General features: G+C 42.0%; 3 protein-coding genes across 6 annotated transcripts; 1 reads left to right on the top strand and 2 right to left on the bottom strand.

The window, feature by feature from the left end:
* Positions 1-4,588: 4,588 nt before the first annotated feature.
* LOC120025655 (nuclear pore complex protein DDB_G0274915-like) lies at positions 4,589-5,694 on the bottom strand. Its single transcript, XM_038970201.1, has 2 exons — positions 5,057-5,694; positions 4,589-4,792 (listed from the first exon to the last, which is right to left on the bottom strand). Exons 1-2 carry the CDS (start codon positions 5,670-5,672, stop codon positions 4,623-4,625), a joined length of 786 nt encoding a protein of 261 aa, XP_038826129.1. The 5' UTR covers positions 5,673-5,694; the 3' UTR covers positions 4,589-4,622.
* Positions 5,695-19,158: 13,464 nt separating this feature from the next.
* On the bottom strand, positions 19,159-21,110 carry purg (purine-rich element binding protein G). The gene has a single exon (XM_038970894.1). It carries the CDS (start codon positions 20,804-20,806, stop codon positions 19,784-19,786), a length of 1,023 nt encoding a protein of 340 aa, XP_038826822.1. The 5' UTR covers positions 20,807-21,110; the 3' UTR covers positions 19,159-19,783.
* A 10,667-nt stretch (positions 21,111-31,777) lies between these two features.
* Positions 31,778-66,797, top strand: wrn (WRN RecQ like helicase). Of its 4 annotated transcripts, none has more exons than XM_038970507.1 (36): positions 31,778-31,875; positions 32,434-32,510; positions 33,224-33,345; positions 33,718-33,863; positions 34,043-34,191; positions 34,492-34,641; positions 34,780-34,822; positions 36,030-36,132; positions 36,266-36,647; positions 38,417-38,482; positions 39,048-39,162; positions 39,823-39,898; positions 39,994-40,061; positions 41,177-41,285; positions 41,770-41,838; positions 42,666-42,748; positions 43,043-43,149; positions 43,538-43,725; positions 44,099-44,273; positions 44,515-44,696; positions 44,886-44,987; positions 45,128-45,220; positions 45,986-46,130; positions 46,276-46,446; positions 48,423-48,517; positions 52,968-53,031; positions 53,551-53,624; positions 53,947-54,034; positions 54,495-54,607; positions 55,591-55,705; positions 55,917-56,048; positions 56,483-56,645; positions 57,413-57,576; positions 60,977-61,249; positions 61,420-61,575; positions 66,511-66,797. In XM_038970507.1, the coding sequence occupies exons 2-36, from the start codon at positions 32,442-32,444 to the stop codon at positions 66,622-66,624; spliced, it is 4,464 nt and encodes a 1,487-aa protein (XP_038826435.1). In that variant the 5' UTR covers positions 31,778-31,875; positions 32,434-32,441; the 3' UTR covers positions 66,625-66,797. The 4 variants fall into 4 exon arrangements, with proteins under 4 accessions (XP_038826435.1, XP_038826434.1, XP_038826433.1 ...); XM_038970506.1 differs by having other exon boundaries at positions 31,778-31,879; XM_038970505.1 differs by having other exon boundaries at positions 31,778-32,122.
* The last annotated feature ends 53,403 nt before the right edge of the window (positions 66,798-120,200 follow it).

Below are 120,200 nucleotides of genomic sequence, written 5' to 3'. Positions count from 1 at the left end.
AGAAACAACAGTCCATCATTACTTTAAGATATGAAGGTCAGTCAATACGGAACATTTCAAAAACTCTGAACGTTTCTTCAAGTGCTGTCGCAAAAACCATCAAGCGCTATGATGAAACTGGCTCTCATGAGGACCACCACAGGAAAGGAAGACCCATAGTTACCTCTGCTGCAGAGGATAAATTCATTAGAGTTACCAGCCTCAGAAATTGCAGCCCAAATAAATGCTTCACAGATTTCAAGTAACAGACACATCACAACATCAACTGTTCAGAGGAGACTGCATGAATCAGGCCTTCATGGTTGAATTGCTGCAAAGAAACCACTACTAAAGGACACCAATAAGAAGAAGAGACTTACTTGGGCCAAGAAACACGAGCAATGGACATTAGCCCGGTGGAAATCTGTCCTTCGGTCTGATCAGTCCAAATTTGAGATTTTTGTTTTTTCAATCAATCAAATACACGTGATTAGCAGATGTTATTTCTAGTGTAGCTGGTTTGGGATGGTTTGGGATGAGTTGGACCGCAAATTGAAGGAAAAGCAGCCAACAAGTGCTCAGCATATGTAGGAACTCCTTCAAGACTGTTTGAAAAGCATTCCAGGTGAAGCTGGTTGAGAGAATGCCAAGAGTGTGCAAAGCTGTCATCAAGGCAAAGAGTGGCTACTTTGAAGAATCTAAAATCAAAAATATATTTTAACACTTTTTTTGGTTACTACATGATTCCATATGTGTTATTTCATAGTTTTGATGTCTTCACTATGATTCTACAATGTAGAAAATAGTAAAAAGAAAACCCCCTTTTCCAAACTTTTGACTGGCACCGTATATACTCTATGTGTGTATTTACACTACATGATCAAAAGTATGTGGACACCTGCTCCATCGAACATCTCATTCCAAAATCATGGGCATTAATATGGAGTTGGTCCTCCCTCTGCTCTATAACAGACTCCACTCTTCTGGGAAGGCTTTCCACTAGATGTTGGAACATTGCTGCAGGGACTTGCTTCCATTCAGCCATAAGAGCATTAGTGAGGTCAGGCACTGATGTTGGGTGATTAGGCCTGGCTCGCAGTCGACGTTCCAATTCCTCCCAAAGGTGTTCGGTGGGGTTAAGGTCAGGACTCTGTGCAGGCAAGTCAAGTTCTTCCGGATCCATCTCGACAAACCATTTCTGTATGGACCTCGCTTTCTGCACGGGGGCATTGTCATGATGAAACAGGAAAGGGCCTTCTCCAAAAGCACAGAATCATCTAGAATGTCATTGTATGCTGTAGCGTTAAGATTTCCCTTCACTGGAACTAAGGGGCCTAGCCTGAATCATGAAAAACAGCCCAAGACCATTATTCCTCCTCCACCAAACTTTACAGTTGGCACTATGCATTCGGGCAGGTAGCGTTCTCTTGACATCCGCCAAACCCATATTCGTCCGTCGGACTGCCAGATGGTGAAGCGTGATTCATCACTCCAAAGAACGCGTTTCCACTGCTCCAGAGTCCAATGGCGGCAAGCTTTACCCCACGCCGATGCTTGGCATTGCACATGCTGATTTTAGGCTTGTGTGCGGCTGCTCGGCCATGGAAACCCATTTCAGGAAGCGCCCGACGAACAGTTCTTGTGCTGATGTTGCTTTCAGAGGCAGTTTGGAACTCGGTATTCAGGGTTGCAATCGAGGACAGACGATTTTTACGCGCTTCACACATCAGCACTTAGCGGTCCCGTTCTGTGAGCTTGTGTGGCCTACCACTTCGCTGCTGAGGCCGTTCCACTGCCAATGTTTGTCTATGGAGATTGCTTGGCTGTGTATGCGATTTTATACAACTGTCAGCAAACGGGTGTCGCTGAAATAGCCAAATCCACTCATTTGAAGGGGTGTCCACGTACTTCTGAATGTATAGTGTATATTATATAAAAGATAGAGAATGACAGTGGGGAAAGATAGACAAGAGGTTGTGTCAAAGGGCAGCAAGTGGGATTTGAACTAATGCAGACACTGTAGATTTGTGTGCTGGAGGCTGCGGCATTACCACTAGACCAGCCAGGCCACTAAAGATGCAAACTTACCGACGAGCTCAAAACTTGCTGAGACAAGCTGTCCCTCGGGACAGCGGGGTCTTTGGACACGTGACAATCGTAATTCACCGTTGGATCATGTGTGCTGTTCCTTCCATAACATGGATGTACTTTTTTCACCTTGCCAAAGAGAACCTACGGAGAAAAAAAGCAAAAACTTATGTTTTACCTGCTTAATGAATAGAAATAATAACAATTATCATATTGACGACTATTACCATCTAACCTTGAAAATGATGAGGATTATTCCAGCAGGGGTGTTGGTGCTGATATTTTTCAGGGCCACATCAGCGTGCCTGTGCAAATAGACTCCATATGACGGGTTTCCCAGAGAGTGTTGATCCGTGTTCTCAACCTTCAGTCCGTGTTGATACATTTGCTTAGCTTTTTGGTCAGAGGTGACTAAAAAACAGAACCTCTCCTCCATTTCTCTGACGTGTCTATCCTTTAAACGCATTTCAGATCTGAGAAATAGGAACATGAAAGCAAATGACTGGTCGACAGGGTTAGATGTATCACACACTGTTCTGAAATTAAATATAACACCAACTCTACATATATTAGTGATTCCCTCATTAGGCAATTTAGAGATGCTGCAAAGTAGGCATAAAAAGATAATTGGTAAAACTAGGAAATTATGAATGTGCAATTTCCACACACAGGCATACTTCAACTTCAAAGAGAACACTTGATTTGGGATAACAACACCCTCTACTTGATAGGGGATAACAACACCCTCTACTTGATAGGGGATAACAACACCCTCTACTTGATAGGGGATAACAACACCCTCTACTTGATAGGGGATAACAACACCCTCTACTTGATAGGGGATAACAACACCCTCTACTTGATAGGGGATAACAACCTCCTCTACTTGATTTGGGATAACAACACCCTCTACTTGATTTGGGATAACAACACCCTCTACTTGATAGGGGATAACAACACCCTCTACTTGATAGGGGATAACAACACCCTCTACTTGATAGGGGATAACAACACCCTCTACTTGATAGGGGATAACAACACCCTCTACTTGATAGGGGATAACAACCTCCTCTACTTGATAGGGGATAACAACCTCCTCTACTTGATAGGGGATAACAACCTCCTCTACTTGATAGGGGATAACAACACCCTCTACTTGATAGGGGATAACAACACCCTCTACTTGATAGGGGATAACAACACCCTCTACTTGATTTGGGATAACAACACCCTCTACTTGATAGGGGATAACAACACCCTCTACTTGATAGGGGATAACAACACCCTCTACTTGATCGGGGATAACAACACCCTCTACTTGATCGGGGATAACAACACCCTCTACTTGATAGGGGATAACAACCTCCTCTACTTGATAGGGGATAACAACCTCCTCTACTTGATAGGGGATAACAACCTCCTCTACTTGATAGGGGATAACAACACCCTCTACTTGATAGGGGATAACAACCTCCTCTACTTGATAGGGGATAACAACCTCCTCTACTTGATAGGGGATAACAACACCCTCTACTTGATAGGGGATAACAACACCCTCTACTTGATAGGGGATAACAACACCCTCTACTTGATAGGGGATAACAACACCCTCTACTTGATAGGGGATAACAACATCCTCTACTTGATAGGGGATAACAACCCCCTCTACTTGATAGGGGATAACAACACCCTCTACTTGATAGGGGATAACAACACCCTCTACTTGATAGGGGATAACAACACCCTCTACTTGATTTGGGATAACAACACCCTCTACTTGATAGGGGATAACAACACCCTCTACTTGATAGGGGATAACAACACCCTCTACTTGATAGGGGATAACAACACCCTCTACTTGATAGGGGATAACAACACCCTCTACTTGATAGGGGATAACAACACCCTCTACTTGATAGGGGATAACAACACCCTCTACTTGATAGGGGATAACAACACCCTCTACTTGATAGGGGATAACAACACCCTCTACTTGATAGGGGATAACAACACCCTCTACTTGATTTGGGATAACAACACCCTCTACTTGATTTGGGATAACAACACCCTCTACTTGATTTGGGATAACAACACCCTCTACTTGATTTGGGATAACAACACCCTCTACTTGATAGGGGATAACAACACCCTCTACTTGATAGGGGATAACAACACCCTCTACTTGATAGGGGATAACAACACCCTCTACTTGATAGGGGATAACAACACCCTCTACTTGATAGGGGATAACAACACCCTCTACTTGATAGGGGATAACAACACCCTCTACTTGATAGGGGATAACAACACCCTCTACTTGATAGGGGATAACAACACCCTCTTTAGAGGATGATAACAAAGCAATATAACAGGATATTAGATTACCATTCCATTGGTTCGATTCCAGCCATTATTATGAGCCTTCCTCTCCTCAGGAGCTTCCACTGATGTACATATTCATATCATGTTTCAGTACAGAGTTGTATATGCATATAGCACATGCATGTAGTTCTTGTGAAGATCTGCACTAACGCCATTGAACAACATGTTGATTGTCACCTTTTTTCAGAGAACTCTCGCAGAAGCTCCTCGTTGTGTATTAGCGTGACATCATCCCACTGCCAGCTGAGGGATATCTCCTTGCCCATGTCCAATCGGGACTCATTCAGAGTTGTCTGTATCAGACTATAGTCCCTGCTCTCTTTGAGGCAGACATCCAAAAGAGCTGGTCAAAAAGAGATGCATACGGACAGGATACAATGTAATTCAACCATCCAACAAAAATAAATGGAAAAAACACTCTGAACTTTAATTCACAAATCAATAGTTTCAGCATTATTGTTATTGTTGATAATAAATTGAATTTATATCACACTTTTTCAAGTGCTAAAATCATTGTAGGGAGTGGCACTGACTTTATGAGCTATCAGATTATATTATTCAGATTATATTGACATGGGTTCTGAATGTGATTATATGTTTCTCATACCTTTTCCATCTCCCCTCTTCCTCCTGGGAATGGTGAAATTCCTCAGGGGCGGAGCTCCTATTGCCTGGGAAGAGCTCACGGTCGGAGCTCCTATTGCCTGGGAAGAGCTCAGGGTCGGAGTTCCTATTGCCTGGGAAGAGCTCAGGGTCGGAGTTCCTATTGCCTGGGAAGAGCTCAGGGTCAGAGTTCCTATTGCCTGGGAAGAGCTCAGGGTCGGAGCTCCTATTACCTGGGAAGAGCTCACGGTCGGAGCTCCTATTGCCTGGGAAGAGCTCAGGGTCAGAGTTCCTATTGCCTGGGAAGAGCTCAGGGTCGGAGCTCCTATTACCTGGGAAGAGCTCACGGTTGGAGCTCCTATTGCCTGGGAAGAGCTCACGGTCGGAGCTCCTATTGCCTGGGAAGAGCTCAGGGTCGGAGCTCCTATTACCTGGGAAGAGCTCAGGGTCAGAGCTCCTATTGCCTGGGAAGAGCTCAGGGTCGGAGCTCCTATTACCTGGGAAGAGCTCAGGGTCAGAGCTCCTATTGCCTGGGAAGAGCTCACGGTCGGAGCTCCTATTGCCTGGGAAGAGCTTCGGGATGGAAGTGCCATCTCTCTCTTGCTACCGAGTGTCTCCATGGTGCTGGCCTAATCCAGAATCATCACCCTGTTAAAAGTCCACACATCAGATCACAGCCAAGAGGACCGAACAACTTCTTCTTACTACAAAAACTGTTAAACACCATTTTGTATTTTCTCAATCTGGAATGCTGTCAAGGCATGTATTTGTATGAGGCACACTTCCCCATTTCTGAGTAACATGAGAACTTGATTGTGCAAGCATTCAAAAAAAGTCCAGCAGCAACCGCCAATTAGTATGTTGTGAAGTCAACCTTCTTCCCCATTTCCAAACAAAGATTGGTGCCAATGCTCAGGTATACTTACGGTTTGCATATCCAATCGTGTTCAGTGGTGGTATTTACCCTCATTCATCGAGATATAGTATACTGTACTGATTTATAAAGTACTGGATTCACAGCAGAATAACAAGGAGCCCGAAATGGCAACCTTATCTCTCAGATTGTTCGATGATCTACCTTAGCTCACGCAAATAATTTCGTTTTTCTTCCTTGTCGAGGGCAAAGTTACTGGCACATGCTTGAGCGGATCAGAATCTGAATGTAAATATGTGTAGTTCTAATATCTCACCCGGTCTCAATAATGTCAGAGTCTACCCATTCCTGGAACATATATGGTGTATCCAAAGTCACTGTGTTGTCTCAGTTGACCTTTAACCTTCCCTTCTGATAAGTCTCTCAGCTCCCATTTGCTTGTTTTAACATCATGTGGCCCACGTGACCATATACAGACAAGTATTTGGAGCAAAACAGATTCAACTTGACAGATTCAACTTGAGGCCAAAGGTTGTACAACACTGTCTATAACTGTGGTAATAAGCCAAATTGGTTAATACAGACAGATCGTAAACTACACTTACAGAAAAACCACATGACTTCACAAGTGGAAAATCACATGCTTTCACATGAAATGTCACACTTGAAGTCATGTGAAAACATGTGTTTTTGGAACACTTCATGTGATTTCACATGTTGCTTTACATATTATCACATTACCTTCACATAAGATCACATGAAAACATGTTTTTGGAACACTTCACATGTGTTCACATGTGAAATTCATGTGGTTTTTCCGTAAGGGTATACTTGCTTTAAAGTCAAATCAAAGGTTTGCTTCTATGTATTGAGCAACAAATCTGCTATCACCCAAATCTGCTCCAAAACCTGTTGAAAAATATCTCTGGAAATGGAACAGTGATATCGACCTGTGTGTGAGCCTTCTCAAATAGCCTCTGATGCAAGGAACCACTCAAAAACAGAAATCACAACAAAAAAGTTCTGCAGTCTTTAGAGACTGTTACCTTTAAATTAGATATTATAACCAAAGTAAACAATTCTCCCAAAAATATGAAGAAGTAGGTAATCCAGTCAAAACAGACATCCAACGCTGAAATGAAGAAGTAAGCAGTCATTTTTTTAAACTGGAAATGTCGAAAGTGAGCTCTGCCTCACAGGACTGGTTCCATGTGTATGAAACAAGTACTGCACAGACTGTTCTTTGACAATCAGACGGCAAACAAGTTTTGCAGGTTTTTTTTTTTACACTTGTTCTTCCTGAATACTTTTCGACCATGAACTTTGAGGCATGCATTCCAACAGCTTCATCTATGAGGCTGGTTGAAACTGGCATGAAACTGTTTCACCCAGACTACCCACACTATCTTTATTGAGCCCTTTTTGCACTAACTCTTTTGATTCATCACATACGCTGCTTTTACTGTTTATCTGCCGCTACTATTATCTATGCCGTTGCCTAGTCACTTTATCCCTACCTATATGTATATATCTACCTCAATTACCTCATACACCTGCACAACAACTCGGTACTGGTACCCCGTGTATATAGCCAAGTTATCGTTACTCATTGTGTATTTATTATTATTTTTCAATTATTTTTCTCTGCATTGTTGGGAAGGGCCATAAGCATTTCACTGTTAGTCGACATCGATTGTATTTGTAACATGCTACGTAAACAACTTGATTTGAAATTACTTGGAAGGAATAGACACGACTCTCGCTTCACAATTAAAAACCTGATGTTTTATTTTCTAATTCATGTCTTAAACTTGAGTTACAAAATAAAACATCACGTTTTGAGTGAGCGTTGTACCTTTTCCTTCCAAATGCTCTAATTTTTGGTTGCACCTTGTCACATGTTGGTTAAGCACCTCTCCATAAATCATAAATCACCCCATCTCAAGACAAACTGTAGACCTGTACTTATACTGACTGCAGAGTGTGCATCAGTAAAACGTTAATGTTTTTGTTAGACCATCATACATCATGTTTAATCTTTTAATGAAGATACACTAAAGATGAAAAAAAGCTATACAAAATAAGCAGGAAATGACTGAAGCAGTGAATACATGCTGTTCTCTTACCATACTCAGAATTGTGGATAAAAATCTTCACGCTTGTCTCAGATGGATTTGTCACTCAAATGTGACTGTCATATAATTTGTACTTGCAATTTAAGGGGACACTCTGCATAGGGTTACTGCAGGAGGAAATGGCTTGACCTCAAAGTCACATGTTCAGTTGCAAAGGCTCAGGAAGTCCCCGCCACTGCTACAGCTCACACCTCCTATAGCTGCATATATAGGTTCTTACCACAAAGACTAATATATTCTACTGAAAGACAACAAAATGAAGACATCATTTTCCAATCCTGTTCATATACAGCTGACAGATTTGGTTTTGACTGAATACACAATCAATTGCCCTTTAATTGTTGTTAAATAGCTGTTCATAGTTTGATAATAGTTCCCTTATAATAAACTACATGTTGAATCATGGAAAATGTACTGATCTGAAGGATAAGCACTGCAGCACACTGACATACACACATACATTAACAGCATGGGTGGTATGCTAATTACAACAGCTATAATAGTCAACTACAGACAGTGTTGGGGAGTAGCTAACTGCATGTAGTTCAGCTAGTAATTTAACTACATTTTACAGTAGCTTGGTGTTAGTTGAACTCAATTCAAATGTTGGTAGTTTTTTCAGAAGTTCATTACTTTGTAGCCATGTAGCGGTGTAGCTAACTACAGGAACTACACTCTACTTTTTTAGCTAAAATAAAATAATGGATGAAATAGGCAAGAATTTCCTTTATTTTTCGGCATCAGACCTGCCTAATCCTCCCTTGAAAAATAGTTTTTGCGTTTAAGCTAAATCGCACATTCTGTTAACATCTGATTCCAGAGTGATCTGTTCTTGAAATTTGTAGTCGATAACATATCAGGTTTAGATATGAAAATTTTTCACAGAGTAGTTTGGAGGTAGTGAACTACTTTTTCAAAGTAAGTTTAGTTAAATAAACTCTAGCTTTAGTGTAGCTTAACATCTTCCAGGGTGAAGTAATTGGTTGCTTGGTTAACTCTTTTTTCAGAGTAGCTTCCTCAACACTGACTAGAGATGGGCGTATGTGATATAATTATGGGCGTACAGTGATAAAAAGCACCAAAACTGAGGCCTCTCTTTATAGTGTGACCTTTTGTGTATTTACATGGTGGTTACAGTGCCTACAGAGAGTATTCACACCGCTTTACTTTCCCCACATGTTCTTGTGTTACAGCCTGAATTTTAAATAGATTCAATTGAGATGTTTGTGTCACTGGTCTACACACAATATCCCCATAATGTCAAATTGGAATAATATTTGTAGAAATTGGTAAAAAATGTCAAGCTGAAATGTCTTGAGTCAATAAGTATTCAACCCCTTTGTTACGGCAATCCTAAATAAATCAGTGTAAAAATCTGCTTTACAAGTCACATAATAAGTTTCATGGACTCACTCTGTGTGCATTAAAAGTGTTTAACATGATTTTTTAATGGCTACCTCATCTCTCTACCCCTTTTCACCCTACACTTTATCTGTAAGGTCCCTCAGTCGAGCAGTACATTTCAAACACAGATTCAACCACAAAGACCTTGGAGGTTTTCAAATGCCTCGCGTTGAAGGGCACCTATTGTTATAAATATGTATTTTTTAAGCAGATATTGAATATCCCTTTGAGCACGGTGAAGGTATTAATTACACTTTGGATGGTGTATCAATACACCCAGTCACTACAAAGATACAGGTGTCCTTTCTAACTCAGTTGCCGGAGAGGAAGGAAACCTCTCAGGGATTTCACCATGAGGCCAGTGGTGACTATAAAACAGTTACAGAGTTTACAATACTAACCTAAATGACAGAGTGAAAATAATAAAAATATTCCAAAACATGCATCCTGTTTTCAATAAGGCACTAAAGTAAAACTGCAAAAAATGTGGCAAAGAAATTAACTTTATGACCTAAATACAAAGCGTTATGTTTGGGGCAAATCCAACACATCATTGAGTACCACTCTTGATATTATCTAGCGTGGTGGTGGCTGCATCATGTTATGGGTATGCTTGTCATCTGCAAGGGCTAGGGAGTTTTTGGGGGGATAAAAGAAATCGGAAAAGAGATAAGCACAGGCAAAATCCTAGAAGAAAACTTGGTTCAGTCTGCTTTCCAACAAATACTGGAAGACAAATTCACCTTTCAGCAGGACAATAACCTAAAACACAAGGCCAAATATACACTGGAGTTGCTTACCAAGATGACATGGAATGTTCTTGTATGACCCAGTTACAGTTTTGACGTAAATCGGCTTGATAATCTATGGCATGACTTGAAAATGGCTGTCTAGCAAATCGACAACCAACTTGACAGAGCTTGAAGAATTTTTAAAGAATAATGTGCAAATATTATACAATGCAAAGCTCTTAGAGACTTACCCAGGCAAAACTCACAGCTGTAATTGCTGACAAATGTGATTCTAACATGTATTGACTCAAGGTTGTGAATTCTTATGTAAATAAGATATTTATTTTTCAATAAATTAGCAAAAATGTCTAAAATCATATTTTGAGTTTGTTATTAAGGGATATTGTGTGTAGATGGGTGAGAGAAAACAGATTTCATCCATTTTGAATTTAGCCTGTAACACAACAAAATAAGTCAAGGTTTTAGAATACTTTCTGAAAGCAGGTACATGTATTTAGTGTGGATAGGTACACATTAGTGTGGGTACTAGGTAGACCTATGGATTACCATGTAAATGGGTGGTTGACAAAATGACAAACACAATATAACTTAATTTAAATTGGTTAAAATTGTGACATTACAAAAAGCTTTGTTTTTTAAATCTTGGAATAGCTCATGAGTAAATTCATCTAGTGTTTGTGTTTTTTTCTCTCACAATTCTGAGCCAAATGTGCTAATTGTCCAATGTTGTGTCTGTCCCAGGGAAGACTGTGGAACTTTGAAATTAAATTAACATAAATTAATAAAAACAGGAATACAATTCCCTTCACCTACTCTTGTACTTATAACACAGAAGTCTCTTTCAAGAAACAATAGTTCCCAAGTCCATTCGTGATATTTCAAAAATTACATTTTGTCCTCAAAACCAATGTCCAAATGGTGTGACACAATTCTTTGATCAAACAACGAGCCAGCATTTGAGCACCATTGGACGGGGAAGGGTTCTCTTGCAATGAGGAAGTACAGAAGACATTGCTGGAGCACATAGTCGGAACAGATTGGCAGCTTTGTTGTATGTTGTGTATTGTCCACGGGGTGAGGCCAATAAATAAACATTTAAAAAGGTGTTGTCATGAACAAAATGTTAAGGCAGGTAACATGATGAGGCAGGTAACATCGTCATAATACACAATTAAACAAATTGCTTTCTATCTAGATTTTTTATCTGTGAATCTAATTCAAAATGTAATGGGGAAACACTTGGTTATAGTCATTAGATGAGGAAATTGTGTTTTTCAATTTAAATTCTAGAATATAATTACTGATTTAAAAACAGAAGCAACTAATAATTAGTAAAAATAATGTTTTTGTCTATTGGGGAATGAATAAACCTATATATTAGAATGAATTATAATGTCACACCAGAGGACAAATTCAAGGCTATAATGCATGACATGGTTAATTAAATATGATTTTTTTCAATAAATCGAAGGTGGCCACATAACATTTTTAATTATTTAGACAGTCCATTGCAACTATATGTTTTGTTTACATTAATTTTAGAATATATATTTTTTTCACTTTTGTTTTGGCCATATGGCAGCTTCTTAAATACATATACATACAGTGGCTTCAGAAAGTATTCACAACCTTTGACTTTTTCCACATTTTGTTGTGTTTAATGTGTTTAATTCCATTCGCTCAGTTCCAGCTATTTATATGAGCCATCCTCCCCTCTGTACCCCATACTTTATCTGTAAGGTCCCTCAGTCGAGCAGTGAATTTCAAACAGATGCAACCATAAAGAACAGGGAGGTTTTCCAATGCCTCGCAAAGAAGGGCATCTATTTATTTATTTAATTGTATTTATTTAACCTTTATTTAACAAGGCAAGTCAGTTAAGAACAAATTCTTATTTACAATGACGGCCTACCAAACCCTCCCCTAACCCGGACGACGCTGGGCCAATTGTGTGCCGCCCTATGCGACTGCCGATCAAGGCTGGTTGTGATACAGCCCAGGATCGAACCCGGGTCTGTAGTGACACCTCTAGCACTGCGATGCAGTGCCTTAGACCGCAGCGCCACTCGGCATGGTGAAGTTATTAATAATGTCAACGATTGCAGCGTCATCCAAAGAGCAGACAAAGACCAAACCATTGGTTGCTACGCAACGACTGACTGCTTCCGGCCCAAAATACCACCGTAGTCGTGCACTGAAGCTGGTACAAGGTGATTGAACAGCTCCCAACAGCAAAGATGTTCTGGCTGGTCTGGTCTGGTAGATAGTCTGGCTGGTTTTAGCTAGTAGATGGTTGAGCTGGTTTTAGCCCCTTACAGACAAAAACGCATTTCATGTGAAAAATCACATGATTTCATGTGAAGTTTTACATGATCACGTGTGTAGTTTTATGTTATCACATGTTGCTTTACATGTTGCCTCATGTTATCACATTAACTTCACATGAAAACATGTATTTTGGAACAGTTCACACGTGGCCAGGTGACATTCATGTGTTTTTTCTGGAAGGGGCTGGTCAATCAGCTACCAGTTACCAGCTACCATCTCTCAAAATCTACCTAGAGCTAGCCAAACTGGTTTAACTGGTCACCAGGTTGAGCTGGTCAAGCTGGATTTTCCAGCAGGGTATGTTTTAGGGACATGTATTCCAAAGTGGTACCAAACTTAAAATCGAGCACAGGAAACATACTTCACAACTGGATTAATCTGGTGAAAATTTTATTGAACACTAAAATAAAAGGAATGATGGTTAATACAACTGTAAAACATCCACATGTTCATCTATACCCTCCAAAGCAATACATCTGTTGCCATGAGAACCTGCTTCATTTTCCAAGACCGCATCATAACCAATGATGTATATAAACCCTGGATTGTTGACGCTATGTATCGGCCATATTGACACTCCCCAGTAGGCGCTGTCCTCCATAGGAATGAATGGAATTCTACAATATTTCAAGGACAAAATTGCATGTATTTAAGTATTTTGTTGTTGTAGTGGGGAGAGTAACATCAGTAATCTCAAAAAACTATACTTTAAGGAAAATACTATATATTTTTTACTTTATGTTTAGCTCACATTCTATAATTTAAAAGTATGCATTAAGGTGTCTGTAATAGAATAAATGTGGCAAAAACTAATGTAGACATTAATAAATGAATAGCTTCCAATGGTGGGGGAGTGCCAAGATGGCGGCACGGTGGCTTCAACATAACGCCCCTATCAGTCATGTAGTGTTTATATAAATCACTGATCATAACCCTTTGAAGACTGCATTCTCTTCAGCTTTACCCTCTCCGGACCCTGCTACATGTAAAAGCTATTCAAAGACAAACATTTTAATCATTAGCATAAAAAAAAAATATATATCATTAGATTGTCTATAGATCTTTTGGAGCATACTCACAGAGGCAGGGTAACTGTAAATAGGCATCACTGATCCGATCACTATTTCCTTTGGCTAAAGTATCTTGTCACCTTGGTACTAACTGCTTTGAAAGCGGTAGGAGATACAGGTCTCTGTCTCCCATCTGTCTAGCTGTAGGGATGTCTTTTGCTTATAGCAAACACAATTTGCTAAATTCTGTAGTAATGACAGACTCTCCCTGGGGCCAGTACAAATGACACTCTGGTGGCAAAGTGTTGGTAGTACATGTCCTAATTGATGACGAGGCTTCCACTGACTGTAGGCTATTTACAGTTGCACTTTACCATGTGTGTTCTGGGAAGACATCTTGTGAGTGCACAACATGTCGAACTTCAAGTTTTTTTAATCCTACTTTTGAAATGTCCTCTTTGCATGCATGTAGTTTGGTTTCATATGAGCACCTTTATATCTTATCATATAGCACCATTTTTTATAGTCAATTTCCCCCCCCCCTGTTTTCAGTTTAAGACCCAACTGTTGGCATGCATAAACTTTTTTTTTTAAACTTTTTTTTTCTCAGATAGGTTTTTTCTAAACGTTGCAAACTTTTACAAACATTACAAGGCAATAAATGGATATTCATACATGTAGAACATGAAGTATTACAGTACACAGGTTAAAGAAAGTTCTAGAATACTAAACAATTGCTTTCTTGTTTTGAGTCATATAATATTCTATAGGACACGCTAATGTTGTACATTACATTTATCCAAGGATACACTAAACATTTTTGCTTCACTATTTCATTTTTATATCATTACCATAGACAGTTATAGTTCGAAAAATCCCACTGCAGTAATGCCATGATAAACACAAAAGCCAAAAGAAACAAAATCGACAAAGCTTCTTCAATACCCAGACTTTTTCACAGCACGCTACCTACACAACAATAAATTAGAAACATATGTAAATACGCCATCACTTTTCCCAAGTGAAGCCGGGACTCTTTTTCTCTTCATTGTCACTACTGCAGTTAGGTGGTTAGTAGTGTTTTGTGGAGCTCAAGTGCTAAGTAGCCTATGCTTTTGAAATGATAATCTCCTAAACATGCTTGAACATCATTGGTGTTTTGTGCAATAGAAATCTGTTGCAATTAACATATCCTTCTTATTTCTTTCACAAGATTGACAGGTAATCTTTTCCATTTGTTCTAAAAACGAGTAAAATTATAATCCTAATCAAAACATTAGCACCAAATTGTAAAGAAGTTTTAAGGCTAAAAGGTTGTAAACCTTTTGTTTGGATGATAACAGTCCAAATTGAATTCATTCAAGTGATTTCTAAGAGACTAACTCAGCCTTCAATGATGAACTTGCTTGTTCTTACAAATACTTTTTGACCATTCAAACAGCTGCCTAAGTCTAGTTGGATATCAGGCCCACACATGATCTAGTATGGCTTTCAGGCAAGCTACAAATACGGAATAGTCAATTAAATTCATTCTAACTGTGTCTTTCTTGGATAATACCGGTACGTCACTGTATTTTCTGTAGAGTCAATTGTGAAATACAACGTCCTTAATAGATTGCAAAAATAATAATAATAATAACTACAGAAAGCATTACATAATATACCAGACAAATATAATGGAATAAAACAGTATAATATATCTTTCATCTTTAATTCCATAGAATTTATCATTGACTTAATTTCATATATTTTTGTTTGGTAGAATAACAAGGAAGAGGAAACCTGTGTGCACGTAATCTAAAGTGCTTGCTTGTTTGATCATGTTGGGTTGATAGTTCCACCCACATGAAATGGTTCAGGGACATTTTTGCAGCAAGATCTGTAGCATTTGCAGTTATGTCAAAACAACATATTTTTTCTATAAGTGATTAGCTCCAAATGTACAACAATTGAGTACTTTGCATTGGAAATGATAACCTTTGCTGCAACCATAAGGAACTGTAAATTCATTTAATTTTCTTATCATCACGACACCACTACAACTTGGATCTAATCCTTAAACTTGACAATCAAACAAGACAAGTTACACTCAAAGAACGTTTGTCTTAACCATACGCCTACAGCAGTCAGAAAGGTATGGACATTTCATTTTGTATAATTTCACAAGAAAACAGAGAAAGCTCAAGTATATTTACTAAATTGTGAGAACTTTGAGAATTTAAGGTAGATATCAACCCCATTGGACATTGCCATTGCTAGCTGCCCTTACTTTAACAACAACCCAATCCAAGTAGACAAAACAATGCCATTACACTGTAAGACCTTTTTTAAAAAGGGTCACGGTGGGTTCTGGTAAAACAAGACTAGGAGCAGAAGGGTGGGCTAATAACTTCATGGCCACTATCTGGGTCAGTTTATCTTTAAGTGCAGCTTTATTTAGATTAAAATAGGCGATATCAACATCTAGCAGAAGATTAGCCTTATGGTGTGGTAATTTAAGTGCATGATTGTCACGTCAAAGTTAAACCAATGCATGGATCATGTGGTCCCTCCATGTAAATTAAGTAATAAACATCAGAGGGAAGTGCTGCAGAGGGAAGTGCTTTCTTAGGGAGGCTTGTGTTTTAAAGAGCATATAAGCTGTGCATCCCCACTCATATTCGCTCTCCATCTCCAAGAGAGGAAAAAAGCCATTGTTTATAGCCTAGGCCAAATTTTCTCTTACTTTGCCCCAAAGATACTGTGATCAGCCTTATAATCTCAAACACAACATCACGGGGCATCTGCACTCTAAAATGTTGATATAAATTAAAGCATATGGGAACAAATGTAATATATTCCACATTTTGATTAAGTATGAGAATCGAAACGAATGTTGTAGGAAAGTTGTGCTTCGAATTATTTTTCTATAATGAGTTGTAAAACTTTTAATGTTGGAATAGGTGAATGCAATTATTCAAGTGGAATTTCCATACCACACATTAGATAACCAAAAAACTATGAATAACCAGACTATCCTTGCGCTTTTCATGCACTATGGTTCAGATTGCTACCACTAAGAATTTAAAATAAATACTGGTCTTTAAGATATCAAAAATCATAATATTAAAGTTTTGTTTTAGAGACAACGATTTTTAACCTTGTCTTTTTTTTGTTATTGACCTATCCTTTTTTCATAATATACAAAGTACCTCTTTCCTTGAGATTCAAGATTCAGTCAACTGCATTCATTTGAAACCACAATATGCCTTAACACAGACTGTGGAAACCTATGTGACAGTAGCATGATGCATTCTGACTTTTCTATTAGCTTGTTCTCTCCAATGGATCTTCCATGTGGGACAAAATGTACAGAAAATTACATTTGTCCATTTAAGCTCTGCAGAAGAACCACAGTTTTATAGACTCTGTGCAAGGGGGCATAGTTGCTAGGGAGTTGCAGCCAAAAGGAAAACAATGAAGAAATATGAACGCCTATTTCATACATCCTTTATCACCAGATGCAAGGGAAACGTAAAATAGGACTTTCAGCACAGAATGTTGGTTACAACTAGTACAAACAATTGTTAAGCCCTTACTAGTACTGCAAGATCATTTGTCTAGCAGGCATGTGAAGAGGTGTTCAGACCAATGAGGTGTATCCTATGTGGATTAGCTAGGTCATCAGCATATGATATTTCATATCACTGACCATATCAGCCCCATCACCATATCTGGCATTAAGTCTATGGAGCGGTTTCGTGGACACAGACCCTAAATGATGAAAATTATTAATGGATTAAAAAAAATATTTAAAACAAAATCGATACATTTACATATCGCAATATTATTTTTTGACAATATTATAGATATTTCTTGCTACTGTAGATAGCATTAGCTAGCGCTAGTTGGCTGTACCTGCGCCAAAACTCTGGTATCTTTCCTCCTATAGCTTGTTCTCCATCTTCTTAAATACTGAGCCAACCTGTTTTCAGCCATTTTATTACCCTGACTGATCAAAACTTGTTTACTCATGACACTCTCTTGTCTCTCTGCAGCAGACATATGGTGAGCAATACATTTGGAACATCAAATCGCAATACATATAGAATCGTGAGAATCGCAATACATATCGTATCGGCACCTAAGTATTGTGATAATATCGTGAGGTCCCTGGCAATTCCCAGACCTAGTAAAAAATGTTATAGTAAAAGCTCCAGAGGTCTAAAATGTGGCAACAATATATCACCTGTCGTTTAAAGATCTCCGAGGTACCTGTGACAAGGGCTAAACTGTCTGCTGCCTAACCAGCCTCTACGTGTGTAGAGACTCTTTATAAACTGGGTGGTTCGAGCCCTGAATGCTGATTGGCTGACAGCCATGGTATATCAGACCGTATACTACGGGTATGACAGAAAATTTATTTTTACTGCTCTAATTAAGTTGGTAACCAGTTTATAATAGCAATAAGGCACCTCGGGGTTTTGTTGTATATAGCCAATATACCATGGCTAAGGGCTGTGCCCAGGGACTCCGCAATCCGTCGTGCATAAGAACAACCCTTAGCCGTGGTATATTGCCCATATACCACACCCCCTCGTGCCTTATTGCTTAATTAACACATAGGCAACAAAGCCTATATCATTAAAGATGACCTGTGTTAGGAGCTTTTCTCAGCATGACTTGACACTAAAAATATTGTATAGCAGATCATCAGAAAATCCAAGTGGTTTTCACTTAAAATGAATTTGTTAATATGTTAATAAATGACACAGTCAAATGCATTAAATAACTTTTAAAATACACAATGTGATAATGATAATTTTGGGGGGGGACACAGACTAAGTTGCACCTGTTAGTAGTAAGGGTATCTGGGGTGCATTGATAGCTGCATGGGCTGGATCTCAATGTTTCAAGTATCATTGCAAGATTTGTGAAGGCATCAGAATCTTTACTGAAATTCTGGAACATAATCAGTTTTAAGGCTACACCAAGACTCCGTTCCAAATGACACCGTTTTCCCCTTTATAGTGCACTACCTTTGACCAGATCCCTATGGGCCCTGGTCAAAAGTAGGGCACTATACAGGGAATAGGGTGCCATTTGGGATGCACTCCAAAAACATGGAATGAACCTCTACTGTGCTTGGTGGTGCGATAAAAAGTAGATTGCATGAATAATAGCCTATCTTTCTGTCAAAGCTGTGTGTGAATGTATATGAGATGATGTGACACTACCGTTATAACTAAGAAATTACAGCATCACTGCTGATCAACAGTTTCTTGATTGACATCTCCCACTTTGTATATCATATCTAAGCCCATGAATCATATCTTTCATATAGGCATTAGATGGTTATTTTGCAGACAGACATTGTTTAAAGATACATATTCTCATAGTAGTGTAGCATGGGTACCAGTCTGTTTGAGTTATCATTCCACTCTTTGCTATGTCATGTCATGTTTGGCATGACACGGAGTACAAGGAGTGGAATGTTAGCAAAACAGGCTCTGGAGTTCAGGCTAGTGCTAGTGTGCATTTCTATCAAGTACTATTATTATTATTATTATTATTATTATATTATTTGGTTAGTGCCCAAACCACACGGATAACAATACCCAAAATCCTTCATCCTTGTTTATTCTATACTAAGATTAAATCCTCAATCATTAAATACTAACTGCACAGAGCAAATGATTGTTGATGTTTTAACAACAATATCATGTCTAGTCTTCAGCAGTAAATCTTACAATACACCCCACTGCCAATGCTGGTGGAATACCGGAAGTTGTACACTATCATGTCTCACCCTGAGGTATATGGGGCTCACCTTTTTTTCTTCTTCACTCAAACAAGCACATGCGCACACGCACGTACATTCACACACACACTGCAATTCTTTAAATGGACAGTCGACCACAACGAAACATTTTTCTACGCTTCATATAAATGACCTAGCTATATCATCATCTAGCATTTTGTATATCAGTTTTCATTGTGCAAGAATAGGCAACCCGTCCTCCTGCACCGATTTCAAAACGGATGCCATAATCTAAATATACGAATGAAACACAATAACCATGAAAAAATGTAAAAGTGCTAGTTGACAATAGTCATACAGTACAGTATTATAGAGGTACATTGAGAATACTTTTTCTTATAAACTAGGATATTGTCACGTTTACCTTTTCCCTTTTCCGTTTTAACCCACCATCACTAGAAACCTCTAACAACCATAGCATGCCATTGTCAATCCTCTTGGTCTTCACCGTCCTCGCGAGTCTCTGTCCTCTTCTCGTGACAGGTGAAAATTCGCCGCATTTCCCCCTCATACCTGATGAAATTCTCTCCAAATCTGGCCCAGGCTTTCATGGGGACTGTTATGGTGTTCCTGTATGGCTGTCGTACCTCGCTAATCTTCAAAAAGACACCGTACCGGTTGGAACCAACGTCGAAATAAAACCTCTTATTGTCCACTCGAAAGGATTCTGCCTCGGGAAGCTCGGGGGATTCTTCGTGGTTCCTATTGCCTCTTCCACGCTCATCCGTGGCATCACCATCGCCGTAGTCTTCAATAAGCTGCGACAGTGCATCTCTGAATTCGATTAGCCCTTGAGCCGGCAACACTATGGTCTGCTCGATGCCCTGGCCGTAGTAACCCATGGTGCCATGTCCTCTGCTGACAGTCTGTCTGATGCGGAGGAACCTGCCTCGCTGGTTCTCTTTCAGGTCCAGATAGTACTTTCTATTGTCTCTCTCAATGAATTCACTCTTCAGGACGCGATGAGTATGCTCCTCCGACACCGCAGAGCCGGTGGGAGATACTGATGCTGCGTGGTGGTGATCTTGCTGTCTTCTGCGGGAATCTTGGGGGCGGCCCTGGCCATTGCTCTGCACTTCTGGCCGTGGTACCAGGCCACCTCGCAACCCAATGTGAGCGTAATAATCGATGAAGTCACCCAGGCAATATCGTAGATCGGGTGCCATTGACATGGACAGCGTTAATTTGCTCTTCCTGATGTTATCATGGCGGCCTCTTCCAATCCAAACCTCTGCAATTTTTAGGAATCTGCCCCGTGCACTTTGTTTTACGTCCAAATAAAACCGTTTCTTCTGGATATCGACACGTTTAGAGGCAAGCTCCTGAATGTCTATGCCCTGCTGCTGTGTGCCAGGGTGAACATACTGTTGAGGATATGCGCCTCTCGTCATAGAATCTGATGTAATCCTTCCTCTGCCTCTTTCCATCCCTCTTGAACATGTATCAGCCATAATTATTTCGTTTCCACCACAGTTAGCACACGAAAATTTGCTTATCCATTAATAGCCAACATGCTCTCTTTCAGGTAACGTTAAGCATATTAATTTAGCTAGCTAGCCTGCCAGCTTGTGGCTATAGTAGCCTAACACGTTTGAAAAATGCCTCGAATGACGTAAAAATGGCAGATACTAGGCAGGAATCGTCAGCAGATCGAGTTTCTGTGTCCTGATTAAAGGTCAAGCGTAACGTTTGGTGCCATTTCCATCGTAAACCTTGACAAGCCGGGTTACCTAGCTACCCCTTTCCCTGCATCTGACACTTCTCCCCCGTCTGCTAAGAGGCTATGAAAGCTGCTAGCCTACTGAAATGAAAGGAGAAATCGTCCAATCCAGGGTCTCTTGCTTCGGTAGCAGCGGCTTGATGAGCCCAATGAACCCACCCACCAAGCACGGACCAACACCAACGTCTTTTGGACGTCTTTTTTTGGTCCTGTCTGGATCAGCCTTTTTTTTTTCTTTTTTTGGTGAGGTTTTTGGTGAGGTCAGGACCGGCCTTGATTTCAACGTCCGGACCACATTTGGCACAAACCTAGACGTTTATAATTGGTTCAGATTTGGTCCAGTCAATAAATAAAAGTCGAGTATAGTACAGTATAATGTACTGTATTGTACCCTACTTTACGCTAATGTACTCTACTGAACTAAACTACTGAATAAAACTCTACTGTCCTGTACCATTCTCTACTGTGCTGAACTGTGGCATACTGTACTGTGCTGTTCAAACTTGTGAAACAGCCTAGACATCTATGATTAGTTCAGATTTGGTCTGGTCCTGACTGATCAAATTTGAACCTGTTTGGGGGCGGAGCTCATTAGAATAATACCAAGCATGTTTTGCAAGTGATTATTTTTACATTTACATTTTGGTAATTCAGTAGACACTCTTATTTTCAACATCTGTAAATGATGTCTTTTCAACTTTCATTCAGAACCGAAAATTAACCTGATTTCAACATCCGGAAAATACATATTTTCCAATCAAATCAAATGTTATTTGTCACATGCGCTGAATACAACAGGTGTAGACTTTACAGTGAAATACTTACTTACGAGCCATTTCCCAACAATGCAGAATTAAAAAGTATGAAACATTTGCTAAATAAAAAAAGGAAATAGTAACACAATAAAATAACAATAACTAGATTATATACAAGAAGTACCGGCACCGACTCAATGTGCAGGGGTACGAGGTGAGGAAATAGTAACACAATAAAATTACAATAACAAGGCTATATACAAGGACTACCGGTACCGAGTCAATGTGCAGGGGTACGAGGTAGTCGAGGTAATTTACATAATATGTACAGTGCATGTTGGTAGGGGTAAAAGTGACTAGAAAATCAGGGTAGATCATAAACAGTAGCAGCAGCATATGTGAAGAGTGTGAAAGTGTGTCTATGTGTGAGTGTGTGTGTTGCGTCAATATGCATGTGTGTGTGTGTGTTGGAGTGTCAGTGTAGTATGTGTAAATGTGTGGGTAGAGTCCAGTGAGTGTGCATAGAGCCAATGGAAGAGTCCGTGCAATATATATATATATACATACATACACTACCATTCAAAAGTTTTGGGTCACTTAGAAATGTCCTTGTTTTTGAAAGAAAAGCACATTTTTATGTCCATTAAAATAACATCAAATTGATCAGAAATACAGTGTAGCTGGAAATGGCTGATTTTTAATGGAATATCTACATAGGCGCACAGAGGCCCATTATCAGCAACCATCACTCCTGTGTTCCAATGGCACGTTGTGTTAACTAATCCAAGTTTAGCATTTTAAAAGGCTAATTGATCATTAGAAAACCCTTTTGCAATTATGTTAGCACAGCTGAAAACTGTTGTGCTAATTAAAGAAGCAATAAAACTGTCCAGCTTCATTAAATAGTACCCGCAAAACACCAGTCTCAATGTCAACAGTGAAGAGGCGACTCCGGGATGCTGGCCTTCTAGGGATAGTGGTCTTATATATATATATACAGTAAAAATCAAATACAATTTTATTGTTCACATACACATGGTTAGCAGATGTTAATGCGAGTGTAGCGAAATTATTGTGCGTCTAGTTCCGACAGTGCAGTAGTATCTAACAAAAAGTACCAGTCAAAAGTATGGACACACCTACTCATTCCAGGGTTTTTCTTTATTTTTAAAAATGTTCTACATTGTAGAGTAATAGTGAATACATCAAAACTATGAAATAACACATATGGAATCATGTAGTAACCAAAAAAAGTGTTAAACAAGTCAAAATATATTTTAGATTCTTCAAAGTAGCCACCCTTTGCTTTGATGAAAGCGTTGCACGCTCTTTGCATTCTGTCAACCAGCTTCACCTGGAAAGCTTTTCCAACAGTCTTGAAGCAGTTCCCGGCATATGCTGAGCACTTGTTGGCTGCTTTTCCTTCACTCTGCAGTCCAACTCATCCCAAACCTTCAGGAAACAGCAGAGGGAGCATCAAGCATCATCAAGGACAACAATCCCCCGAGCCACTGCCTGTTCACCCCGCTATCATCCAGAAAGCGAGGTCAGTACAGGTGCATCAAAGCTGGGACCGAGAGACTGAAAAACAGCTTCTATCTCAAGGCCATCAGACTGTTAAAGAGCCATCACTAGCACAGAGGCTGCTGCCCTATATACATAGACTTGAAATCACTGGCCACTTTAATAATGTCGCCATATTTTGCATTCCTCATATGCATATACTGAATTCTATCCTATTCTACTTTGTCTTAGTCTATACCGCTCTGACATTGCTCATCCAAATATTTATAGTCTTAATTCTATTCCTTTACTTTAGATTGTGTGTATTGTTAAATATTACTTGTTAGATATTATTGCACTGTTGGAGCTAGAAACACAAGCATTTTGCTACACCAGCAATAACATCTGCTAAGCACGTGTATTTGATTGATTGAAAACATCTCAATTGGGTTGAGGTCGGGTGATTGTGGAGGCCAGATCATCTCTTGCAGCACTCCATCACTCTCCTTCTTGGTCAAATAGCCCTTACGCAGCCTGGAGGTGTGTTGGGTCATTGTCCTTTTGAAAAACAAATGATAGTGGGACTAAGTGCAAACCAGATGGGATGGCGTATCGCTGCAGAATGCTGTGGTAGCCATGCTGGTTAAGGGCGCCTTGAATTCTAAATAAATCACTGACAGTGTCACCAGCAAAGCACCTCCACACCTTCCCACCTCCTCCTCCATGCTTCACAGTGGGAACCACACATGTGTTCACCTACTCTACATCTCACAAAGACACGGCGGTTGGAACAAAAAATCTCAAGTTTGGACTGATCAGACCAAAGGACAGATTTCCAACGGTCTAATGACCATTGCTCGTGTTTCTTGGCCCAAGCAAGTCTCTTCTTCTTACTGGTGTCCTTTAGTAGTGGTTTCTTTGCGGCAATTCAACCATGAAGGCCTGATTCACGCAGACTCCTCTGAACAGTTGATGTTGAGATGTGTCTGTTACTTGAACTCTGTGAAGCATTTATTTGACCGGCAATTTCTGAGGCTGGTAACTCTAATGAACTTATCCTCTGCAGAAGAAGTATCTCTGGGTCTTCCTTTCCTGTGGAGGTCCTCATGAGAGCCAGTTTCATCATAGCGCTTGATGTTTTTTGCAACCCACTTGAAGAAATGTTAAAAGTTCTTGACTGATTGACTGACCTTCATATCTTAAAGTAATGATGGACTATCGTTTCACTTTGCTTATTTGAACTGTTCTTGCCATAATATGGACTTGGTCTTTTACCGAATAGGGCTATCTCTGTATACAACCCCTACCTTGTCAAAACACTATTTCATAGTTTTGATGTATTCACTATTATTATACAATGTAGAAAATAGTAAAAATAAAGAAAAACCCTGGAATGAGTAGGTGTGTCCAAACTTTTGACTGGTTCTGTACTGTATATATATTTTTAAAAAGGGGTTCAATGCAAATAATCCGTTAGCCATTTGATTAAATGTAAGCAGATTTATGGCTTGGGGGTAGAAGCTGTTCAGGAGCCTATTGGTCCCGCTTGCAGTGCGGTAGCAGAGAGAACAGTATATGACTTGGGTGGCTGGAGTCTTTGACACCACCTGGTATAGAGGTTCTAGATGGCAGGGACCTTGGTCCAAGTGATGTACTGGGCCACACACACTTCCCTCTGTAGCTCCTTACGGTCAGATTCCAAGCCGTTGCCATGCCAAGCGGTGATGCAGCCAGTCAAGATGCTCTCAATGGTGCAGCTGTAGATCTTGTGCTCCTTTCGTTCAGAACCTAAAATGAACCTAACTTCAACGTCTGGAAAATACGTATTTTAGACGTTATTTTGCTTACTGGGCATCCAACTCTCCCTTCCTCTCCAGCAGCGAAATCCCACAGATAAAGAGACAGACAACCTAGTTTGAGATGAACAATTTTATTTGACACAGCAAGTGAATTTACTGCAAATAACTGCCTTTATAAAGTATGATAGAATAGCTGCAATAACGTTAGCCGTCACTATCGATATAGATGCTGCAACATATAAAGGCCTACCAATTTTTTTGTACGTGAATGAGGGACAAACATGATAATTGATTGAGAAAATATCGTAATGGCTACCGGAATAAAGTGATGTTTTAGCGCGTTATATGCAAATGTTCCATCCAGTTTTTCCCCGCGACTTAAAAAAATAACATTCTGAATTCAACAACGCAACTGGTTTCGAACAGATGACAAAATAGGTAAGAGATAATCAACGAGGGTCTATGTGTTCTATGGAAAATGCGCGTCATGGAACACACCATCGATAGAGTTGAATTATTTTCTAGCGAACGCATAGAGCCCCGGGTTGATTATTTATACCATGGCTATAATTTAACATATTTGCCGCCTGAAATGCGTTGATTTGCTGGTAGAAGTGTGTTCTGCATCCACTGAAGTAGCTAGCACGTTTACTAGATAGCTACAGTAGTTGCCTTGGTAACCAAACAAACAGACTTGCTAGTTTATCTAACAAAACAATCAGTACTAACTTGCCATTATGACAAATCGAATTCATTTTATATTTACAGTAATTTACCAGACGCTCTTATCCAGAGCGACTTACAGTAGTGAGTGAATACAGTACCAGTCAAAAGTTTGGACACACCTACTCATTCAAGGGTTTTTCTTTATTTTTACTGTTTTCTACATTGTAGAATAAAACATATGGAATCATGTAGTAACCAAAAAATTTTTTAAACAGGTGTTTGTGATAGAATAGCTGATTGTGTTAAACAGGTGATTGTGGAGGCCAGGTCATCTGATACAGCACTCCAACACTTTTGGAAAAACAAATGATAGTGGGACTAAGCGCAAACCAGATGGGATGGCGTATCACTGCAGAATGCTGTGGTAGCCATGCTGGTTAAGTGCGCCTTGAATTCTAAATAAATAACTGACAGTGTCACCAGCAAAGCACCCCCTACACCATAACACCTCCTCCTCCATGCATCACGGTGGGAACCACACATGCGGAGATCATCCGTTCACCTACTCTGCGTCTGGAACTAAAATGACAGATTTCCACCGGTCTAATGTCCATTGCTCGTGTTTCTTGGGCCAAGCAAGTGTCTTCTTATTGATGTCATTTAATGGGTCGGCAGGTAGCCTAGAGGTTAGTTACCGAAAGGTTGCTGGATCGAATCCCAGAGCTGACAACGTAAAAATCTGCCGTTCTGCTCCTGAACAAGGCAGTTAACCCACTGTTTCCCGGTAGGCCGTCATTGTAAATAAGAGTTTGTACTGACTTGCCTAAAGTTAATACAAAAAATAAAAATAAAAATTGGTACACACACTTTACCAGTGTTCTCCACTATATATAATATATATGTTGTTGTTTATTTGATTTATTGCTAAAATAAAGATTCAATAAAATAAGTAATAAACTTGCGTTCTTACCTATTTAAAAAAATATATTCTGACTGACTTCAAAGAGACCACATTCAAGTCCTCCATCCCCCACTTAGTCTGACTGCTGCTCTCTCTGGCTCCACAACAAACCCCCGCCCAGCCATCTAGAGGTGTGAATACCCAGCCAGCCTACAAGAAGAGGATGGTAAGTGCTTTACAGCAAAAAGAGACTTGGGACCAGCAGCACAATCTTGTGTAGAGGGTGTTCTAAATACTGTCATTGTAAATAGTGTGTACATTTATTTATTTATCTATATATATATATTTAAACTTTGTGTGTGGTTTGTGGTGTGTTCACTTATGACATTAGATCAGTGTTGGCTGCTAACTTGGCCCTTATCTTAAATATTTCACTTCTGTGTTTGGAGACATTGGATCAGCATTCTTGTCGCATCTCCTGTTAGTACATTTTATGTAGGGATGCTAATGATCCATCATTTATGACATTCCTGGGAGTGTGTAAACTTGTATTTTTTATTAGCATAACATTTTTGTATGTTTTCTATAGTTATGTTCTTGAAAATGTATCAATTTACCAATTCGGCCACTTGGAGGCCACTTGGGTACATTTGGGCAAATCGTGAAGAACACCTGGGTGAATTCATACTAAATGCTGGAGACTCATATCTCTCTCACTAGCTTTAAGCACCAGCTGTCAGAGCAGCTCACAGATCAATGCACCTGTACATAGCCCACCCAACTACCTCATTCCCATACTGTATTTATTTATTTATCTTGCTCCTTTGCACCCCGGTATCTCTACTTGCACATTCATCTTCTGCACATCTACCATTCCAGTGTTTAATTGGTATATTGTAATTACTTCGCCACCACGGCCTATTTATTGCCTTACCTCCCTTATCCTACCTCATTTGCACACACTGTATATAGACTTTGTCTACTATATGTTTGTTTATTCCATGTGTAACTCTGTGTTGTATGTGTCGAACTCCTTTGCTTTATCTTGGCCAGGTCGCAGTTGCAAATGAGAACTTGTTCTCAACTAGCCTACCTGGTTAAATAAAGGTGAAATAAAATAAATAAATAAAAATAAAAAATGTCATGTAGCTTGCTCATTCTTGAAGTTATCAGTCTGAAATTTTGCACATACACTGTTGCCCTCTTGTGGACACCATGTAAACAGCTTCCTAGCTGAATGTGTGACCTTTCTCTTGCATTTCAAAGATGATGGTACAACAAAGAAAAAGTAGTTTTTTTCTTTGTATTTTCTTTTACCAGATCTAATCTACAATGTAGAAAATAGTAAAAATAAAGAAAAGCCCTGGAATGAGTAGGTGTGTCCAAACGTTTGACTGTTGTATATTTTCCTATCTGTTTGTAATGGTCCCTGTGGGAATCAAACCAAGGGCCATGCGCTACCAACTGAGCCACATGGGACCACATAATTCAACAATGCCAATAATATTTTCAATTCGACTTCTGCTTTCAATAGCAGCAAAACATAGAACATATAAGAATGAACTATAGCCATTGAATTCTACCATGCAAATGTACCGTGTATTATAGTGAAATAATACATACTCTAGAATTTCCTTCAAGCCAATCAGAAACAAGTATTCATCAATACCATGGTATAATTAAGCATGAGTATAGCATGGTATAATAAGGCATGAGGGGGTGTGGTATATGGCCAATATACCACGGCTAAGGGCTGTTCTTAGTCAAATCAAATCAAATTTAATTTGTCACATGCGGTGAATACAACAGGTGTAAACCTTACAGTGAAATGCTTAGTTACAAGCCCTTAACCAACAATGCAGTTTTAAGAAAATACAGCCAAAAAGTCAGAGATAAGAATAACAAATAATTAAAGAGCAGCAGTAAATAACAATAGTGGGGCTATATACAGGGGATACCGGTGTTGAGGTAATTGAGGTAATATGTAGTTATTAAAGTGACTATGCATAGATAATAACAGAGAGTAGCAGCAGCATAGAAGGGGGGGGGGGGGGGGGAATGCAAATAGTTTGGGTAGCCATTTGATTAGCTGTTCAGGAGTCTTATGGCTTGGGGGAAGAAGCTGTTTAGAAGCCTCTTGGACTTAGACTTGGCGCTCCGGTACCGCTTGCCATGCGGTAGCAGAGAGAACAGTCTATGACTAGGATGGCTGGAGTCTTTGACAATTTTTAGGGCCTTCCTCTGACACCGCCTGGTATAGAGGTCCTAGATGGCAGGCAGCTTGGCCCCGGTGATGTACTGAGCCATGCGCACTACCCTCTGTGGTGCTTTGCGGTCGGAGGCCGAGCAGTTGCCATACCAGCAGTGATGCAACCCGTCAGGATGCTCTCGATGGTGCAGCTGTAAAACCTTTTGAGGATCTGAGGACCCATGCCAAATCTTTTCAGTCTCCTGAGAGGGAATGGGTTTTGTCGTACCCTCTTTACGACTGTCTTGGTGTGCTTGGACCATGTTAGTTTGTTGTTGATGTGGACGCCAAGGAACTTGAAGCTCTCAACCTGCTTCACTACAGCCCCAGCTCGGTCCTCCTTTTCCTGTAGTCCACAATCATCTCCTCTGTTTTGATCACGTTGAGGGAGAGGTTGTTGTCCTTGCACCACACAATCAGGTCTCTGACCTCCTCCCTATAGGCTGTCTCATCGTTGTCGGTGATCACTGTTGTGTCATCAGCAAACTTAATGATGGTGTTGGAGTCGTGCCTGGCCGTGTAGTCATGAGTGAACAGGGAGTACAGGAGGGGACTGAGCACGCACCCCTGAAGGGCCCCCGTGTTGAGGATCAGCGTGGTGGATGTGTTGTTACCTACCCTTACCACCTGGGGGCGGCCCGTCAGGAAGTCCAGGGTCCAGTTGCAGAGGGAGGTGTTTAGTCCCAGGGTCCTTAGCTTAGTGATGAGCTTTGAGGGTACTATGGTGTTGAACACTGAGCTGTAGTCAATGAATAGCATTCTCACATAGGTGTTCCTTTTGTCCAGGTGGGAAAGGGCAGTGTGGAGTGCAATAGAGATTGCATCATCTGTGGATCTGTTGGTGCGGTATCCAAATTAGAGTGGGTCTAGGGTTTCTGGGAAAATGGTGTTGATGTGAGCCATGACCAGTCTTTCAAAGCATTTCATGGCTACAGACGTGAGTGATACGGGTCGGTAGTCATTTAGGCAGGTTACCTTAGTGTTGCTCACAATGCAATCCAGGCAGAGTGCCTGGATACATCCCATCACCGTGGTATATTGGCCATATACCACAAACCCCAGAGGTGCCTTATTGCTATTATAAACTGGTTCCGAACGTAATTAGTGCAGTAAAAGTAAATGTTTGTCATACCCGTAGTATACGGTTTGATATACCACAGCTGTCAGCCAATCAGCGTTCAGGGCTTGAACCACCCAGTTTCTTATTAAGGGATAATGCCAGAGACGCCGGTGTTTGGAGGATATATTGGCACAGGTGTTGTTAGGCCCGAGACGAAGTCGAGGCCGGCAAACTGTGCCAATATATCCTCCAAACACCGGCTTCGATGGCATTATCACTTTTATACAATGGGTTACCAACATATTCAAATATTGGTTGAAACGTTATTTTGATGAATTTATTCATACTATTTCATCCTTCAACAAGATATAGTCCCGACACAAATCTAGGGTTGCTACCCAAGCCGGGTGGTCGTTCGTTCTATCAGTTCGGTTGCTAGAGACGCAACCCAGTTGTTCAGTCTTTTTGGTCAGCATCTATGTACGCAACCCATTCTTTCTTGCTCAGGAGAAGAATGACAGATTTTTACCTTGTCAGCTCAAGGATTCAATCCAGCAACCTTTTGGCTACTGGCCCAATGCTCCTACCCGCCAAGCTACCTACCGCCCCACGGCTAAGGGCTGTATCCAGGCACTCTGTGTTGCTTCGTGCATATGAACAGCCCTTAGCCATGGTATTGGCCATATACCACACCCCCTCAGGCCTTATTGCTTAAATAACTCCAGGAGTGATTGTATGCTATAATTAAGAAATAAGGCCAGAGGGTGTGTGGTATATGGCCAATATACCACGGCTAAGGGCTTATGCACGACGGAACGCAGAGGCCATATACCACAACCCCCCGAGGTGCCTTATCGCTATTATAAACTGGTTACCAACGGTCTGTTATAAACTGGGTGGTTTGAGCCCTGAATGCTGATTGGCTGACAGCCGTGGTATATCAGACCGTATACCACTGGTAAGACAAAACATTTATTTTTACTGCTCTAATTACGTTGGTAGCCAGTTTATAATAGCAATAAGGCACCTCGGGGGTTTGTGGTATATGGTCAATATACCTCCGCGTTACATCATGCCTAAGAACAGCCCTTAGCCGTGGTATATTGGCCATATACCACACCCCCTCGTGCATTATCGTTTAACTATAAACTGGGTGGTTTGAACCCTGAATGCTGAATAGATGAAAGCCGTGGTATATTTAAGCAATAAGGTCCGAGGGGGTGTGGTATATTGGCAATATACCACAAACCCCTGACATGCCTTATTGCTATTATAAACTGGCTACTAATGTAATTAGAGTAGTTCAAATAAATGTTCTGTCATATGCATGGTATATGGTCTGATATACCACGGCTGTCAGCCAATCAGCATTCAGGGCTCAAACCACCCAGTTTATAATTTGTAATAATAACGAAATGAATGTTGTCTTAATAACATACATCCTTAAAATAAACCATTAAATAATTATTTATTCATCAGGTTAGATATTTTTTTTAACCGAAAGCCGGGAACTGTTTAATGATTAAAACGCTCAGAAAAAGGGTTATGATATGATGACTGATATATGACTGCGCTTTTGTTTCACAAGTGCAGCTAATGTAGGATCATATTATTGTTATTCCTCAGCGACTGTAACCAAAATTGTAATACAAATAGGTGCTGTAATGTTACGTAGATGCAACTCATCTTCCAAAACAGTACGTGGCAGCAACTCTCGAGTATATTGAATAAAAAATGACTACAAATCAAAAAGAAGAAGAAGAATACGGCGGGAGATGTTAGCATGTTTGGCAGATAACGTTAACTACGCGTTCGATATTAGCTAGCCAAGAATAGACGTGAAACATCTCTGGAGTTAGCTAACCACCGTGAGTGAGTATGGAAACACATGAAAGTAGACAACAATAGCTATCTAGCTAATGCAGCCAGCATAGCACATGACGAGTAAACAGTCAAGCAAGTCAACTACAACGTTTGTTTGCGTTGAATTCAGCAAACTAGCACGGATTCTTGACCTTAACCCTTGATGTAACATTAGAGGACGTTAGCCACCTAACTAACAACTTGGCAGCTGTTGGATTAACAATGGAAAGTTGGAAATATCTGCTATGACAGGTATCAGCGCATGTACATGTGTTTTAGCCAATGCTAAACAATTTCAGACTGAAATGCAAACGTTAGCCTATAATAAAGATGGAAACACGACACTAGCCATGACAACAGCTGTCATTGTAAAGAGATTTATTTTACACCAGCATATTTTGCTGTTTATTTAGCTTGCTAAGGAATACAATCTGATTTTTAAGCTGTATTTGCAAAAGAGGAACATGTTGGAAACAAGGAAGGACTCATGCCACAGTGTTGTATTCTACACTGTAGATGCTGTAACTATTATTAACGCTTATAAAGCTCTTTCCCTCTGACAGATTCAAACATGACTGACAGGAATTTACCTGAGTGGATGTCGAAGATAGAAACTACTGAAAAAGATGCACTTAAACAGGTAATTGAAGTTGAGTAAACAGTACTCACATATATGGTCCAAGATAGTGAACAACGAACTGGTATGGTTAGTAAGCCAGAAGTAGTGCCTTGTTCCTGGTTCGTTAACAGATGGCAATATCACCAGCACAGTGTGTAGACATCCCCAGTAGTACAGGTCTACTGGCCTCCAAATGCCTGCCAACAGCTGTCTGAGGTTGGCTATCAAGGTGTGGTTAATTTTCAATTCAGTGAGACTCTCTAATTTGCTTATGTTTACCTATCCACCTGAGCTGTGCAGGGTCATATGCAAATAAAACCATTGCACTGTTTCTCTCAACCCATTTCAATATTCAGTATTGTTAGTGCATGTGATATTTCCTTTTGACCACCATTGTTAATTAGTTATAGTTAGAACATTTTAATTAATACTGACTTGAGTTTAATTCAACCAGTTTATTGATACACCATGTGTTGCTGTATAGAGGTCTATGAGACGAGTCCTGCATCATGCTGTCACTCTTCAACATTTGCATATGTGATGTATGTACTGGAAATGTAAATTTCTGTACATGGAGTAAGAACTCATGTGCCCGATGGACAATAGTGAATGGCCTTTTATTTGCATATTTCCTTCGACAGAGCAAACCCAATATGCCCAGTTCTGTGGATAATGGCTGGTAATGTAGTCTCTCTGTGGGGGTAATAAGTAACACTTTTGTTTTTTCTCAACAGGTTCAAACAGGACTCTATAAAAGAAATGTCATAGAGGATGACCTTCCTTATCTAGAGTTCACTGGCACAGTCATATTCAGCCAGGAGAAAAATGACTGCTCTTTTCTGTCTGACGAGTTAAGGTAATCAAGACTATCACCAGTCTAAGTCTCATAGTACATTCAGTGTACATGTAATAACACAGAGATTGAGCAGTCAATCAAGTCCGTTGTACAGTGGTAAGCAGGTAGGCCTAGCATGTGCAGTCATGGGTTTAGACGCATCACTTCTCTGAAGGCGTATCTATAATCTGGAACTCGTTGTCGGTTTGTCTTGATTGTAAAACGTGTTCACAGCTGTAAAATAAATGTCTGAATCCAAATTTTGGGGCAAATAACATCTCAAAAGTGTACCAACAGCATTGTACGTTAATTATAGTGGGCAATAATTGTTTTTTTACTTGGATATTGCACCTCATTTACACATCAGTCCCTCTTGTTTTTTTTTCTTCATAGGTCTAGTCTTTCACCTGGCTCTGCTGTGGGGTTTGACATAGAATGGCCTCCTTCCTTCACCAAAGGCCAGAAGAAGAAAGTTGCCTTGGTCCAGCTGTGTGCTTCTGTGGAGAAGTGTTACCTTTTTCACCTCGCCCCCATGTCAAGTAAAGTTCACAGGGGAAATGTCTCGAACATTGATTTATCGTTGTATGAATCATTTTCTGCTTATCACTTCTGTTATGTTGTTGCTGCCTATAGTTTATCGGTATTTCGACACATCAGAAACACGTTTAGACCTGTTCTGCAATGGTTTTCTGTATTGCATATCTCTGACTTCTTGCAGGATTTCCAACTGGCTTGAAGATATTTTTGGAGGATGAGACAATCCGGAAAGTTGGCGTGGGCATCGAAGGAGACATGTGGAAGCTACTCTCTGACTTTGATGTCAAACTGAAGAATTTCGTGGAGCTTGGAGATTTGGCAAATGGAAGAGTAAGATCACAGAATTGTACCCTCATTTTACAGCAATTACACAACTACCAATGTGTTTACTCATGGGCCAATGTATCAAACACTTCCACTTGTTGGTGTGTAACCATATAGTCAAGTCCTAAACAAAATGTCAAGTTAAAAAGGTATCATTCCAAATACAGCAAAAATACTGGCCTCAAATATTTCACCCAAAATGCATCTGCTAACATGCTATGAGGAATAGCAAAAGGACTGTTTGATTGCTCTAAAGCTACATACAGTATTATATCCTCACTGACTAGAATTCTCTGTGATTTCCAGCTGCGATGCGGTGAGAGATGGAGTCTGGATGGGCTCGTCAAGCACCTGTTCAAGAAGAGGCTGTTCAAACAGCAGGATGTGCGCTGTAGCAATTGGGATGACTTTGAACTCTCCCAGGAACAGAAAAGATACGCAGCTACAGATGCTTATGTGAGTGGGGGAAAACCTACTGTATCATATTGTGTCATTGGAAGAATAGAGAACTGGTTTTGTGGGAGAGTTGTGCAAGGGATTCTGTGTTTGTTTATCAGCCATGGTTTTTTTTGTTTGTTTTTTTGTCTTGCCTAGGCTGGCCTGATCATTCATAGCAAACTGAATACTATGGACCCTGGTGAGTATTGTGTAGATTTCTTTGATGTGTCATACATGTGTTATGTTTCTCAAATCCCAGTTATTTTATTGGTTTCCTTCATTTAAACCCCCTAAGGTCCATGTCCACGCCCCCGCGGAAATAAAATTAGAAAAATGTTTTTTTTAAATCCCAATGGAAATCTGTCAGTTTAAGATAGAGATATCTGCGTCTCAATCCACCGGTTCCGCCTATGTCGCTCTTCTGCATTTGCGGTGAAAGGTGACAGAGCTAGAGCGGTGTTTATCAGACCATGAGACATCCTGAAAATGGTTCTTCTCACAAAATCCTTGGTAGCGTCTGAAGGGTTTGGCCTACAAACTATTATGACCCCTCTATGGAAAGATGAGACTCTCATGAACTCTTATGCTCTACGACCACCACAAGTGTCAGGAGACTCGTCTGAAGTCGATACAGCCAATCTGCCTTCTGTCTGTAGTGTCCATACTGTTTGGGCTAACCCTCTGTGCAAAGGTGAGATTCTCACAAACATGTACAGTACCATTCAAAAGTTTGGACACACTTACTCATTCCAGGGTTTTTCTTTATTTTTATACACATACTAAGCAGCTCATGTTATAGACAGAAGCGTGCTACATGGCATACCAATCCAAACTTGTCTCTTGGCATGTCCAGCCCATCCATTATCTCAGCCAGTCATGGCTAGCTTGAAAGTTCCTGTCTGTTTCTCTGACTAAACCAACTAGGCTCGTAATTTAACAATTGTATTCATATTTACAGATGGTATTCAAGTTTGTTATTAAGGCACATGAAAGTTATCATGTTCCAGAAGGCATTTCTGCCAAAAAAATCATTTTGATAAAAATGTAAGTTCAAATGGCTCTCCTGTGAATTAGTGACGCGTGATATACACCTAGTTTAATGAAATGAGTCAGATCTTTTTTTATATCGCTCAGATATAGGAGAGACACTTCAGAACAAACTTCCTTTTGTTTTATTTGGGGGGGGGGCTATTTGTTCCATGTAGTGAATAAGCTAATAGCAGTAAGGACCCCCCCAAAAAAATATATTTTTAAGGGGTCTTAAAATGCTAAATGATCTTTGGTATGACCTTCATAAAACAATTCTGTATAGTTAGTAGAATCCCCCCCCTCCCCCGGCTTAGACTCTGGTTGGTTAATAGCGGTATCTTTAAACAAAATATATGTCTCTTTGTGCTCCAATAAAGGAGTGAATTCTCAGTCTGGCCTTAAGGACAAGCTGTCTCAAATGGCCAATGAAATTGAGGAATTAGCTGGCAGCATCCCAGAAGAAGTCAATGACATCCAGAGGTCCAGTATACAGACATTACTATTCCAACATCAAGATTGTTGTTCACTCATTTGTCTGATTCGTAAGTACAGTACAGACAAGGTCAGAAATGTAATCAGTCTCAAATGCATTTCTTTTCTTTTGTCATTGTAGCGTTGCAACGCTAGTGGAGGACCTGTATGTTAGTCTCACTGCTCTGAGAGATTTGCTGTCAAAGAACAACACCTCAGCTTCAAACATAGATCCAGAACCTTTGTCTCACGACCTCCCAGAGAACAAGACCCTCAGTCCTGACGGAACAGACGCAACCAATGGAACACAGATGGATCAGGGCTCACCCGGAGAAGATGAGGACCTCAATCACTCTAACATAGATCTCTTTAAGGTTCCTGAACCCATGGAAGAGGCCAGCAAACCCATAGACTATCAAGGAGACTGCATCATGTCCCTGGATATCTCAGAGTATGAGCTTCAAATGCTGGAGAGGCAAGCTAAGCAGGAGGATTTGGAGGAGCAGTCCACTTTGGAGTTCCAGGTGAAGAGCAAATCTATTTAGCCTGATCCCAGACCTGTTTGTGCTGTAATGCCAATTTCTATGGTCATCGTCACGCCAATAACCAATAAGACGGGACTAACAGATCTGGAACCAGGTTATATCCATTTGTATTTATGTGGAGGATTCTACATTAGATGTCATTGTTCAGGAAACAAGCTAAGGATAGAGAGTCCTTTATTGACCTCTGTTCATTTTGCATTATGCCACCTTCATGCAAATGTCCTGAAAGTTTGTTGGCAGCCATTTATTGTCCCACTGATGTGGGCTAGAACAACTAATATATTTAGCCCTTATTCAATAGGGATGGAAGTTTGAACAACTGGTAGTATTTGTGTCACTAGTTTCAATAGAATGTCTTAAGTCTGCATATCATAATATGGCCGGTGTCAGTAAACGTCAGGGGGAAAAAACGTAAATAAATTGTTGCCAGCAGCATAGTTACAGTCACCAACACTATGGATAACATAAAAACCGCCTACCCAGCTCAGCTATGGCGAGTAAAATGGTCAGAGTGAGCTGTTCTCTCATGTCTTGAAGTAGCTACCAACTCTCTGAGTTTACGAGTGCCCAGGGCGCACTCTGGCTTTAAGAGTGTGTGAACTATGCTGAATGAGTGTAGACCAGGGTTTAAGAGTGTGTGAACTATACTGAATGAGTGTAGACCAGGGTTTAAGAGTGTGTGAACTATGCTGAATGAGTGTAGACCAGGGTTTAAGAGTGTGTGAACTATGCTGAATGAGTGTAGACCAGGGTTTAAGAGTGTGTGAACTATGCTGAATGAGTGTAGACCAGGGTTTAAGAGTGTGTGAACTATGCTGAATGAGTGTAGACCAGGGTTTCCCAAACTCAGTCCTCTGGACCCCAAGTGGTGCACGTTTTAGTTTTTGACCTAGCAAAATAAACTAATCATCAAGCTTTTAATTATTTGAATCAGCTGTGTAGTGTTAGGGCAAAAACCAAAACGTGCCCCCCTCCAGAGTACCGAGTTTGGGAAACGCTAGTGTAGATGAAGAAGAGCTCTCCAGTAGGTTTACCAAAAACATTCAAGGGCCATTTTCTTTAAAAGTGAGGTTACAAGTTTATCAACTTTCGAAGCAGAATTACTTTCCCATTGTTCTTCAACTGGAGTGTATGATATACCATTTTCTAGCTCTGAGTCTCTACTTTTATCCAATGTAAAAAAAAAAATAAAAAAAAAAAGCACAATTTCAAATGTTGCTTCATAAGATCAAATCGAGCCGAGCAGTCACATATAATAATATATTTAGCAGGTGCTTTTATCCAAAGAGACTTAGTCATGCTTGTGTACATTTTACGTACGGGTGGTGCCGGGAATCAAACCCACCTGCCGTTGTAAGTAGGGCTGTGGCGATACAAGTATCGCAATATTTTTTCCATAGCAAAAATATAAAACAAGCAGACTAAACTCTTTTGGTCCTTTAAAAACCTGCTGTATGTAAAATATTGTGTGTTATAGCTTGGAAAATAAATTGGACTGGATGACAATATAATGATGTTTGTTTCCAACATTAGGGATGTTTTCCTAAAGAAGGTAAATCCGCTTCATGTTTTGTTTCCTTGCCACGATACTAACAAGTATCGCGATACTGGTATCGTCCCGACACTAGTTGCAAGCGCCATGCTCTAACAATTGAGCTACAGTAGACCTCATTCATTATCTTCACTAATCAACTTCACCCACAGTATTAGGTTCTTAATGCTTTGCTCTTTTGTCTTTTCTATTGAAGGATAAAAATGCCCTGGATGACTCTGCAGACCTATTGTACAAAGTGGAGGAGAGCGAGATGCTACAGGTAATAGTCTGGATGTTAGAGAGAACGATGGATTTCCCCTCTTACCATACATTATCCTTACAGATGTTATCCTAACCTCTCATCAGTCAGTATGCCCATTCTCAACAAGCCAGTTTTACACATTCAAGCACGTCTGAGGTGTGGATTTCTCTCATTAACCTTCTTATAGCAGGCCTGGGTCAAAATATGTCAAAAATGTGAGTTTGTTAGTTTGATTTGTATAAAATATGTCAAAACCGTGAGTTTCTTAGCTTGATTTTGATCAAATATGTCAAAACCATGAGTTTGTTAGCTAGGTTTTTTGTTTGCTTTGTACAATTGAACCAATGGATGTATTTATGTTCTGCTTTTATTTAACTAGGTAAGTTATTGAACATATTTTATTTTACAATAACGACCTAACAATGGATTAGTCCCGAAAGTACGAGCTCCAAACTAAATCAAGTACGTATTATATTTTCAAGTGTACAAAAGTATATTTGACATAAGCATTTGCCCCAGGTCTGCTATTGGTTAAGAACCAGTGCCTTGTGTGATGATGTGGTTTGGATGTTTCTCACCTCAGTGTGTGGAGGAAGTGGAGAGGTTGACTCAACAGAAGCAACACCAACCTGAGGAAATGCCCTCTGGCCTTGGCAATGAGGAGGATGACATAGAGGAGCTGGAGGAAGAAGATTTTGGTACTGATGGAGCTATGTCTTAGCTGTTTTAGGTTTCAAAGATTGTTGTGGAGAAATACTAATGGACTGACTGACAAATAGGCAGCCTTATTATAATCTATTGCGAGTGTAAAAGGAGGATGCTCTCAGTCTACTGTGTGTTGATTGAAGTAGAGTGATGGTACATTTTAATAAAAGGAGCTAATAATAGCTATAATTTTCTGCTGTAGGCAGTGGAAATAGTGGTGAGCCTTTACACAAATCCCTTGACCTATATAGCCAGCATTATAATTAAATCATGCTCTACTCTGTTAAAAAATCAATACCAACACAGAAACCTATTCAAAATCACACGTTGAGATAGATTTAAGCAATAAGGCCCAACCGGGTGTGGTATATGGCCAATATACCACGGCTAAGGACTGTTCTTACGTACGACGCATGCGGAGTGCCCTTAGCCATGGCATATTGGCTATATACCACAAACTACTTATTAATCCAATTCCCTCTAGGAGTTGGGCTCATTGCCAACAGCAGGGTTTTGGAATAGCAGTTTCGGATTAATCGCCAGCCTTGTGTACTCGGGCAGATGTTAACCTCCAGTGTCAAATGTACTCAGGCTGATGTGAGTGTATTTCTGTGTCAGTCTATTGAGGCTTCTTTCCCGCTCTCCACATCCAGATCCATCTCTTCCAGAGCCACTCCCTGAACAAATCAAATGTCTAAAGATGTATTTTGGACATAGTCGCTTCAAGCCGTAAGTCACCCCCCCCCCCCCCCCCCCCCCCTCCCCCATATGTTCATATTATAATTTGTCATTTGTACATGAAAGAGAAATCCCCTCTGTTTCAGAGTACAATGGAAAGTAATTCACTCTGTTCTGAAGGAGAGGCGAGATAACCTTGTTGTCATGGCAACAGGTAAGTTCCATCCCCCACTCGCCATCGTGTTAAGTTAATTATAATTGACTAAGTCGTCACGGTAATATGAGCATCCATATGGATGGCATCGTATAGTTCCAATAATAAAGTGTAGTTCGTAAATGAATATTCCCCGAAGAGGTACATAAAAAAAAATATATATATTGGGCTTTCATCCTTTTGTTCAAATCTGATGTACTTGCACTTATACTACTGCTATTGCACTGCCACCTAGTGGAGGGTTTCGTTATGACTCTGAAATCTCTATGCACATTAATCAGACCTGTATGACAAGTAGCGTAAGTTAGTTCTGCTGCGGGATATTCAAGGGTACTGCAAATATATTTGTAGTTACAGATTCACACAAAAAAATCACAAAAGCTCTGAGGAAGGTCGTGTGGTCGATACGTAAAGCTTAATAAAGAACAGTGTTCAGGTTTCTTAGTTTTAATCATTTTATTCAACTGTTACTGTGCACCTGAAAAAAAGACAGCTCAGATGTGCGAGTGCCTTTTTGAATTATAGTTACAGATGACAACATCCTTTAATTAGTATGTGACAGAAACAGGCTGAATGAGTATAGTCACGAACAGGCTCTTAACAGAAAGGGAGACAACGCAGAGATCAAGGAATAACAAAAATATATTTCTTAACTAAAGTAAACTATATTTTAATTAACAATGGTGTGTGGTTGCGTGCAAAGATGGTAATAATATGGAGCCATGCCAAAATAAACAAACCACAAAATGCCACAACCAAACCAACATACATTGTGTTTGCATGGAGAGAGTCTCCTCAATGAATGGGGGGAAAGGTGTATTTATCCCCGGGACACACCTGGACTTGGGTGTGTTTCCCTGACAACCCTCCCGGCTCCGCCCACCAACATCATATTAAGGAAATTAGCAAAGAGAAAGAAATTCGGTAGACAGAGTGGGAGGGTCGTCACAGTATAGTTAAGGAAAATATGCTATCACTTATTCAACTAACTATTTTCTGTAATGGAACATCTTGGGTTAGTAGGTGAGATATGCAACGTGATGTAAAATCAATGAGGATGTCAGCCATTGGTATTCTACTAGCTAAACTAAGTGTTTGTCCATGTCTCCCTGAAGGCTATGGGAAAAGCCTGTGCTTCCAGTTCCCCCCAGTGTACTGTGTTGGCGTCAGCATTGTTATCTGTCCTCTCATCGCTCTCATGGAGGACCAAGTGCTCCAGCTCGAGTGAGTAGCAACATTTTAGCACCAGTAACCTTTTAAAAATACCGTACCTACCAATGTCATTTTCTACTTTTAACATATTTTGATTGTCATACGCCATTGATAGAAATAATCACATGAGTTCGACTGCTTGTTTTTCCCCATATATATTGAAGAATGTGAAAATGTCATGTTTTGCAGGAATAGAAGTATCTGGTAACCATTAGAGCTCATCAATGTTGGTATTCTTCTGAGTGAAACAGTATGTAGTGTTTGGGTTATAGGTGACACCTAGTCAGCCAGTGGTGCGTTCAGCAGGACATAACGTTGTGCAACGTGCAGATAGAAAAACAGCATGTAGAACAAACACCCCTCTAACATGTAGAATAAGGAACCATGTCAGCTCATGATATTTCTATCTGCAACGTTCCACAACCTGAACGCTGTCCAGGTGAGATCATGGTGAGGTTCCCCTGCAACAACGTAGGGTTTTCTCTTTATTTTCCAGAATGTCCAACATTCCAGCTTGTTTTCTCGGCTCCGCTCAGACCAAAAATGTTTTAGCCGGCTTGAAACAGTAAGCCCCTTTTCAATTTTTTTAAATATTTTACTAAATATTTGCCAACTGCTAAAGTATTACAACTGCATAAAAGTATTTTGTTCTTAGTTCTGACAGAAAATGTAGTCATGTGATATGTCCCTAAAGGGATGTTTACATGCACCCTCTCCTCTGTTCTGTCACAATGTGTAATATACTAATTTATACTTTTTACACTCAAGGGGCATTGTAGCCTGAGTGCCAGTCTGTTTGTGCTATCATGTCAACTCCTTGTCATGCCAGTGACAATGAGCAATGAAGTTGGCCAGAGCAAACAGATCTGGGACCAGGCTACCAATGTCATAAGTCAGCTCCCAGGCCCACAGTGTACCGAGTTTACCAGCTGTATGAACTGTAAATTGATCAATTAAAGTGGCAATATGTAACTTCTTGGGTGACTCAAATTCACATAGAAATGTAAGTTATAGATCTATCATTCTACTTGAAAGCAAATCTAAGAGGTAGATATGTTCTAGGTGCACTATTTCTATGCTTCCAGTTCTTAAGTTTTGTTTGTACACCAGCTGAAACAACCATATTTTTGGTTATTAAATATATTTCAGTGGTTTGGATGGTACAATGATAGTATAGAAAATCTTATTTTGTCACAAACTGAAATTAAGCAAACTATTAGTTTTAGCAACCAGGTAATGGCGGAGCGATTTCTGCATAGTGTTACTTTAAGACTAAACAACATCTAGCAGGACTGTGGAACTGGAAAGCCTGAATTTTGCACCCCTGTTATAAGTAAAGCCTGCTTATGTACCAACTAGGCAGAAAATAACATGACCCTATTCTGTCTTTAGGGGGCAATACAGAGTTGTATACATGACCCCAGAATACTGCTCAGGCAATGTAGCTCTACTCGAACAGCTCGATAGAAGTATAGGTGAGTGAACTCTAGGTTCCAATTCATGACTTTCTTTTAAATATATCTCCTTATACATTTATACAGATATATTCCATTTTCTCAAGCCTTGTCTTTTTCTACATTTAGCAGTGAGAATATAGCTGATGGAGGTGTTTCCCAGAAACATCATCTTTAGAACAAAGATTATCTTAAGTTCATTGGTAGGCAATGGACGAACAATCATTTAACTCTAAAGAGGATCTTTATGTTTTTTGGGGAAAATAACTATTCTGGGGTGAGTTATCTCTGCATTCTGCTGTGCTTATCCTGCAGGAATCTCTTTGATAGCGGTGGATGAGGCTCATTGTATCTCTGAGTGGGGCCATGACTTCAGAGGTGCATACAGGAGTCTGGGAAACCTGAAGAGAAGTCTACCTAACGTAAGAACATTAGTCTCTCATTGCATACATCATTTGGTGATGCCAAAGAAAAATGTCCATCCTGAATGGACAATAAAGTTTTATTCTATTCTATCACAGACAGCCATCATCTTAAACAATATATTATCAATTAGAGGCAATCCTCCGTCATAATTCTTATGTAGTCATGTCATAATGAGGACATAACAGATGTTGCATAACAGGTCAGCTACATAATTCTATGTATCGTGGACAGTTGGCAAACGCTGACATCCTTCTTATGGTACTCTTATGTGCAGGACTTACAATGGTGTCAAGTGAACGTTTTACCAGGATTGAACGACTGTGTTCAGGTTCCCATTGACTGTGTTCCGTGTTCAGGTTCCCATTGACTGTGTTCCGTGTTCAGGTTCCCATCGTGGCGCTGACTGCCACTGCAAGCCCATCCATCAGGGAGGACATAGTGAAGAGTCTGAACCTGGAGCATCCCATCGTCACCTGCACCTCCTTCGACCGGCCCAACCTCTACCTGGACGTCAACCGCAAGTCTGGGGGTGTGTTTCAGGACCTGAATGGCTTCCTGAAGAAGACCACCGGGTAGGCCCATATATTAATTGCTTATAGGTCAACATATATTTAGGTCCATATACTGAATGAAGGTTAATAATATATTTAAGTAGACCTAGCTATATGATGTTTTTTTTTTAATACAGGATATGTGCTGTATATATATGCTTTTGGGAATATTGGTGAATATGGAGCCAGCTTTTATCATAGTAATGATATTAATATCCATGTTTTGTTTGTATAGGAAAAGATGACATCCAATGTCTTTGAGCAGATGCTGGATATAAAAATGTATTCCGTAGATGATACTCGGCACAATGCAATCTATCCTCCCACAACGTTTTGACCAATTAGATCAAAATTGCTTCTTTTTTTTTGTCTCATTTGCTGTCGGCTATTTCAGGGGGGATTATGAGTTTGAAGGGTCCTCTATTGTGTACTGCCCCTCGAGGAAAGAGGCTGAGCGTGTGACCTCAACTCTGACCTCGCTGGGTGTCACGTGTGGTGTATACCATGCTGGTCTGGGCATCAAACAGAGGAGGGAGACCCAGTATCGCTTCATGAGGGATGAAATCCAGGTGTGCTTTTAAATCTTTAAGAAACAAAAAAATTAAAATCCAGGTGGGTTAGATTTATTGCTATACTGTGTAGAGATTGATAGTAGCAAAATATATGCCAAATTTAGTTGAATTAGTCTCTTCTCTCCAAATATAAATCAGTTTGTGGTTCTTTGCAGATTCTATACAGGCATGAAAACACATAAACATTGTCCACCTCTGTATGCAAGCATACTTATATGGTTTTGTTAATTGTTTTCAGTGTATTGTGGCTACAGTTGCTTTTGGAATGGGGATCAATAAGGCTGACATCAGGAAGGTGATCCATTATGGAGCCCCTAAGGAGATGGAATCTTACTACCAGGAGATTGGACGTGCTGGGAGAGACGGACTTCCAAGTGCCTGCCACGTCCTGTGGGCACCAGCAGATCTAAAATTAAACAGGTCACTCTTTTTTGTGATTATGTTATAAGAATGTAAAAAAAAATATATATATATATATATATTAGTTCATAAATGGTAGACAAGACAGTTATAACAAATAAATAATATTGTCTGTCTTGACATGAAGCCTTCAGAGTTCAGATTAGTGAAACCCAGACCTGAACTGAGTCTTATTGCTGTTCTGTACAGGTTTCTCATCAACCAGGTAGCAAACAACAAATTCCGGGGCTACAAGCTCAAAATGATGGGCAAAATGGACTTGTATCTCAACTCATCCAAGTGCAGAAGGAAGTAAGTCTTGTTCCTGTTCAGTCTTGTTCCTGTTCAGTCTTGTTCCGTAATGAGTGATACATGTTTTAGGTACATATCAGTATATTGTGTCAATAGCTACCTGTATTCAAAGTATTGCTTCACATTTCATTTCTCTTTAGGCTGATCCTCTCCCACTTTGAAGACAAACAGCTTCGAAAGGTGACCTCGGGCATCATGGGAACTGACCAGTGCTGTGACAACTGCCGATCTGGGTGGGTGTTTTCCCAGCAATTTTCTGTTCTGTGTAAAATAACATCCACATGTTCTTTTAGCTCCACATAACATGCACTGTTTACTGTGTTCTGTTTCCACCATCTTTGGGTTCTTTTAGACCAGGGCTGCCCAACCCTTTTCCTGGAGATCTACTGTCCTGTAGGTTTTCACTCCAACCCTTTTCCTGGAGATCTACTGTCCTGTAGGTTTTCACTCCAACCCTTTTCCTGGAGATCTACTGTCCTGTAGGTTTTCACTCCAACCCTTTTCCTGGAGATCTACTGTCCTGTAGGTTTTCACTCCAACCCTTTTCCTGGAGATCTACTGTCCTGTAGGTTTTCACTCCAACCCTTTTCCTGGAGATCTACTGTCCTGTAGGTTTTCACTCCAACCCTTTTCCTGGAGATCTACTGTCCTGTAGGTTTTCACTCCAACCCTTTTCCTGGAGATCTACTGTCCTGTGGGTTTTCACTCCAACCCTCTTCCCGGAGATCTACTGTCCTGTGGGTTTTCACTCCAACCCTCTTCCCGGAGATCTACTGTCCTGTGGGTTTTCACTCCAACCCTCTTCCCGGAGATCTACTGTCCTGTGGGATCTACTACAGGGCAGTAGATCTCCAGGAAGAGGGTTGGGCTGTAAACCTACAGGGCAGTAGATCTCCAGGAAGAGGGTTGGGCTGTAAACCTACAGGACAGTAGATCTCCAGGAAGAGGGTTGGGCAGCCCTGTTTTAGATCATCCATTGGGAATGTGTGTGTTTTCAGGGCGGTGAACAGAGTCGGTGTAAATGACACAGTGGACAGTGGGCGTCAGGACTACGGTGTGTTGGCATTCCAGCTGATGGGGGCCGTCAGTGCTATGGGGGAGAGATTCGGCTCCGCAGCCCCCATCCTGTTCCTCCGTGGATCAGTGAGTTTGAGAGTTTTGGGCTGGGTCATGTTCATTAGGGCATACTGGAACAAAACAGGAAAATGATTGTGTCCAGGTTGTCCCACTCTGTTTCCGTTAGTCTACTTGGTGCCTAATGAACATGACCTTGTTCTTCTTCTTCCAGTACTCTCAAAGGGTTCCTGAGAAGTACCGGTGTCACCCTCTGTTTGGAGCTGGGAAGAGTGTCTCTGAGCCCTGCTGGAAAGCCCTGGCACGGGAGCTGGTGAATGAGGAATACCTGAAGGAAGCCACTGGCACTAGCAAGTTCTGTATCCTCTGTAAAATCACCCCCAAGGTACAACATATCACAACATAACATATCACAACAACACAACATATATCACAACCATAATATATTACAACATAACACTACATACAGTGCATTCGGAAAGTATTCAGACCCCTTCCCTTTTTCCATATTTTGTTACGTTACAACCTTATTCCAAAATGGATTAAAACAAATGTTTCCCTCAATCTACCCCATTACCCCATTATGACAGTGAAAACAGGTTTTTAGACATTTTTGCAAATGTATTAAAAATAAAAAACTGATACCTTATTTACGTGACTGATGACCTTTTGCTATGAGACTCGAAACTGAGCTCAGGTGCATCCTGTTTCCATTGATCATCATGTTTCTACAACTTGATTGGAGTCCAGCTGTGGTAAATTCAATTGATTGGACATGATTTGGAAAGGCACACACCTGTCTATATAAGGTCCCACAGTTGACAGTGCATGTCAGAGCAAAAACCAAGCCATGAGGTCGAAGGAATTGTCCGTAGAGCTCCAAGACAGGATTGTGTCGAGGCACATGTATGGGGAAGGGTACCAAAAAATGTCTACAGCATTGAAGGTCCCCAAGAACACAGTGGCCTCCATCATTTTTAAATTGAATAAGTTTGGAACCACCAAGACTCTTCCTAGAGCTGGCCGCCCGGCCAAACTGAGCAATCGGGGGAGAAGGGCCTTGGTCAGGGAGGTGACCAACAACTCAATGGTCACTCTGACAGAGCTCTAGAGTTCCTCTGTGATGGGAGAACCTTCCAGAAGGACAACCATCTCTGCAGCATTCCACCAATCAGGCCTTTATGGAAGAGTGGCCAGACGGAAGCCACTCCTCAGTAAAAGGCACATGACAGCCCGCTTGGAGTTTGCTAAAAGGCACCAAAGGAAAGCTAGATTGAACTCTTTGGGTTGACTGCCAAGCGTCACATCTCGAGGAAACCTGGCACCATCCCTACGGAGAAGCATGGTGGTGGCAGCATCATACTGTGGGGATGTTTTTCAGCGTCAGGGACTGGGAGACTAGTCAGGATCGAGGGAAAGATGAACGGAACAAAGTACAGAGATCCTTGATGAAAACTTGCTCAGAATCTCAGACTGAAGCCATGGTTCACCTTCCAACAGGACAGCGACCCTGAGCACACAGCCAAGACAACGCAGGAGTGGCTTTGGGACAAGTCTCTGAATGTTCTTGAGTGGCCCAGCCAGAGCCCGGACTTGAATCCGATCGAACATCTCTGGAGAGACCTGAAAATAGCTGGGTAGTGACGCTCCCCATCCAACCTGACAGAGCTTGAGAGGATCTGCAGAGAGGAAGGGGAGAAACTCCCCAAATACAGGTGTGCTAAGCTTGTAGCGTCACACCCAAGAAGACTCGAGGCTGTAATCGCTGCCAAATATGCTTCAACAAAGTACTGAGTAAAGGATCTGAATACTTATGTAAACGTGATATTTCAGTTTTTGTTTTGTCATTATGGGGTATTCTGTGTAGATTGAGGGGGGGGGACAAATTTAATACATTTTAGAATAACGTGGAAAAAGTCAAGGGGTCTGAATTCTACAACATAACACAACAGTATATTCTATACTACTGTCTCAGGACCGTTTCTCAGACTGGAATCAGTTATTTTGGATACCTGGTGGTAGTGTAAATGTTATGTCTTTGACAGTTTGTTTTGTCTTAAATCAACAATTGTCAATGTGTTTATGGCTGAAACGTATTTCTAAGCATACTGCCTATAGAAATCAGGTGTAGTAAGCATGTTGGCTGTTCCTGAGGCGACCACTAGGCGACCACTAGGCGACCACTAGGCGACCACTAGGCGACCACTAGGCGACCACTAGGCGACCACTAGGCGACCACTAGGCGACCACTAGGCGACCACTAGGCGACCACTAGGCGACCACTTACTACAGCTTTCTCTATTATGTGTCTTATTCAGGGATGGGTTCAATTCCATTTCAATATATCATTCTTATTCAAAGGGGAGGTGGTGGCTGAGCCGAGCCCTGGATGAGAAACAGAGAACCCTCCTGCTCCAGTCGAGTGACCCTGACCTCAACACCTGGTCTGCACTAAGGTATGCACTACGTAGTACACTACCACATTCTACTGCTACTTAGTGTGCACACTCATTAGGGAGAGAACACACTCTTTAGGGAGAGGACACACTCATTAGGGAGAGAACACACTCATTAGGGAGAGAACACACTCATTAGGGAGAGGACACAACACACTCTTTAGGGAGAGGACACAACACACTCTTTAGGGAGAGGACACAACACACTCTTTAGGGAGAGAACACAACACACTCTTTAGGGAGAGAACACAACACACTCTTTAGGGAGAGAACACAACACACTCTTTAGGGAGAGAACACAACACACTCTTTAGGGAGAGAACACAACACACTCTTTAGGGAGAGAACACAACACACTCTTTAGGGAGAGGACACACTCTTTAGGGAGAGGACACACTCTTTAGGGAGAGAGAGAGCACAAATGCCTTTCAATCGGGATGGCTTTGAGAGGCTCATCTGGGTCGTGTTCATTAGGACACACCGTAGTGAAACATTTTGCATGACAACCAAAATGAGCATTCGTTATTGGACAAACAATAGATAGAATGTCCCCGTTTCACTCAGTTTCAGACACTTTTCTTAAAATGTGTGCATTGTGAACATAACCCTGTTCTAGCCTGGCTTAGCTTCCAGAGGAGCGATTGGGAAAGGGTTCATATGGTTATGTTATTATGTTATGCCCTATTCGCACGGGATTAGTATTACTAGAGAACGATGGGTATGTAATTATTCCTACCCCAGAATGTTCATTATTTCAGAGGACGATTCGGACGGGATTAGTCTTTTCCAAACTGCCCGCTGTAATAAAAAATGTTTTCTCAATAAATTGAAGCCTGGAAGTTTTTTTTTTAAATTCTAGGCATGAAGATATTTCAACATGTCCAGGTAATAACAGGCTATACTTAGAACCTGAGCTTGGGTCCAAAGTTTCTAAACCAGACCACACCATATTTGATATAGTGTCACAATCGGTAGCGGTGCGTGGGTAAAATCAATGGTGAAGCCAAGCCAGGGGGAAAAAAGCCATATTACAACCTGTGTTGTAAATAATTGTTGTTTGTGCTCTATAACCCGCTAGTTCATACGCCACTGTGATTATATAGAGCCAAGACAACAGGCAGAATAAATTCAACCACACATACATTTGTTTCATCACAAGACCAGAGAGCAACATCTGTCTGAAGTCCACAAAGCATATTGCTTGATCCCTTCCCCATACTCGTAGAGGAACGTCAATACCACCATCCTCTCTTTCATGTTGCCATAACGGTCTATGACTCTAACATATAGTAGTTTACATTATTTTAGTTTGTTGTCCTAGGCCTAACTTACTTTCATGTGCAACAATGAGCCAGCTAGTTAAGATTGGCCTACTATATCTAGCTACATATGCACAGTGTGATTTTTATGGTTGGATCAGAATCGCCGGTACACTGAGTCCAAATCCCTATCTCCATCCATGGCTAATTTAGGAAAGCCACCGGAGGACAACGTTTTTTTTCTTTCAATTACGTTTTGGTTTTGATGTAATGTGATTGGTGTATAGCCAAATCCAAACTGGTTTCCCTTAACACTTTTTCATTGCGGTAGTCACTCAGTTTAGCTCAACGCTGATTGGCTATTCTTTTATTTTTTAAATTCCTTGCTATTAAATTCAATTCTGTGAGCGCCAAATTGTCATACTCTTTTTGACCAGACAGCATCAGATAGATGGGCTACACATAGAGAGACAGAGGGGCGCTGTTTTGCTCTCTCTGATGCTTTCTCTGGTGAGATGTATTCAGCCACTTGCAAATTGAAGGACAATTCTAGTTGTCTATTTATTAATTTTGTTTTTTTTGGTCAATTTTTGGGGGGAAGCTTGGCTTCCCTTGTCATACATGAATACACGCCACTGGTCGCCATAATATTTTAATTGAGGAAGTTGGATCATAATCATGAGGAAGTTGGATCATAATCATTAGGATATTTTAGCGATCCACAGTAGAAGACATCATAAATGACCCCCCAGAAAGTGAACTTGTCATTTCTAAAAGTCTAGCTCGATGTAATGCTGCTTTATAAACAGCAAGGGTTGCATTAATAAATAGGCTCAATATTTTTTTACTGGCGCACTTGGCGATGTTCAATTAGTTGGCAGAAAACGTAGAAACAAAAGCATTCACTGTGAAAGTTGATACATGTTGGCCCTTCATATATACAGTGCCATGAAAAAATATTTGCCCCATTCTGATTTTCTTTAGTTTTCATACTGAATGTTATCAGATCTTCAACCAAAACCTAGTATTAGATAAAGGGAACCTGAGTTTACAAATGTATTCATATAAGTTACGCAACACCCAATTCCTCTGTGTGAAAAAGTAATTGTTAGTGGGCCAAAATTCCTCCACAGCAATGTGAGAGAGTGATCAACAACTACAGGAAGTATTTGGTGGCAGTCATTGCAGCTAAAGGTGGTACAACCAGTTATTGAGTAAGGGAGGAAATTCTTTTTTCACACAGGGGCATTGGGTGTTGCATAACTTTATGAAATAAATTAAATAAGTATGTAATTGTTGTGATTTGTTCACTCAGGTTCCCTTTATCTAATATTAGGTTTTGGTTGAAGATCTGATAACATTCCGTATCAAAAATTTGCAAAACCAATTAGAAAGGGGGCAAATACTTTTTCACGGTTCTGTAGGCTTTGAGCAGCACTTTGTTATAAGCATACATTTATTTGACTTAGTTATTGTTTTCTTGCTCAATCCGCGAGCAACAAACGCAGACATTTCTCTCAATACACAGGGATGTCGATTCGCATGGGACTATATTCAGAGGACCTTGGATTTAATCGAAAAACTGTTTTTTCCCCCCCGGTTGGAATTATTCTCCTGCTTTGTAAAAATGACCCACATGGCATATTTGGACCGGACTTAAATGACGGATGTGGTGATTTGTGCTTGTGCACATAATTACACGTCCCTATCCTCCCCAGTAAAACGAATCCTGACCGAATAGGGCTATAGGAGCAACCAGCTGTTGCCACACATCAACAAAACAGTTTGTAAAAACATCAAAGAGATCAAAGTTAACACAACGTTGAGGTGCCAAATGGGGCATATCTCCTGGCATTTGGCATGAAATTAAATCTCTGAAATCTGTACAGTAAATTCACATATAATACAGCTGGAAAACAGGCCCCAAGACAGCTTCTGCCCCCTAGCCATAAGACTGCTAAATAGTTAATTAATGGTTACCCAAACCATTGATCTGGTACTCCCTGTATATATCTCCACATTGATCTGGTACTCCCTGTATATAGCTGCACATTGATCTGGTACTCGTACTCGGCTCCCGAGTGGCGCAGCGGTCTAAGACACTGCATCTCAGTGCAAGAGGCGTCACTACAGTCCCTGGTTCGAATCCAGGCTGTATCACATCCGGCCGTGATTGGGAGTCCCATAGGGCGTTGCACAATTGGCCCAGCATCGTCCGGGTTTGGCCGGGGTAGGCCGTCATTGAAAATAAGAATTTGTTCTTAACTGACTTGCCTAGTTAAATAAAGGTTAAATAAAAAATATAGCTCCTTGTGTATTTTATTCCTCTTGTTACTATTTTCACGGTTAAGTCTACACCGGCGCATGTGACAAATACATTTTTATTATTTTATTAGATTTGAGAAAAAGCTGTAATTCTAGACGACTTTTGTATATTCTGTTGCATAATGACATGTTTATAATATTTAGTGTAATTCCAGATTTTCCAGGCTTTGGGAAAGGGAAGTTATTTGGGATTATTAGTGTGTGTGTGGTGCAGACGCGATGCCTCTGGAATGTCATCAGCTTGTCAGCATCCCTGAGAGCTGTGTAGTGGAGGTTAGTGTAGCCAAAGCATTATGTTAAAACTCCCTTGTTCTTGACAAGGCCTCCATATTCTTCCCTGGCTCCACCATCCTGCAGCTGTCTCCTTTTAAATGAGTGTGAAATGGTGCAAATCACCACCATGATATGGCTCCTGGATGTATCAATGTGTTGTCTTTGATATCTTCTTCCTCTCTGTTTCATAGTGCGCCTTTCTGGCTCTCTCCACACACGCACACACACGTGTTTTCTTTGGCTTCCAGTCAAGTTCTGCCCTTGACTTTCTTTACATTTTACAGTTCAGTCATTTAGTGAATGCTTACTCTTAGAGCGAGTCACATTGGCTGTGTTATTTTGTGGAGCTGTGTTCTGTTTCATCCTAATTTGATCAATTATCAAATGCCTCAAAAATGCAAAGCTCACTAAACATGTTTCATTTTATTGAAATGTCCCCTTTGTCTGTCGTCTGGTACTGTGTAGGCTGGTTGGTGAACACTCACCAGTAGTTCGGTGTCTTCATGTTACAAATAGTTATTCAATCATTGGTGAGTAGTCACAGGGAATTTTGTCAACCCAGTACAAAAACCTCTGTGTGCCTCTGATTTCAGACGAAAGCAGAACCCTGCAGCCTCCATCACTAATGGCCCTGACAGACAGTATTCCACCTCTCAGGTGAGTGTGTTCTGGAGGATTGGTACAGAGAGAATGACTAGCCTCCACCACTAATGTTTTTACAGATCTGATTATTTGGTTCCACTTTAAACAAAGTACGACTTATAAAGGCTTCATAAGCACTACATAAATGCTTCACAAATCTATAAGCGTATGTCATACTCTATAAATGCTGTGTAAAAGGTGACAAGTCCTTCCCACTGTAGGATAAGCTGCCAAATGTCATAACACACTGTATGATTATACACAATTGATAAAGTATGACATGCGCTTATAGATTTGTGAAGCATTATGTGGTGCTTATGAAGCCTTTTATGTATGCTTTATTTATGCCTTTATAAGTTGTACTTAGTTTATAGTCGGCCTATTTTTATTTTTTGTAACACTTAAGTACCAACTGAAATACTTTTTCATGCAACAACACTATTGAAGTGCATGTTATAGATGTAAAATGGTTGACGGGCAATAAGTGTTGAATATGTCAAATGTGATTTTTTTTCTTTTTCTGTCTCTCCACAGAACAATGGGTTAAATGTCTGTTCTAGGCCAGTCAACTGCAAATCTATCCAGAAGTTGGACATGTCATCAAGCAGGTATGAAGAGGTTGATGTCGAGAATAGAGGACATGAATAGAGGACATATTTGCCTGTTTATGTGTACTTAGTTTGTTCGGATCCAATTTTGTAGTGTGAAACCTCTGAAACAACACAATAGGTGAATATTTAATCAAAGTGTATGGTTTCCCAGACACCAAGTTAAGTCTTGGACTAAAAAGCCCTTTCAGTGGAACTTTTCCATTGATTAATGCTTTTTAGTCCAAGACTAGGCTTGATCTGTATTCTGGAAACCAGCCCTCGGGTTATAGGAAGATATGAATTATCGGGTTTGATGGTTTTTCGTTACATGTATTTTTAGTGACAGGACGCCATCCAAGTTGTTGACCCAGGTAGCGGTGTACAAACCACAGCCAACCCCCATCTCCGCCAGAGAGCTTGAACTGCAGGTAGAGTCAACAGAGCAATAATCCATACTCCCTTTTTAAGATGCACTCTATTTGATGAAACCAGTCAATTCAATAAATTGTTATTGTCCCCAAAAGGTAATTCGATTGCATCAATTACAAGACAAAGTACAGTGACACACATCACATTTTGCACAAAGACTGGCAGACATACGAAAAGAATACAAAATAAATAATATGGAGAACACTTACTTATTATGGACAATGATCTTGTATGTAAGTCCCCATCAATGTACTGCCTCCCATAGAAATATATGCTGTGAAACATGATCTTGCAGAGCCTCTCGTTTCATAGTCAGTGTACTGTAATTCCAGATAGGATTAAAAAGAAAAGCAGGCTTCTCCTATGCTGCCTAAAGCTCATTGCATTACATGTCATAATTTGTTGATTTTTGCTGATGTTCCTCTCTTGTAAATATCTCTGTAATTTGTTGTTCCATAGACGGCGTTGTACACCAAGCTGGTTGCTGAACGACAGAAACTGGCCAGTGAGAAGGACATCCCACCGGCCATACTGGCCACCAACAAAATCCTCCTGGATATGGCCAAGATGAGGTACAGTGGGTTGATGGGGGTCTGCCTTCATGTATGGTGACTCACTTTGTCTTGTTCACTTTTCAGGAGTCGGTAGTCATAATTAGTTTTGAATTTAGTGGGACATGTACAGTAACAGTCAAAATTTTGGACACCTACTCGTTCAAGGTTTTTTCTACATTGTAGAAAAGTAGTGAAGACATTAAAACTATGAAATGACACATGGAATCATGTAGTAACCAAAAAAGTGTTAAACAAATCAAAATGTATTTTAGATTCTTGAAAGTAGCCACCTTTTGCCTTCATGTAAACTGTCGTTTCTCTTTGTTTTTTTGAGCTGTTCTTGACATAATATGGACTTGGTCTTTTACCAAATAGGGCTATCTTCTGTATACCCACCCCTACCTTGTCACAACACAACTGATTGGCTCAAACGTATTAAGAAGGAAAGAAATTCCACAAATTAACTTTTAACGAGGCACACCTGTTCATTGAAATGCATTCCATGTGACTACCTCACGAAGCTGGTTGAGAGAATTCCAAGAGTGTGCAAAGTGGTCCTCAAGGCAAAGGGTGGCTACTTTGAAGAATCTCAAATATAAAATATATTTTGATTTATTTAACACTTTTTTTTTTGTTGGTTACTACATGATTCCATATGTGTTATTTCATAGTTCTGATGTCTTCACTATTATTTTACAATGTGTAAAAAGAAAAACCCTTGAATGAGTAGGTGTGACCAAACGTTTGACTGGTAAACAAACGTTTGCAGGTTAACAAAGCTGGTGGTCAAAACAGGTCATAGCCACAGACCTCCCTGGTTCTTTGGCCAGATCTGTGTTCATACTGATATGTAATTATCATTTAGCATGCTGCTGTATTAAAATAACTACTAGTGAGTAATAATCTCTTTTTAAAAATGTAATAATCCTTAATGTTAACATGGAAAATAGTAAAATTCAGTGTACTGTTTGCTAGTTGATGATGGTGTTGGTGTTTTGCAGGCCGTGCACTGTGTCCAGTCTGAAGCAGGTGGATGGTGTTTCTGAGGCAAAGTCCAGCATGCTTATACCCCTCCTCAAAACCATAGCAAGTTTCTGTGAGCTTCACAACCTGAAGGTAAGTCATGTCCATAATTGAGACAGGCATAGGCTATGATTCGACTATCATAAACCATAAGTTAATCCTACATGATCATAACAATTGGTCTCATCACGTGTTCCTAAATGTGTTTTCCCAGATTCTACTACCAAAAACATGGCAAACAACACATTGGCTGGTATTTGTACAGGGTGTTCAACAATGTCTTAAACTCTTGTCTGTTGTCCAGGTGGACTCCTCGACTCTGGCTGCAGCCCCAGGTCCAGAGAGCGTTAGGGGGGCGGTGACTGGGAGGTCCTCCTCTCTACCCAACAGTATTGCCATCACCTACAGACTGTTCCAGGAGGAGGGCAAGAGCATGGTTAGAGAGCCCTGTTTAGTCCTGGCTACATGAAATGGCCATCTGGTTTTATTTATTTCAATTGGAGATCGTATCCTTTTCACAATGTCATACAATTAAGAAGCATGCTATGCTTGCTGGGAGATTCTTTCTACATGAGACTTTCTCCTACAGTTTCTGCAACTATGGTGGAAGTCAAACCAGGCCAGTACGGCTCTACTTGGTTTGGTATAATAAAAAAAAAAGATATATTTTCAATTTAGGGCTGTATTCAAATTTGATATACATACCACCACGAACATGCATATATCTGGACATCGAAGACGATGGACGATTTCGGTGCGCAGACCTGAATTCAATTTCCACCTACTGTGCTCCTCAACTGACACCGTCCATTATGAGCACTATAGGCATGTAATGTGTTGTTCTTAAAGATATGTGTGTGTTGTGTTCAGAGGCAGGTGTCTGATGTGCGCAGTTTACCCGTTGCTGTGCTAGAAACTCAGCTGATCCAGGCCTTCAGGGCAAACCACCCACTGGACACAGAGAGAGCTGGTCTAACAACCGCCATACGAACTACCGTCAGCCGCATCATCCAGTCACACCCTGTCAACTCTGGTACGGACATATCACTTCCTGTATTGCTCAAAATTAGATTAGATCTCAAAGTCTCATCTAGGTTGAGAAAAACTCTGCATTAAACACTAGCCTGGTCCCAGATCTGTTGTCTACTTCTGTAGCCTGGTCCCAGATCTGTTGTCTACTTCTGTAGCCTGGTCCCAGATCTGTTGTCTACTTCTGTAGCCTGGTCCCAGATCTGTTGTCTACTTCTGTAGCCTGGTCCCAGATCTGTTGTCTACTTCTGTAGCCTGGTCCCAGATCTGTTGTCTACTTCTGTAGCCTGGTCCCAGATCTGTTGTCTCCTTCTGTAGCCTGGTCCCAGATCTGTTGTCTCCTTCTGTAGCCTGGTCCCAGATCTGTTGTCTCCTTCTGTAGCCTGGTCCCAGATCTGTTTATGCTCTTGCCAACTCCATTGTTGTCATTGTGAAGGGGCAGAAACAGACTGACCCAGGCTACATTAAACTTTATTTACCAAGATAAACAATCTTATCACGTCCCGACATGGTTTAGGGTCAGCAGATTTCCCAGATCAGAAAAAAACTCCTGAGTAGGAATGCTTATCTTGGATCAGGTTCCCCCTCTTTTTCAATATGATGTAAAAGGCGAAACCGATCCTAGATCTGTACTTCTACTCTGAGACGCTTCGGCTACATTAACACAGGCAGCCTAATTCTGATTTTTTTTTTCTCTAATTGAAAAGCCCCCCCCCTCTCTCCACACTGACAAACCTTGTCGCTCTCGACTAACCCATCCTCTTTCCCCAGACCTCAGTGACATCAAGGCCATTCGAGCCAGAGTCCCCGACGACATCAGTACCTTCCTCATCCAGTTGACTGTGGAGCTGCTGCAGAGACACGGGATGCCCACGGCCCCACCTGCTGTTTCCACCAGCCTACAGCAGCCTGAGCTCACCTGGATAGAACCAGAGGTCAATATAAGATTTTTGTTATATAATATCTGTCAATTAGCAGACGCTTTTATCTAGGGATGTAACGATTCACAAATACGCATCGGTCCCAAATTCAAGTGTTTAAGATACTAGGGCATCGGTCCACGGACCCCAAACTGATCCAAATGTAGGATGCATCGGTCAGGAAATCAATTCAAACGTTACGAATCGCCGGTTCACTAACAGTCGTTGCTCATATTACGTTCTGCCTTCCGAAAACATCTTATGTGACATGTGGCCTGATCTTGCACATCTGCTCTTTACCTTCAGCATTCATATGCTAAAATGGCTTGTACGATATACGGCTTTATTAGTTGTGACAACAAAACTATCACATGACATAGGTGCTGTTGGAAATTGTGTTTTTACCAGAATAAAAAAAGAACTCATCTGGCTAAACCTGCTGAACGGGGATTTTTCAGGTTCACCATCTGAAATAGTTTTGGTAAAAAAATCTGTGTTTATGGTCGTTTTTAGATATACAGGGTAAAGTTGATGATTTCATTACAAGGACAGCAATCACGTTTTGCAAGTTGCGCTGCATCGCTGATGTGGGAGGAAAAAAGTAAGGTTACTTCCAAACGGTCAAAACCAATCCATTTTGAGATGGGGGGGGGGGAAATTGTGATAAACTCAGCAAAAAAATGTATTTCCTCTCACTGTCAACTGTGTTAATTTTCAGCAAACTTAACATGTGTAAATATTTGTTAAACAAGATTCAATAACTGAGACATAAACTGAACAAGTTCCACGGACATGTGACTAACAGAAATGGAATAATGTGTCCCTGAACAAAGGGGGGTCAAAATCAAAAGTAACAGTCCGTATCTGGTGTGGCCACCAGCTGCATTAAGTACTGCAGTGCATCTCCTAATGGACTGCACCAGATTTGCCAGTTCTTGTTGTGAGATGTTACCCCACTCTTCCACCAAAGCACCTGCAAGTTCCTGGACATTTCTGGGGGGAATGGCCCTAGCCCTCAACCTCTGATCCAACAGGTCCCAGACGTGCTCAATGGGATTGAGATCCGGGCTCTTCGCTGGCCATGGCAGAACACTGATATTCCTGTCTTGCAGGAAATCACGCACAGAACGAGCAGTATGGCTGGTGGCATTGTCATGCTGGAGGGTCATGTCAGGATGAGCCTGCAGTAAGGGTACCACATAAGGGAGGAGGATGTCTTCCCTGTAACGCAAAACGTTGAGATTGCCTGCAATGACAACAAGCTCAGTCTGATGATGCTGTGACACACCGCACCAGACCATCTGGTGTACCAAAATGCAATGACGCTGTCGTTGTGATAGAAGCGTTACACGACTGTATTCGCTTGGTTTATTTCTCCTTCGTTGGGGTACAACCGGGGTAAGTGTCTCATGAGGGTCTCTCTCCCCTGTAGTCAGCACTGATCCTACTTTCTGATTAGAAATGCACTGATGTCAGGTAGTTTATTCCTCCTTATCAAGCCCAGAATGTAGCCATCATTTGATGTACATATCACTACTCCTGATGAACGACGCTACTATCTATCTACAGTGCCTTAAAGTATTCACACCCCCTGACTTTTTCCACATTTTGTTGTGTTACAGCCTAAATTGAACATTTATTAAATTGAGATTTTGTTCCAGTGGTCTACACACAATACCCCATAATGTCAAAGTGGAATTATGTTTGGAGAAATGTTTACAAATAAAATGAAAACTGAAATGTCTTGTGTCAATAAGTATTCAACCCCTTTGTTACGGCAAGCCTAAATAAGTTCAGGATAAAAAAAAATGTGTGTCACAAGTTGCATGGACTCACTTTGTGTGCAATAAGTGTTACTACATAATTCACCGTGGATATATTTCATTTTATATTCAGATTGTGCCTGTGACAAAGCCTTCTCAGCTAATGTATGCCTTTCAAATACACCTGTGTGACGGTTCATTTCTCAGTGTGGTTGATAACAACTCCTTCAAGGTGAAGGTATAATGACATCTCCAGCCCTAAAGTCGTGCACTATAGTCTCTTTATCTCTCTCTCTTCCTTTACACGCTCTCTTTATCCCTCTCTCTTCCTTGACACGCTCTCTTTATCCCTCTCTCTTCCTTGACACGCTCTCTTTATCCCTCTCTCTTCCTTGACACGCTCTCTTTATCCCTCTCTCTTCCTTTACACGTTCTCTTTATCCCTCTCTCTTCCTTTACACGCTCTCTTTATCCCTCTCTCTTCCTTTACACGCTCTCTTTATCCCTCTCTCTTCCTTTACACGCTCTCTTTATCCCTCTCTCTTCCTTTACACGCTCTCTTTATCCCTCTCTCTTCCTTTACACGCTCTCTTTATCCCTCTCTCTTCCTTTACACGCTCTCTTTATCCCTCTCTCTTCCTTTACACGCTCTCTTTATCCCTCTCTCTTCCTTTACACGCTCTCTTTATCCCTCTCTCTTCCTTTACACGCTCTCTTTATCCCTCTCTCTTCCTTTACACGCTCTCTTTATCCCTCTCTCTTCCTTTACACGCTCTCTTTATCTCTCTCTCTTCCTTTACACGCTCTCTTTATCTCTCTCTCTTCCTTTACACGCTCTCTTTATCTCTCTCTCTTCCTTTACACGCTCTCTTTATCTCTCTCTCTTCCTTTACACGCTCTCTTTATCCCTCTCTCTTCCTTTACACGCTCTCTTTATCCCTCTCTCTTCCTTTACACGCTCTCTTTATCTCTCTCTCTTCCTTTACACGCTCTCTTTATCCCTCTCTCTTCCTTTACACGCTCTCTTTATCCCTCTCTCTTCCTTTACACGCTCTCTTTATCCCTCTCTCTTCCTTTACACGCTCTCTTTATCTCTCTCTCTTCCTTTACACGCTTTCTTTATCTCTCTTTTTCTCTCTTCTCCTCCCCCTCTCTCCTCCTCTCCCTCTATGGCCACTCTTGTCAGTGCAGAGCCCAATCTCTCAGGCTGCTCTAGTCCCCATTAAGGGGACAGGCTTTAAAGGCTAGGCTGACATCTGGTGCCTTCCTCTCAGACTGATTACTACAGAGGACCTATTTCCTTAAAGGCTGACGCAGCACGACAAGCCCGGCCCCATGCCCAAGCCAAGCTTCATGACCCAGCCTGGCCCCTGTCCTCAGCCCCACTGCCCAGCCTAGCCCCACTCCCCTCTCCAGATGTGAAAGCAGCTTGGGAGGTTTTTCACACCACTGGCTCACTTCTACATGGGAGTCATCTCCCTCGTTGCTGTTGAGTCCATGTTAGTGGCTCATAGTGATATTTGACACTGTCCGTTTGGGTAGGATTTCGTTGCAGTTGTAAATACTAGCTCCTAATGGAATCCAGCTCTCAAGTCATATGTGACATCATTCATTAGCACTAAGTAGGCACTTCACTTGTGTGTTTCTTCCAGGACAAACCAGTGAGAGAACCTTCCGTCCACAAGCCAGTGTGGACAGAAAAAGACCCAGCCCAGCCAGCCCCAGTGGAGCTATCCCCAGCCCAGCCAGCCCCCATCAAGCTATCCCCAGCCCAGCCAGCCCCCATCAAGCTATCCCCAGCCCAGCCAGCCCCAGTGGAGCTATCCCCACCCCAACCGGTTGGTTGGTCAGCAGTCGGACTCCCAGACGAGATGGAGATGAGTATGGAAGAGGATGACCTGTTCAGGGATCTTCCAATGCCAGAGGTAATGTTCAGCTAACAAAGACAAACTGATTTAAAACTAGCCTGTACTTTTTACACCAATACACCTCTGCGGAAACCTATCTGCATTTGTGGACTAACATGATTTGCAGTATGTCTCAGTCAATGTGTCTCCTACTAAAGATGATGTGTTGTCTTCTCTCTCCCTGGTAGGAAGTGGGTCCCATCCCAGAGTATGTCCTTGCCCCTAAGGCTCTTACTGCAGCCGCCACGGCTGTGCCCCAGACCAGTGCAGTGAAGCTGGCATCCTGGAACAAGGAGCCGCTGGATGAGGACACACAGGAACTATTCAATGACCCCCCTCCTCAGGTAGAAGTTATTGATTTGCTGTTGTGTGTTTTTCTCAGCCTAGAAAAAGTGGATTTCACTCACGATATGAAACGATATACCAGACCTATTATTTCAGCAAAATAGGCACATGTTTGATTCACAAACATAACAAGTGTCAATGTGTGGGATACGTGATGATATAAATGATATTTCTTACATTACAACCAAGGCGATGAATACGTATTATTTTAACTGTGGATTTAATCATCAATAAGGCAGAGGAGGATAAATATCTGCTCTCATCAGCATCCGGCTTCCATAACTTAATAATTGGCTCCCAAAAATCCCTTTCCCGGGCCTCCCGGGTGGCGCAGTGGTCTAGGGCACTGCATCGCAGCGCTAGCTGTGCCACCAGAGACTCTGGGTTTGCGCCCAGGCTCTGTCGCAGCCGGCTGCGACCGGGAGGTCCGTGGGGCGACGCACAATTGGCCTAGCGTCGTCCGGGTTAGGGAGGGTTTGGCCGGTAGGGATATCCTTGTCTCATCGCGCACCAGCGACTCCTGTGGCGGGCCGGGCGCAGTGCGCGCTAACCAAGGTCGCTAGGTGCACGGTGTTTCCTCTGACACATTGGTGCGGCTGGCTTCCGGGTTGGATGCGCGCTGTGTTAAGAAGCAGTGCGGTTGGTTGGGTTGTGTTTCGGAGAATGCATGGCTTTCGACCTTCGTCTCTCCCGAGCCCGTACGGGAGTCGTAGCGATGAGACAAGATAGTAATTACTAACAATTGGATACCACGAAATTGGGGAGAAAAAGGGGGTAAAATGTTTTTATTTTTTAAAAAGAAAAGAAAAATCCCTTTCCCTGCATTAAAGAAACTACTCAGTAAGCCTTTTCAAAACCCTGGGAAAACTCCACTAAGTGGAAGATGCGCAATAGCTTCCAGTCTGTACTTCCAGTGTGTGGAGCTCTCTAGGTCAACGTCAGTGCTCTTGTTCAGCTGTTGATCTCTCTTCCCAGGGTGTCCACGCTAAGGTCCTTATTTCCACGTAGAATTGGATGGAGCTGAACTCATTAGCATAAATCCAGTTGGTAATACCTTCCATCAAGCCCAATTTATATCTCACCCACTCCTGTAGCTAAAGGTCCTCAATAGAAAGGGAAGTAGTGTCATTGACCCACTGAAATGATGCGTTATGCATCCACTAACTGGTCGTTTTGTAGTCATTCTGGTGTCCGGCTGGCAGTGTGACTAGAAATACCGTCACACAGTTGTAGTGATAAGATAGTCAGTCGCCACTGGTTCATCTTATTTAGACCCCTGCCATCCTCCAGTTGTGGTTTTCACAGCGCAACAGAGCAGATTGTTTGAGAGCTGTTTAATACCGACAATTGCGTGCAACTTAAGAGATCTCCCTGATGACACGGGTGGTGATCTTGTGCCCTGACATGCAGGAATTCACCATAAATCCAAAACAAAAACAGATCTGCGCCAGATGAGCCCACAGCAGGATGTCCACCCGCCCCAGTCAGGCGAACACGCAGACCCTCTGGTTAATGCAGAGTTAATTGTTATTCGCCACAAAGGGCTTTGTTTATTTGTGACGTTCTCCAGAGGGTCGTGACCCTTGGATCTCGCTAATCCCACACGGGAGGATCGATGGAAACGTGGTGTCCCCCGTCTAACGAGATGAGTGTGCCCTGGCTTTGCCTGGAGCTGGTTTACGTTTAACCTCTGACCTGGGGTCAGCGCTCAGCGGGAGCATCTTGAGCGCCCTTTGACCTCCTTTAACCCCATCAGTCCCGATACCCCTGCAAAAATCGGCTTTTCATTTATCTGTATGTCCAGTCCTTATATTTAGCCTCACAATGAATTGTTGTACCATGTCCTGTTCAGGACAACCAGGGCTACAAGTAGAACACAACACTATTTGATATAAACTGTTGCATTTATGAATTTTATGGACAAATATTTAAAAAAATTAAATGAAGTCCGCCAAAGCAAAAACCTGAAATTAATTTATAGAAGGCTGTAAGTACAGAAATTGTTTGCTCTGTGGGAAATTAATATCCAACTAGTCAGTGACTACTGTGTGGAGTTTGACAGCAACTTATTACAGTATATGATTTCCCTTTTTTGAACCCCTTACCATAATGACTCTTATATAGAAAAATGTGTGTTTGTGAGTCTCAGCTTTTCATAGCTTTTTAATAGTTTGTAGCTCAAACCATTCGGCTTCTACAGACGTTTTTGTCAAAAGACCCGGTCCCCTTCGGGATCCGCCCTTGTCTCATAAACACCGCTCTGGCTCAGCCCTCTTTAGCTCAAACACACAATGTTTAAAAGGGGTTAGAAGTCCAAATGGCGCCGGCGTCGCGGTGGGACTCGTGGGTTAAAGGCCACTGGACACCCCTGCTGTGGCGAGGGTCTGCAGTGGTCAAGAGCTGGGACCAGGTGTGGACAGAACAGTCTGCAGTGGTGAAGAGCTGGGACCAGGCTGCAGTGGGCAGCACAGTCTGCAGTGGTCAAGAGCTGGGATCAGGCTGCAGTGGGCAGCACAGTCTGCAGTGGTCAAGAGCTGGGATCAGGCTGCAGTGGTCAGCAGACTGTTGAGTTGTGGAGCCTCACATGCAGACATAACTGACTGCAGGGGTGTCCAGACATAACTGACTGCATTTCTTCACCACGATCAATTTGAGTTTGTTTTTTTATCAGTGTTTCTCATCAAAGAAAACCCCCTCAATCATTCACTGTTGATGTGAATGTGTACTTGAAAGCTTTATTTTTCCACCTTCTCCGCACGCTCCACTGTGCCTCCTATTCATGGTAACCTGTAGATCAATATGTGCATTAGAGCTGCCTCTAAATAGATCAACAGCCGGATCTGTTCTCCCCTTCACCGAGCGGCGGCGGTGAGGTCACTAAAGATTTAGCACCAATGAGATTGAGGGAGACCAACAAAAAATAAATGCTCTCCTCAAGGAAATTACATTTAGAGGGGTCAGATAAATGGCTTAGGAGGAATTGTGATGAATGGTAATCCGATGTTGGATAGCACGCTTGTGTGTCTTGTATTGATGCAGCTGCGTGCATGAGACTCACATAGACATACAATGGACTGCGGACACTAGACCAAAGGAGGATCCGGGAAGTCCAGTTTAGTCTCCAGGTCCAACCGATTGTAGTAGTCTAGCCATGTGGATTATTGTCTCTCGGCACATTTGGCCGTTACAAATTTGTGCTGGTACATATTTCCTATACTTCATTATAACATGCCCATCAAATAGATTGAAGTCCAGATCCTGTTTTTATCAGCTGTGTGGCCAAGAGATCTATTTCTCATAAAGCCTTTATACAGTTGTTTTGACAACAGCTTGTTTCTTTTACTGTGGTTGGTTTTCAATCACAGGACCACGACACTAATACGTCAGCTTTGTTTTTAGAACTCGTCATAGTAGATATCAGAGGTGTCACAGATGGGGGATTTATTGTCTGAGGTTTGCGTGCATTCCTCAACCTCTATTTTTTTTAAGCTCAAGTCATTCTGGGCTTCTAAGCATTTTTGTATCTCTGACTTGAGGAGACACAGAGAGTCACTGAGGACCCCTGAGTTTTTCAGTAAGAGCAGTGTTATCGGCTGCATGGCGTCTCTATTTACCCAACCAATAGGTCACGTACTGTAGGTCGGACTCCTAATCCAGTGTGGTTTATTCACCAGAGCTCCTTCTTCTAATCTCTGTCTAGCTTCAGGAGACACCACAAGCCTCACCATAACATCATTTGTTCTTATAAAGGTTATAAATTTAAAGAAAATGCTGTTTTTGTTAATTATGTTAACAGCACATACTTTTAATGGGTGTTAAATACGCATATTAGAAGTTACTTCAAATCTAATTTGATTTATAGAGGACATTTCTTACAACAAATAATAATATCTGGGAAATGTAAAACACACAACGGTTCTATGGAAATATAAAATCGAGGAGAAAAAAAAAGTTAATTGCGTTCATCCATCCATTTAGCACCAATACAACTCAATTCAGGTGGAAAGAACCGGAGTGAAAGATGGAATGTGATTTTATTTGACTAAAGAACTGTGAATTTGATGCAACAACTGGGACCAGTTCTGCAGACAAACACTCAATTTAACAAAGTCCCACCAGAGCTTTCTCCTACATGATCTCCGTAAAAACTTTGGAGCAGATTTCTCCCTGAAGTACCTTTCCATATTTTACATGACAGCCGGTGAAGCTCTCAGTACCAGAACATTGCCAGAACAAGTGTGAAGTTCACATTTAGTAGGTTGATGATAAGAACTTGAAAGGGAGTACCCAGCAGGCAAAACTGGTTGCAATGGCGTCAGGTTGTATATTGGTTTGATAGGGATGTTTGGTTCACGTCTTTTTTATGAAAAAGGCGTCTTAACAATAACGAAGATTTGACGTGTTTTCCACAAAGTCATGAAAGACTTTACCTGGTTGTAATAGAGACCAGTTGGTTGTAAACTGGTTATATGACGTCTCAACCAGAACCAGTTTACCACCAGAGGATTATGGAATTAAGATGACGTGTGCCCACCTGGTAGACCAGGGTTTCCCTATTCTGTGGCGTGACCGGAGGTGGGGAAACACTGTGGCGCCACCGGAGGTGGGGAAACACTGTGGCGCCACCGGAGGTGGGGAAACACTGGGGCGCCACCGGAGGTGGGGAAACACTGGGGCGCCACCGGAGGTGGGGAAACACTGGGGCGCCACCGGAGGTGGGGAAACACTGGGGCGCCACCGGAGGTGGGGAAACACTGGGGCGCCACCGGAGGTGGGGAAACACTGGGGCGTGACCGGAGGTGGGGAAACACTGGGGCTGGGGATAGAAAGGTCACTCAATCAGTGTAGAGCTTTGCTAGTTTTCAGTGGAGCTAACAATAACTATCGACCAAGAGTGGACTCATTGTTGTCAATACATGTTCATCTCTCCACAGAATGTCAGCCAGCCGGCGAAGAGAAAACTACCGGACTGGGCTGAACTACCAAGAGGTTCAAGTTCGTTGGCCTGTACAAAGAAAACCAAAAAGAACAAAGGACTTTTTTCATAACTGACCAGTGACCAACAAATTATTCTTACTGACCAAATGTTTCTTATTTTCTTTATTACAAAATGGCAAATAAGGTGTTCATGTCCAACTTAACAATGTAACATAGCAGACTAATTCATGTAAAACATGTAATTATGTAATACTTCTTGTAATAAAGGTACAACTTGAATGTACAGTATTTTAGAGGAAATCATTGGGAAGTATGATTGAGTCATGGAATAATCTCATTTCTTAATGAGTTGCATCTAGTTAAATTAGTACCCACAAGTGAGAAGTATCTAATCTAACTGTGCCAAGTTGACAAGATAATTATTAGTATGTTGTAAAATACACAACTCATTAACATATGTATCATTGGTAAGATGACCTTATCACAGAGATCATTCAGTTTGTTGCTGAGCTAAGGTATGTGTCATTCATTCAAATCCTGTACAGACCTTCAATAATTACATTTTAAGGTTAAGAGATTAGCAAATACAGGGCTTTTACATCCATGTGGACATTTTAATCCTGGTTCAGATTAGTGTGTCTGCAGACACTACTTTCTATTGAGATTAACTGGCAAGACTTATTTTGTCACCGTTTGATCCTGGTGGGAAGAGAACTGTACCAGTTATAAGACTATCAAATGTTGATTTCCTGTTCTGGTGGCTCTTTTAAAGTTTGAGACCTGACCATTTTTAAAAACTGGAGAGGTTCAGAGTATCCAGATTATAGTGGTTCTCTTTGCTTTACATTTTGCCTGGATAAAAGACCATCAGAGTTCATAGTGATTCTTGCAGTAAAGCCACGACTGCATGTGTATCTGTGCATTGGCCAGTACTACTGCAGTCATTATGACATCTACATTTGCTCAACTATGCAATGTCTAGCTAAACTAAACAAAAGTCCTCTCAATCAAGCTCTAACATAAATGATTATATACTGTATGCATGGTTTATTTTTTAATATCAACTGTATTTGAGCATGTATTTTTGTAGTAAATTATGCATTTAACTTTTTGTTGAGGGTAACAAAAATAAAATCCACCCTCTTCTTGGAAACACAATAATATAGGGGGGGAAAAGGAATCAATTTCACCATTGTGGCCACAGTGCTATCTCAGAAGTGCATCTCATGCTGACCAAAATGGACTTGACTGAATCTAAGATGCATCCTGTACCAATACTATAGATTTCCATTGGGTGCTGTGGCTAAAGTGAAACCCCCTTTGAGGTAATTCTAAACAGCCTGCCCTCTTTGGCTCAGAGTGGCAGAGTCAGCAATTACTTTACCTAATGTTAGTCACTGTCTCGGATACAGTGGCTAGTTTGATGCTGAAGCTCTGATGCTGTCAAGTAACATAAAAGTGCAGATCAGGACTCTTCCCCCGACACCCTACGCATTTGTTATAAACCCGGCCCTCATCAATAAAACCTTAAGAGGAAAAGCCCAGTCAATATAGTGTTTTATAGAGACGGGGAAACATGTTAAAGTTTGATCAGAGACCCGGGCTACATCTATAGTACAGTCGGAACTAGAAGCACAAGCATTTCGCTAGCACTCGCATTAATATATGCTAACCATGTGTATGTGACCAATACGATTTGATTTGAAAAACAGCATTTAAATTACTGATTGATTGTTCTTTAACTAGCGTCGGGGGGTGCGTCGAGCACAAATGCTTCTCTCTCGGGTATGTCCTAAATGGTACCCTATTCTCCCTGTAGCTACAGTATATGGACCCTGGTTAAAAGTAGGGCACTACCCTATGGACCCTGGTCAAAGTATTGCACTAGAAAGGGAATAGGGTGCCATTTGGGACGTAAGCTCATTGATGACTCCCGTTGTTTCAAGTTGGGCTGGATGGCTGACCAGTGCAGCCACACGAGTCTGCTGCTGGGTGTACGTGGGAGCAGCAGGTGACCAGTTAAATTAATATGCAGGGCCTTTGCTAGGAAATCACTCTAAATTGCCGTTGGCGCTCGGCTACATCACGTGTACTCTAATATAATCAATACATTTTAGCAGCACTCCCTTGAAGAGTTTCCCCTCTGCGCTGAGATATTCGTGGACGGGCTATCCTAGTATTTTCCTAGTCGGTGTGTTCGATGACACAATCCTTGTCTTGCTGTCTACGACATGAGAGCGTGCACATGTAGAAAGACCCCCTTCGTGCTATTCATATTCAGGACAGATAAATACTGCTTGTTTCATAAAGGGTGGAGTTCAGGTCTTCCAGAATGATGTTAATGTTTCCAGTTTTTGAGATGGAACTCATTGCTGTTATTGTTTCCATTGCATCACATTACTCATGCCACCCATACTTTGATAAAGAGATCTAACATGTACTTTGGCTAATTTACCTATTGCCTTGGTACAAACATGTTTCCATTGTCAACGACGTTTGTATTTTCACATGAATTACATTATGCATAGTTTCACTTGATCATCAGAATTACATTATGCATAGTTTCACTTGATCATCAGAATTACATTATGCATAGTTTCACTTGATCATCAGAATTACATTATGCATAGTTTCACTTGATAATCAGAATTAATCAAAATCAAAAGTAACAGTCAGTATCTGGTGTGGCCACCAGCTGCATTAAGTCCTGCAGTGCATCTCCTAATGGACTGCACCAGATTTGCCAGTTCTTGTTGTGAGATGTTACCCCACTCTTCCACCAAAGCACCTGCAAGTTCCTGGACATTTCTGGGGGGAATGGCCCTAGCCCTCAACCTCCGATCCAACAGGTCCCAGACGTGCTCAATGGGATTGAGATCCGGGCTCTTCGCTGGCCATGGTAGAACACTGACATTCCTGTCTTACAGGAAATCACGCACAGAACGAGCAGTATGGCTGGTGGCATTGTCATGCTGGAGGGTCATGTCAGGATGAGCCTGCAGTAAGGGTACCACATGAGGGAGGAGGATGTCTTCCCTGTAACGCAAAACGTTGAGATTGCCTGCAATGACGACAAGCTCAGTCCAATGATGCTGTGACACACCGTCCCAGACCATGACGGACCCTCCACCTCCAAATCGTTCCCGCTCCAGAGTGCAGGCCTCGGTGTAACGCTCATTTCGACGATAAATGCGAATCCGACCATCACCGCTGGTGAGACAAAACCCTGACTCGTCAGTGAAGAGCACTTTTTGCCAGTCCTGTCTGGTCCAGCAATGGTGGGTTGGTGCCCATAGGCGACGTTGTTGCCGGTGATGTCTGGTGAGGACATGCCTTACAACAGGCCTACAAGCCCTCAGTCCAGCCTCTCTGTCTCACAGTACGGACATTGCAATTTTTTGCCAGGGACCCTGTCTTTCTTTTGGTGTTTTTAGAAAGGTCAGTAGAAAGGCCTCTTTTTAGTGTCCTAAGTTTTCATAACTGTGACCTTAATTGTCTGTAAGCTGTTAGTGTCTTAACGACCATTCCACAGGTGCATTGTCATTAATTGTATGGGAAACAGTGTTTAAACCCTTTTACAATGAAGATCTGTGAAGTTATTTGGATTTTTACGAATTATCTTTGAAAGACAGGGTTCTGAAAAGGGGAGTTTATGAACGTAACTGGTTAAATTTGTCCCTTTTGGGTGACTTGGCAACCAATTTAACAGCATTGCAATAAAGACACTAGGCCTTTTTCAGTAGCAGCCTTCTGCCCCTCCACCAAATGTGTGTGTGCCAATATGTACACACCCACACAGGGGTGCAAGAACATCATAGGCATTGTTGTTCATATTGTGGCATTCCACTACATTGTCAGTAGTGAGGAAACATTACCTGGCTGGAAGTGTACAGTGCATTCAGAAAGTATTCAGACCCCTTGACTTTTTCCACATTTTGATATGTTACAGCTTTATTCTAAAATAGATTAATTCTTTTTTCTTTTTTTTCTCATCAATCACTATTCCCCATAATGACAAAGCGATCTGTGCCTTGACACGATCCTGTCTCGGAGCTCTACAGACGATTCCTACGACCTCATGGCTTGGTTTTTACTCTGACATGCACTGTGGGACCTTTTTATATAGACAGGTGTGTGCGCGCCTCTCCAAATGATGTCCAATCAATTGAATTTACAACAGGTGGTCTCCAATCAAATTGTAGAGACATCTCAAGGATGATCAATGGAAACAGGATGCACCTGAGCTTAATTTTGAGTCTCATAGCAAAGAATACTATTTCTGTTTTCTTTTTAATACATTTGCAAACATTTCTAAAAACCTGTTTTCGCCTTGTCATTATGGGTTATTGTGTGTAGATTGCTGAGGAAAAAAATATTTAATCAATTTTAGAATAAGGCAATAAGGCAGAATATGGAAAAAGTCAAGGGGTCTGAATACTTTCCGAAGGCACTGTATATTTCATTTTCTGATGGAACAGTGCTTTGCATGCTCTAACAGGGTAGCTACTTAAAGGTTCAATCCAGCTGTTTTTATCCCAATATCAAATAATTTCTTGGTAACAATTAAGTACCTTAGTGTGATTGTTTTCAATTAAAATTGTCAGAAAGAAAATTGCTTCTTGGCAAAGACCAATTTCTTAAGCAAGAATTTAACTAGGACTGTCTGGGAGTGGTTTGAGTGGGGAGGGGAAAACTGAACATTTGCTGTCATTGGCAGAGAGGTTTGGAACTATTTTCCTTATTGGTCTATTAACTAATTCACAGCATGGTGATGTCACCATGGGAGGGCAAAACTTCATCCCACCAAAACAGGTTGAAATTTCAGGTGGTCTTTACAAACAGCTCATTACACTAAAAAGGGCCTTATTATTTTCACAATTTCACAGATTTATTCCAACCTTAGTGTGTGTAAATATACACTGAACAAAAATATATAAATGCAACAATTTCAAAGATTTTACTGGGTTACAGTTCATATAAGGAAATCAGTCAATTGAAATAAATTCATGAGGCCCTAATCTATGGATTTCACAGGACTGGGAATACAGATCTGCATCTGTTGGTCACAGATACCTTAAAAAAAAAAAAAGTAGGGGCTTGGATCAGAAAACCAGTCAGTATCTGGTGTGTCCACCATTTGCCTCATGCAGTGTGACACATCTCCTTCACATTGAGTTGATCAGGCTGTTGATTGTGGCCTGTGGAATGTTGTCCCCACTCCTTTTCAATGGCTGTGGGAAGTTTCTGGGTATTGGCTGGAACTGGAACACGCTATCCAGAGCATCCCAAACATGCTCAATGGGTGACATAGTATGCAGGCCATGGAAGACTGGGACATTTTCAGCTTCCAGGAATTGTGTACAGATCCTTGTGACATGAGGCTGTGCATTATCATGCTAAAACATGAGGTGATGGTGAATGGTGCAACAATGGGCCTCAGGATCTCGTCACAGTATTTCTGTGCATTCAAATTACCATTGATAAAATACAATTGCATGCTCTCTCAACTGGAGACATCTGTGGTATTGTGTGACACAACTGCACATTTTAGTGTGCCGTTTTATTGTCCAATGTGCACCTGTGTAATGATCATGCTGTTTAATCAGCTTTTTGATATGCCACACTTGTCAGGTGGATGGACTATCTGGGCAAAGGAGAAATGCTCACTAACAGAAATGTAAACAAATTTGTGGCCAAAATTTGGGAGAAATAAGCTTTTTGTGCATATGGATAATTTCTGGGATCTTTCATTTCAGCTCATGAAACATGGGACCAACACTTTACATGTTGCATTTATATTTTTGTTCAGTGTACACAAAACACAGGAATATCACGTTTTTTACTGCACTGGGCCCTTAACCTGATTTGGTAATCGTTTAAAGGAAAGTACTGAGAATTATTATTATTTTGTATTATTCACAATCGAATCCTGAGGGCACACCAACCTAAACAAACAAGTAATGTACAGTATGTACACCAGTTTTTACTAAACCAACATCCTGTATGTTATCTACTGTAGCTATCTATTCTATTTTGTAGTAAACTTAAAATGACAATTTTAAGCAAAACTGCTACTTATACAGTGCCTTCAGAAAGTATTCACACCCCTTGACTTATACCACATTTTGTTGTGTTACAGCCTGAATTAAACATTGATTTAATTAAGATTTTGTGTCAATGCCCTACACACAATACCCCAAAATGTCAAAGTAAAATTATGTTTTTTGACCATTTTTACTGCAATGTCTTGAGTCAATAAGTATTCAACCCCTAAATAAGTTTAACATGATTTTTGAATGACTACCTCATCTCTGTACCCCACACATACAATTATCTGTACGGTCCCTCAGTCGAGCAGTGAATTTCAAACAGATTCAACCACAAAAACCAGGGAGGTTTTCCAATGCCTCGCAAATAAGGGCACCTATTGGTAGATGGGTAAAATAAAAAAGAAGCAGACATTGAATATCCCTTTGCACATGGTGAAGTTATTTATTACAGTTTGGATGATGTATCAACGGCCAGCAACATACCGGCCAGCAGCATACCAGCCTACATGCAACTGCTGGCTCGCCTCTGAAGCTAAGCAGAGTTGGTTCTGGTCGGTTCCTGGTTGGGAGACCAGATGCTGTTGGAAGTGGTGTTGGAGGGCCAGTAGGCGACACTTTCATCTGGTCTAAATAAATATCCCAATTCCCCAGGGCAGTGATTGGGGACACTGCCCTGTGTAGGGTACTGTCTTTCGGATGGGACATTAAACGGTTGTCCTGACTCTCTGCGGTCACTAAAGATCCCATGGAACTTACTGTAAGAGTAGGGGTGTTAACCCCGGTGTTCTGGCTAAATTCCCAATCTGGCCCTCATACCATCATGGCCACCTAATCAACCCCAGCTTCCAATTGTCTCTTTTGTCCTCTCCCCTGTAAATGTTCCCCAGGTCGTTGCTGTAAATGAGAATGTGTTCTTGGACAACTTACCTGGTAAAATAAATAAATACAAATTAAACACCCGGTCACTAGAAAGATGTAGGCGTCCTTCCTAACTCAGTTGCCGGAGAGGAAGGAAACCGCTCAGGGATTTCACCATGAGGCCAATGGGGACTAAAACAGGGGCTGTGATAGGAGAAAACTGAGGTGGGATCAACAACATTGTAGTTACGCCACAATACTAATCTAAATAACAGAGTGAAAATAATAAAAATGTTCCAAAACATACAGACTTGCTCAAATGTGTTGGTACTGTTACAGCTCATTGAAATAATGCTTAATTCCTTGAGAAAAGTGATGAAATTAAAAGCTATTTTATCATGTATACTTGCATGCCTTTGGTATGTCATAGAATAAAGCAAAGAAGCTGTGAAAAAATATGAATTATTTCTTATTCTACAAAGATATTCTAGAATGGCCTGGACACATTTGTTGGTACCCCTTAGAAAAGATAATAAATAGTTGGATTATAGTGATATTTCAAACTAATTTGTTTCTTTAATTAGTATCACACGTCTCTAATCTTGTAATCAGTCATTCAGCCTATTTAAATGGAGAAAAGTAGTCACTGAGCTGTTTGATATCATTATGTGCACCACACTGAACATGGACCAGAGAAAGCAAAGGAGAGATTTGTCTGAGGAGATCAGAAAGAAAATAATAGACAAGCATGGTAAAGGTAAAGGCTACAAGACCATCTCCAAGCAGCTTGATGTTCCTGTGACAACAGTTGCAAATATTATTAAGAAGTTTAAGGTCCATGGAACTGTAGCCAACCTCCCTGGGCGCGGCCGCAAGAGGAACATCGACCCCAGATTGAACAGAAGGATAGTGCGAATGGTAGAAAAAGAACCAAAGACAACTTCCAAAGAGATACAAGCTGAACTCCAAGGTGAAGGTACGTCCGTTTCTGATCGCACCATCCGTCACTTTTTGAGTGAAAGTGGGCTCCATGGAAGAAGACCCAGGAGGACTCCACTTTTGAAAGAAAAACATGAAAAAATTCATATTGACAAGCCACAATCCTTCTGGGAGAATGTCCTTTGGAGAGATTAGTCAAAACTGGATCTTTTTGGCAAGTCACATCAGCTCTATGTTCACAGATGAAAAAATGAAGCTTTCAAAGAAAAGAACAACATACCTACAGTGAAACATGGAGGAGGCTCGGTTCTGTTTTGGGGCTGTTTTGCTGCGCCTGGCACAGGGTGCCTTGAATCTGTGCAGGGCACAATGAAATCTATAGACTATCAAGGCATTCTGGAGTGAAACGTACTGCCCAGTGTCAGAAAGCTCCGTCTCAGTCGCAGGTCATAGGTCCTCCAACAGAATAATGACCCAAACACACAGCTAAAAGAACCCAAGAATGGATAAGAACAAAACATTTGGACTATTCTGAAGTGGCCTTCTATGAGTCCTGATCTAAATCCTATCGAACACCTATGGAAAGAGCTGAAACTTGCAGTCTGGAGAAGGCCCCCATCAAACCTGAGACAGCTGGAGCAGTTTGCTCAGGAAGAGTGGGCCAAACTATCTGTTAACAGGTGCAGAAGTCTCATTGAGAGCTACAGAAAACGTTTGATTGCAATGATTGCCTCTAAAGGTTGTGCAACAAAATATTAGGTTAAGGGTCCCATCATTTTTGTTTATGCCATTTTCATTTGTTTTATTATTTACAATATTATGTTGAATAAAAAATCTAAAGCAAAGTCTGATTTCTATTAAATATGGAATAAAAAATGGTGGATGTCAATTACTTTTGTCAGTTTCAAGTTATTTCAGAGAAAATGGTGTATTCTTTGTTTTTTGTGGAGGGTTACCGACAAATTTGAGCATGTCTGTACATCCTGTTTGCAATAAGGCACTAAACTAAAACTGCAGAAAATGTGGGATTTTTTTTGACTGCATCTCCTGAATACAACATGTTATGTTGGTGGCAAATCCAACACATCACTGAGTACCACTCTTCATATTTTTAAGCATGGTTGTGGCTGCATCATGTTAAGGGTATTCTTGTCATCGGCAAGGACTAGGGAATTTTTTTAGGATAAAAAGAAACGGAATAGAGCTAAGCACAGGCAAAATCCCAGAGGAAAACCTGGTTCAGTCTGCTTTCCAACAGATACTGGGAGACAAAACCTTTCAGCAGGACAATAACCGAAAACACAAGGCCAAATATACAGTGCATTCTGAAAGTATTCAGAACCCTTGACTTTTTCCACATTTTGTTAGGTTACAGCCTTATTCTAAAATTGATTCAATTGTTTTTTTTCCTCATCAATCTACACACAATATCCCATAATGACAAAGCAAACAGTTTTTTTTGAATATTTTGCAAATGTATATAAAAACAAAAAAATGAAATATCACATTTACATAAGTATTCAGACCCTTTACTCAGTACTTTGTTGAAGCACCTTTGGCAGCGATTACAGCCTTGAGTCTTCTTGGGTATGACGCTGCAAGCTTGGCACACCTGTATTTGGGGAGTTTGTCCCATTCTTCTCTGCAGATCCTCAAGCTCTGTTAGGTTGGATGGGGAGCATCGCTGCACAGCTATTTTCAGGTCTCTCCGGAGAAGTTCGATCAAGTTCAAGTCCGGGCTCTGACTGGACCACTCAAGGCCATTCAGAGACTTGTCCCAAATCCACTCCTGCGTTGTCTTGGCAGTGTGCTTACGGTCATTGTCCTGTTGGAAGGTGAACCTTCACCACAGTCTGAGGTCCTGAGCGCTCTGGAGCAGGTTTTCATCAAGGATCTCTCTGTACTTTGCTCGGTTCATCTTTGCCTCGATCCTGACTAGTCTCCCAGTCCCTGCCACTAAAGAATATCCCCACCATATGATGCTGCCACCACCATGTTTCACCGTAGGGATAGTGCCAGGTTTCCTCCAGACGTGATGCTTTGCATTCAGGCCAAAGAGTTCAATCTTGCTTTCATCAGACTAGAGAATCTTGTTTCTCATCATCTGAGAGTCCTTTAGGTGCCTTTTGGCAAACTCCAAGTGGACTGTCATGTGCCTTTTACTGAGGAGTGGCTTTCGTCTGGCCACTCTACCATAAAGGCCTGATTAGTGGAATGCTGCAGAGATGGTTGTCCTTCTGGAAGGTTCTCCCATCTCCACAGAGAAACTCTGGAGCTCTGTCAGAGTGACCATCGGGTTCTTGGTCACCTCCCTGACCAAGGCCCTTCTCCCCTGATTGCTCAGTTAGGCTGGGCGGCCAGCTCTAGGAAGAGTCTTGGTGGTTCCAATCTTCTTCCATTTAAGAATGATGGAGGCATTGTGTTCTTGGGGACCTTGAATGCTGCATAAATGTGTTGGTACCCTTCCCCAGATCTGTGCCTTGACACAATCCTGTCTCAGAGCTCTACGGACAATTCCTTCAACCTCATGGCTTGGTTTTTGCTCTGACATGCACTGTCAACTGTGGGACCTTATATAGGTGTGTGCCTTTCCAAATCATGTCCAATCAATTGAATTTACAACAGGTGGACTCCAATCATGTTGTAGAAACATCTCAAGTATGATCAATGGAAAGAGGATGCACCTTAGCTAAAATTTCGAGTCTCATAGCAAAGGGTCTGAATACTTATGTAAATAAGACATTTCTGTTTTTTATTTTTAATACATTTGCCAAAAAAAAGAGTTTTCGCTTTGTCATTAAGGGGTATTTTGTGTAGATTAATTGTACACTCCCCAGCCAGTTTATTAGGTGCACCAACCCTTTCATGAAAATGGTTCACTCCTACAGACAGTGAGTCACGTGGCCGTGGCTTGCTTTATAAAGCAGGCAGACAGGCATCGAGGCATTCAGTTACTGTTCGATTAAACGTTAGAATGGCCAAAACAAGGGACCTAAGCGACTTTGAGTGTGGTATGATCTTCTGTGTCAGGCGCGCCGGATCCAGTATCTCAGAAACAGCTGTCCTACTAGGCTTTTTACGCATGACACTGTCTATGGTTTACAGAGAACGGTGTGACAAACAAAAAACATCCAGTCAGCGGCAGTCCTGTGGGCGAAAACAGCTCGTTGATGAGAGAGGTCAAAGGAGGATGGCAAGAACCGTGCAAGCCAACAGGCTGGCCAGAAACAGATGAATAAGGGTGCAGTACAACAGTGGTGTGCAGAACGGCATCTTGGAACGCACAACTTGTCGATCCTTGTCACGGATGGGCTATTGCAGCAGATGACCACACTGGGTTCCACTACCGAGTGGCGCAGCGGTCTAAGGCACTGCATTTCAGTGCTAGAGGCGTCACTACAGGCCCTGGTTCGATTCCAGGCTGTATCACAACCAGCCGTGATTGGGAGTCCCATAGGGTGGCGCATAATTGGCCTAGCGTCGTCCGGGTTAGGGTTTGGCCGGGGTAGGCCGTCATTGTAAAAAATAATTTGTTCTTAACTGACTTGCCTACCTAAATAAAGGTTAAATAAATAAAAAATGAAACTGTAACAGCAAAATGTAACTAACACAACAACATGAAACTGTAACAGCAACATTTAACTAACACAGCAACATGAAACTGTAACAGCAAAATGAAACTGTAACAGCAACATTTAACTAACACAGCAACATGAAACTGTAACAGCAACATTTAACTAACACAGCAACATGAAACTGTAACAGCAACATTTAACTAACACAGCAACATTTAACTAACACAGCAACATGAAACTGTAACTGCAACATTTAACTAGCACAGCAACATTTAACTAACACAGCAACATTTAACTAGCACAGCAACATTTAACTAACACAGCAACATGAAACTGTAACAGCAACATTTAACTAGCACAGCAACATTTAACTAACACAGCAACATGAAACTGTAACAGCAACATTTAACTAACACAGCAACATGAAACTGTAACTGCAACATTTAACTAGCACAGCAACATTTAACTAGCACAGCAACATTTAACTAACACAGCAACATTTAACTAGCACAGCAACATTTAACTAACACAGCAACATGAAACTGTAACAGCAACATTTAACTAGCACAGCAACATTTAACTAACACAGCAACATGAAACTGTAACAGCAATATTGAACTAACACAGCAACATAAAACTGTAACAGCAATATTGAACTAACACAGCAACATGAAACTGTAACAGCAACATTTAACTAACACAGCAACATTTAACTAACACAGCAACATTTAACTAGCACAGCAACATTTAACTAGCACAGCAACATTTAACTAACACAGCAACATTTAACTAACACAGCAACATTTAACTAACACAGCAACATGAAACTGTAACTGCAACATTTAACTAACACAGCAACATTTAACTAGCACAGCAACATTTAACTAGCACAGCAACATTTAACTAACACAGCAACATTTAACTAACACAGCAACATGAAACTGTAACTGCAACATTTAACTAACACAGCAACATTTAACTAGCACAGCAACATTTACCTGGCACAGCAACATTTACCTGGCACAGCAACATTTAACTAGCACAGCAACATTTAACTAGCACAGCAACATTTAACTAACACAGCAACATTTAACTAGCACAGCAACATTTAACTAGCACAGCAACATTTAACTAGCACAGCAACATTTACCTGGCACAGCAACATTTAACTAGCACAGCAACATTTAACTAGCACAGCAACATTTAACTAGCACAGCAACATTTAACTAGCACAGCAACATTTAACTAACACAGCAACATTGAACTAACACAGCAACATTTAACTAGCACAGCAACATTTAACTAGCACAGCAACATTTAACTAGCACAGCAACATTTACCTGGCACAGCAACATTTAACTAGCACAGCAACATTTAACTAGCACAGCAACATTTAACTAGCACAGCAACATTTAACTAACACAGCAACATGAAACTGTAACAGCAACATTTAACTAACACAGCAACATGAAACTGTAACAGCAACATTGAACTAACACATCAACATAAACTTTTGTACATATTTTGTACAGTTCTAGAACTTCTATTTAGATTAATGCTGTACCTCAAGCAGGCCCGGCATGACGAATGTGGCAAATAATGTTAGGGGGAAAATTCATTTTTAGATCCCGGTAATTATGACACACCTTTTCATTGACAACCTGTCAGTGAGGAGAGATGAGGCCTGCAACTGTAGTTGGGTTGTGTGACTGTCCGAAGTAACACCCTATTCCCTATATAGTGCATTTCTTTAGACTGGGGCCCTGGTCAAAAGTAGGGCACTAGATAGGGAATAGGGTGCCATTTTGGCAGTGCTGCTGCTTTGGCCATTCGCTCTCAATTCCCGGGCCAAGGGTTCATTCATAGCCTGATGAAACAGGCATCTATCAAATCAAAATTGGATGCCTTGGAAATGATCTACTAACCAGGATAAATGTACAATGTAGACAGAAATCCTCATGAAGGCTATACAAAGATACATATTATTCTCCATCTGTACTTTGAAGGTTCAGGTCCCTGCCGTTCTACTTTAAGTTTTAGAGGATCTGACTTTGTATTTGTGTGAGAGAGATAGAGAAGGAGTGACTTGTGCGAAGGAGCGAGACAGCTGTGCTGGATGTGTCATATGTGCCCACAGTGGGACGTGCCAGATCAATGCAGCAGGCCAGGGTGGGTTAAGTAGCCGGGCAATGGCTCTCAAGCAGGTGGAAGGCAGGCTCCTGGCAGGCTGGCCTCCAGGCCATAGGCGCCCCTCTCATGTGCAGCTGTCCAGGCAGGGCCTGTTGTGGCTGTGGCAAGGATATGTTATAGGGCTGGGGCTGTCATGCCAAGGAATGAGCCAAGTGGGTGACTAACCACAGGCCGTGTGTCCTGGACACAGTGGACAGACCCCTGCAGGTGTTGCTCATGGATTGTGCCATTACCCATCAGGCCCCTCCACAACGATGGGAACCACAACAGACTAGAGATGCTAGCCAGGATAGGAAACATGATATTCTAGAGGCAACTGATAGGACAACAGTCACCAAATGGAAACCTGGGGCATCACAGAGGTGGAAACAAACAGCTCAAATGACAAGAACTGGTTTTAGGAGGTGGTGATTAACTTTGCCAGTGAGAGTCACAATATTGTGTAGCAAATCTGTTGCCTGCAATTGTTATCACTGAATGAAATAAGCCTCATGGTTAGAACACAAATCTGTCTTGCTGTGCGACTGTTATATGAGCAGGGAAACTGTAAGTAAATTGGGGGCTAATGACTTTGAATCCGTTGTTGGCAAATGTTCTCCACAAGATTCTCAGTTTGGATAAGCTACTGACCAGTCCTGGGTTCACACCAAGTAATCCAGGATCAGACTATTGGGTTTCATCCAAATAAATTGTTTTTATGTAGCCATTTTGTTGTTGCTCTAATGGGAATTCATATCTTGCTGTTTCACAGTAAAACAACCCATAAGTCACTCTCAGTTGTGATTATGTTACAAAAAGGCTTGAATGTAATAGGTTTATTCCTCATAGTCTGAAGTGCTTTAAATTGATTGTAGCCTATTTATCTCACATTTTGTGTTCATGATTCATGATAACAATGCAGACTAAGAAAAATAAGCTTGCAAAAATCTGTCTAATTTAAGAATGCAATATCAATCAAAATCAAATCAAGCACATCAACTTCCAATAAAGACAAACAATCACAACCTTATATCTTCTACATTTAATTTGGTGCAAATCTTGCATGCCTAATGCACAAACAGCAGAAATTGGTGTCAAGAGAGGAAATCCTCTCACACACATGGCACAGTGAGAGCCTTTCCCATTACCAACTCCGCCCCTCTCATCTTGTAGTTTACTGTAGCAGCAACTGCGGGCTTCAGACGGATCACACTTGCTTTCACCATCAGAGCTTAGTCAAATGTTCCTTTCTTACCTGCGCGCCTCATTCAGCCTTTTAAGTCCCACTTACCTCCGCAGCAATGAGGACATACCTTGCGACGGGACAGAGTTCATTCACTATTTCGGTTGTTTGTGGGATTTTTGTGTCCTTTTCCATCTCTCCGCATGGAGGGCTCTGTGGGCTGACTTGTAATAACCTCTCTCCCGTGGCTCCGCTGCAGGAGTTGGTGCACCGGTCGAGAGTTGTGTTTGAGGGAAAGCTTCAAGAAGACGGGCGCAAGAGAGATATCAACCGACGAGAGCGGGAAAAGCTACTCAATCAAAGAGCTGGTGGTATACGGAATGAGAGCGCGGTCCAGAGAATGAAAGGAGAAATTGATTTGTCGTCAGAGTCGGTGCCAAACAGGACGTCAGAGTCGGAACCATACCAGGTTAGGATAAGGGTCCATCAAGTATGGGAAGTAAAAGCGGGGGGCCTCGAGAAGGATTCTGTTGTTTCTATTGTTTGGAACCGGGGTGATAACTGTTTGACGTTGACTAAAGACACAAGATACATGTTCTTCATGGAACCCACGAATGACACCTCGGTGTTCCACGCCGTTTTCCCACCTGTCGAGACGCGGCGAGCTGTCCGAAAGGATGTCAGCAAAGTGCTCTGCCAAGAATGTGGTAAGTGCAGGGTGATAGCCCACTCTCTGCTAATAACTTGTTACTTTCTGCTGGTCCATAATCTGACAAAATGTAATTTAAAAATGTGTGTTCAGAGAGGGCGTGTGACCCTGTGATGCAAGGCCAAACCCCCATAAATTATAATTTAGGACAATTTTACAACTTTAAAGCATGACATTGACAGACCAATTGTGTCCATACATTTCACTCAAGGCGAATTGGGGAAGCTGAAGTGAGCTCTGGATAAAGTTAAATATTGGAACGTAGCCAAACAATGTCATATTCAAAATGTCTTTGGTCACTAAGGGCATGCATGATTAGGCATGTAGGCTAAATGGGCGTCATGAGATGACAAGCCATAAGGTGAGAGAGCGGTGTTACCGGGCGGGCTCACCCAGATGTGTCAATGTCGCCATACCTCGGGAGCTCTCTACACGCGGTGGTGCTGAATGTTCATTGACTGGGAATTCCAACTTCCGTTGCTAAACCGTGGTGGTGGGGGGTCAGTTCACGTCTAGTTTTCATTTACATTGGGTAAAAACTAACGTGACTTCAAGGTGAAATAAACCAAAAATGTCACCCTGTCATAGAATTTTGGTTAAAAGTTGGGTGAATTATATATATTTTTTCTTATGTTCTTGACTTTTTGCAAATCCAATCAGTGTTCTATGTTGATTCAACTTCATCACATTGCATTTTGTTAATTGTTTTGCCCAGGGGACAGGTCGGCTACATGGACCATTTAGCAGCAAACATCTGTTTTGTGATAAAAGTTTATTGAGGATGGAAATCTAGCTTATGTCATTCGAAAATGTTAGTCTGGCCAAATTCTGTCTAAGGGGACAATCACATTTTTTATTTGATAGTTATCCCATCCAGTTAACTGGTATTCAGGGGGTAATAGTTCATGCTCTCACAACATTTTCTCTTACATCAATTCTCTTTTCCGATAAGGTGATACAGCTGTGTTATAAGCATATGTTGAAGATAATCTCTTACTCTTTAATCACATTCAACCACACCTAGTACATCTCATATTGTCTGTACACTGGTGCATTTATTTTACATGCCACAGAGGAAATACAAACATTCAGGAGTCGACAGACTTTATAATCCATTTTGGTTGACAGCATAATTACCCATGGGGGGGATGGGGGGGTGCACTAATGTTATCAGGTTCACAATGAGTACCATTACCCAAATCCCCAGGGCATAAAGTGCACTCACTGTTCATGAACAGTGACAGTCGTTTGGGATGCAAATTCATCCAGTGGCCGTAAAATGCCCAAGATCTATAAAGGGGAATGCTTTTGTCATTTTGGAATGAGGGAGGTCCTTGTACACATCCCAGTGGCACTCCTCTGTGACAAAACACTAATGAGAGAGAATATCATGTCTGTATTCTGCAGTGTCTACACACTGCTTGACTGTGTGTGGGTGGGAAATGACAATTATAGTGCACAATTTCAATAGTATTGATTAGAAGGGGGAAAAATGAATTAAATAACATAGACTCGGTTATATCATATAGGCTATGTTAGATAAGGTTGCCATTCTCTTGTTGGATTTGGCATCAGTTTTTGCAGCCACATCAAATCCTTAATTTCCAAGTAGGCTATTGGTTCATGTACTATGGGCACATACATAATTCTTGTAAGGAGCTTTGGGTTGTTCATGAGCTCAATGTTTGGTTTTGTTTTCCTCTCAACTAGACTTAGTACAATTGCTCAAATATGTCTGATACATTCCTTTCCAAGTCCCGATTCCATTTGTTCTCCATGGAGACCCAACAATGTACTGTGAGTACAGTGCACTGTAGCCTAGATCGTCCCTTTCGTGGAACTACTGGTACAGAATGATGAGTACAGATTCTTTGTCTGTTAGTGATTGATAAACATGACAAACATGACAACCCTTCAGAACACCTATGCTATACTAAGAGTAGATTCAGTGAATGAGTGATAGAGTGGTTTCTGTATAGCCCTGTATAGTCCATGGTGCTATGTTCACGCTCAGAGTTCCGTGGAAGAACTAAAGGGACAAATGTCAATTTCCTCCCCAGCCCGAGGACAGGTGCTACTCTGATGATGTGAGGATGGATCCACCCTGGACAGAAGGGACAGCAGTGGCTCACAGTAGTAAAAAGGGTTTCAGGTGGCGAAACACAGTTTGTCATGAAAAGACCATGTGTTCCAAGTCCTGAAGCAAAACAAGGATCAAAGTAGAGAAGGTTTCTATAAAATACCTTGAAGTGCTGTATGTGAAACGTACTACTCCATTTCTCAATAGACGTCCACACTTTGTTCATTGCTTTTGACCACATTTTCAGAGAATGCATGTGATATGCAAATGCTCCCGAGTGGTGCAGCGGTCTAAGCACTGCATCTCAGTGCTTGAGGTGTCACTACAGACACCCTGGTTTAAATCCAGGCTGTATCACAACCGGCTGTGATTGGCAGTCCCATAGGGCGGCGCACAATTGGCCCTGCATTGTCTGGGTTTGGCCAGTGTAGACCGTCATTGTAAATAAGAATTTGTTCTTAACTGACTTGCCTAGTTAAATAAAGGTTAAAATAAATATTTATGTACCATTCAAATGCATAGTCAGATCACAGTACATTAATACAATGTAGCTACTGAAGTGATTGCTAAGCAGAGGTTGCTGGGATAATGAAGGCAGTTTACACGGAAGCACATATTACTAAATGTCATTCTGGATGTAGATGATGGAACAGGATCAAGTATTGGTTTCCTGATTCAAAACCGGCTATGTGACAGAGACTGAATGTAATGTGTTTAGCTTCAGCTCACAGGCCTAGAGGATAACCTCACTGTGTTCATTGTCTGTTGCTGCCTCTGTTTTAGTGGGGATTGTGTTTAGTTGGGGGAAAAAGGCGTCGGAGTCGAAATAAACAATACCTGCATTCCTGTTGTGAGAACTCTTTTTACCCATCTCAAGAGACAGTAAATGGCTCAGTGCGAAGAACAATTCTTTCAGACTGTGCAACCACACTGCACTAACGTTATTGTAAAGGCAGTTGTATGAGTCCCCTTTTAGGGAGGGAACAGTTTACGCTTTGCAGGGTCTTGGTAAATTCTCGTGAATTTACTATTTAGACCCAATCATGTGATGTTTCTACTCTTAAAACAATGTTTCCAGGACTGATTGATTGCAGAAAGCCACGCCTCCCTCGGGAATGACAAATTTGGATCTTTCCGACAGCGGACAGTTCCAGCTCATTTGCTTGATAATGGGGACAATGATTTGCAATAGATCTGTGGTGCCTGAACGAAATAAGAGTCTTCTGAAAGGACGCTAGAACACAGGAGGCTGCTGAGGGGAGGACGGTTCATAATAACGGACGGAACGAAGCAAATGGAATGGCATCAAACACACGGAAACCATGTGTTTGATGTATTTGATACCATTCCACCGATTCCGCTCCAGCCATTATTACGAGCCACCAACCTCCTGTGTGATAGAACATGTACTTTGTTGAGTCATGTGACTTACTACTTCACAGATTGAAGAAAATCATTCCCAGAGTGTGGAGGACATTGTTCGAGGTGCACAATCAATGCTGCATTATATGAAACACTACAGGCACCTAGAGCTAGGCTAGTGTTGTAATACGGTTGATTTTGGGGGGATTATTAGATAGTCGAAGCAATGCTGAAACAATTATTGTATTGTTCTGTTTTGGTAAATAATATAACTGACCCACAAAGTAATTATAAATCCAGTGTTTATACAGAAAATACATCGTGGACTATTGAAGTGTATAATTAAAGTCTTCTGCAAGTTTGATTCCCCTAAGAATCTAGGCTAGTTGTCACATAATCAGGAAATAAAATAAAACAACATACTAGACATTCTGTTTAGGGAAACTGTAGCAAGGCTTTACAAGAGAGAGAGAGGGAGAAAGATAACTTAGTTGTTATGTTTTTTAACAGAAACACTGTACTAGTGGCAACAACACGCAGAACTGTGAGTACAACTCAGGGTGTTTTCTCATATAGTCCTCTTTAAAATAACTGATCTCAGTCCTCTTTTTAAAGCAAAATCTCAGTCCTCTTACATTTTAATAGCTAATATATTGTATTTAGTTAAAATATGAGGCATAATAATTGTAATCAGAAGATACTATTAACATTATTATTAGTAACATAAGAAATAGCAGAAGAATAATTGCAGATTAAATAATGCTGTAATTGAAAATTGTACATCAAATGTAGGCTACTGGCCCTTTAAGAGCTAGAACATATGCTGTACCCTGTGTTGTGATTATCACCTAATATGCTGTTGTCTTCTCACACTATTCAAACCCTCTCTCGTAGCTCTCTTAGCCTATAGATCACATATTGCAAACAAATAATCGGAACTAAAAACTCCACAAATATATTTTTTCTTTCTGTGCGTTCTTGACAATCTCTAATCAGTATAAAGAAAACTGCACACGTTTTGTCCACGAACCTGAGGTGTAATCATTAGTCAAACAGTCAACTAAAACAAGAGTTTCTATTGGACAAAGTCAGGTAGGGTCCTCCCTGTTTTGTTCCGTCTGCTTCCTTTTAAGAAACTTTTTACAAGAGAAATCAAACGCCCCTACATATCATCTTATCTATTTTATGCCACCAATGTGAGTGAGGGGTTATGGCAGGGGAAACAGTGTTGCAGTAATCTAGAGTGAGGGGTTATGGCAGGGGAAACAGTATTGCAGTAATCTAGAGTGAGGGGTTATTACAGGGAAACAGTGTTGCAGTAGTCTAGAGTGAGGGGTTATTACAGGGAAACAGTATTGCAGTAATCTAGAGTGAGGGGTTATGGCAGGGGAAACAGTGTTGCAGTAATCTAGAGTGAGGGGTTATGGCAGGGGAAACAGTATTGCAGTAATCTAGAGTGAGGGGTTATGGCAGGGGAAACAGTATTGCAGTAATCTAGAGTGAGGGGTTATGGCAGGGGAAACAGTGTTGCAGTAATCTAGAGTGAGGGGTTATGGCAGGGGAAACAGTGTTGCAGTAATCTAGAGTGAGGGGTTATGGCAGGGGAAACAGTATTGCAGTAATCTAGAGTGAGGGGTCATGGCAGGGGAAACAGTGATGCAGTAATCTAGTGTGAGGGGTTATGGCAGGGGAAACAGTATTGCAGTAATCTAGAGTGAGGGGTTATTACAGGGAAACAGTGTTGCAGTAATCTAGAGTGAGGGGTCATGGCAGGGGAAACAGTGATGCAGTAATCTAGTGTGAGGGGTTATTACAGGGGAAGCAGTATTGCAGTAATCTAGAGTGAGGGGTTATGGCAGGGGAAACAGTATTGCAGTAATCTAGAGTGAGGGGTTATGGCAGTGGAAACAGTGTTGCAGTAATCTAGAGTGAGGGGTTATTACAGGGAAACAGTGTTGCAGTAATCTAGAGTGAGGGGTTATTACAGGGGAAGCAGTATTGCAGTAATCTAGAGTGAGGGGTTATGGCAGGGGAAACAGTATTGCAGTAATCTAGAGTGAGGGGTTATGGCAGGGAAACAGTGTTGCAGTAATCTAGAGTGAGGGGTTATGGCAGGGGAAACAGTGTTGCAGTAATCTAGAGTGAGGGGTTATTACAGGGAAACAGTATTGCAGTAATCTAGAGTGAGGGGTTATGGCAGGGGAAACAGTGTTGCAGTAATCTAGAGTGAGGGGTTATGGCAGGGGAAACAGTATTGCAGTAATCTAGAGTGAGGGGTTATGGCAGGGGAAACAGTATTGCAGTAATCTAGAGTGAGGGGTTATGGCAGGGGAAACGGTGTTGCAGTAATCTAGAGTGAGGGGTTATGGCAGAGGAAACAGTGATGCAGTAATCTAGAGTGAGGGGTCATGGCAGGGGAAACAGTATTGCAGTAATCTAGAGTGAGGGGTTATGGCAGAGGAAACAGTGATGCAGTAATCTAGAGTGAGGGGTCATGGCAGGGGAAACAGTATTGCAGTAATCTAGAGTGAGGGGTTATGGCAGGGGAAACAGTATTGCAGTAATCTAGAGTGAGGGGTTATGGCAGGGGAAACAGTGATGCAGTAATCTAGAGTGAGGGGTCATGGCAGGGGAAACAGTATTGCAGTAATCTAGAGTGAGGGGTTATTACAGGGGAAACAGTGATGCAGTAATCTAGAGTGAGGGGTTATGGCAGGGGAAACAGTATTGCAGTAATCTAGAGTGAGGGGTTATTACAGGGGAAACAGTGTTGCCGTAATCTAGAGTGAGGGGTTATTACAGGGGAAACAGTGATGCAGTAATCTAGAGTGAGGGGTTATGGCAGGGGAAACAGTATTGCAGTAATCTAGAGTGAGGGGTTATTACAGGGGAAACAGTGTTGCAGTAATCTAGTGTGAGGGGCTATGGCAGGGGAAACAGTGTTGCAGTAATCTAGTGTGAGGGGTTATGGCAGGGGAAACAGTGTTGCAGTAATCTAGTGTGAGGGGTTATGGCAGGGGAAACAGTGTTGCAGTAATCTAGAGTGAGGGGTTATTACAGGGAAACAGTGTTGCAGTAATCTAGAGTGAGGGGTTATTACAGGGAAACAGTGTTGCAGTAATCTAGAGTGAGGGGTTATGGCAGGGGAAACAGTGATGCAGTAATCTAGAGTGAGGGGTTATGGCAGGGGAAACAGTATTGCAGTAATCTAGAGTGAGGGGTTATTACAGGGAAACAGTATTGCAGTAATCTAGAGTGAGGGGTTATGGCAGGGGAAACAGTATTGCAGTAATCTAGAGTGAGGGGTTATGGCAGGGGAAACAGTATTGCAGTAATCTAGAGTGAGGGGTTATTACAGGGAAACAGTGATGCAGTAATCTAGTGTGAGGGGTTATGGCAGGGGAAACAGTATTGCAGTAATCTAGAGTGAGGGGTTATGGCAGGGGAAACAGTATTGCAGTAATCTAGAGTGAGGGGTTATTACAGGGAAACAGTGATGCAGTAATCTAGAGTGAGGGGTTATGGCAGGGGAAACAGTATTGCAGTAATCTAGAGTGAGGGGTTATGGCAGAGGAAACAGTATTGCAGTAATCTAGAGTGAGGGGTTATGGCAGAGGAAACAGTATTGCAGTAATCTAGAGTGAGGGGTTATGGCAGAGGAAACAGTATTGCAGTAATCTAGAGTGAGGGGTTATTACAGTGGAAACAGTGTTGCAGTAATCTAGAGTGAGGGGTTATTACAGGGAAACAGTGTTGCAGTAATCTAGAGTGAGGGGTTATGGCAGGGAAACAGTATTGCAGTAATCTAGAGTGAGGGGTTATGGCAGGGGAAACAGTGTGGCAGTAATCTAGAGTGAGGGGTTATGGCAGGGGAAACAGTGTTGCAGTAATCTAGAGTGAGGGGTTATTACAGGGGAAACAGTATTGCAGTAATCTAGAGTGAGGGGTTATGGCAGGGGAAACAGTATTGTAGTAATCTAGAGTGAGGGGTTATGGCAGGGGAAACAGTATTGCAGTAATCTAGAGTGAGGGGTTATGGCAGGGGAAACAGTATTGCAGTAATCTAGAGTGAGGGGTTATTACAGGGGAAACAGTATTGCAGTAATCTAGAGTGAGGGGTTATGGCAGGGGAAACAGTATTGCAGTAATCTAGAGTGAGGGGTTATGGCAGGGGAAACAGTGATGCAGTAATCTAGAGTGAGGGGTTATGGCAGGGGAAACAGTATTGCAGTAATCTAGAGTGAGGGGTTATTACAGGGAAACAGTGTTGCACTAATCTAGTGTGAGGGGTTATGGCAGGGGAAACAGTGTTGCAGTAATCTAGAGTGAGGGGTTATGGCAGGGGAAACAGTGTTGCAGTAATCTAGAGTGAGGGGATATGGCAGGGGAAACAGTATTGCAGTATTCTAGAGTGAGGGGTTATGGCAGAGGAAACAGTATTGCTGTAATCTAGAGTGAGGGGTTATTACAGGGAAACAGTGTTGCAGTAATCTAGTGTGAGGGGTTATGGCAGGGGAAACAGTGTTGCAGTAATCTAGTGTGAGGGGTTATGGTAGGGGAAACAGTGTTGCAGTAATCTAGTGTGAGGGGTTATGGCAGGGGAAACAGTGTTGCAGTAATCTAGTGTGAGGGGTTATGGCAGGGGAAACAGTATTGCAGTAATCTAGAGTGAGGGGTTATTACAGGGGAAACAGTATTGCAGTAATCTAGAGTGAGGGGTTATGGCAGGGGAAACAGTATTGCAGTAATCTAGTGTGAGGGGTTATGGCAGGGGAAACAGTATTGCAGTAATCTAGAGTGAGGGGTTATGGCAGGGGAAACAGTATTGCAGTAATCTAGAGTGAGGGGTTGTGGCAGGGGAAACAGTATTGCAGTAATCTAGAGTGAGGGGTTGTGGCAGGGAAAACAGTGATGCAGTAATCTAGAGTGAGGGGTTATGGCAGGGGAAACAGTATTGCAGTAATCTAGAGTGAGGGGTTGTGGCAGGGGAAACAGTGATGCAGTAATCTAGAGTGAGGGGTTATGGCAGGGGAAACAGTGATGCAGTAATCTAGAGTGAGGGGTTATGGCAGGGGAAACAGTGTTGCAGTAATCCAGAGTGAGGGGTTATGGCAGGGGAAACAGTATTGCAGTAATCTAGAGTGAGGGGTTATTACAGGGGAAACAGTATTGCAGTAATCTAGAGTGAGGGGTTATGGCAGGGGAAACAGTATTGCAGTAATCTAGTGTGAGGGGTTATGGCAGGGAAAACAGTATTGCAGTAATCTAGAGTGAGGGGTTATTACAGGGGAAACAGTGTTGCAGTAATCTAGAGTGAGGGGTTATGGCAGGGGAAACAGTATTGCAGTAACCTAGAGTGAGGGGTTATGGCAGGGAAAACAGTATTGCAGTAATCTAGAGTGAGGGGTTATGGCAGGGGAAACAGTGTTGCAGTAATCTAGTGTGAGGGGTTATGGCAGGGGAAACAGTATTGCAGTAATCTAGAGTGAGGGGTTATTACAGGGAAACAGTGTTGTAGTAATCTAGTGTGAGGGGTTATTACAGGGGAAACAGTATTGCAGTAATCTAGTGTGAAGGGTTATTACAGGGGAAACAGTATTGCAGTAATCTAGAGTGAGGGGTTATGGCAGGGGAAACAGTTATGCAGTAATCTAGTGTGAGGGGTTATGGCAGGGGAAACAGTATTGCAGTCATCTAGAGTGAGGGGTTATTACAGGGAAACAGTGTTGCAGTAATCTAGTGTGAGGGGTTATTACAGGGGAAACAGTATTGCAGTAATCTAGTGTGAGGGGTTATTACAGGGGAAACAGTATTGCAGTAATCTAGAGTGAGGGGTTATTACAGGGGAAACAGTGTTGCAGTAATCTAGAGTGAGGGGTTATGGCAGGGGAAACAGTGTTGCAGTAATCTAGAGTGAGGGGTTATGGCAGGGGAAACAGTATTGCAGTAATCTAGAGTGAGGGGTTATTACAGGGGAAACAGTGTTGCAGTAATCTAGAGTGAGGGGTTATGGCAGGGGAAACAGTATTGCAGTAATCTAGAGTGAGGGGTTATGGCAGGGAAACAGTATTGCAGTAATCTAGAGTGAGGGGTTATGGCAGGGGAAACAGTGTTGCAGTAATCTAGAGTGAGGGGTTATTACAGGGGAAACAGTGTTGCAGTAATCTAGAGTGAGGGGTTATTACAGGGAAACAGTATTGCAGTAATCTAGAGTGAGGGGTTATGGCAGGGGAAACAGTGTTGCAGTAATCTAGAGTGAGGGGTTATTACAGGGGAAACAGTATTGCAGTAATCTAGAGTGAGGGGTTATGGCAGGGGAAACAGTATTGCAGTAATCTAGTGTGAGGGGTTATGGCAGGGGAAACAGTATTGCAGTAATCTAGAGTGAGGGGTTATGGCAGGGGAAACAGTATTGCAGTAATCTAGAGTGAGGGGTTGTGGCAGGGGAAACAGTATTGCAGTAATCTAGAGTGAGGGGTTGTGGCAGGGAAAACAGTGATGCAGTAATCTAGAGTGAGGGGTTATGGCAGGGGAAACAGTATTGCAGTAATCTAGAGTGAGGGGTTGTGGCAGGGGAAACAGTGTTGCAGTAATCTAGAGTGAGGGGTTATTACAGGGAAACAGTGTTGCACTAATCTAGTGTGAGGGGTTATGGCAGGGGAAACAGTGTTGCAGTAATCTAGAGTGAGGGGTTATGGCAGGGGAAACAGTGTTGCAGTAATCTAGAGTGAGGGGATATGGCAGGGGAAACAGTATTGCAGTATTCTAGAGTGAGGGGTTATGGCAGAGGAAACAGTATTGCTGTAATCTAGAGTGAGGGGTTATTACAGGGAAACAGTGTTGCAGTAATCTAGTGTGAGGGGTTATGGCAGGGGAAACAGTGTTGCAGTAATCTAGTGTGAGGGGTTATGGTAGGGGAAACAGTGTTGCAGTAATCTAGTGTGAGGGGTTATGGCAGGGGAAACAGTGTTGCAGTAATCTAGTGTGAGGGGTTATGGCAGGGGAAACAGTATTGCAGTAATCTAGAGTGAGGGGTTATTACAGGGGAAACAGTATTGCAGTAATCTAGAGTGAGGGGTTATGGCAGGGGAAACAGTATTGCAGTAATCTAGTGTGAGGGGTTATGGCAGGGGAAACAGTATTGCAGTAATCTAGAGTGAGGGGTTATGGCAGGGGAAACAGTATTGCAGTAATCTAGAGTGAGGGGTTGTGGCAGGGGAAACAGTATTGCAGTAATCTAGAGTGAGGGGTTGTGGCAGGGAAAACAGTGATGCAGTAATCTAGAGTGAGGGGTTATGGCAGGGGAAACAGTATTGCAGTAATCTAGAGTGAGGGGTTGTGGCAGGGGAAACAGTGATGCAGTAATCTAGAGTGAGGGGTTATGGCAGGGGAAACAGTGATGCAGTAATCTAGAGTGAGGGGTTATGGCAGGGGAAACAGTGTTGCAGTAATCCAGAGTGAGGGGTTATGGCAGGGGAAACAGTATTGCAGTAATCTAGAGTGAGGGGTTATTACAGGGGAAACAGTATTGCAGTAATCTAGAGTGAGGGGTTATGGCAGGGGAAACAGTATTGCAGTAATCTAGTGTGAGGGGTTATGGCAGGGAAAACAGTATTGCAGTAATCTAGAGTGAGGGGTTATTACAGGGGAAACAGTGTTGCAGTAATCTAGAGTGAGGGGTTATGGCAGGGGAAACAGTATTGCAGTAACCTAGAGTGAGGGGTTATGGCAGGGAAAACAGTATTGCAGTAATCTAGAGTGAGGGGTTATGGCAGGGGAAACAGTGTTGCAGTAATCTAGTGTGAGGGGTTATGGCAGGGGAAACAGTATTGCAGTAATCTAGAGTGAGGGGTTATTACAGGGAAACAGTGTTGTAGTAATCTAGTGTGAGGGGTTATTACAGGGGAAACAGTATTGCAGTAATCTAGTGTGAAGGGTTATTACAGGGGAAACAGTATTGCAGTAATCTAGAGTGAGGGGTTATGGCAGGGGAAACAGTTATGCAGTAATCTAGTGTGAGGGGTTATGGCAGGGGAAACAGTATTGCAGTCATCTAGAGTGAGGGGTTATTACAGGGAAACAGTGTTGCAGTAATCTAGTGTGAGGGGTTATTACAGGGGAAACAGTATTGCAGTAATCTAGTGTGAGGGGTTATTACAGGGGAAACAGTATTGCAGTAATCTAGAGTGAGGGGTTATTACAGGGGAAACAGTGTTGCAGTAATCTAGAGTGAGGGGTTATGGCAGGGGAAACAGTGTTGCAGTAATCTAGAGTGAGGGGTTATGGCAGGGGAAACAGTATTGCAGTAATCTAGAGTGAGGGGTTATTACAGGGGAAACAGTGTTGCAGTAATCTAGAGTGAGGGGTTATGGCAGGGGAAACAGTATTGCAGTAATCTAGAGTGAGGGGTTATGGCAGGGAAACAGTATTGCAGTAATCTAGAGTGAGGGGTTATGGCAGGGGAAACAGTGTTGCAGTAATCTAGAGTGAGGGGTTATTACAGGGGAAACAGTGTTGCAGTAATCTAGAGTGAGGGGTTATTACAGGGAAACAGTATTGCAGTAATCTAGAGTGAGGGGTTATGGCAGGGGAAACAGTGTTGCAGTAATCTAGAGTGAGGGGTTATTACAGGGGAAACAGTATTGCAGTAATCTAGAGTGAGGGGTTATGGCAGGGGAAACAGTATTGCAGTAATCTAGTGTGAGGGGTTATTACAGGGGAAACAGTGTTGCAGTAATCTAGAGTGAGGGGTTATTACAGGGAAACAGTGTTGCAGTAATCTAGAGTGAGGGGTTATTACAGGGAAACAGTAGTGCAGTAATCTAGAGTGAGGGGTTATGGCAGGGGAAACAGTATTGCAGTAATCTAGTGTGAGGGGTTATTACAGGGGAAACAGTGTTGCAGTAATCTAGTGTGAGCGGTTATGACAGGGGAAACAGTGTTGCAGTAATCTAGAGTGAGGGGTTATGGCAGAGGAAACAGTGTTGCAGTAATCTAGTGTGAGGGGTTATTACAGGGAAACAGTGTTGCAGTAATCTAGAGTGAGGGGTTATTACAGGGGAAACAGTATTGCAGTAATCTAGAGTGAGGGGTTATTACAGGGGAAACAGTGTTGCAGTAATCTAGAGTGAGGGGTTATTACAGGGGAAACAGTGTTGCAGTAATCTAGTGTGAGGGGTTATTACAGGGAAACAGTGTTGCAGTAATCTAGAGTGAGGGGTTATTACAGGGAAACAGTGTTGCAGTAATCTAGAGTGAGGGGTTATTACAGGGGGAAACAGTATTGCAGTAATCTAGAGTGAGGGGTTATGGCAGGGAAAACAGTATTGCAGTAATCTAGAGTGAGGGGTTATGGCAGGGGAAACAGTATTTCAGTAATCTAGAGTGAGGGGTTATTACAGGGAAACAGTATTGCAGTAATCTAGAGTGAGGGGTTATGGCAGGGGAAACAGTATTGCAGTAATCTAGAGTGAGGGGTTATGGCAGGGGAAACAGTGTTGCAGTAATCTAGTGTGAGGGGTTATGGCAGGGGAAACAGTATTGCAGTAATCTAGAGTGAGGGGTTATGGCAGGGGAAACAGTATTGCAGTAATCTAGAGTGAGGGGTTATGGCAGGGGAAACAGTATTGCAGTAATCTAGAGTGAGGGGTTATGGCAGGGGAAACAGTGTTGCAGTAATCTAGAGTGAGGGGTTATGGCAGGGGAAACAGTATTGCAGTAATCTAGAGTGAGGGGTTATGGCAGGGGAAACAGTGTTGCAGTAATCTAGAGTGAGGGGTTATGGCAGGGGAAACAGTATTGCAGTAATCTAGAGTGAGGGGTTATGGCAGGGGAAACAGTGTTGCAGTAATCTAGAGTGAGGGGTTATGGCAGGGGAAACAGTATTGCAGTAATCTAGAGTGAGGGGTTATGGCAGGGGAAACAGTATTGCAGTAATCTAGAGTGAGGGGTTATTACAGGGAAACAGTATTGCAGTAATCTAGAGTGAGGGGTTATGGCAGGGGAAACAGTATTGCAGTAATCTAGAGTGAGGGGTTATGGCAGGGGAAACAGTGTTGCAGTAATCTAGAGTGAGGGGTTATGGCAGGGGAAACAGTATTGCAGTAATCTAGAGTGAGGGGTTATGGCAGGGGAAACAGTATTGCAGTAATCTAGAGTGAGGGGTTATGGCAGGGGAAACAGTATTGCAGTAATCTAGAGTGAGGGGTTATGGCAGGGGAAACAGTGTTGCAGTAATCTAGTGTGAGGGGCTATGGCAGGGGAAACAGTATTGCAGTAATCTAGAGTGAGGGGTTATTACAGGGGAAACAGTGTTGCAGTAATCTAGAGTGAGGGGTTATGGCAGGGGAAACAGTATTGCAGTAATCTAGAGTGAGGGGTTATGGCAGGGGAAACAGTATTGCAGTAATCTAGAGTGAGGGGTTATGGCAGGGGAAACAGTGTTGCAGTAATCTAGAGTGAGGGGTTATGGCAGGGGAAACAGTGTTGCAGTAATCTAGAGTGAGGGGTTATTACAGGGGAAACAGTATTGCAGTAATCTAGAGTGAGGGGTTATGGCAGGGGAAACAGTGTTGCAGTAATCTAGTGTGAGGGGTTATGGCAGGGGAAACAGTATTGCAGTAATCTAGAGTGAGGGGTTATGGCAGGGGAAACAGTGTTGCAGTAATCTAGTGTGAGGGGTTATGGCAGGGGAAACAGTATTGCAGTAATCTAGAGTGAGGGGTTATGGCAGGGGAAACAGTATTGCAGTAATCTAGAGTGAGGGGTTATGGCAGGGAAAACAGTGTTGCAGTAATCTAGAGTGAGGGGTTATGGCAGGGGAAACAGTATTGCAGTAATCTAGAGTGAGGGGTTATGGCAGGGGAAACAGTGTTGCAGTAATCTAGAGTGAGGGGTTATGGCAGGGAAAACAGTGTTGCAGTAATCTAGAGTGAGGGGTTATGGCAGGGGAAACAGTATTGCAGTAATCTAGAGTGAGGGGTTATGGCAGGGGAAACAGTGTTGCAGTAATCTAGAGTGTGTGGGAATAATGACTAGTGAACCTGGGGAGCTTTGTTTTCACATTGCCCTAAAAAAGGGAACCGCAGAATTCAAGCAAACCGAACTCAGACAACATCTCGAGATGGTCTCAGTTCGGATCGCTTCAGGGGCTCTTTTGAGGGGTATGAGTTCCTTTTGGATTGTTCACACTGCACAAAAAAATAAGCGAACTGAACTGAGTTCCCAAAAATTGGCTGAAAGGGACCAAGTGTGAAAACACCCTTAAAAACCTCTAAAAGTCTAAGCCTTGTTACTAAACTATCATATAGAATTGTTTAAAGATGGTCATACCATGGATCACATAGCTATTTGAGTTAGAATATTAGGGCCCCTGTAGGTATGAAAAAATATATAAAAAATGTATTTGATCAAATATCAAATTTGGCCTTTACTCCTATAGCCCATAGAAAGGCATTGAATAACATATTCATAAATGGCAAAACACATAGTCAAAAAATAAATCATAAGGAATAAGGTTTTGAAGTGTCTTTCCTATATCTAGGAGAAATAAGAAAGCTAATGAAATATTTTTGTTTTTAGGACACATATTTAACCCCTTTTTTTGGGTAGGCACAAAACTACCTCCATACTTCCATTCATTTTTATAAACCGGCACCGGTTACCTTCAGACGAGTCCCGTGACACTGGTGGGGGTCATAGAGCAAAACAGAACACCATCGTGTTGTGAGAATCTCCACTTTCCATAGTGGGTTATTAGTTTGTAGCCCAAACGGTTCGTTTTTGTGAGAAGACAGATTTTCTGGGTTGTTTAATGGTCTGACAAACATCACCGTAGCTCGGCCACCTTCCAGCGCAGATGCGGAAGACCGACATCGGAGGATGCTGTGGATTTAAACACAGCCCGTGCAGATATCTCTAGCTTCAACTGACACATTCGTATAGGGATTTTCTTATTATGTTATTTTATTGACACACTGGTAGGTTACAGAATTATTATTAAGACAAAACTTGAGTAGAAACTTAAGACAAAAGGAATGTCTTATTCTCAAAGCCTAACATAGAGAGTCATGCCCTGCACATCTATGACATCTATGATTGCTCATGTTTTGTCACATGAACTCCCAAATATGAGCTGACAGAATCAAAAATAAGTCTTCTAAGATCCAACCCAGAGATCATCATAAATCACTCTGGCCTATTTTGAGGTTAGGGAAGTAAGCAGTTGGACTGAGAGGTCCTATATCATTGACAGGTTAGACTGAGATATAGTTATAATCCCCCCATGTTCTGGGACAGATTATCCCATAATTCCACATTTACACAGAATGGCTCACAATTTGTCCCACATTTGACTGTTCAATCCCAATGAAATCTTGCAGTAATAGTTACATCCTACAAAAGTGTTGTCAATTGATAAATGACTAAGCGCTTATGGACTTTCTAGGAATAGGTTACAGCTACTGTACTGTAGTTAGTTGTTCTTGATGCCAATGGGAATGTGAGAATAGGATTTTAAAAGAAATATGTGCATGAGAGAAAGCACTCTGAATAATGTGGGATTATCGACTCTATTTTGTGAGCCACAAAATACTGTTTTTCTAATCAAATGCTCAATTTCAGACATCGCAGTAGATCGAGAATGAATTAATCAAATCCAATTTGAGGATAATGCCCAGTACACGGTGAACTGTGGATTTCTGCTGATTCTGAGAAAATGTTGGTGCCTATTTAGAGAATGCTTTCATAATGAGATTAGTTGACAATACATCTGACTTTGTTTTCTGATGGTATGAATCAGTATCCAGCATAAACCATTGCCACTATGTTTTTTTTGTACATTTTTCATAACATGCAACTAACTGCTTTAGTATTCTTCATGACACATTGCACACGATGCATTGCAAGGTTTTTAAAGAGCCATATATATATATATATATATAGAGAGAGAGAGACACAATTGAATATGACCCCAGGAAGTAGTTGTCATCACATTGAACATTGACTGCTAACAGGGATCCAGATGTTCCCTGATGTGGAAGCCTCATATTTAGTGTATGACAGGCCACTACTTTGCCTCATGAAGGTTAAGCCAGCAAAACGTGTATTAGTCTCTCAACTCACCGTGAAAGGTCAACGAGGTGGTAATCTACGTCTTCATTAGCTGGCATGCTCAATTTACAGGGATCTCACGACCCCTCAGAATACACAAATGTTTGTCTCGTTGTTGCTGGTTTTCATTACAACAACAGCATTGATCCAGAACAACGCTGAGAGGATGCTCCTTTGTTAGTACAATCCTGAAGCTTTTACTTTGACTTGGATAAGGTACTGTACTGTCATCTTTCCGCTGCAGACAGCCCAAGATGGCAATATAAGGTTTCAGTTGTGCCAATAAACAAGGCTTATCATTTGCCAATTAAGACAAAATTGAACTGTGTCTATGGTCATTAGTTTCAACAATACCCCATACAGTAAATGGAAACCAAGACATGGGCTCATAACACATTCTGGGTTGATAGTTGGTATTATATAACAGGCACAAAACTATTTTTATCCCTTGATGAGATTCTCTTTGCCCTGTTATGTAATGTTTACATGTCTGGGGCTTACAAAGACAAACATGCAGTCTTTTATCATGCTGAAATCACATTAACAAATGCACTTTGGGATGAAGAATATTTAATCCCATTCTCCATTGTTTCAGATGGGCCCTTTCTGAATGTGCCTTTATCCGTTTTTTTTCCCAAAATTTTTTCATAATACTTTTCCACAACGTACCAATTCATACCAGGCATAAGTATTATATTTTCACATTTATCGTATATTGTTTAATATTTGTTTTGTGAAATGCTGTGTAAAGATATATATTCTAATCATTTGGTGGGTGCTTATATTTGTCCTATTTCACACATGTACAAGTGTGGTATTATACGATATTTTTTTTGTTGTTGTTGCATATCCCAACTCCCCCTGAGACAGCCTCGGAGACTGGGGTCACGATCAGGGTCAGCCATTATTAACGGCGACCCTGTAGCAATTAGGGTTAAGTGCCTTTCTCAAGGGCACATCAACAGATTTTTCACCTTGTCGGCTCCGGAATTCAAAGTAGCAACCTTTCAGTTACTGGCAGGGACGTCATGCACCCAAACATCTGAGGGGGAACAAAGTATGTGTTGATGGCTACGGGGTGGAGGGCTAGGCACCCTGTCTGTAAATTGGAGAATTTTGAATTTTTCACATGCTTGAAACAGCTTTTTCCTGCAATCTGGAGGCATAATCATTATAATTAATTATATATATTTTTAAAAACATGTTTATTTGTCTGCAAATCTAAGCATATCGCTTGAGCTGTAGGTATCCTCCTGACTGGAGTTTCTTACTATGCATCTCTGCTAAAATCTGGGTAAAAGATTGAAAGGAATGTGAGTCTTATTCAGTACATTTAGTTATCGCTTCCTTTTCTAAAGTCTACCAACCATGCCAGCAAGCATACCAGCTAAGATAGTTAGACAAGCTAGCTACTCTAACTTGAGCGATTCTTCTTGGTAGCTAGTTGTGAGGTTGGCAGATTGAGAACCTATCTGGGCTAGCTAAAGCCAACTTCATACAATTACTATGTGGCTAGTAGTTAGGGATGTGACAAATGTGAACATTTTCTTAACATTTAAAATGCATTTTTTGTTTATCGTTGAAATTATAAGAAAAATCATAAAATGACGTGAATTCACAATTCATATATGGTCTGCGTATGACCGCTGAATGGTTGTCACCAGTTACCACAGCCACAAAGTCATAAACCCAGTCTATTTCTACAATTTATCTTCTTAAAATTCTATTTTAAACCTAACCACAATGCCTAACCCTAAATTAAATGAAGACCTTAAAAGCACATTTTTGTTTTCATTCATTTTTACGATATAGACAATTTTGTCTTTATGTCTGTGGTAACTAGTGGAAACTCTACCAGACGGTGCTTACCTTACCCACTCAGCAACGATGGTAGTTAATAACGTTTTAGTTTATCTGCTGTGTGTATTTGCTCCATTTTTTCAGTTGTCAGTAGTACATGGGACTTCATGTCCCATTTCTCATCAATGTGATGGGTCGTTGCAGTGACGCATGACAGCGTCTTCATAGACGTCCAACAACCTGTTGCGTCACGTATGGTGTTTGAGAGCTGGCGCTTTGTAGGCCTACTTGCAGAACAATCAATTTCTCCATCCGTCATGTTTTTTCAACATGGTATCTTGTAGTCTGGTTCTAGTCATGCCATTAGGGCAGCATTGGAGCCTTAAGTCCTCTACCATTGACAATGGCTACACATCAACTGCAATCATTTCTGTAATCAGCGCTGTGATTTTCACACTCCGTCCCTTATCTCACTGCTGCCAGCAACGGGTTGGGTTTCACGGTGCCTCTCTTTCAGCATTGCACCTGTACTAGAGGTCGACCGATTAATCGGCCATTCCGATTAATCGGGCCGATTTCAAGTTTTCATAACAATCGGAAATCGGTATTTTTGGGCGCCGATTTGCCGAATTATTTTTTATTTTTTAAAAATCTTTATTTAACTAGGCAAGTCAGTTAAGAACACATTCTTATTTTCAATGACGGCCTAGGAACGGGGCAGAACGACAGATTTTTTACAGTGTCAGCTCGGGGGATCCAATCTTGCAACCTTACAGTTAACTAGTCCAATGCTCTAACACTGATTACATTGCACTCCACGAGGAGCCTGCCTGTGTCGCGAATGCAGTAAGCTAAGGTAAATTGCTAGCTAGCATTAAACTTATCTTATAAAAAACAATCAATCAATGACTGTCATTGCTCCAATGTGTACTTAACCATAAACATCAATGCCTTTCTTAAAATCAATACACAAATATATATTTTTAAACCTGCATATTTAGCTAAAATAAATCCAGGTTAGCAGGCAATATTAACCAGGTGAAATTGTGTCATTTCTCTTGCGTTCATTGCACGCAGAGTCAGGATATATGCAACAGTTTGGGCCGCCTGGCTCTTTGCGAACTAATTTGCCAGAATTGTACGTAATTATGACATAACATTGAAGGTTGTGCAATGTAACAGGAATATTTAGACTCATGGATGCCACCCGTTAGATAAAATACGGAACGGAATAAACGTTTTGTTTTCGAGGTGATAGTTTCCGGATTAGTCAAAGGTATATGGTTTAGAGAGAAATAGTCGACGCGTTATAATTCCTGTAATAACTTGCGGCTGAACTTGAAAGGGGTTCCTTCGTTATTTTACCATTCATGTCTTCCATAGAGAATGTCTTGATCTACTTCAAATAAGGTCTGTGTTTCGTGCAGGCTTAAACCGCCTCGACGTTTTGATACCCGTGTAAATCTCACTAGGATAAGGTAACGTTTGTCAACATATTTTCATAAATCCACTCTACAAAAAAAATGATCTTCGCTTATATTTAGCCAATATTGATCAGAGTTACCTTGTCCTATGGATATCTACACAGTTATAAAATTGGCAAGGTGGTGTAAGCCTACACGAAACACAGACCTTATTTTAAGTGAATCTAAAAATATCCTATGGAATAAATGAAGGAACCGCTTTTCAGATTTTGCTAGAAGGTGTCATGGGAATTATGACTCGCACTTTGGTCGTCAATTCTTACCATGCCCATTATTAAAATAGGATTTCCTGCATATAGAAATGACAGTTTTTGTTTTCAACATTCATCACAGGTAACTTAAACTCTATTTTTATTCAAACAGTTGAGAGTATTTGTCTCCTAAGCAGACTCTTCAGTATCATTGTCACTTCAGAGCTGTGTGTGTGTGTGTGTATTTATGTATTATATTAAGTTAAAATAAAAGTGTTCATTGTTCATTCAGTATTGTTGCAATTGTCATTATTACAAAAATGTGTGTGTGTGTGTATGATATATATATATGTATATATATATACATTTTTTTTATTTTTTATAAATCGGCCGATTAATCGGTATCGGCTTTTTTTGTCCTCCAATAATCGGTATCAGTATCGGCGTTGAAAAATCATAATCGGTCGACCTCTAACCTGTACTGCCACTATGGATCAATTCCACCTCGCAAAGTTTGCATTTCACAACCTTCTCATTTAACTTCTCAAAGTATTGCCATACAGGTTGCTTCCCTGTCTCACCATGTGCCATTTCTTTCAACTGTTAACGAGGATAGGGTGCGGAGCGCTTTATATCCGTGGAAAATAATTGTAAAGATGCATATCTTGTCCTACTAACATATCTCCTGCTACTAACATATCTCCTACTAACATATCTCCTGCTACTAACATATCTCCTCCTACTAACATATCTCCTGCTACTAACATGTCTCTTCCTACTAACATATCTCCTCCTACTAACATATCTCCTGCTACTAACATATCTCCTGCTACTAACATATCTCCTCCTACTAACATATCTCCTCCTACTAACATATCTCCTGCTACTAACATATCTCCTCCTACTAACATATCTCCTGCTACTAACATATCTCCTCCTACTAACATATCTCCTGCTACTAACATATCTCCTCCTACTAACATATCTCCTCCTACTAACATATCTCCTCCTACTAACATATCTCCTCCTACTAACATATCTCCTCCTACTAACATATCTCCCGCTACTAACATATCTCCCGCTACTAACATATCTCCTCCTACTAACATATCTCGTCCTGATAACATATCTCCTCCTACTAACATATCTCGTCCTGATAACATATCTCCTCCTACTAACATATCTCCTCCTACTAACATGTCTCCTGCTACTAACATATCTCCTGCTACTAACATATCTCCTGCTACTAACATATCTCCTGCTACTAACATATCTCCTGCTGCTAACATATCTCCTGCTACTAACATATCTCCCGCTACTAACATATCTCCTCCTGCTAACATATCTCCTCCTACTAACATATCTCCTGCTACTAACATATCTCCTCCTACTAACATATCTCCTCCTGCTAACATATCTCCTCCTACTAACATATCTCCTCCTGCTAACATATCTCCCGCTACTAACATATCTCCTGCTACTAACATATCTCGTCCTGCTAACATATCTCCCCCTACTAATATACCTCCCGCTACTAACATATCTCCTGCTACTAACATATCTCCTGCTACTAACATATCTCCTGCTACTAGCATATCTCCTGCTACTAACATATCTCGTCCTGCTAACATATCTCCTGCTACTAACATATCTCCTCCTACTAACACATCTTGGCCATGTTCTGTTATAATCTCCACCCGGCACAGCCAGAAGAGGACTGGCCACCCCTCATAGCCTGGTTCCTCTCTAGGTTTCTTCCTAGGTTTTGGCCTTTCTAGGGAGTTTTTCCTAGCCACCGTGCTTCTACACCGGCATTGCTTGCTGTTTGGGGTTTTAGGCTGGGTTTCTGTACAGCACTTCGAGATATTAGCTGATGTACGAAGGGCTATATAAAATAAACTTTTTTTTTTTTTTTTGATCTCCCGCTACTAACATATCTCCTGCTACTAGCATATCTCCTCCTACTAACATATCTCCTCCTACTAACATATCTCCCGCTACTAACATATCTCCTCCTACTAACATATCTCCTCCTACTAACATATCTCCCGCTACTAACATATCTCCTCCTACTAACATATCTCCTCCTACTAACATATCTCCTCCTACTAACATATCTCCTGCTACTAACATATCTCCTCCTACTAACATATCTCCTGCTACTAACATATCTCGTCCTACTAACATATCTCCTCCTACTAACATATCGCCTGCTACTAACATATCTCCTGCTACTAACATATCTCCTCCTACTAACATATCGCCTGCTACTAACATATCCCGTCCTACTAACATATCTCCTGCTACTAACATATCTCCTCCTACTAACATATCTCCTGCTACTAACATATCTTCCGCTACTAACATATCTCCTCCTACTAACATATCTCCTGCTACTAACATATCTCCTGCTACTAACATATCTCCTGCTACTAACATATCTCCTCCTACTAACATATCTTCCGCTACTAACATATCTCCTCCTACTAACATATCTCATCCTGCTAACATATCTCCTGATACTAACATATCTCCTGCTACTAACATATCTCCTCCTACTAACATATCTCCTGCTACTAGCATATCTCCTCCTACTAACATATCTCGTCCTGCTAACATATCTCCTGCTACTAACATATCTCCTCCTACTAACATATCGCCTGCTACTAGCATATCTCCTGCTACTAATATATCTCCTGCTACTAACATATCTCCTGCTACTAATATATCTCCTGCTACTAACATATCTCCTCCTACTAACATATCTCCTGCTACTAACATATCTCGTCCTGCTAACATATCTGCTGGTTGAGGTATTTGTTTCCTTTTATGATGGTGATCAGAACCTTTTACTGGTAGTTTTGTCATAACTGCACTGTGATTTTAAACGTCACAGCCCTGCTAGTAGTATAAAAACAACTTTTTTATTTATTTAAACAGGACAATTCTGAGTGGGCAAGTGCCCCTGTGGGCATGACGCCTCTGGTTACTGCCCCAACACTCTAACCGCCAGGGAGCCTCCTCCTTTGCTGAGCAATTTATTTTCTTGTTTTTTAAATAACTAATTGACTGACATCGGTTCAAATCCATTTAAAAAATAATAATTCTGTGAGCTCAATGCGGACATTGCACCATTTCTCTAGAGATAAATCAGATCCAGCCTGAACTGTGCGATGTAGTAGGGAGTTGTAGTTTCCAACAGGCCAATATTCTACATAGTTTAGCGCACAAAACGTGGAAATAAGTACAATGACTATAATCCTTTGGATGAATAATCCATCCATCTCCTTGTCCGGTCTGTGTGTCTTTTATGCCTGCTACAGAAGAGACAATAATGCACAATCGTGAGGGGATATAGAGAGCAGCTGTTGCTTCGTGAGGTATCTCTACCTGAAAATACATGATCTAAATGATTGGTAGTTGGTATTCAGCAGTCATAAAAGTATGTCTTATTTACTTTGAAGAACTACTAAAATAGTGATGTTGTCAGACAGCCTAGGCAGCAGCTCTTTAGAGATGAGATGATGACTTGGAATGAAATAATAAAGTCATCAAATAAAACAAATGTAATATACACAACAACTGACATATTTAATTAAAGTAATGTGAATAAATGTTGGTTAATAAGTGATAAGCAGTAATGGGCAGTCACTACCATCCAATATAATCACATTTTATTGGTCAAATACACGTGTTTAGCAGATGTTATTGCAGGTGTAGCGAAATGCTTGTGTTTCTAGCTCCGACAGTGCAGTAATATCTAACAAGTAATATCTGACAATTTCACGACAATACACTCAATACACACAAATCTAAGTAAAGGAACGGAATTAAGAATATAGAAATATTTGGACGAGCAATGTCAGCATGGCATAGACTGCGATACAGTACAATAGAATACAGTATATACATATGAGATGAGTAATGCAAAATATGTCAACATTATTAAAGTGACTAGTGATTTCAAATGTACAGTTGAAGTCGGAAGTTTACATACACCTTAGACAAATACAATTAAACTCAGTTTTTCACAATTCCTGACATTTAATCGTAGTAAAAATTCCCTGTCTTGGGTCAGTTAGGATCACCACTTTATTTTAAGAATGTGAAATGTCAGAATAATAGTAGAGAGAATGATTTATTTCAGCTTTTATTTCTTCCATCACATTCCCAGTGGGTCAGCAGTTTACATACACTCAATTAGTATTTGGTAACATTGCCTTTACATTGTTTAACTTGGGTCAAACGTTTCGGGTAGCCTTCCACAAGCCTCCCACAATAAGTTGGGTGAATTTTTGCCCATTCCTCTTGACAGAGCTGGTGTAACTGAGTCAGGTTTGTAGGCCTCCTTGCTCACACACGCTTTTTCAGTTCTACCCACAAATTTTCTATAGGATTGAGGTCAGGGCCTTGTGATGGCCACTCCAATACCTTGACTTTGTTGTCCTTAAGCCATTTTGCCACAACTTTGTAAGTATGCTTGGGCTCATTGTCCATTTGGAAGACCCATTTGCGACCAAGCTTCAACTTCCTGACCAATGTCTTGAGATGTTGCTTCAATACATCGACATAATTTTCCTACCTCATGATGCCATCAATTTTGTGAAGTGCACAAGTCCCTCCTACAGCAAAGCACCCCCACAACATGATGCTGCCACCACCGTGCTTCATGGTTGGGATGGTGATCTTCGGCTTGCAATAATTGAAATAATCTGTCTGTAAACAATTGTTGGAAAAATTACTTGTGTCATGCACAATGTAGATGTTTTAATCGACTTGCCAAAACTATAGTTTGTTAACAAGAAATGTGTGGAGTGGTTAAAAAACAAGTTTTAATGACTCCAACCTAAATGTATGTAAACTTCCGACTTCAACTGTATATAGGGCAGCAGTGTCAACGTCGTGTGTATAGGTGGCAGGGAAGTCAGGCGCAGGAGAGTTAAACGAAGTGTAAATGGAGACTTTTAATAAATGTCCACATAACATGCTCCAAACACGAAAATATACATACATAAAATAAACATGGGTACGAGGACCCGTCGCGCACCTATACACCAAGAATCAACACTTGACATAAAACAATCTCTGACAAACACATGAGGGGAAACAGAGGGTTAAATACACAACAGGTAATGAATGGGATTGACAACAGGTGTGTGGGAAGACAAGACAAAACCAATGGAAAATGAAAAATGGATCGATGATGGCTAGAAGGCCGGTGACGTCGACCGCCGAACACCGCCCGGACAAGGAGAGGCAACGACTTCGGCAGAAGTCGTGACATTACCCCCCCCCCTGACGCGCGGCTCCAGCAGCGCGTCGACACCGGCCTCGGGGACGACCCGGAGGGCGAGGTGCAGGGCGATCCGGATGGAGGCGGTGGAATTCTTTTAACATGGAAGGATCTAAAACGTCCTCCACCGGAACCCAGCATCTCTCCTCCGGCCCGTACCCCTCCCAGTCCACGAGGTACTGAAGGCCCCTCGCCCGACGTCTCGAATCCAAAATGGATCGAACAGAGTACGCCGGGACCCCCTCGATGTCTAGAGGAGGCGGAGGAACTTCACGCACTTCAGCCTCCTGGAGCGGGCCAGCCACCACCGGCCTGAGGAGAGACACATGGAACGAGGGGTTAATACGGTAATTAGTGGGCAGTTGTAACCTATAACATACCTCGTTCACTCTCCTCAGGACTTTAAACGGCCCCACAAACCGCGGACCCAGCTTCCGGCAGAGCAGGCGGAGGGGCAGGTTTCGGGTCGAGAGCCAGACCCTGTCCCCTGGTGCGAACACCGGGGCCTCACTGCGGCGACGGTCTGCGCCAATTTTCTGGCGCCTTATGGCACGCTGAAGGTGGACGTGGGCTGCCTCCCAGGTTTCCTCAGCGTGCCGAAACCAATTGTCCACCGCAGGAGCTTCGGTCTGACTCTGATGCCAAGGAGCCAGAACCGGCTGATACCCTAATACACATTGAAAAGGGGTAAGGTTAGTGGAGGAGTGACGTAGCGAGTTCTGGGCCATCTCTGCCCAGGGCACGAACTTCGCCCACTCCCCCGGCCGGTCCTGGCAATAGGACCGCAGAAACCTGCCCACATCCTGGTTAACTCTCTCCACCTGCCCATTACTCTCGGGGTGAAAACCTGAGGTAAGACTAACCGAGATCCCCAGACGTTCCATGAACGCCTTCCAGACCCTTGACGTGAACTGGGGACCCCGATCAGACACTATATCCTCAGGCACCCCATAGTGCCGGAAAACATGTGTAAACAGGGCCTCTGCAGTTTGTAAGGCCGTAGGGAGACCGGGCAAAGGGAGAAGACGACAGGACATAGAGAACCGATCCACAACGACCAGGATCGTGGTGTAACCCTGTGAAGGTGGAAGATCAGTCAAAAAATCCACTGACAGGTGCGACCACGGCCGTTGAGGAACGGGTAAAGGTAGAAGCTTACCTCTAGGCAGGTGTCTAGGAGCCTTGCACTGGGCGCACACCGAACAGGAGGAAACATAAATCCTCACGTCCTTAGCTAAAGTGGGCCACCAGTACCTCCCATCAAGACAGCGCATCGTCCGACCTATCCCAGGATGACCAGAGGAGGGTGATGTGTGAGCCCAATAAATCAATCGGTCGCGGACAGCAGACGGAACGTACAGACGACCAGCTGGACACTCAGGAGGAGAGGGCTCTGCACGTGACGCCCGCTCAATGTCCGCGTCCAGCTCCCACACTACTGGCGCCACCAAACACGACTCTGGGAGTATGGGAGTGGGATCCATGGGCCGCTCCTCTGTGTCATACAGCCGAGACAATGCGTCTGCCTTGACGTTCTGGGAGCCTGGTCTGTAAGTAAGCGTAAACACAAAATGAGTGAAAAACATGGCCCACCTTGCCTGGCGAGGATTTAGTCTCTTCGCCTGCCGGATGTACTCCAGATTGCGGTGGTCAGTCCAGATGAGAAAAGGGTGATTAGCCCCCTCAAGCCAATGCCTCCACACCTTCAAGGCTTTTACGACAGCTAACAGCTCTCGGTCCCCCACATCATAGTTTCGCTCCGCCGGGCTGAGCTTCTTCGAAAAGAAAGCACAGGGGCGAAGCTTCAGTGGCACACCCGAACGCTGAGAGAGCACTGCTCCTATCCCAGCTTCGGATGCGTCCACCTCTACCATGAATGGCAAAGAGGGATCCGGATGAGCCAACACAGGCGCCGAGGTAAACAGAGCCTTCAGTTGTCCAAAAGCCCTATTCGCCTCGGCCGACCACTGCAAGCGCACCGGTCCCCCCTTTAGCAGTGAGGTAATGGGAGCTGCAACCTGACCAAAACCCCGGATAAATCTCCGGTAGTAATTGGCAAACCCTAAAAAACGCTGCACCTCCTTTACCGTGGTTGGAGTCGGCCAATTACGCACGGCTGTAATGCGGTCGCTCTCCATTTCCACTCCTGAAGTGGAAATCTGATGCCCTAGGAAGGAGATGGATTGTTGGAAGAACAAGCATTTCTCAGCCTTGACATATAGATCATGCTCCAACAGGCGACCAAGCACCCTGCGCACCAGGGACACATGCTCGGCGCGTGTAGCGGAGTATATCAAAATATCATCGATATACACCACTACACCCTGCCCGTGCAGGTCCCTGAAGATCTCATCTACAAATGATTGGAAGACTGATGGAGCATTCATCAACCCATATGGCATGACCAGGTACTCATAATGACCTGAGGTGGTGCTAAATGCCGTCTTCCACTCATCACCCTTCCTAATACGCACCAGATTGTACGCACTCCTGAGATCCAATTTTGTGAAGAAGCGGGCCCCGCGCATTGACTCCATTACTGTATTGATCAAAGGTAGCGGGTAACTATATTTTACCGTGATTTTATTGAGATCTCGATAATCAATGCACGGGCGTAAACCGCCATCCTTCTTCTTCACAAAAAAGAAACTCGAAGAGGCGGGTGAAATGGATGGCTGAATGAACCCCTGACGCAGGGATTCAGATATATATGTATCCATAGCCACTGTCTCCGCTTGCGACAGGGGATACACGTGACTCCTGGGATATGCAGCGTCTACCAGGAGATCTATCGCACAATCCCCCTGTCGATGGGGTGGTAATTGAGTCGCCTTCTTTTTACAGAAGGCGAGTGCCAAATCGGCATATTCTGGGGGAATGCGCACGGTGGAGACCTGGTCTGGACTTTCCACCGTAGTAGCACCAACGGAAACCCCTACACACCTACCTGAGCACTCTCGCGACCACCCCGTGAGAGCCCTCTGTGGCCAAGAAACAGTGGGGTTATGATAAGTTAACCAGGGTAGGCCTAGCACCACAGAATACGCAGGGGAATCAATAAGGAAAAGACTAATCTTCTCCTTGTGACCCTCCTGCGTTATCATAGACAAAGGTGCGGTGACCTCCCTGATAAACCCTGACCCTATTGGTCGACTATCTAAGGCATGAATAGGGAAAGGCATATCCACAGAAACAATAGGAATCCCTAAACTATGAGCTAAATTTTTATTAATGAAATTCCCAGCCGCGCCTGAATCTACTAGCGCCTTATACTGGGAATGCAGGGAAAAATCCGGAAAAGTGACAGAGACAAACATAAGTGCAGCAGAGGGCTCTGGATGAGTATGGTGCCTACTCACCTGGGGTGATGCCAGAGTGCCCTGCCTGCCTTCTCTATTCCCAGAGGAACCAACCCGGCACCGATCAGCAGTGTGATCTCTGCGATCATAGATGGTGCTCGAGCGGGTACCCCCTCCGGTCTCCCTGCGCACCATCCCTCCCAATTCCATAGGTTCGGGAGAGAGAGTGCGGGAGGATGGAACAACCAGACCCCGATCTAGACGTCCCCGAGTAGCCAGCATGTTGTCCAGCCTGATGGACATATCCACCAGCTGGTCGAAGTTGAGGGTGGTGTCTCTACAGGCCAGCTCCCGACGGACGTCCTCGCGTAGACTACAACGGTAGTGGTCGATCAGGGCCCTGTCGCTCCATCCAGCGCCGGCAGCCAAAGTCCTAAACTCTAAAGCGAACTCCTGTGCACTCCTCGTCCCCTGCCTCAGATGATAGAGGAGCTCACCCGCTGCTCTGCCTTCGGATGGGTGGTCGAATACCTTCCGGAAATGGCAGATGAACTCCTCAAAATGGTCCAACGCCGTATCCTCTCCACACACAGCGTTGGCCCACTCCAGGGCTTTCCCGGTGAGGCATGAGACGAGAGCGGAACTTTTCTCACGGTCTGATGGTACTGGAGAGACCGTGGCCAGATACAAGTTCAGTTTTAGGAGAAAACCCTGGCAGCTGGCAGTATCTCCATTGTATCCCGTGGGTAGGGATAAATGGATCCGGTTCTGTTCAGGAGGAGGAAAAGCGTTCAAAGGAATTCCAGGTGGTGGTGGTGGAGGTGCTGGAAAAGCTCCCTGTCTCTCCCAGCGGTCCATATTCTGGACAATGCGATCCATGGCAGCGCTCAGACTGTCAATCTCCTCCGCTTGTTCCATGACGCGTTCCTCTACCTCCATTAGCGAAATGCCTCCTCCTGCTGACTTCATTTTTAAGGTCAGAGATTCTGTCAACGTCGTGTGTATAGGTGGCAGGGAAGTCAGGCGCAGGAGAGTTAAACGAAGTGTAAATGGAGACTTTTAATAAATGTCCACATAACATGCTCCAAACACGAAAATATACATACATAAAATAAACATGGGTACGAGGACCCGTCGCGCACCTATACACCAAGAATCAACACTTGACATAAAACAATCTCTGACAAACACATGAGGGGAAACAGAGGGTTAAATACACAACAGGTAATGAATGGGATTGACAACAGGTGTGTGGGAAGACAAGACAAAACCAATGGAAAATGAAAAATGGATCGATGATGGCTAGAAGGCCGGTGACGTCGACCGCCGAACACCGCCCGGACAAGGAGAGGCAACGACTTCGGCAGAAGTCGTGACAAGCAGTCTCTAATGTGCTAGTGATTGCTATTTAACAGTCGGATAGCCTTGAGATAGAAGCTGTTTTTTAGTCTCTCGCTCCCAGCTTTGATGCACCTGTACTGACCTTGCCTTCTGGATGATAGCAGGGTAAACAGGCAGTTGCTCGGGTGGTTGTTGTCCTTGATGATCTTTTTGGCCTGCCTGTGACATCTGGTGCTGTATGTGACCTGGAGGGCAGGTAGTTTGCCCGTGGTGATGCGTTGGGCAGACCGCACCAGCCTCTGGAGAGCCTGACAGGATGTTCTCAATTGTGCATCTGTAAAAGTTTGTGAGGGATTTAGGTGCCAAGCCAAATTTCTTCAGCCTCCTGAGGTTGAAGAGGCGCTGTTGCGCCTTCTTCACCACACAGTCTGTGTGGGTTGACCATTTGAGTTTGTCAGTGTTGTGTACACCGAGGAATATCATGGGACTTTTTATTTATTTTTTATTCTGTGTTGTTACAGCATTCAACCCAATTAATCAAAACCGAAATAGAAAACTGTAATAATTCTTTCATAATCGAACCGAAACCGAACCAACCTCAGAAAGCACAAATCGCTCAGCACTACCGCTAGGCTACCTGCTGCCCTTTCTATATAATATGTAGCCTATCATTTCAATTTGGCTGTCCTATTTAAGAACTTAACTTTAGACATTATATCAGTTGGAATACTTTAGTGCTGGATTCATTTGTGGTCTATGTCGCTCCATTTTTGGTGGGCAAAAGCTCTTGATAAGGGATGCTGTAGTGTAGGCAGAGTCAATGTGCCTGCTGCAGAGTCGATAACGATCTGAATAAAGACAGTTCTGCTTGGTCAGCAGCATAAAGTAGCTGATAAAAATCTACCCATATGGGTCAAATCTCCTTACCTTTTGAAGTTGGCCCTAGGAATAGTAAAGTATAATATCAATGACACAAGTCATTCATCTTCATACAGTAACTTGACATTTTGATTTAAACTCAAACAAGGCCTGTGGTTTTTAAATCAGAACATTACCTAGGTTATGTTAGTGACCAGATGAGTGGCAACAAGGTGATTTTGCTAATTGGATTACAGTCTAAGAATGTTTACCAGTTGGAATAATTGTCTCTGGCATCTTGAGCTATCAGCCATATGTTGCATTAAGCAGCAAGCTTAAAGGGGCCTGTTGATAATAGCACATTGTGTTTTTGTTTGGCAGATAGTGAATCCTGAGTGATGATCCTGCATGCCTACCACTCTTAATCATTCTGTCTTGGCACTATCTTGATGATCCTCTGAGCCCAGTGGCACACCACCGTTCTTCCAGGTGTTGCTGAATTACCAGTAGCACGTTGGCACTCTTGAGCTGAGCTAAAAAGACATGCAATGATGTCATAATCTTTGCCACGAGTCACATCTACAAGAGAACGATAAAAGCCACAGCTCATACCCTGTAAAGTAATGAAGGACGTTCATCTTTTGGCCTAACCGTTCCACAGTAAAACCAAGCATGGCGGTTCAACAAATAGAAAGAGCAGATGTGACCGACGTTCTACACTGGGTAGACTAAGCCGGAAAGCTCCTGCAGGTGATGAATGAGAGATCATTACACAACCAAGGTCACATTTCCGTTCTACACAAGCCTCCTTGTGCGAACAGTAGATTCTCATTCCTCCCACAAAGTGCACCTGTCAGGGTGTTAAATTGGGGCTGAAGTGTTCTAATAAGGATACACGTTTCTCCTGACTCCACTCCCTACAGTGGCAGACTTCAGAGTGCTTCAGGTCAGATGCTGGGAAATGTAGTGTTAAGTGTATGATGTTCAGACCTTCGGCTGACTATTATACTGGTCAGTTTCCCAACGGTTACTCATTTGCAATATTCTGATCCATGCTCTGTTTTCAGCCATTGCTGTGGTACTACATATCTGACACTATACTATCTACACTACACAATCTACACTATCTGACACTTCACTATCTACTCTACACTATCTACACTACACTATCTGACACTACACTATCTACACTACACTATCTACACTACCCTATCTGCCACTACACTCCCTACACTACACTATCTGACACTACACTATCTACACGATCTATTCTACACTGTCTACACTACACTATCTGACACTACACTACTGTATCTACACTACAATATCTACACTACCCACACTACACTATCTACACTATCTACTCTACACTGTCTACACCACACTATCTGACGCTACACTATCTACACTACACTATCTACACTATCTGACGCTACACTATCTACACTACACCGTCTACTCTACACTATTTACACTACACTGTCTACTCTACATTATATACACTACAGTATCTACACAGCATTATCTACACTACACGATCTACACTACACTAGTCTGACTCTACATTAGTCTTAGTCTATACTAGTCTGATTCTACACTAGTCTGAGTCTATACTAGTCTGACTACGTTAGTCTGATTCTACACTAGTCTGATTCTACATTAGTCTGATTCTACATTAGTCTTAGTCTATACTAGTCTGAGTCTATACTAGTCTGAGTCTATACTAGTCTGAGTCTATACTAGTCTGACTATATTAGTCTGATTCTACACTAGTCTTAGTCTATACTAGTCTGAGTCTATACTAGTCTGAGTCTATACTTGTCTGAGTCTATACTAGTCTGAGTCTATACTAGTCTGACTACATTAGTCTGATTCTACACTAGTCTTAGTCTATACTAGTCTGAGTCTATACTAGTCTGATTCTACACTAGTCTTAGTCTATACTAGTCTAAGTCTATACTAGTCTGAGTCTATACTAGTCTGAGTCTATACTAGTCTGACTACATTAGTCTGATTCTATACTAGTCTTAGTCTATACTAGTCTGAGTCTATACTAGTCTGATTCTACACTAGTCTTAGTCTATACTAGTCTGAGTCTATACTAGTCTGACTACATTCGTCTGAGTCTATACTAGCCTGAGTCTATACTAGTCTGAGTCTATACTAGTCTGACTACGTTAGTCTGATTCTACACTAGTCTGATTCTACATTAGTCTTAGTCTATACTAGTCTGATTCTACACTAGTCTGAGTCTATACTAGTCTGAGTCTATACTAGTCTGACTACATTAGTCTGATTCTACACTAGTCTGAGTCTATACTAGTCTGATTCTACACTAGTCTGAGTCTATACTAGTCTGACTACGTTAGTCTGATTCTACACTAGTCTTAGTCTATAATCTCCTCTGGACCTCACTGCTGACTGGACTTGTCAAGCAGAGCACACAGACCTATTGGGAGCTCCGACAGAACTTCAGGATCTCTGGGGCTGTCACGATCAACACAGGACCTCAGAGCAGAGGAGAGAAAGGACCGTTTGTACTTCTAAGAAGCTGAACACAAGAAACAGAGCTAAACACCATGTAGACACCATGTAGACACCTGTCCCACAACAGACTGCCTGAACACTCCTTCAGCTGTGCCCAGTTTGGTGTTCCTTCAGCTCTCTCTGCCAACACGAATAAGAGATGGGTAGTCTGAGAGAGACGGATGGTCAGGGACATTTTCTCTGCATTTAAGACGGGATGCACGTTCAGATTCACTCATAGAAGCCAATTTGTACAAAAAACACTTGGTGAGGAACTCTCTGGCTTCTAACCTTTGACCTGCTCCCTCATGGCACCTTGGCCATTGCGAAGCGGCCAAACTTATCGCGGAGGGAAACCAGGAGAGGTATTGTGTACAGTGCGCTTCTCCCATCACCAATTCTCAGAGCAGGGGTGCCCACACAGATAATCTGGGAGGTAGACCTTGGGTGGAATTATTATCTCCAGTACACCTCCCAGCAGCTGCACCACATGTAGAGGAAAGAACGGCTCGCCTTTTGTTTTCAAAGCACTCGACATAAAACATGACCCAAGCTGGCAGACACACGCACAGCAGCTGGCTGAGAAAGCAAAACCATGCCAAACATACTGCAGATGTTTCCCTCCTAGTAATATCGTTCGATGGAGTTGGAGAGTAGGCGCTTGACCATTATCCCCTTACACTGGTGGGAATTGGCCTATATGGGATAGGGCTAAATTTAAATGTTCCTTACAGAATAAATATGGAAAGCATATGTATAACCATGGTAGCAATTAAAATGGAACAGTTTGGTGATTATGGGAAAATGATGAGACACAACTGTTCACCTGACAAGACTGAATCCAAACATTACACTGTTGATTTTATATTGTACTGTACTTTTCACTGCATTTGTTGATAACAAAATCTGAAAATACTCTGGATACATTCAGTAACATGCAAAGAATATTATTGGAACATTTGGGGTAGGTGCAGGTCTTTGAAGTGTGTACAGTTCCTTAGTAATTTCAATTATTTTTATGACTCAAAGAAGAGTCTTCAACTATAACATATTTTTGGACCTCTCCTAGCTGTGCCACTGAGGAACTAGAGGAAGCTCACTTGTAGTTGTTTCGTTTGGAACACAACCCTGCATCCCCGACTTTACACAATTACTGTTGTTGTTTACGCAATCTGGTTCAGGTGGGCATCATTTGAAAGCTAAATTATAAAATACAATCTTATATTGTTAAGCTTTCGCAAGGCCATTCAGGGAAGCAGATTGTAATTTTGGTGTGCATAGAATGGAGTCATGAGAGCATTCAGATGCCTGGTCCGCAGCAAATGTTCTTCACAATACAACAAACATAGGCTCCTTCAGTTCAGGACAACCCAGGGTATAACGCCATGTCATCTGGTCACTGTACATCAAACATAGGCTCCTTCAGTTCAGGACAACCCAGGGTATAACGCCATGTCATCTGGTCACTGTACATCAAACATAGGCTCCTTCAGTTCAGGACAACCCAGGGTATAACGCCATGTCATCTGGTCACTGTACATCAAACATAGGCTCCTTCAGTTCAGGGCAACCCAGGGTATAATGCCATGTCATCTGGTCACTGTACATCAAACATAGGCTCCTTCAGTTCAGGGCAACCCAGGGTATAACGCCATGTCATCTGGTCACTGTACATCAAACATAGGCTCCTTCAGTTCAGGGCAACCCAGGGTATAATGCCATGTCATCTGGTCACTGTACATCAAACATAGGCTCCTTCAGTTCAGGGCAACCCAGGGTATAACGCCATGTCATCTGGTCACTGTACATCAAACATAGGCTCCTTCAGTTCAGGGCAACCCAGGGTATAACGCCATGTCATCTGGTCACTGTACATCAAACATAGGCTCCTTCAGTTCAGGGCAACCCAGGGTATAACGCCATGTCATCTGGTCACTGTACATCAAACATAGGCTCCTTCAGTTCAGGACAACCCAGGGTATAACGCCATGTCATCTGGTCACTGTACATCAAACATAGGCTCCTTCAGTTCAGGACAACCCAGGGTATAACGCCATGTCATCTGGTCACTGTACATCAAACATAGGCTCCTTCAGTTCAGGACAACCCAGGGTATAACGCCATGTCATCTGGTCACTGTACATCAAACATAGTGATCATAAACATTGACACTGTATTACATGAGTTTTATGATATGGAAATGTGAAATGCACATTTGTGCTGAGTGCTGCCAGGAGGCTGCAGCCTGGGGCAGAGGGGAATCGTCCTGCTCCAGGAGGCTCACAGATAGCAGAGGTAAATCCTCCTACTACACACTCAGCGTGCATCAGTAATGAGGGCCCCACTAGTTTTTTGCTCTTCTGCAAAGCGCACTGCACCTACATTACCATCACTGCATTTCATTGGGAGTGTACATTTGTGTGCGTGCCTGCGTGCAGTGTTTTCTCTCTGTATGCCAGTTAAGGTCCATGTAGACAGCGCACATTTGGAAATCATCCACATATAGAGATGGTGCAGCCGTCTGTATAACTCAGAGAAGACTCATGGCTTCCTGCTTAACAAAGGCAGATCACTGAACCTACTACGTGTCATGACACCTCTACAAAACATGACAAGTCATCTTCAATCATGTTTGTTAGAGGAGTGAAAGGAAAGAGGTTCAATAATCGGAGTTTCAACCGACTGATAATAAGTCTATTCTGACTGGGCAGACTTGATTTCAGATTTGATCTCCTCAGGATATCTCCTCGCTTTCTATGGTGTTTTATTATGAACAACGTCCCCTCTCTCTCTCCTCCCACTCTGTCCCCACATCCCGATGGGCTGTCGTGCTCATCAGAAGATCAGAGATTTGATATGTTCTTTTATCGCTCAGACGTTATAATCCTGACCCTAGCTCATAATATTTTAAAAGAGCGATTAAAATAGTATTTTAATAAAGAGGACCCAAAATAGAATTCAACGTTGCTGGGTTGAAGTGGTAATAACTGGGGTTTTGTTTGACATTTTGACAGTTTTCTGCAAATCAAAGGATTGAACGATAATAGAACATGCAGGCGCTCTATTTAGAATAAATTCATCGTTTTTATGATGATGAATTGGTCAAGTGAAATTAAAGAAAAAACTTGCCAAGTGGTTCCAGGCCTTACCTTGTGGATAATGTTTGGTGATCAACAGGAAGAATCAAACCGTCAAGCAACAGTTACCAACAAGGTTAATGGCATAGAAAATGATGGCCAGTTTTTTTTGTTGTGAGACAAATCTGTGCAAATGTACATCCAAAATTGATGTATTGCCCATTTGCCCATAATTTGAACTAAATGTGGATTCCACAGTTCATTTAGCATTTAAGTCAGGGTCTTTTCCTTCAAAATGGGGGTATGGGAGGCTTTTCAAGCTGTGGTGCACATTTCCAGGTCAATGGGCGTAATCTGGAGGCAACCAAGTGTGCATTCCCTCCCGCTTCAGGAGGCACATGGGACCTGAAATAAATACTAAATCCCATGAGGAACGTCCATATTCACTGTTAGACATTTCCAGACATGGCCTAACTCCCATGAGGAACAGCCATATTCACTGTTAGACATTTCCAGACATGGCTTGAGTTACGTGTATTTGTAGATGTCTGTCAGGTGAAGAACTTACTTGGGTTTGTGTACTTGTGACCCAGTTTAAAGTTGGACCACAAAACATGTCTGAATACTCATCAAATGGTACATGAATGAATACACGTCATGTTATAATACATGAATACACAATAATACCATGAGAAGAATGCGATGACTCCTCTTGCCATGCAGAATGCGGAAACAAATATCCGGCACGTGCACAGTGTATTAGACTTCCAAATGATTTTCTAGTGAAAACTAATGCCATTTGGCTTGAATAGTGCCCCAGTAATGCAGTGCGTTGGACGAGATCCAAGAGTTGTGGACTCTCTTGTCCGAGGGAAGTGCAGTGTCATGATCAATTCCCTGGTCACGATCACTAAGCTGCAGAATCATGGCCTTTTATACATCAGCGTCGCCTGCCTCTAGTGTCATCTAGCGTCACCCCCCTGCTATCCTCATTCTCCCGGCCTGCCCTCCGCTCCTCACGTCATTAATCTACCCTTTCCATTAGAGGGAAGGATATAGCTAGTACTCCGGCAGCCGAGAGGGATCTGAACTCCCTCTGGCAAAGCTGGCTGGTTGCTCTATTGTTAATTGGATCACAAATATGCTTATTCTTATTCATTATGTTGTATGCTGTCTTTATTTGATGTACCTGGTAGTGTTTTTAATAATCCATTTGATTCCTAAATGAGTCTTCACCAACTGACTCACTACAACGCGTTCATCTTACATGCAAACCTAACCGGACACGATGCGTGTGAGAGCATTGCAAAACATTTTCGTTTACACAGATGTTATTAAATCATTTCACCCATACCGCTGGCGTTTGCATAACAAAGCCCTAAAATAGTATTTGGTTCTATTTGACATTACTGGCGCACTGCAAGTCCCACCTCCAATCTAGTCATTGGTTTTCAGGAGCATACAACCCCACGTGGGTTTGAAAGTTGAAGGGTAGGCTACTAAACACAGACTAGTAACATAATAAAACATAATATAGGATATTCTGTTCTTTTGAAATACAATTTATTCGTTTTTTAATGTTTCTAAAGGCCTGCCTAAACAAAATAATTTTGTATTATTTGTGATGGTGTATAACACTTGAACTGTGGTGTTTTTAATTTGATTTGTGTTTTTTTGTTTTTACATATAGCCTACAGTAACACAAATGAATCAAACTTATTCTAATGGTAGGCCTACCTTCATAAACACAACCAAGTGATCATTTTTAGTAATAGCAGATAT

This window comes from Salvelinus namaycush, chromosome 31 (genome assembly GCF_016432855.1).
Source record: "Salvelinus namaycush isolate Seneca chromosome 31, SaNama_1.0, whole genome shotgun sequence".
NCBI classification, from domain to species: domain Eukaryota; kingdom Metazoa; phylum Chordata; class Actinopteri; order Salmoniformes; family Salmonidae; genus Salvelinus; species Salvelinus namaycush.
Note: the sequence above shows the minus strand (reverse complement) of the source record. Positions and strands in the feature narration are given on the sequence as shown.

What these genes read in the sequence shown, in the direction of transcription:
- LOC120025655 (XM_038970201.1), bottom strand. Translation starts at nt 5,672, where the DNA reads ATGGAGACACTCGGTAGCAAGAGAGAGATGGCACTTCCATCCCGAAGC. An exon ending in GAAGAGGGGAGATGGAAAAG is followed by an intron (nt 4,793 to 5,056) that starts GTATGAGAAACA and finishes CTTTTTGACCAG; the next exon opens with CTCTTTTGGATGTCTGCCTC.
- purg (XM_038970894.1), bottom strand. Translation starts at nt 20,806, where the DNA reads ATGGCTGATACATGTTCAAGAGGGATGGAAAGAGGCAGAGGAAGGATT.
- wrn (XM_038970505.1), top strand. An exon ending in TCTGTAAAATCACCCCCAAG is followed by an intron (nt 46,447 to 48,422) that starts GTACAACATATC and finishes TCTTATTCAAAG; the next exon opens with GGGAGGTGGTGGCTGAGCCG. An exon ending in GGGATCTTCCAATGCCAGAG is followed by an intron (nt 61,250 to 61,419) that starts GTAATGTTCAGC and finishes TCTCCCTGGTAG; the next exon opens with GAAGTGGGTCCCATCCCAGA.